Genomic DNA, 144,179 nt, shown 5'->3' with positions numbered 1-144,179 from the left:
GTGATGAGAAATCTCTTATCTGCTTTTTCTTTGCCTCTTGGTGTATAGTATTCAGGTGTCCCTTTTATAGTGCCACTAGTTATATATTTCTTTTATCTGAGATGAAATTAATTAAGGTAAATATCAAATTTGGGGGTCCAATTTCCCTCCCCCAATTGATCTAACTCTCAATCTTATTTTTATTGTGAAATGGAAGTGACAGCTTATGGGCCTGCAGTATGAACTGAGGTACAATTAGTATATTTTGTACTAAAGATGAATATTTAACACACACCCAGAATGTCTATCTGAAAACAGGAAATTTTAAAGCCACTAATACTGTTTTGTAGTTATGTATCAAAGTAATAGATATTCTGCTTGGTCATCGTAATTAATAGCCATTATTGGTCTATTGTAGTGTTTGTAATAGACTCCTATAATTTTGTATGTATAATTTTTTTTTAATGGAATAGGATTTCTCCTCATTATCATGTCTAGTTGCAAATATTTGTTGTGTGTGTGTGTTAAGTGCCGTCAAGTCGCTTCCAACTCATGGCTACCCTATGAATGAAAGTCCTCCAAAATGTCCTTTCTTTGACAGCCTTGCTCAGATCTTGCAAACTGAAGGCTGTGGCTTCAATTTTATAACAAATATAAATATTTGTTATGAATTAAAATGTGCATCATTGAAGCTTGGTGGTTTTTATACACTGGGACTGAGGGGGGGGGCGCACCGTGTTACAGTGGTTCAAGTCCTATCTAGGGGAGGGTTAGTCTCAGAAGGTGGTCTTGGGGGATTTCTGCTCTGCCCCATGGACGTTGGATTGTGGAGTTCTGCAGAGGTTTCTGCAGGGTTCGATCTTATTCCCCATTTTATTTAATATGAAACCACTGGGAAATGTCATCATGAGGTTTGGGCTGGGGTGTCATCAATATGCGGACGATAGCCACCACAACCATTCTTTCTGAGGATGCTGCTGATGTTCTGAACCAGCGCTGGGGGCAGTAATGGGCTGGGGAAGAGTGAACAAGCTGAAACTTAATCCCAACCAGACAGAGGTTCTCTGGGTTAGTAGAAAGGCAGGCCAGGGACTTCAGATCTCTCCTGTCTTGGATGGGGTTACACTCCTCTTGAAAAGCCAGGTTTAAGGTTTGGGAGTGCTACTCGACACAGCAGTCGCCTTAGAAAATGAAGTGGCTGCTGTGGCCATCAGTGTTTTTGCCCGGCTTTGGTTGATGCATCTCAGCTCTGTGTCACTCAGATCTAGCCACAGTGATCCATGCCTTAGTTACATCTAGGCTAGACTATTGCAATGCATTCTACTTGGGGCTGCCCTTGAAGAGAGCTCAGAAGCTTAGTTCAGATACGGTGAGCAGAGACCAGAACATTAATTTTCAGGAAGCATTAAGTAAAGGCAGTCAGCGATTATTATGCGTATTTAGTTGCTTATTATTATTTCAGTTTAGTTTAGTTTCAGTTTATTATTATACTTGCCTGGCAGGGGAGACACCTTGATCACAAATTTATTATTATTATTTAGTTGCTTCTTATTATTATTACGAGAGCCAGTGGTGTAGTGGTTAAGAGCAGGGACTGTAATCCGGAGAACTGGGTTTCATTCCCCACTCCTACACATGAAGCCAGCTGGGTGACCTTGGGTTAGTCACAGTTCTCTTTGAACTCTCTCAGCCCCACCTACCTCACAAGGTGTCTGTTGTGGGGAGGGATAGGGAAGGCGATTGTAAGCTGGTTTGATTCTCCTGAAAAGGTAGAGAAAATTGGCATATAAAAAACAACTGTTCTTCTTCAGACCATTTCCGAATTTATTCTGTATTTAAGACATGCTTAAATATGCTTACATCAAAATGGTGTTTTGAAAAAAAAATACTGGTTTTGGTTTTTTTCATATTCATCCCCACTTTCCCAAGAATTTTCAAGATGTTTCCCCCCCAGCCTGTCAGTTTTATGGTAAGATTGTACAGTGTTCCATGAATAGACCAGAATTTACTTGTAAAACTGTAATTAAGTTTGGTGGTTCCAAATGTTCTTTTTCCAGGATCTAATGCAGTAAATGATACGTTTAAAGTCGTACAATGGATCTGTGGGTTCATGATGACACTAGCTTAATGAACAAGCATAATTTTATGCTTTTACCAGAATTTATTTTTAAAAATAGAATTCTTAAACTTTGAAAATTGGAATGCAGGTGACAACTTTATTCATAAGAGTCTTTAGCACAGCATGGTATGTAAGAATACTAGCAATATGGCTGTATTTACTGGTTGAAATCTGGGCTTGTTTGGCAGTCAACTTTAAGTATACCATTTTCAAAAGCAATTGAAAGATTATTTACACATTAGCCACCGTGGATTCCCTTTCAGAGGGAGGAAGGTGGATCTATGTATTTCAATTGAAAGTATTGATAAATTCATAAACATCTAACGGGGTTACCTTGCAGTAGTGAAATTGTACCCTGTTCAACTGTGCAGTGCTAAGCAGAATATACCCTCTCAATTTCTTTGAGAGCATAACTCTGTTTAGGATTGGCCTGTGTGGGTTCTGAAAAGTACTCAGTTTATTAGAAACTTTATATCTTTTTCAAGATGGTTTAAAAGCCACGTTTTGTAAGCTAACAGTTGAACCTATGGGGAAAGGATACAGGGAATACTGAGAAAGGCAGTGGAAGTAGTTCATGTTCAAAACACTTGCAATGCAATTTAGAGCAGTTTTCAGGGTGGGGGGGGGAGAACATTTCTGAGGCTGTTGCTTGCCATGTAAACAGAGAAATTCCTCAAGTCTCAGCCCCAAAATAATCAGAGATCTTTCATGTAATAAGATACTTGAATGCATTACACCTAAACAAAGAAGACGGAATTTGCAGCGTCTGCTATATAGTTTCTCTTTTTTGGAAGTGTTCCAAACCTTGAACCTGGATGTCTTCCTGACGTGGTGCATGCATTTTATGCTGTCACTCGATGATGGGATTAGCTAGGGAGATAAATGTAAGATTTGAAACTAATTATACATAGACCAGTATAGAAATTTTAAAGACAAGATAAGCCAGAGTCCAGTTGGTAGCAGCTTGGATGGTTGGTTAGTTATTCACAGTGAATAGTCTTACCATTCTTTGGCAATACCCTGATGTTAATTGAGAAAGAAGTGTAATCAACCTACAGTCTTGGGATTGCTTCAGAAGTGTTACGAAGAAATGTTTTTTTTAAAAAAAAGCTTCTGTGCTGAAGGGAAGTGAGTTCATGAAGCATGCGAAATTCTAAAGAAACTATAGGCATTGCCTTCCTGCATCAGATGAAATATCAGTCCAGTTTACTTTCCCGCCAGAGGACAACCATGTGCCTCTTGATAAGTTCAGAAGCAGAATTTGATGGGAAAGCCCTTGCCTCTTGGTTGTCCCCATTGTGTTTTAGTCGGAGGTCTTTGAATAAAGAGATTCCATTCATCTTTCATAACCAGCGTGGTGTAGTGGTTAAGAGCAGTGGTTTGGAGCTGTGGACTGTAACCTGGAGGACTGGGTTTGCTTCCCCACTCCTCCACATGAGCGGTGGACACTAATCTGGTGAACCGGGTTGGCCTCCACATGAAGCCAGCTGGGTGACCTTGGGCTAGTCATAGCTCTCTTAGAGCTCTCTCAGCCTCACCTACCTCATGGTGTCTGTTATGGGGAGGGGAAGGGAAGGTAATTGTAAGCCAGTTTGATTCTCCCTTAAGTTGTAGAGAAAGTCATCATATAAAAGCCAACTCTTCTTCTTCTAAATTATGATTCACTCGTGTGCCCTTTTGGTTACTTCATAATAATGTCTAAGCCCACTCACAGTGATGGGTTTTTATAGCCCTTACAGTACAATCCTAAGAACACTTTCCTGGGAGTGAGCCCCAAGGGGTGGACTTAAGCGGGGTTCCGTATAGAGCTATTTGGGATTGCTCTCTTACAGCATGTCTGACAGAAGTTACCAATAACAGGAATCTCACGATCATGCAAAATAACTGAAGTAGTGCCTGTTTTTTTTTTTTTTTAAATGTGCTGACTTTTTTCATCTTGAAGATCTGACTTCTTGTTATATTTGTATTAGGGTGTGGGAGTTGAGAATTTGACTTGCACATACTGTTGAGGCAGTAGCCGTTGTCAGTTGCATTTTTACCGCGTCTCTCTGAATCCAGCTAAATGTTTCATACGTTCTGGTCTCTTGCAAAATGTATATACAGTAGCTGTATCCATGGTTGATTAACATCAGTCCCTTGCTGACATCTTAATTAATGGCTATGCTAATATATTTATGAGAAAAGGAGGCATACTAGTGTTCGCAGATACCTAGGAAACCCTCCAGGATGCTGGATTCTGGCTAGGTCTTGTTTCTGGATGAATTTTAATGCTGTGAGTTAATGTCATGATGTGTAATGCATAATTTATATTGTCATTAACAGGGATGTTAGGGAAATGTTTTCAAGCCAGGTTAAGAAAACGGTGTATTTAAATGTTAGTAAGTGCGGTCACATAGTATTTAACTTGGTGTATCTGGAGATGTCCAGGTCAGATATACAACATTAATTCTTCCCTTATCTTAATGGGGTATGTATAGAGGAATTTATGTTATGGAAATGCACAGCTTTGGTTTAAACTTGGGAACTGATGCATTCCAGAATTCCTTTGTCTTTACAGAAGTATTATTTTTTTTTTGGCTCTGATTTAGTGGTTAAGGTCTAGCAAAATTCCCTGGTAAATTTGGCCCAGTTAAAAACAATGGGAGAATTATGAACTTTGGATTAATGGATTCATAGAAGGGATAAAGATGATATCACCATCAGATTGGCTGAGCAGCAGTTTTCGAGGATAAGTGGGGTTGTGAGGTTAGGCATATTCACTGATTATGCCTGTATCATTTGGAATCTGATTTTGGCTGAATTTGGCTGTCATATTAAAGAATGCAGATTTCTATGCTCTACCTATATAGAAGCAACAGTGGAAATATCTTGGCAATAACTTTTCAGAAATAATGAGAGAATAGGCATTCTGTAGCTAGGATAGTCTTCTGTATAGTATCGATCTCTTTCATTTAATATAAATGAATCAAATTCATCAGTTCATGCCACTGTTTTAAACCCAGAATGTTGGTTTTTGTCTGGTGTCCTCTGATTTTGTCTGGTGTCACCAATGATTACTTAGAAAATAGTATACTTCTAATCCTCATCATTGCAGAGAGTTTTGAAAATATGATGGGAATGCCCAAATGTGTTATGAATTTCATATATCATGCTTTCTAAACCCACATACATTGAAGGTACATTATAAATAAATTTTGTAATTATTTTTTTTGAGCAACTAACATGATTGAATCCAATTTCCAAGAAAATTACCTCAGAATAATAACATTTCCATATAACAAAATGTGCAAATCATTACTTACCTTTTTGGTCATGATCTATTTCTCATATTCCTGTGATGTTGCATGCTACCTTTCCATATTATAAAAAATGGAAGATAGTTACGTATTTGTTGAAGTATGGAGAAGAAAATTCAGTTCTGTCTTGGGAAACCTTCTTTTGTGGCTGTGTTTTTATATCCAAATATTACGCTGTGGTTAATGTGTCAGCATTTCCTAATAGTATTCTTACAGTAATTTATATTGTTCATTAATCATGTGGCCTTACTTGACTGTCTATGAGCCAATAAAGTCTATCGTTTTATGTGAATCCTGCGGGCTGCTTCAGTTATTGTATGTCTCCTACAAAGAGATAGTATCTCCACGTGTGGAAAAAATGTGCACGCTGTCCCTTCAGAAATGTCGTGCAGGTGTCTTAAATGTGCAGAAGGATTTGGTGTGAGTGATATCCCGCCTCCCTCTTCGCAAGTTGTTGAGCGATCTGACTGATTTATGCTTCAGGTTCTCTGTATTCAAAAGAACATCTAAATCATCCTTAGACCCATGCCGTTTTTTTTTTGTTTTTTTTTAAAGATTGCCATAAAATGTCCTCTTTTGTTTTGGGAGGTTCTTGGCTTGTGCATTTTTGGCAATGTGGCCTGAGATAACCCTGGGGAACGTAACTGTACGGCTTTAATTCTGTGAGCTAGCTGACAGGAAGCTGTTTGAAAGGAATGTAACCCCTGAGAATTGAAGGAGTCATTGTATAACACCTATAAATGTCCAGCAGGTGACTCCTTGCAGTCTCCTCCAGCTTTCAGGAGTAATGGACCTCTTGGGCTGGTCCATTGCCTCATGCGAGGCTTGCATGAGCAGAAGAAGATAAAACAGGGGCATGACATCAACTTAATCCTCTTGTTTTGGATATCAAATGAAATCTAAATTTTAGCAACTGTGCTTCTTTTGACAAGTTGATTCAGGGATTGCAGAGTACCTGAACTCAGGCAGGATTCCTGTTTCATCTAAGTTGGCTGTGTCAGCAATTATCTGCCATTCTGCTTGTTTTAGGGGTATTGGAAAGAGCGTTAATTAGTTTTAAATCAGTCTATCCATTGCAAAATGCCAGTCAAAAAGACTGCTGTTACCTTGGTACAAGGATATCTCATTCTAACTAAAGTAGCCAAACAATGTGACTGGAATTAACATACTTCCCCCCCCTTTTTCACCTTGTTTTGTTTCTGATACTGTGTAAATGACTTCTAATACTACTAAAGTCTCTGCACCGCTAGTATAAAAATTATGAAGATGGCTGAAGAGATTGACAGCCCATTCCTGACCCAGTGGGCTGAATGGGTTTAGGGGGCAACCGGCACGGGCGCCGGAGTAGTGCCACTTGCGCTGCCCCCCCCCGGGACTGCTGTGGCTGCTCGGCACTCGGACACTGGCTTTGGCCCCCCACCGGCATCCTACCGGCGCAAGTTCTCACGCTGGTGTCCCAGGAGGCGTTCTGAGGGTGGGGCTGCCTATCGGCAGCCTCCTAACCCCTTTCAGGCCAGGAACTCCCTCTTGCGCTTCAGCGGTGCTGCGCCCGGTTTTTGCTGGTGCAGCATTGCTTTGCTCTATGGGGCTTTCCCCCCTTTTAAAATTTTTATTTGAAAAAGAATGCCCCCTTTTTGTCCTCTAGCGGCCGCGAAACCTCCCTGGAGGCGCCGCGGCAGCGCCTCAGCCACGCCATCCCTGGCCGCTGCAGGGCTCAGGAATGAGCTCTGTGTTGGCTCCAGCGATTCTCTTCCTCTGTCAAGGGCCTTGCTTTGGTGGAAGTAGCCTTCCTTCAGATGGAGGAAGGCTTCTCACTGAGAAGATCTCAGCCAAAGACAATGTGTGAAAGATTATTTTCTATATAAAGTAGACCTATATATGTCTTTTTATAAAAATTAATTCCTGTGTAAGTTAGGAATATACCTTTGAAACAAGGTGCATGACATTGTTTCATATGAACTGCTGAGGCATTTCCTTTGGATTCCTGTCCTACCTCTCACTGAATTTTCCATCCTAGAAAAAAATATCTGTAAAATTTTATTTTGCCAGGATTTGGGGGGAACATTACAAATCTTCCATATCTTATAATGCTTTAAAATTTTTTACTGGTTTAAACTTAAGCAATAACTTACAAAAGTTTTCCGACATCCACCTAAAAGGGTGTCTACCGTCTGCCTACTTCGTAAGCAACAGAATGCAGAACAGAATATCCAGTATAATTCAGACATTTATGGAATTTAATTCAGCTTTGCAGATACTTTTTCAAATGTACGAGCTCACAATTTTTTTATCTATCTCGTCTAGCCGACTCATACCTACATTAATCATTTGTCATATGTTGATAGACTGAAAGGAAGAACTACTCATTTACAATGTCAAAAAGTTTCCTTCCTAGATGTTTTGCAGAAAATTATTACTTGCCATATATATGTGTGTGTGTGTGTTTGTGTGTATCCATCTATCCATCCATCTATCTATCCATCTATCCATCTATCGATAGATGGATGGATAGATGGATGGATAGATGGATATAGATATGGTTATGTATGTATGTATGGATGGATAGATGGATATAGATATGGTTTGGCCCAAATTGGAGTTTTTTTAGCGGGAAGATATTATGTCCTTGAGAAGGAGCTATAGGAGTGTCCTGAAGGAGAAAAGGGAGACTCCTGAAGAGACAGACAGTCCTGAAGGAGAAAAGAGAGTTCTGAGGAGAGAAAGGAGCCAGAAGCCATCTAGGTTCCAGGTCAGAGAACAGAGTGAACTAAGAAGGAGCCTCAAGATAGCTGCAGCCTTCGGATATGTGCAGTAGTAGCACACAGAAAGCTAGTCAAGCTGCGGCAGAGTGTGAGAGACTTTCAGATGGCCTCAGAGAAGAGACAGTAAAAGACTCTTTGGTTCCAACTTTGAGTTTTGCATAGGTGTGACTGGCTTTGATTCCCTATCCTTCTATGTTGATTTAAACCCTACTTCTATTTTAAGTTCTAACTGTGTATGGTTATGGGTGGTTTAAGGGTCTGGGAGTTGTGTTTGTATTTTTCTTCTTCCTTTTTTTGGCTACTGGCCATCCCTCCTGTTCGGAAGTGGCCAACAGTCTGGAGGCACCGTGGTTTTCTTTTGATCACCTCCCCTCCATTATCGAACCCAGGGCATATAATTTCTTCCCTCCACTGGGGTAACATGTATATGTCCAAAAACAATGCAGGGCAAGTTTAATGAAGTACAATGGTAAAGAAATAAGTTTGCTACTTACATAGGAGCTTAAATTTTGCTTAATTAATTAATGTTCCTGATCAAATTGTGAAAACTTATTTTACACACAGGGTTCAAGCATAGAAGGGAAATGGAAGAATTTTACAAGGAGCGGAGGGTCGGGGCTGCAAGCTTTGGTATGGTTTGTATATGTTGCTTCAGAAATAAAACTTTTTTTTAAAGGAAGAGTGTGTGTGTGTGTGTATTTGAGGGGCATAATACAAGTTTGTATTTGCCCCAGGAAAATGATGGGGTTTTCTGCATTCCCCTCCCCTTTTTTGCCAGTTCAAATCATTCCTCATAGATTGGATTCAGAGTGTTCCTATAGGAAACCAGTCGTCATCGGTGTGGGACATACCTTTTGGGGTTTCACAGGGAGCAATTCTATCCCCCATGCTTTTCAATCTCTATGTAACGCCTGTAGGAGAAATCATTCATAGCTTTGGGGTTGGTTGTCGTCAATATGATGATGATATTCAGCTGTATATATCCTTATCCAAATATCCTGGTGATGCAGTAGAGGCCTGGACGCAGTGGTTAACTGGCTAAAGGTGAACAAGTTGAAACTAAACTCTGACAAGCAGAGGTGATGCTGGTTAGGAAGGAGGAAGTCTGAAAGGACATTGTTCTCCCCATTTTTGATGAAATTCAACTGACACTTTCTGAGTCAGTTAAAAGCCTTGGGGTCATACTGGATCCAGCTTTATTACTGGAGAAGCAAGTTAATGCAGCTGCGAAAAAGCTTTTGACCCACTCAGCCTAGTTTGTAAGATGACCCCTTTCCTTGATATGGCTGAGCTGGCCATCTGGATCCATGCCACAGTAACACCGACACTAGACTACTGTAATGCACTGTACATTGGTCTCCTCTCAAAACCAACTCAGAAACTCCAACTGGTCCAGAATGCTGTGGCTCAGCTGTTCACAGGAGCAAGACGGAGCATGCATATTACTCCCATCCTTCAGACGGTCGATTGGCTGCCAGAGTGTTACTGAGCTCAGTTTAAGATATTGGCCATCACATACAAATCCCTTCATGGCCTTGGCCCCTCTTATTTACAGGACTGCCTCTCTCCCTGTGCTCCACCATGACAACTTTGCTCAAGTCAGTAGGGGCTTCTGCAGGTGGCAACCTGCAAATGGGCAAAATAGACAACTGCCTGTATGCTTGCTTTCTCCGTTGTGGCTCCCACCTTGTGAAATGGCCTGCCTGAGGAGATCAGGAAAGCTCCCACTCTCCTGGCCTTCTGCAAAAAAATGCAAAACTGAACTATTCAAGAGGGGTTTTCTGCACAGGTAATAGAATTGCACTGCACAAAATGGTTTCACAAACGTTCTTAGATAAATGATTGAGGGCTGTGGTCTATATTGCTGTGTGTAGTTTATTGTAAGTAGGATCCTAGTTATATAATGTCTGTACTGCTTAATGTGTCATGTGAATACTTGCGCTATGTTTCAGTTCTTTCTTTTGGTTCCAGATTTCTAAAATCCTAATCCTAATGGTTATTGAATGTCCCATTTTTATGATTGTACTGGCTCACTAGGTGTAATCCGCCTTGAATCCCTGTGAGAAAGGCTGCTATAAATAATAAGTAAAATAAATGGGAGCTCATAATTAACGGTTTTATAATGTAATTATTGATGAAATGTGTAATTCTTTGTTTTTAGTTTTATATCTAGCTGTTTCTTTGTTCTGTTTTTCTATTGTTAATGCCAATAAAGGTACTGTTTACTGTTTACTGTTAAGTAAAATAAATTTCTGGCCACATACTGCTTTGGTTTATCCCCTGATTTCCACAGGCTTTTTTTTGGTGTCTTTAGTTTTTGTTTCTTTTTTTTTTTGTCCCTCCTTTTCTGATTCTTTGCAGACCACTTTTACCCCAATCTTTTTCTGGACGCTGATTTTGAGCTGCCTTTTTCCTCATGTGTACTGACTCCACAACTGCAAAAATGCAGAGGGAGGGCAGACGTGTGGAAGAACTGTGCCCAAACCGATTTCAGTGCTCGTGGATCGATTGCCAAGAATATTAGAAATAATTTTAGCATGCGGACAAGCCTGCTGCTTGACCGCTGTTCACTTTCAGAGAAACACATGGTTCAGCTTTCCTGGGTTTGTACCGCCGCAGATGCTGATGGGGAACTTAGGGAGAAACATGCAGGTTGTTTTCTCTAAATAATTCCTTGTGAACTCCTATGGGAGCGAGTTACCCATGTTGGTGACAAGACAGTGACTAGGGAGTTGCCATGTTCTCTTACGACAGCAGGAAAAAAACAGATGTGAACGGAGAACGTTCTGGCTGTAACATGGGTCATATTTATATGGGACCACCAGCTTGTAATGGTGTGCAAGAAAACTCCTCTGCAGGGAGTTACCTGCAGTATACCCTGGTGAGCTCCCTCCCTTTCCCCAAACCTTGGGGGTTACCACACTTTGTATTCCCAGCGATGTATTAAGAGTTTGAAAATGTTGTAAAAAACATCGCTTTAAAAGGGTTTTTGGATACCACGGCTTATAAATGGTTGGAAGACGTCTTCATAGCTAAAGGGGCCAAACAAAGTGCGAACAGTATTTTTTATAACGTTTTCAAACTCTTAATACATCGGTGGGAATACAAATGCGGTAACCCCCATCGTCTTCCCCAGACTCTACCCCAGGGCCGGATTTAGGTTTGATGAGGCCCTAAGCTATTGAAGGTAATGGGTCCCTTTATATGTCCAGCTGTCCTTTGTCAACAACAAATTGTCGCTGTTTTTTGTGTTGAATATATTCTATATGGTAATTTATTTATAGAAATGAGCAAACCAGTGATATTTTTGGGAGCAGGCTAGCAGGCGGGGCCCATTACTTACATCATAGGAGCCTACACAACACAAAACACTGTTGCTGTATGTAGGTTTTATTTTGTTTGTTTTTTATCTTATATTTTGGAAATTTACATCCAGGTTTTTTTCCCGTTGAAATTTTTGGGGGGGGGGCCCAAGAGAGTGGGGCCCTAAGCTATAGCTTGTTTAGCTTATACATAAATCCGGCACTGCTCTACCCCCAAATCTCCAGAACTTTCCTAACCCAGAGTTTGCAACCTTACAACCTTACCACACAGCAAGTGGTTTTAAAAGGAGGAGGACATTTTTCTCTAGGCCTGCTGGCAAACCCTGTGCATGTTACAAAGGCGCTCAAGCATCAGCTCCTAGTCTACAATGGTGGTATTGCTGTTTTGTTGCACAACTTGACTATGAAAGGGACATTCGAGGAAGCGCAGAAGTGGAGCTATTTGTCTAAATAGCAAGATTGCATGTTTTTGTTTAGCGCTTGGCCTGACAAAGAATTGTGACAGCAGCACCGGCAGCAGATGCTGCAGATCTCTAATAACAGTGTTCAGTATCACAAACCATGAGAGCCCATTTAAGAATTTTACTTCTTTACCTAAAACTGAGAAAATCGACCAACTCGAAATTGGTGCATTGCAGCTATATGTTCTACTCAAAGGAAAACCATTGGGGTAAGGTCCTTATACCAATGCTACAACTGTATAATTTGCCTTTGCTGGAAATCTTAAACACGTGGGACCCAAAAGATATCAAGAAATGGATTGCTGACAAAGAAACGGATAATGATATGTGCCTAATACAAAAGTCCAAGTTCTCCCCATGGTATCTGTTATTCAAACCAAATCAGTTCTTTTCAAATTATTTAATGGAACTTTTGGACCCAGGGTTAAGGAGAGCATTTACTACGGCACGATTCCAAACGATGCCTTCAGTTTACACCCATGGTAGATATAAAAAAATTCCCCATAATCTAAGGCTAGGTCCCTGTTCCACAGGTTCAATAGAGGATCTCCCACATATTTTGTTTAGTTGCCCATTTTAAAACTCCATTAGTTTTAAATTAACCCAGCATATCCCAGATGTATTAGATACAGTTGAGGACCGAGTTAGATTTTTAATGGCAGATGTTAGCTCTAAGATCACGCTTAGTGTGGCTTTTTTTTTTTTTTTTTAAATCATGTTAGCTTCTAAGCTAAGGAAGAAATTTGTTGAAAATTAGGCTCCGCAGTTGCCACGGAAAGAATATTTTAGGGGAACTATAACATTTAAATCAGTAAAAATACGTATATATGCGACTGACTGCGGCATTTTAAAAATTTTATTCATGTGATTCTGGGTGTTGTGGGTTATACATTTTGTATGGTTTTAATTTGAACTTTGTTAAGGTCTGTGACTAAAACATTAATAAAATTGATTGATTGATGAAAGGGACATTCGAGGAAGCGTGAAAGGGGAGCTGTTTGTCTAAATAGCAGGATTGCATGCTTTTGTTTAGTGCTTCGCCTGACAAAGAATTGTGACAGCACCATCGCAAGCAAACTCTGCAGATCTTCAATAACAGTGTTCAGTATCACAAACCTGGTAGAGCCACCCCTCATTCAGTTATAACTTTTGTTGTTGTTCAGTTTTCCATAGTCTTCATTGGTATTTAGTTTCATGACTTATATCAGCAAACACTTTAGCAATGTTGGGGAACCTGAAAGACTGACAAATTTATTGCGGCATGCATTTTTGTGATCCAAAGCCAGATGCATCTTATCTCGCAACAAATTAATTAGTATTTAATGTGTCACAAGACTCGTTGGCTGCGCTGCAGTAGAGTAAAACAGCTACGTCTCTGGAACTTGATTTTAGGAGTTGACATTTCCCTGCCCTGTTATATAAGCTTGGGCTGGATACAGAATTAAATTAAAGGACTATATAGTACTATAAAATGTGAAAACCAAACCTGGAAAAATGAAAGAAACCAAAGCAGAAACCTAAAGACACCAACCCAAAATACTCCCAATTTGAAACAATCTGATGTACATCCGTTCACCCATCCAACTCTTCAGGAGAACCATACCCAGGACAGACGACTTCTACTTATTTACTTTTAATATCTTCTTTCCCAATTGGGTTGCCAGGTCCCTCTTTGCCACCAGTGGGAGGTTTTTGGGGCAGAGCCTGAGGAGGGCGGGGTTTGGGGAGGGGAGGGACTTCAATGCCCTAGAGTCCAATTGCCAAAGCGGCCATTTTCTCCAGGTAAACCGATCTCTATTGGCTGGAGATCAGTTGTAATAGGGTTGCCAACCTCCAGATAATAGCTGAAGATCACCTATTTCCCAACCCTTTTGAAACAGTTCTAGCTCTCAGGTCTGTATGATGTCACCTGTCATGAACAACAGCAATGAAAAGAGCAATGTTCTCGCAGTTTAGATATCATACCAGACCATGGATAAGAAAGCTTTAGTATAGTTTGGAGTTACCTCTGAACTGACCAACCATAATGCATGACCAGAATGGCCATACCACCAAACCTGAATCCAGAACCATGGTTCAAAATAGACTTTACAAGGCATAGTTTGTGCTGACTGATGTTTGGTATGAAGCCTGAATTGACTATAAATATGGCGCTTTTACTCCATTGGTCATTGATTGGAGCGCTGATCAGAAGGGGGGGCGGGAACTGAAAGAATGCCTGCAGCTCTGAATCATGGGTTTCCTTTATGATTGGACCCATGGTTTGGATTTTAAATTCTGTTTCATGCAAGCTGTGGTCTGAACTGAGCCTAACATAAAATAAGGGCTGGTCCTAACAGCGCTGAAAAACAAATCCTGGCTCATTTATGGAGCTATTTATGTGTGTGTGCACGAGCACACACGAATATGTGTGTGTTGGTGTGTCTTGGTTTTAAACTGAGAAATGTGTTTTCTTACATAAGGCAGATACGTGTGATGTTGTTCAGAGCTATTTATTCCCAAGGAAATGGATTCCTCTTTCCCAAAATGTACTTGATGAATATATTGCATTATGTGGATTCAGAACCAAATTAGTTTAAGCAAAGAAATTTCTCATCTAATTTAAATGCTACTGGAGTTGGGCTTGGGATAATTGTCCCTAATTATGTTTACTTATTAAAGCCACAGTCTCGGGACTACTTATGAGCTTATTAAATCTTGCTGATTCCACAGTTCAGTTTAAACGAACGACTTTTAGTTTTAACATGTATTTAAAATGATTAGCGATTAACAGCTCAGTTCACATCGGGTTATTTAGTCATTCCATTCTACCATGATGATCGTATTCACCATGATTTTGCATGCAGCTATATACGGGAGAAGCATATGTAGAGTGGTCACATTTTGTGGTTTGCACTTACGTAATGTTGCATTGAGATTGTTTCCTGCAAATCTTTGCCAGACTCTGCAAATCCACAAATGTTTTCAGAATGTGACTGAACCATCTGTAAACATTTGTAACCAGTGGGAACTGCTATGTACATAGCCCACGGCATTATTATTGTTCCCCAGCAAAATTCTAACCACTGTGATCCCTTAATGTATATAATACGTGATACAGGAGGGAAAGATAAAACGTAATAAGTGACCTGAAAAACCGACATACCTGAAGCTACCTTTTACCGTGTATGGTCTTGTATAGTGTTAGAACTGATACCGAAATAAAATTATTTATTCTTAACCAAAACACAAACAAACATCTTCCTCACAAAAAAAGCTCTGGGAAAAGAATCTGTAGTTAAATATCTAAGGAAAGCCAGTCAATTAGTTGCTTGTTTTTTCTCTCTTCATCTTAGGAAGTTTTATTATTGTTTAATAAAGATACACTGCGAGTAATGAATATTCAGATAATAGGAATGGATAAAATGAAATTTGATCTCAGGAAATGTTCTTCATTCCGCGGTGTGCACAGAATCAATTTGGAACTGGTCTGGGGTTAGAGCTAAGATATAGAATTAATACGTAACATTGCAGTGAAAATACAATTTTGTTAAGATTTTTTCATGCAGCTGCATAGTCACTTGTACAATTATTTCTGTTTATTCTGTATAGCATGTATGGGTCCTAGGAAATACCTGCTTGGGGATTTTTAACATACAGGTTTTTTTAAATGTATACTCTCAGAGATGTTCTGTCAAATGGATAAACCAAACATTCCTCTTCAACTTTACGATTACAGAAGCATTTAAGATATCGGCAGAAAACAGGTTCCTGAGACAATGTGAGAGAGACCATGAAAATAATTGCTTTGCCTATGAGTCAGAATTCTTAAAGAGACTGCAAAGTAAGCCACAATGATGTGCTGTTAGCTAAGCTATTCCCTATCCCCCTTTGTGACATGAGTGTCACCTCTACAAATTCAGAAGCCCTCTGGAATCGGAGATTTGTGTTCTCGACAGGGTGAAAAATAAATAGTAATCCCTAAAACATAAAATGCAAGGTTGGTTGTTCCTTTAGTCATCTTTTAGATATTCATGAAGCTGATCTGAGCATGGACGCTTTTAATTTAAGTAAGAAATCAATGTGGGTACTTGTTCAGTGTTTGCTTAAAGCATTCTGTGAGTCAGGCTTGCTGTTGAAGAACCATGCTTGTAGAAAAAATGGTGCGTTCAGACTTCACCGTCCTGTCAAGTCACTCCACTCCTGCTGGAGAATTAGCACCAACGCGGCTATTTGGAAATCTGTTCCTAGAAAGAAAGGAGTGATGACCCACACTGTTCTTCATCCACCTTCTGTCTCTTCTTTGTATCTGTTGTATAAACCTTTCAAGGAGGCACCTGTTGTGTTTTGACAGCACCTAACAAACAAGGTCCTGTTTTTATCTGAAGCTTCGGGTCATTATAGCTAGCAACAAGCACCCCACTCTCTGACAGAGTCATACATTCAAGTGGCTCAGGGTGGTGGTGGGGAGGTTGCTTGAAAGACTTGCAGGTAGTTCCACAGAGCAAGCCGTTTGTGTGAAGCAACTTCCCACTGGTGTCTGGCCTTTTCAGCCTCACCAACAGAACCCCCTCTGTTTTGTGGTTTGTGTTGGCATTGGTGGAAAGGACTCCTCAGCCAAAGGCTATTGACACCTGATTCAGATGTGATGTAAAGCTGCCTCCATCTAACTGCATTTCAGGTTCCACTAGTAAAAGTTCAGGGGGATCATATCTGGGCTAGGGGCTTTACCAGGTTTAAGTTGTTTTATTAGAGAAGTCACCTCCTCTGAGGTTACCTCATACTGAGGAGGTTAAATGATTGATGAAATATTCATCAGTTAAAGGGTCAGCAAATGAGGATCTGAAGTGCTGAACAAATTTGAGGGAAGAGATGCTTGAGACTTTGTCAATGAGCAATAAAGATTTTGGAATTTGGAATTTCAGGTTGAGCTTTCAGATATCCAGTGTCAAGGCTACTTTTCCAACAGTGCTACCATAAATATACACCATAACCTCCTTCTTTTAAATCAAAGGCTCTGTAGAACAGGCGGCTTTGTAAAGATACCCTGAAGGTCTTTAGGGATGTGGCTACCATCAGTTCCTTGGGGAGGGTATTCCACAGATTGGGGGGGGGGGAGGATAGCAGAGCATGCCGTCCTTCAGATTCCAGCCCGCTGACCCTCGTGTTAATTTCACATGCTGGTGAAAGTTGAATTCATTATACTTGGAAGAGTTTCCTGTTTAAATGGCTTGTGCTTTTGTTGTTCTGGAATCGACTTCAGCTAAAGCTTAAAAAACAACTGTTTCTTTCGAACTTTGACCTGAGCCTGTTTTGCTTGGCCTAACTAGAAAAGAAAGTTAGAACACGGCTTGACGGCAGTATATAGGCAGAGTAATTAAAGTCTTGCATTTGGCTGCGGGACATGGAAGCTGCTGCTTATTCCATTTTGGAATATTTTTTTTTTCTGTATTTAAAAAATCCCCATGAAGCTAGGGGAAGTTTTTTCTTTGGAAATATTGGAAAGAATGAAAACAGGATCTTCAATATTGTGTGTAAGGCATGCTTTGTTTTGTTAACCAGACTCTGGAAAGATTCCTTGTGCCAGGCATGGAAGTCATTGGTCAGGTGCTTTCGTTTGCTTGTTTTTGTATTCCTCTTACTGCCTTAGAGGGATCCCCCCTGAACTTTTACTAGTGGAATCTGAAATGCAGTTAGATGGATCAGAAAAATAATATACCTGACTCCACAAGACAATAAAAGGGTTCTGAGTGGTCTTAACAGAGTTCTGAAAGCAGTAAATTTTATGGCGGACGCCACTCTTGATTCCATGACTATGTTGGCCAGGGCACTGGTAGTTTCCTCTATTTCTAGGAGGGCACTTTGGCTTTGGTCCTGGTCAGCAGACTTCGGTTCCAAATCCATCCTGTTGGGATACCCATTCGAGGGTGATCGGCTCTTCGGCTCTAAACTAGAGGACGTACTAGTCGAGACAAAAGACAAGAAAAAGGCCTTGCCAAAATACATAAGGAAAGAAGGTAAGACCTCTTACTCTTCTTCCTTTCGTCCCTTCCGAACCTCTCACACCCTGGCAAGGGGCAGAGTGGACAACAGAAGGAACAACTGGAATTTGGAAGGGGATCCTTTCGCAAGGGCCCCAGGTTTAACAAGGGATTCCAGCCACAACAACACTTGGACAAGTCCAACAGATTTAGTGAGAAACCCGGGAAACAATAACTGCTGGGACAGTCCGGTGGGGGGAAGACTCCACCTTTTTGCCAATACCTGGGACTCCCTTCACCCAGACACTTGGGTGCAGAAGATTATTCATGAGAAATACAGCCTAGAACTACGCAAATCCCCCCAAACCGCTTATTTCTCTCCCCCTCTTCCAAACTGGACAAGATAGCCCGCAATCAAGCAGCCATAGACCACCTGCTTCAAATCAGGGCAACTGAACCAGTTTCCCAGACAGAACGGTGCTCTGGGGAATACTCTGTTTTCTTTACCGTTGCGAAGAGAAACGGAGATTGGCACGCAATCCTAAATCTAAAGCACATCAACAAATTTATCCGGCTCAAACGTTTCAGGATGGAGACACTCAGGTCCATCATAGAGGCACTCCGTCCTCAAGCGTTTCTGACGTCGATAGACCTGATGGAAGCATGTTTACACATCCCCATCTACCCCGAGCACCGAAGGTTTCTCCGCTTTGCATACAACCTCGATCACTGTCAGTTTCGGGCCCTCCCGTTTGGTCTCTCATCGGCCCCGAGGGTCTTTACCAAGGTCCTGGTGACGTTGGTGGCTCACCTGAGAGAGGTAGGGATCCACGTCTTCCCATATTTAGATGATATCCTGGTGAGCGCTCCTTCAGAATAACTGTCCTTACAGCACACGGAGACCGTCCTCCGGGCTCTAGAACTCCACAGTTTCCTGGTAAACCGGATCAAGAGCACCCTCTCTTTGTCCCAGTTCATCCATCACCTGGGAGTGTTCATAGACATGAACCAGAATGCAGTCTTCCTTCCGCCAGACAAGATTTCGTCCATTGTCAAGTTGACAAGGACAGTGATTCTTTCCAAATCCTCTGGCCTGTCGTCCTTAGTCAGACTGCAGGGGAAAATGGTGGCATGCATAGGGGTTGTGCCATGGGCTCGCTTCCACATGAGGGACCTGCAGTGGTTTCTTAAGCCATTTCAACTGCAGATAACTCAAAAGAGGAAATCACGCCTCACCGTCCCAAGACAAGTGAAGGACAGCTTAAGTGGTGGACCAGGTCCCACAACCTAGCCAAGGGCCAGAACTATCTCCCGATCTCCACGATCTAGATTTTCACCGATGCCAGCTTGGAAGGCTGGGGGGTGATTTTGCAGCAACAAGTAGCACAGGGTCATTGGACATCGGAAGAGAGTCACCTTCACATAAATCGGCTGGAGTTATGGGCAATCCGGAAAGCCTTGATAGAGTTTCAGCCAAGAATCGAGAACAGTCACGTCCTGCTGAGAATGGACAATGTCTCAGCAAAAGCTTACATAAACAAGCAAGGCAGGTCTCGTTCCTCCTCCACGCAGAAGCCATAACAATTCTGAATTGGGCAGAGGCTCACTTGGCGTCCATCAGGGCAGAGCACATAAAAGGCGTACTAAACGAGCAGGCAGATTGGCTCAGCCGACAGCAGGTGGACGAGGGGGAGTGGTCCTTGAAGAGAGAGACCTTCCTTCAAATAACAGAGAAATTCGGAAGACCCATCATGGACCTCTTTGCAACAGGCAAAAATCACCAGCTCTCAAGATTCCTGTCAAGATTTATGCATCCAAGGGCAGAGGGAATAGACGCACTGTTGTCCTCGTGGCCACGGGGTATCCTTTATGCATTTCCACCTCTACCAGTGATCTCCAAAGCTCTACAAAAAATCTGACAATTGAGGGCCCTGGTCATCTTCATAGCCCCTCGATGGCCCCGACGACCTTGGTTCGCGACACTGAGAGAGCTATCGATCCAGGAGTCATGGTCCCTACCTCCAGTCCAGGACCTTCTCCAACAGGGCCCCTTAGTACACCCAGATCCAGCCTGGTTAAAGCTGACCGCCTGGATCTTGAAAGGTCAAGGTTGCTAGAGACGGGCTATACCTCAGAGGTCGTCGACACCATGTTGGAAGCCAGGAAACAATCCACCAGGCGCATATACGATTTTTTCTGGAAGGCCTTCGCTAGATGGTGCGGGAGAAATACTGATCCAGTGACCATTTCCACTGGCAACTTGCTTGACTTTCTCCAGGAGGGATTAGCTCAAGGGCTGAAGGCATCTACTCTCAAACGACAGGTGACGGTGATCACGATGGTTGTTCCTCAACTGAATGGCTACCCAACGTCAAGGCATCCCCACATAGTAACTTTCTTGAAAGGAGCCTCTGCCATTTCTCCTCCAACAATTCATAGATCTCTGACTTGGAGATTTCATGTGGTACTCCAGGCTCTGACTCGACACCCATTTGAACCCTTACAGGAGGCTTCCCTGGGTCACGTTAGGATGAAAGTTCTCTTATGGCTGTTACATCAGCTAGAAGGGTGTCGGAACTGGTGGCTTCGTCATCTAGAAAAAGCCTCTGCGCCTTCCACGTGGATAAAGTAGTACTACGTCCAGATCCGGCCTTTAGCCTGAAGGTAAATTCTAAGTTCCATAGACAACAGGAACTCCATCTTCCATCCTTTTGCCCTCACCCTTCTCATCCAAAGGAGAAGAACTGGCACACTCAGGACGTGAAAAGAGCTTTACGCATCTTTTTGAGAAGGATGAAACCTTTCCGGCACTCGGAGTCTTTATTCGTTTCTATTTCATTACCCAATAAAGGTTGCAAAATGTCAAAGGCAGCTATCAGCAAGTGCATCAAACAGTGTATCCAGCTATGCTATCAACTTAGCAACATACCAGTGCCGTTAGGAATTACCGCTCACTCAGTCCGCAGCACCGCTACTTCAGCAGCATTTGATGGCCATGCATCCGTGGAAGAAATCTGTAAGACTGCGACCTGGTCAAGCCCTTCTATGTTCATAAGACACTACAAGATAAATGCCTATTCTGCATCCGACGCAGCATTCGGCAGGAGAGTCCTCCAGAATGTTGTATCAAATGATCAGTGAAGATTCCCTCCCAGTGAACGTCAGCTTTTGAAGATCCCGCTGATGAAGATGTACTCCGAACTCAGTGGGAGAACAGAACCTTGGCTTACCTGTGAAGGTTCCTTCTACACTGAGGCAGGAGTACATCTTGCCCGCCCAGGGTGAAGAATGGATCAAGATGAAGAATGTCAAGTGTCCAGATAAAGCTGAATTAAAAAAAAATTTTTTAATGGGAAAACAATACGTTATATATAGAAATAGTAAATAAGGGGAATTAGAATAAAGTATTTTCATGTTCTACTTGTTACTAATTCTTGGTTTTAAGCTGTGTTTTTTGCAGTGGCTGCTCCTTGTTCTTTTGGGTGCACATCTGTCTTTCTGTTTTTAAAAATTCTGCTATGGAAGTCCTTGAACTGGATATCAGAGGGCGGTCCTAGCACATGTGACAGGAAGCAAAGGTTTTTTGGATCCTGCCTCCCTGAGCATAGGAACGACAAAACCCTCTGATGAAGATGTACTCCTTCCTCAGTGTAGAAGGAACCTTCACAGGTAAGCCAAGGTTACGTTCCCCCTTAGATGTCTGCCTGCACTGAACAATATCAGGACAGTTATGTGAAAGTTGCATAATGCAGTTTTTCTGTCTTTGTTCGTGCAGTAGGCCGAAGAATGAGGAGTACAGGCTTGTAAACAATACCAGTGTTTCCTAACAGGAAAACGGGGTGGGGAGGAGATCGAATGTTTGTGCTTAAAACCAGATTTTGTGCTTTTTAAACCTTTGTATATACATCGCACAAATATGAGTATATATATATCCCACAAATATGAGTGTAATTCGTGGCACTCCAAAGTGGCACATACTGATCTCTTTCAGCTGTTCCCCCGAAGCCCGTGCTCCTGTGCAAGAGGGGCAGCTCATTTGAGGTTGGTGCCGAATATTTTCGCCCGGTTCCGCAGAAAGGCTTCCGCACACAGTGTGCTCGGCGAGTGAGTGAATACAAATTGATGTTCTTGCCGGGCGAGTTGCTAGAGTGTAATGTAGCACACACCACACAGCCTAGCAACAGTTCAATATTAACATCGTCCGTTGCCTTAATTAGCTGCCGAGGACTAGGTGTGGCTGGAAAAGGCTCTCTGGCGTCCCGCATTGATCTCAGGGCTCCTGCTCTGTAGCTGCAGGTCTGGCAAATGTGATTTATTTTCACACACACACACACAGAGAGAGAGAGAGAGAGAGAGATTAAATTACTGTAAGCATTACATGTGTAAGTATGTGAACTTATGTGCAGTTTGTTTTTTCCCCGCTTAAAAAAAAAAATTCCCGTGCAAAGCTAACAGGTTAAAGAATAGTAATGACAGCTTCCTGGAATTTATGGAGCAAATTTTGACATTCACCGCTGTTTCTTTGGGTTAATTGCAGTTATGTGTTGCTAAGCTCATATGTCCATTCTTCACTTTCAAAACTGCAAAGTTTGGAAGGGTTGTATGGATGCACTGTTTGGAGAATAAATTATTTAGCAGGGGAAAGAAGGGTAACATCACATACTCCCCTGTTAGAAAAGTGGACCTGTGCTGTAGATTGACACTCCTGGCTACTGTTGCTTGCTATCATGGTGACAGCGCTATTTAACATTGTTCACAAGTGACAGTCACACTGCATGAAATACCTCCTGCGGTCCCCGCCCCCCAGAAATATTTCTTTATTGCCATTGTACTCCAAAATAAAACCTCAGTTTACAATAGGGTTAGCAACCTCCAGATACTAGCTGGAGATTTCCTGCTGTTACAACTGATCTCTAGCCGACAGAGATCAGTTCACCTGGAGAAAATGGCTGCTTTGGCAATAACTTTGTATTAGGTTGTTTACCTTGTATTAATTTTTTTAAAAGAAAGCTATCTTTTTAGTACTTGTTTTCCTTTTCCTGCCATCGAATGTTAATTGTTTGGATTTTAGCCATGTTTTTTATTCCATGTTTCTTATGGCTGCAAGACATACAGTTTTTGTAGATTCTGTTAAAATATACAGGTGCTATATATGCATATCACGGGTACATGAGATTGGAAGATCTATGGAAACTTGGAGCTTTAAGACACTTTTATGAAGCCACAAGGACGGTTTAAGAAGTATACTAATCCTGACTGGCTCTTAAATGCTTTAGCTTTTGTGGCTAAGTTGAATTTGAAAACGTTATTGTAGTACGGTACGTTTTGCAACCTTGGAACATTAACACCATTGGGTAAAAGTTTATATTTTTAACTCATGGATTTTAGAATGACTTGAATCTGGTAGTGATTTTACTCCTTATTGACATAACTATTGAAAACCAACAGTGCAATCCTAATCAGTGCTATACCCTCCTAGCAGGGCCGCCCAAAGGGCTTTGTTTGCATCCTAGGCCAGATGCTAGTCTTCTACACCCCGAACCAAATGGCCTGGAAATGCTGTGAGTCCCAAGTTGCCTTGAAAGTGGGAGAGAGCAGAGCCCAGCGGTGGTGGAGCTTGCAGCTTCCTGCTCTTCCTGTCGCCTTCACAAGGCAAAGTAGGGGAAGGCAGCCCTGGCCCGCTGCCAAGCCCTCCATGAAGCCAGAGGGTGGAAGTGCAGCCCAGTGAAGTAGAGATGGTGACCACCTGCTCTTCCCCCCTCTCTCCTCTGGTTGGTTGGGTGGGGCAGGGGAAGACGAGCAAGGCAACCCAGGCCAGGCAGCAGCTCTGGGACTGGAGGTACCTCTTGGGGCTGCCATTTGCCATCAGCAGGTTTCTTTTGGTGCATATGATACCCTCGCCATATGGCACCCTAGAAAATTGCCTAGGCCAGCCTAGTGGGCCGGCTACCTCTACCTGCTTCATTGGATTTCGAAGGGTGTAACTTTATTTATTTATTTATTTTATCATTCTTATAGCCCGCTCTACCCTAGCAAAGCTGGGCTCAGAGCGGCTCTCACAGATAGCAAATGTACAATAAAAATACAAAATCATCTAAAACAGTAGATTAAAATAGCCCTAACAAATTAAAATCACATTTACTAGAATGGTGCATGGAGTTGTGATATATGGCCACAGTATGGCCTGCAGGCAGATTGAACAATACATAATCTGTGCTAAAATAGCACTCAGCAGCGGTGAGTAAAATAGCGCTGGAATAAAGTAAAGTAGGGAGGCCAGCATTTATTGGAAAGCCGTAGCTGCCTTAGGATTGCACAACAACAAATTCCTGAAGAACGAGGGCCGTAATTAATAGGCCTTACTTCATAGCCCTGAGATAATTTGATAATGAATACTTACAATGAAATGCTCATCACCACTGGTAAAGCCTTAAAAATGTGTAAAAAACATTCTTCAACCCCATGAGACAAGTTTTCAGGCACCAGCACTTTGTGTGTGAAATTTGCTTCGCATAAACCAATATTCATTCCTGGTTAATGATTTTTTTTTGGGGGGGGGGGAGATTTCCTCTTGAGAGCTACCCCTAGAGAACTGCCAACTTCTTTAAAATTCCCATGGGCTTAAAATAGCTGGAGATGTAGGGAAATGCTGGATGGGTGATGTCTCTTTGAAATTTTCCTTTGCCAGATCTGGCTTTTAACTTATACTAGGAAAACATGAAGAAGTGTTTATGGGTTTGTGAGAAGGCAACTGCTAAAAGGGACACTCTGAACAATTTGTGTGTGTGTGTGTGGACATTGTGTCCACGCCCCAGATCTTAATATAATTATATAAAGATCATCCCCATTTCAGATTGGTGATGATTTCACCTGTCTCTGGTTGTATCACTGGAAGCTCTTTAAAGCACTATAAATAATCTAGCGTGAATGCAGACAAGATTTTTATTTTCAGATTATCAGTCCTGACGTTGACACAAATCCCACTGCTAAATAAATACTGTTACGTTTTTTAAAAATTACAGCTGCTGTAATTCAAGGACTTGAAAAACACGTATTAGCAAATGCTATATCTGCTAATTGAAAATCCTGGTAGGATAAAGCCACGCTTAGGAGACACTATGATGAATGGCCATAAATGTGTATTTTATTTTGGATGATATTGTTAATTTAGTTTCTTTTAAACAGTACCTGGAATGAATATTTCTGTTTATTTATCTGCTGCATTTGTACTGTTGAACATAAAGGAGGAATAAACACAGCAGTATTAAATTTTATGCAGTATACCATTAAATGAATAAAAGAACCAAAATAAAATGTCATGCAAGGCAGTCTACAGTTTTGTTCAAACATGATTTCACAGTTTATTTTTTGAGTGTGAATACATTGCAGTGTTTTATCTTGTTATCTGTATAGTTTTGAAGCAGTACAACCATTTTGTGAGTATAACTAATTTAGTGTTGGTTTATTATGTTCTTAACATACCCAGAGGAAGATAAATAAATGAGATAAATTTAATAAAAGCAGGGATGCATTTGGTAAAGGCCATGCAGTACATATTAACACAATAGACTTTATGTATAGTCTAGAAGTATGCATTTGCATGATAATTGCAAAATATCCCATGATGACTACCCGTTACACTTGTTAGTTGTATAATAGGTTTAAGGTTATATTGGTGTTTTTAAAATTCTGCAATTGAAATAGAAAATACATGTTTCATTGAGTATTCAGCAACGTAAGTGTTCAACAGCTGTCATATACGTTTAAAAAGGTAAAGGTCCCCTGTGCAAGCACCGGGTCATTCCTGACCCATGGGGTGACGTCACATCCCGACGTTTCCAAGGCAGACTTTGTTTGCGGGGTGGTTTGCCAGTGCCTTCCCCAGTCATCTTCCCTTTACCCCCAGCAAGCCCCCCCAGCAATTTCACCGACTTCGGAAGGATGGAAGGCTGCATCAACCTTGAGCCGGCTACCTGAAACCGACTTCCGTCGGGATCAGACTTAGGTCGTGAGGAGAGCTTTTGACTGCAGTACTGCAGCTTAACACTCTGCACCACGGGGCTCCTTCATATATGTTTACATTTCCTGAAAGTTACAGGATGAAAATATTTGGCATTTTTAGTCAAATAAATATCTAAATCCAATCAAAGGTTATCTATTAGTAATATTTGAATTATTATTTACAATCGTATATATCAACACATGTTTTAAGAGTGATTTTGAGCAAGTGTTTAAAACATCAGTTAAGAAATTATAAAACGTTTTTAAAATTATTCATGGTGTTAAAAAGTAGTAGTCCAAAATCTAAGATTTTAGCTTCCAGAAGTTCAGTGGGATCCAAAAGTTTTATCTGGCTCCAAAGGGAAACCAGTGAGTTAGGCAGTTGAGTTCCCATGGGAAGAATGTTTTACAGCTCCAGGGCCAACATGGGAAAATACCTGCTCCCAACTGAAATCTTAAAAGGAAAGAAAACGTGGCTCAGATCTTCATTGGTTGATCAGAAACCTGGATGGCTCAGGCTTGCCCACACTTGTCAGATCTTGGAAGCTAAGTTGGGTTGGTCCTGGTTAGAACTTGGATGGGAGACCATTGAGGAGGTCCAGCGTTGCTATGAAGAAGCGGGCAACGGCAAGCCACCTCTATTAGCCTCTTGCTTTAAGACCTTAGGGCATCCCCAAAAGTTGGCTGCAACTTGATGGCACTTTCCACCACCACCAAAACAAGGAAGGATCTTTATGGGGAAGGCACTCCCTGATTCAGGACCCAGACAATGTACGTTTTTATGGGTCAAAATTAGCAACCTGTCTTGGACTTGGAAATAAAGTGGGGATCAATGAGATTGTTTCAAAATAGGCATAGTTTCTTCATTCCAACATAAACTGTAGTTGGCTTTCCTTCTGAACCAGTTGGAATTTCTGGGTTGTCTTCAAGGAAGGGCTTATATAAAGCAGTTACAGTGACAGCAAACATACCTGACAGCATCCTTGCATTCCTAAGAACGCTTTCCTGGGAGTGAGCCCCATTGAGTAAAATGAGACTTAGTTCAAGGCCTCCTTAAGACTGGTCCCTCTGTCCTTCAGCAGAGGTTGTACCTGGCGCACCTACCAAAGATGAAAAGCACTGTGGTTTAAGTTACTTGATCATCTCTGTTCTGTGCCTAGATCAAGAGTACTCCATACTGAAAACCTGCCTCTTGGAGGGCAAATGCGACACCATCCAGAGCTCTAATTTTGCTATCTAACCAGCCATCTCTATAAACATTCGTAATAATATGGAATGAGAGATTTCATCCTCAAATTTTATTTTGTATAACCTTCCTTTTCCCCGTTATAGTAGCTTTGCTGTATTATAAATATGTAGTACCTCATGAGCATATGTTCTGAGAGTTGTGGGATATCAGTATCTTAAATACACTGATAAATAATATATGCACTGTTTTTTTTATTCTTCCCTGTTATTCTGTTTATCTTCATAGCATGGTCAGATTGTATGGTGCTTTACTGAGTAATATGAAAAGTGTCTCTGCCCCAAGGAGATTCCAGTCTAAATTTAAACCAGTCGAGAGAAGGGAGAGTAAGGAAAGGAGACATGGAGAGGTAGGAGTAACAGAAATGAATGTGGATTTTTAATAAGTATCCAGTGATTTATAAAGTAGCTGGAAATAGTAAGACTGAATCTTTCAGCTTCAAAATTGCCCTGGCCTTGAAAGAAACTGGGCTAGTTTCTGTATTAAAATAAGCACCTATTGTTCCACTTCAGGAGGAGCAACCTCACCCTAACTTGAAGGGGCAAAGATTACTGGTCAATGAAACACTGAGTTTATTGACATTTCTCTTTGTTGATTTGTACATCGCTTTCCCTGTCTGTTCTTTTGATTAAATACAATAAATTCTTGTCTGTATAAAAAAAAGCACTTCTTTCTCTCCACTGTCTTCCTGCTGTTTGCTGAAATGTGGAGGTCTGTGTACAGTAGAAAGAACAGTTGACTCTTGGTGAATCAGCCCTCTTATATTCCGTTTGTTCTGATTTATTAATAATTGTACTCTCTTGAAAAGTGATGACACACGGTAGGCGTGTTCAACACAGAATTTTAGTTTTGAAGCTTGAAAATGAGCCTAACTACTCATCTAATTTTTGAGTAAGGAGAGGAGAGATGTAAAACATATCTACTGCAATCCATCGAAAGCTGTTGAAATCCAGGAAAGTGACTCAGACAGAGGTGTAATAAAGTAATCTGGCAAAGCAGACTGAAAAGGACCCAATCAGTTCTATACTTCTGGATAGAAGAAGAAGAAGAGTTGGTTTTTATATGCTGACTTTCTCTACCACATAAGGAAGAATCAAATTGGCTTACCTTCCCTTCCCCTCACCACAACAGACACCCTGTGATGTAGGTGGGGCTGAGAGCTCTAACTGTGACTAGCCCAAGGTCACCCAGCTGGCTTCATATGAAGGACTGGGGAAACAAATCCAGTTCACCAGATTAATGTCCACCACTCATGTGGAGGAGTGGGGAATCAAACCCGGTTCTCCAGATCAGAGTCCACCGTTCCAAACCACTGCTCTTAACCACTACACCCAGTGGGTACAAGGTGTTGGGTGCATAGTGGCAGATCATTGAGAAGCAGAGGGGAGACAAAAATGAACAATAGTACGGTGTGACTCAGGATAACATGTGTGCCAGCATGAATGGTATTTCTTGATAAATGTCAGAAATTCTTTTCGGAGGCAATAAAGAGATGTAAAGCCCAACACAGATGCAACATCACTAGATCTCTTAATCATGGTTATGCACAGCACAGTACAAAAGCAGTGGGAGAAAAAGGACGGTGAGGAAAGATCCGGGTCAACCAGCAGAATATCAGAAGGATACAACCCAGTGCCTCTCTTAGGATAAGGTGTCTCCATAAAATAAACTCGGAACACTTGTTCTTGGCCAAGCATGTCATGCTGTTGTATTAAATTTCATTTCTTGTGGTTGCTGCCAAAATTAATCAAATGTCTGTTGACGTTAGCAGTGTAGATTCTTGTGGGCACTAGTCAGGCCACAGAGCTCAGGCTTCTTAGAAATGTTTTAAATTTTGATTTTTAGCTTTTTTTTAATTTGGCTTTTTTCCCATTAAGCGGTTGATATTTTCATATCCATCTCCTTCTCCGTATACTTTCTCATAGGCTTTGGCTTAGTTTGAGATTGATTGAGGTTTACCGTGGACAGTTCAGTTTCATGTAAAACAATAAAATTAGGAGACGCTAGATTCCGAGCTACAAATTCATTGGAAATATTACATTATTTCGTTTTGGAGGAGTTAAAAAAACACAAAATGTCCAAGAGGGTGGAATGCTGACATAAGTTTTATTCGGATGGCCTTGATTCCTATGCCTCTGTGAGTGTGACCATATCTTCTGCATGCACTAAGTTTTAGGAAACACAAAAAGGTATAAAATGCAGCAAAGGGCTGATGTGGCATACAAGATTCTTCCAGTATTTTCTTCTATTCTTCTGTACTGTGGAAAAGGAAAGGCAGAAGCATCCTTAAAACCTCACATGTCTTGATAGAATAATAATAGAGTTGGAAGGGACCACCAAGGTCATCTAGTCCAACCCCCTGCACAATGCAGGAAATTCCAAACTACCCTCACACCCCCAGTGACCCCTACTCCATGCCCAGAAGATGGCCAAGGTGCCCTCCCTCTCATGATCTGCCTAAGGTCATAGAATTAATCGGTGCTGTTGTTCCTGGAGATGTTTAAGCATTAGGAAAGGAGCAACAATATGAGGAATTTGAACTTTGGTTTCATAGCCTTTGAATACATAACCTTGTATTACATTGCTTGTGTTATATACTGTCTGTCAGAAATGTTCTTGTGGAAATATAAAGCCCATCTATTCATAGCAGGTAAGAATGGCATCAGGACACATCTGGGCATTGGAGATGGGATTGAAGGAAAGGTTTAGAAAATACTTATTGGGGTTTGTGGTTTCCTTACCATATAAAGCAAAGGCTACGGATACAGTGGAATAAGCAATGAGAATGTTATTGGCAAGGAACAAACAGTGCTTCTCTTTTGTGCGGTATGACATACTACAGCGAAGTTCCATATAAATAGTTCAGCACTTTACGCCAAAATAAGCCAGGCTGGAGTGACAGCTGAAAGGTTTGATTTCAGGTTCGATTTCTCCTCTCCAGGGATTACTATGCCTGGCAGCGTTTGAAATTCAAAATAGTCAGCTTGGGTTTCACATTTTATTTGCTATACAGAATGTTTACCTTCCAAATTGTCGTCCCCCCACCCCGTTATGGTTTTTGAAAAGGACACCCCATCTGTTATTTAGGGCAGCCCAGTATGATGCAGCTAATTTTGTTTTTATATATGTAGATGCTTATGAAATATGTGCCTTTCAGATCCAGGGTCTAGATTAATCTTCAAGAAGTCCACAGGGCTGCAAGTATTTAAGTTCTGTTTTTTATTGGGGCCAGCAGAGAGGCCCCACACAGACAAATTAGCGCAGCCACTGAAAACTACAGTTCAGTTCAGAACAGCAACACTGGGCAGTTTTTAAGCATTGCATCATAGAAACCCTGGGCTGGAATGCGTAAAATTCCTAACAATCACAGATGCCTTATCAACACATGGAAGTCAAGGTCATGGAGCATTATAAAAGAGCTGGGCTTCTGAAAACAAATCCGTTTACACCTGCATGAAATATTTTTAGACACGGTGTGTTGGCAGCCATTGTCAAAAAAAATAATTCCCTATTTTTTTATTAATATTTTTGTGTGTGTGTTAAGGGCCGTCAAGTCGCTTCCGACTCATGGCGACCCTATTATTTTTTACCATAGGTCAAACTTAATATCATTGCTTTGGGCTAGGACAGTTTCATCACCTGCCCCTATAAAGGAACAGTGGAACGCTAGTTCTAACATGCATATTTTAATTTGGTTAAATTAGGCCTATTCATCGGCCTAAATAAATCTTTCAAAATTTGGGAGCTAGCCCAGTGCTGCCTGCCTGCTTAAACACTCGTGGTATGGCTCCTCGTGCCTTCTCACTCCTCACAGCATGGTGTAGTGGTTAAGAGCGGTGGACTAGCGATCTGGGTTTGATTCCCCACCCCTCCACATGACCGGCGGACTCTAATCTGGTGAACCGGGTTGGTTTCCCTGCTCCGCCACATGAAGCCTGCTGGGTGACATTGGGCTAGTCACAGTTCTCTTTGAACGCTGTCAGCCTCGCTTACCTCACAAGGTCTCTGTTGTGGGGAGAGGAAGGGAGGGAGGTTGTAAGCCGGTTTGGTTCTCCTCAAAAGGTAGAGAAAATTGGTATATAAAACCGGAGTCCTCCTCCTCCTCCTTCTCCTCTCCTCCTCCTCCTCCTCTGTTGTTATTTAGGAGGCTCCTCATTGGAATGTGTTAATTCTATAAATGATGATACAGTTGATTTCTAGACTGTTTTTAATGAGATGTGTTAAGTGTTTTTGATTAATATGTATGATATTTTAGGTTTTTCTATGAATGGTGATAATTTGTAGACAAGTGAGAGGGGCAGAGGGCCCCATTGAAGCTGGACATTAGGCCCATGGTCCTCCCAGCCCAACTAGAAGTAAACATGGTTGGGTCAGAAGTGATGAGGCGCCACGACTCGTCCGCCCCTTCCCTACTCGTGGGCTATAAAAGGGCTGTCGGAGTACCTGACAGGGAGAAGGCACAAGCATAGCTGAGGAAAACACGAGCCAAGCCTTTTTCTGAGCCCAAGCCACTTCTTAGGCAGGTGGCCCAGACCAAGCTTTAGGAATGGCTTTAAGAGACTTAGCGTGTCCACTTTTGAGAACTAACTCCCAACTGACAACAACGTCTGACAGCCGGCCACACCAGGGTATCCAGATTTGCTCCCAGGATCCATCTAGGAAGCCACAAGGTCAGGACGTGAAGCCAGCTGCTAGGCCTCCTGCTGGATACTAGGCGACTGAAAGAGTGACTAGAAGAAGAAGAGGAGTTGGTTTTTATATGCCAACTTTCTCCACCTTTTAAGGAGAATCAAACTGGTTTACAATCTCCTGGCCTTCCTCTCCACACAACTGACACCTTGTAAGATAGGTGAAGCTGAGAGAGTTCAAAGAGAACTGTGACTAGAAGAAGAAGAAGAGTTCGCTTTTATATGCTGACTTTCTCTACCACTTAAGGGAGAATCAAAGCGGCTTACAATCACCTTCCCTTTCTCTCCCCACAATAGACACCCAGTGAGGTAGGTTGGGGCTGAGAGAGTTGTGACTAGCCCAAGGTCACCCAGCTGGCTTCTTGTGTAGGAGTGGGGAAACCAACCCAGTTCACCAGTTTAGCATCTGCCGCTCATGTGGAGGAGCATCAAACCCAGTTCTTCAGATTAGAATCCGCTTCAGATTAGAATCCGCTGCTCCTCACCACTACATCATACTGGCTCTCCAAAGGGAAACACTATTTGTTAAGAGAAGGCCCTCTTGAACTCAACCCATAGGCTGTTGAATCACCACACCTTGCATTCTGAGTCCTCTTAGCCTTCCTGAGAGGATTTTTGGCATCCCAGCAAGATCAGTTTCATTACTGCTGGCATGTTCTTGTGAAGTAAGGAGTGTCCACTAGTGCCAGAACCACCTCTACTTCTGGAAGAACTGGTTTCACTGTCGGAAATCTCCATTTACCAGAGGAATGCACTGCACCCCACAAAATGTAGTAGTTACATCCAATCCTATGCCTCTATTCAGGCCACTTTAGCATCTTATTTTCGCCTCAGTCCAAATAATTACTTCAGTATATCAAATGCCCTTCGCCTCAGAAGAGAAGGAGCCCTCACGGTAAGTAGTCAAGGCTCCGTTCACACTAAGATTCTAAAACATACAGAAATGTCCCAGGGCAAAATCTTCATACCAGTGCAAGTTGGGTTCTTTGGTTTTTAGGCTGATCTGTAATCACATGGTGTAGTCATCTGTCCTCGTTTTGTTAGCTCATTTCTTTTTCTGTAAGAATAGCTATAACTACTGATCTTTATGTTGGAGCAAAAAGATCAGCTGTGACCTTGCCTGTTAATATTATTTATTTGATTCAAACATTTCTATTCCATCTTATCTCCTAGGACTCAAAGGGGCAACCGAGTTGCGAGGACACAAATTATAATAGTCCAATTAACACTATTAAAACAGGTTAAAGTACACACAGGATCAACAAACACATATGCAGCTAATGGCTAAAAGTCATCTCTTTTTGATTGTCCATCTCATTCTTCCATCTGATTACACTGTTTTGGAAATTTTAGTAATGGTGCATTAATGAACAATAAATTATGGAATAAATGATGCAGTCTGATAATTTAAAGGGTATATGGGAAGGATGGTTATGTAATGACAGTGGAATGTTTTACTGTGTGTTTCCGATAGTATAAACTGTTTGAAATGAAATTGGGTTACAGTGATTAGATTAGATTCTTAATTTAATAGCAGTTCAATATCATATTGCATTTTTCATTTATGTACTTAACAGGAGCAGAGATAACAAAAAATTAAAATTAAGTTAACTCATCTTAAAGATGTGATGTGTGCCCTGAAATTATAGCAAGATACAGAGTTTAAAAACAGTGTATCATCCAGAGGAATGGTGCTTGCGCCTACTCGAGTGTGCCATACTCCAATCAAAATAAAGCACCACTATGTTAAAGAAGAAACCTTAATCAAAACACAAACATAGGTAGCCGAAACTAGAATGCCATATATGATACATGCTAGTATCCTGTATTGGAACACATGTTGTAAGCTGCTTGTAAGCTACACGCTACCTGGATTGTTGTATGTAAGCTGTATGCTACTGTGATATGTGTTATTACTAAGTGAGTGCATGGCGGAATTCAGACGGAACTGAGGAAGTCTCAGGATGAAACGGATTACTTCTAGAAGACACGTCTCTGCTGTGTTGTTCACCTCGCAAAACTGCTTTGTGGCCGTTCTTCAGACTTGATCAATGTTTGTATTCTGTACATAACTCTGATGGACTTCCTTATGTGTGTAGCCAAACATTATACATATATGGCGTTCTAGTTTGGGCTACCCATGTTTGTGTTTTGATTAAAGACCATATGTGTGCCACATGCATTAAACAACGCACAGACATAATACATACAAATATATGGTTCTTGAAACAAAGGGGTATTATACAGGGGTGTTAATATAAAAGGGTATTGCAAATAGTTTTGTCGATGCTATGTATGGCCAGTCATTTCAATCTTATGATGGTAGCATTTTGTGTGTTCTGTATCATTGATTTTTTTTCTCTCTCCTCCGTCTCTGGAAGAACTGCTAATACTGGCTGTCCTTTTATTCTTCATATTAGACTGGAAATGTAGTTTGGACATAATGGATTATTGATTGGTCTGAGAACAGCAGAAGCCCCAAGGCCCTGTCATCAATGGTACTTACTCTCCCATTAGTGAATGCATCACTTCATGCAGCTATTTGGGGGTCCAAAATCTGTGGAATATAAGCTTAGAATTGTTGATCGTGTAACAGAACAGTTTTTTAGGGCAAGGAGAGCTTCATTGTCGTGAGGGCTTTCCCACCTCCTCCCGTCCGTTCAAAGAATGGCCTCTTTATTTTGGTCGTAAGATAAGCTGGGCCTGGATGTTTAATGATGTATTTTAATTCATTCTTTATAATGCTGCAGTGTAACCCATAAAATACATTTCTTTGTAGCTGGGAGGACAAACATGGCCAGTATACTGAAGCACAAAATATGCGCTGAGTGGGTGATGGGCCTCTTTCTCAGCACTCCCTAAAGCAGTGCGTAAGAACAACTTCATAGAACTCCTCTAGAACGTACTGTACGGTCTGTCTTATGGATATCTCTCCCCTTTCCCCCTTTGCCGTTCCTTTTAACAGACTTGGCCTCTGTAGACGATCCCTTTGCTGGAGTGTGGCAGTTTAAAACGAAATGTTTGTGGGAGTGTTTGTCTTTTCTGTAAAAGATGTAGATACACTGACGTAATTTCAGAATGCACAGTACATAGGAAATCTCGTAGTCAGGGTGCTATGCTACTGTCACAAGTCTGAGCACACAAAAAGATTTATGCTCTAATGCAGCAGAGTTTTTTTTAATTTAAAAATAAATAAAAAGAAAGCAGGTTACCATTTTTAAACATTTATAATACTTCCCCTCATTGTAATGTATGGGCTAAATTTGTTTTTGTTCTATTTTGACTTTGCATTCTCCGTTTCCCCTTTTCACATCTACTCTCTGCTTTGGCAATTCCTGCTTTAATTTTAGTTCTGTTGCAAAAGTAATTTGTTGATAAGTAACCGAGTCAGTTTTCTAGAGACAAAGCTAGCAGGCTTGTGCTTTGATGGCTCTTGGGGGGAAAAATCAAGGCAAAGTCATGCTGACTTTTGCCTAATGGCAGTGTTTACTTTGAAGGACGTAGTCTGCTAGGATTTCCTGTAAATTCAAGGATATGCTTACTATTTAAAGGCATGCCCCTCCCAGTCTCCCAGCCCCTGTTAATATAGCTGCTCCAGAATTCTGTTATCTTTGGAAATAAGCAATAGGAAGGTGAAAAAGGTTGTCCATAAAAGGATGAAAGAAAATCACTTCAGTAGGATTTTTATTTTTTTTACCAGAGAGTAAGGAAGTGTGCATCTGGGAATTTGCTGTGGAGAAGTTAAGGAGTGTTCATATTCCCTGAGAATGTGCATTTTTTTGATGTTGGGAAAAGAGCAATGTACTAGATTGTTGGAAACGGAACAGCAGGAGCCCAGGGTCATATTTGAATTCAGCCACAGACTCTCTGGGTGGCCTTAAAGACAACCAAAGCTGCTGCTGTAGTATAAGCTACATGACGTTTGCTGTAGTTTCCAAGGAAGCATACTTAGGATGACAGCCTGAAAGTGCATTTCAGTTTTTAAAAAAATTTGTCCAACACTTTGAGATCTGGTTGGGAGCATTTTGATTGTTCCTCTTGTGTTGGTGTGCAAAGCTTGGGGTTCTCCTATTAGAACTGGAAGTCTATTTTTAAGCTTGCTAAAGTCACATATCTTGGCTACGCGCAGATGTTATTCCGAGGAGGAGGATACACATGTGATCTGGTCTGAATTAATGGGCGCGCAGATTCTTAAGAAGTTGCACTGTGATTGAGAATGGGTGTGCCCGCTTCTTTGTTTTTACTAGCTGCCAGTTTAAGTGTTTGTGGTGTGAGAGAGCTGTAGGTGATCCGGAGACCATTTCAGGTGGTGAGCTGGGATTGTTAGGCCAACTGCAGGTAAAGCTAAACATCATCAATAAAGCACGCCTTATGGACAAATAAACTCCAGCTAGTCCTTAACAACCAAGGAAGCTCTCTCCTTCAATTCTGTATACTCACTGAAAAGATTTTTTTAAAATGTAGGTAATGAGCAGCTCATTCCTGAAGGGGGTGGGGCAGAAACTCCTTTGGAGCCGGCGTGACCCTGTGCAAGCGTAGGTGCCACCTTATCACGGAATAAGGTGGCATTACACTGATGCGGGAGCAAACACACCTGTGTCCGGGTGCTGCCGGCTCCTGCCGCCAGCACAGACTCGCTGCCAAGGCTTTCCCGGAAGGGAAAGCCTGCACTGCTGTGTGTGTGTATGTGGGGGGGGGCGTTCCTGGGGGTGGAGCTGCCCTTAGGCAGCTTCCACACCCCTTTCGCTCTGGGAACACCCCCTTGAGCAGTGGCGCGGCTGCGCCACCTTTTTTAGTGGTGCAGCCTCACTGTTTTCAATGGGGCATTTCCCCATTTTTTCCCTTTTTTAATTTTAGAAAATGTGTTTTTCCCCTCTGTGGCTCCGGGAAGCCTCTGAGAAGGCAGCCGGCTCCGCTGCTCCCGGCCGCCACAGATATACCCCCCCCCCCCGTTCAGGATTGTGCTCTCAACTTCCAGCTAAAGGAGGAGTTCAGGTAGCTGGTTAAACATTTTGAACTTGGACTTGTGTAGAGATGTGAGAGTCACTGCGATCAATTCTGTAGGCAGTATGTTGTCCATTATGCTCATGATTGAAATGCATAAAGAGAAATCTTCAGTGGTGGGTAAGAGAACCTAGATCTGCATGTTGTAAGGAGTACTAAAGCTTTAAATTAACATAATTACAAATAAGAGAAACAGTCCAGATTAAATGTAAGTCAGAGAATAAATGTTTATGTATTTAGTACAGAATTTTAGCGTGTGTCCAGACGAATAAGAATAGAACTGGTATAGAATGCATTAGGTCTGCTCTGTTTGATATTTGAGGAGGATCTTGTTGTGGATATGGAGTTTAAGGAGTGTCTGAAGTGTATGAATTGTATCTGTTTTATAAAAAATAAAAATAAAAATATATTTTAAAAAGAAGTAAGTAGATCCGTTCTCAAGGTGTCAGAGGCACCTTCAGATGTGCGGTGGGCACTTTCCTGTTCCTTCTTTGCTCTTATGACCCATAGGTCCTGAGCAGTTATTTCTTAGAGGAAAATATGATGGAGAGATACTTGGCCATGCCCAATGTTATATTTGGACCTCTTATCCATCAGCAAAAAGGGGACTATTTTGTCTCTTGTTATGGGGGCAGGAATTCTTGCCAATATGGGGATAATCAATTTATCTCAGTCGTGTTTAAAGAGGGGGGATTCCACCATCTTATAAGATAATGTGTCAATTTTCTTTGAATTGCATGAGCAAAGTCTGTCAGAATATGGTAGATTTCTATATCTTCCGTTCAGTACTGCTGAGGTTGCAGCATTTAAACAGGCAAGCATAAAGGGTCTTCGGAAGGAAGGGACTATCAGGTTGTAAAAGTATACTGGAGTTATCAAAGGGGGAGGAATGCCAAATAATTGAGTTGAGTTGAACATACTCTTCGGGCATGCATTGTGGAACTGGTGGTCTAATTCTTTTATGCATCTTTTAATAGTTAATATAGATTTCCTTTTCCTCATATTTAGTAGGATATCCTTAGATAAACCAGCAGTGGGCACCAAAGCAGCAGCTGTTTCTGGATGCTCCCTCGTTGTGCTTGATAATTGGACTACAATGCAGAATACAAATAAATCCTTTCTAAGTTCAAATTCAAATTCTTTTATTGGCATAATATAATTTATGAAATGTAGAAGGAGAAAATTTAAAATAAAATTTATGTATAGTTCATTCCTAGATGTTATGGTTTTTCTTCAGACTAAGTTCCCATTGGTTGGCTGCTATCATCAGAAATCTTGCCACGTTTTCTGTGATCTCAGGATCTCGATCGACTAATAGTTTATAAAGCGTTTTCCTAATGTTTGGGGGAAAGTTCGGAACTAGGGGTTTTATAAGGTTTTCTCTTGGGGAGTCATATAGGTGGCAATCCAAAAGTATGTGAGACAGGGAGTCAGGACATCCTGCACCGCATCTGCAGACTCTGTGTAAGATATTTTAAAAAATCTGCCACGGAGGATCGCCGAGGGCAATGTGTTAGTCCTGGTTTGCATAAAGATTTTCCTAAGTTTAGGGTTATCGAGAGGATCCCAATAGTTTAAGCAAAAATTTGGTGGGATTCCAAAATGTTGGGGTGAGCAGATTGGCGGAATTAATGGAAACTTGCGCTGGAACTCATGGTCAGCTAGTCTCTGTTTTATTAAGTTTAGGAAATGGTTCTCGCTAGATACAAACGGAGTCCAGGTCAATACCTAGCTGGGCCTTTCTAAGTTAGTATAACAAAAGGATGTTCAGTGACCAGTATCATTGCCCAGTGGTGCACCTCTCCTGAGTTGTCAGTGTTTTTGCTTTCTTTGAAGTCCATCCTCCAGAAATCTTTCAAGCATTGTGCAATATACATAAACCTGTTTTCTGTTGGATCACAATGGGTAGCCTGTTAGTCTGTCAACAGCAGTTGAAAAGAGCAAAAGTCCAGTGGCACTTAAAGACTAACACCATTTCTGGCAGGGTATGAGCTTTCGTGAGCCACAGCTCACTTCAGATACAACTAAAATGACAGATACAATCTAGTTGTATCCGAAGAAGTGAGCTGTGGCTCAAGAAAGCTTATACCCTGCCAGAAATTTTCTTACTCTTTAAGCTGCTACTGGATGCTTGCTCTTCACTGTTTGGATTCTTTCACATTCTGGTAATAGACATTATCACTGTCACTTGAGCATAGAGGCATTGTACACAGCTTTTGAGTGGCATGGGACTGAGCAAGAGGTGGCAAGACAGTTAACGTTCCATTTTAATACTATATCTTAATAATATCACCAGTGCGCTGAGCATCATTGACAAGTAGTATTCTGTGTGGCTGCTCCACAGCTTTGGAACCTGGTTTTCTTAGATGGGAGACAGCGTGGTGTATTGGTTAAGAGGGGTGGTTTGGAGCAATGGAGTCTGATCTGGAGAACCGGGTTTGATTCCCCACTCCTCCACATGAGCGGCGGAGGCTAGTCTGGTGAACCGGGTTGGTTTCCCCACTCCTGTACATGAAGCCAGCTGGGTGACCTTGGGCAAGTCATTCTCTCCCAGCTCCACCTACCTCACAGGGTGTCTGTTGTGGGGAGGGGAAGGGAAGGTGATTGTAAGCCGGTTTGAGTCTCCCTTAAGTGGTAGAGAAAGTCAGCATATAAAAACCAACTCTTCTTCTTCTTCTAGATGCTTGCCCAAATCTGAGCTCCTTTTAGAAGTACTCCAAGGGAAAAAAATGTTTGCACATTATTGTTAATCACTTGGGGTCCGCCTTTCTTTAGCTCATTGGACTTTTAATAAGTCTTAACTCATGTTCTTTTCTCACTGAGATAGATATTAAAATAAGTCTTAACTCATGTTCTTTTCTCACTGAGATAGATATTAAATCCTTCTAAAGTACATGTGAACGTTACTACTTTAGACCCACATGATTTTCCTGTCCAGACACAAAGAGGACTTCTTCCTTCTTAGAAAACAGAATGGAGGATTTATTCAGTGAAATCATAAGGATGTAGAAATGATTGTTCTCCTGTTGAAACATTGTGATCATACTTTTGTGCATAGAGTGTGGCTGTAATTCTGTGTGAAGGGTTTGGAGTCAATTCTCTGCAGCATAGTACCTAGGAGTAAGCCGTATTGATCAAAGTATAACTTACCTCAAGTAACCATGTATAGTTTTGTTCTACATGTTCAGCTTTGCTGCCTGGATAAACTCTAGAGATGCCAAGACCTCTGAATAACTCTTACAGAAATACTGGAAGATGCAATTTTGCTCCTATTTAAGTCAACAGTAAAACTTCCATTGATTTTAATTGGTCAGGATTGTAACATAAAACTGTTTTACCTTTATTCGCGTACCTTTTTGATATTAGCAGGGACGCCAAGTCTATTTCAGTATTTACCTAATTGAGATATTGGTGAATTGTAAATACTTAGAAAATGTTCTTAAGGGTGCACAAGTGTTGCTTTCTTATAAATGAAAACATTGTTTGCTTAAAATATTTCTAAGCTTCCTGTCAACCAAATTTTTGAGTGGTTTGCATTAAAAAGCAACAACATGAAATTCAACGCAACAACAGTCAATCAACAAACCACAGCAAAATAAGCATCAGCCAATAAATGAATGAATGAATGAATGAATGTATGTATGTATTAGTATGGCAAACACACCAGGTAGAACAGCTAAAGTGACCAAACTGAGGCTATTGTTCTTTGGTCACATTATGGGAAGATGACTCACTGGAAAAGACAATAATGCTAGGAAACATTGATGGTAGCAGGAAAAGAGGAAGACCCAACATGAGATGGATTGACTATACAGGCTGAGTATCCCTTATCCGGACTGCTTGGGACCAGAAGTGGTCTGTATTTCGGATCTTTCCGTATTTTAGAATATTTTGAAATTTTTGCATGTACATCATGAGATATCTTGGGGATGAGACCCAAGTCTAAACACGAAATTCATTTATGTTTTAGATATGTTTTATGTATACTTTATATACATAGCCTGAATGTATTTTAAACAATATTTTTAATGATTTTTTGTACACTGAACCATCAGTGGCACTGCTGAGGGCCTGTGAGTAATGCCTGCATACCATCTCAAAAGGTCCGGTTTTCGGATCAGTCCGGATATTGGATGTCCAGATAAGGGATACTCAGCCGGTATAAAGGAAGCCACAGCCCTCAGTCTGAAAGACCTAAGCAAGGCTGTTAACGATAGCATGTTTTAGAGGTCATTAATTCATAGGGTTTCCCTAAGTCAGAAGCTACTTGACGGCATTTACACACACGCAAAACAGCACCTAATGATACAAACAGCAAAATCAAGTGAGTCTGAAATGCCAGCAAGACAAAACAGTAAGGACTAGCTGTTGTTGCCTAAATTCCTGGGAGAGCAGCAGCTTCTTCACCTGAGGCTAGATCTGTTAAAGAAGGAGATGCTAGTCAAATCTCTAGGGGTAAGGGTTGTACAGGGAAGGCACTACTGCAGAGAATGCCCTGCCTTTAGTAGCCACCATCTTTTTTCAAAAGATGGGAGTATGTCAAACAGAGTGTCTGATGATTACCTTAATCTAAATCAAAGCAAACAAGCACCTGTTTCGGGGTGTGTACAGTAGAGATGCCCAAGATGTCATTTTCAGTAGGAACGAAGTACTGTATTTTACAAAAAACATTTTTATCTCTGAGCAAACAATTTTTTTTGGCTTTTTTCATGAAAGCAACAGACTCAGAATGTTACAGCCGTTTCAAGGAAGCATTTACTCACTTTGAAATATGCACACCAATACGTTTGCTTGGTTTAGGCGCTTAGCTTTTTAAAAAATTAAATAGCAATTACACCTATTCTCTGTTAAAGTGACCCTTCTGTGTATCATGTTCTGCTGCTCCTATAGCTTTAGCTCAAGGTTATGCGTGGACATTAATTTCTTTGTATAGATAAATATACAGTCCTGACATTAAAGTTTTAAACGATTTGCATTTTAGTAATTCTTTTGCGTTCTTTTGTTTTTTGTTCCAGATGCTCTTTGCAGCCTGACTCAGAACCACCAATGATTGTTTATATCTCCAATTCTTTCAAGCAGCAGAGGGAAAACCTAAATACAAGAATGAAGAGATAAAAAAACCTCACTCAGCAGAAATGCATGATTGAAACTGCAGCACGGATTCCTACTACCGGACAAGGGTATTGTCCCTTTCACTAATGTTGCTGTAGTACCGATGGATTGTAGCACAGATGCCAGCATGGAACTGCGAAGAGCCTCTAGTCCTCACAAGATGAACAAGAGCGATATGGATGCAGACAAGTCCGTGTTGCACAGCTGCTGCATATGCGGCAAAAGTTTTCCTTTCCAGAGCTCCCTGTCACAGCACATGAGGAAACACACAGGGGAGAAACCGTACAAGTGCCCTTACTGCGACCACAGAGCTTCTCAAAAGGGCAATTTGAAGATACACATCCGGAGTCACAGGACAGGCACTATTAGTCAGGGCCACGAGGCGGAGGCGGGAGGAGAGGCGCAACTGGGAGAGATGCGAGTCTCAGAAGGTCTCGACGGTTGCACCAGCCCTACCAAAAGCACCTCTGCCTGCAACAAGATCTTGAATGGTGCAGCTCCGACGGAAGGTGGCAAGATCTTGCTTCGGAGCAGCAGGAAAGAGACGGTGGCAGAAGCACCCTCTGGGGAAGATGTTAAGCTGTGTCCTGCCCAGTGCACCTTCTGCAAAAACAAATTTGAAGGGAAGAAAGAATTGGAACAGCACATTCATCAGATCCACAAACCTTTCAAATGTAAGCTGTGCAATTATATGACGTTGAGAGAGGAAACGCTGTTAAACCACATCGAGAGAGACCACATTACCACTCAGATCCCAAACGGGGAAACTTGTGCTGAGAACGGCAAGAGTGAGTCAAGTGGAGGGGAGTTTCCTTGCGAAGTCTGTGGACAGGCCTTTACTCAGACTTGGTTCCTCAAAGCTCACATGAAAAAGCATAGAGGGTCATTTGACCATGGGTGCCATATATGTGGCAGAAGGTTTAAAGAACCCTGGTTCCTCAAAAACCACATGAAATCACACGGCCCCAAGTCCGGGAGCAAAAACAAGCCAAAAAACGATTTGGAGCCGATAGCCACTATTAATGACGTTGTTCAGGAGGAAACCATTGTGACTGGCTTGACTCTGTATGAAATTTGCACCAAGTGTGGAAACTTGTTTACAAATATGGAAAGCCTAAAAGCACATAATTCTGTACACTGCAGGTCTTCTAGAGCCCGTAGTGAACACAGAGCGGAGAGTCTAGTTGATGGAGATTTTGACCCAACTATAGCGAAGCAGTTTTTCTTCCAATACCTGAAATTGCAGCCATCTGCAGAGGTAGATGGTTTTGCAGGGGGGCGGTCAGGAAAAAGAGTTGCTGAGCTGGATCCGGTTAATAGCTACCAGGCTTGGCACTTGGCTACCAAAGGAAAAGTCGCAGAGCCTTCCGAATATGTGAAGTATTTGGGATGGGATGAAGTCCTGGCAGATGCTGACGTCACTTATGACAAGGATAAAAGGGAATATATTCTTGTCAGTCAGGAGAAGCGCAAACTAGAGCATGACTCGCCCAGCTCTTCAGCCAATCCGAAAAAGAAAAACTGTAGCAGTGGGCGTTCCGAGAAAAGCAACAGTTCGCAGTCAGGGGACAACTCTCTCCTAGGTCAAGACGACCTAGAGTATAGACCTTCTTCACGTCAGAGCCGACGGGTATCCCAGAACAAGTCCACCGAGTGTTTTGAGTGTGGCAAGATCTTCCGCACTTACCACCAAATGGTGCTTCATTCCCGCGTGCACAGGAAGGAGCGCAGAAGCTGCACTGAAGGCAGGGCTGTAATTCGGCAAGACCGGTATGGATCAAACAGCGAGGACGGAGACTCTGGTTCAGTAAGTGGTCCAAGCACACCCAGTTCAGCTTCTGCCCCGGAAGATTCGGTCACCTCTGGCTTGGGGGAAGAGGGGCCCGAGGATAGTTCGGAGGAAGGAGCAAACGAGCCATCACCATGTAAGTGCCTAAAACAATTCCACATCTTTTGATATTACATATTTTGTTGTTGTTGAAGCTAAACCAGTTGGCAGGTCTCTTCGATTACCTTTGATAATAAACAGTGATGATGAAAAGAAAAATCTTAAAATAAATGAAATGCCTTTAAAAAATACATTAGGTAAGAAGAAACGGGAATTATATAATGCATATGCTGTGTAATTTATGTTAAAGAAGAGTTGAGAAGGCTCTTAATAATTCTTAGACAGAAATTGAACAAAGTAGCATTTAGAGTATCTTAACAAGTCAACATAAGAATAGATGTTATTTAGCATGATTACATAATGGATAACCATATAAATTTAGTCAAAAGTGCATAATTCGTGTGCAAGAATCCCCCCTTCTTCTTAAGATAGAGAATTATTAAAGGGGAGTGCAGAAGAGACAAGGAGAGGGTAGTATCGACGTATATGTTCACCCAGTAAAAAATATGAGCTGTTATGCTAGTTTAGGTGGGTGGTGTTATATGTATTGTGCATTTCCCGCTCTGAAGGAAGGGCATCTTGATCTTTGGGTGTTTCTTGCCCATTGCTGGGGTAGGCAGGACTAAACTAACAACTTCCTGTCTCCTGGCGAGGAGCACCTCCCCTTCCAGTTCTTCTCCTGCCTTCGCTGGGGTGAGAGCGTTGCAGCTATAGCTGCTGCCTAGGTCTAGTGAAATTAGGTTAGAATAGATCATTTTCCTTACCTTGTCGTATCCAATCGCTTTTTAAATTTAAGCTCCCTGCTCTGCCGACTATCAGCTGAGCTGCGGGAAAACAGCTAAGCCATGGGAAAGAGGCGGCAAACGAAATGGCTACTGGAGAAGCTGCATCGGAGGACATCGAGCTCCTTTCCGATGCAGATCAAGAATTGGCTTTAAAATTGGATCCCGCCGTTAGCCGTCCTGGCGGACTATCGGAGAGGGAAACTGGAAAGTCACCGCCGCCATCTACTTCGGCTGGAAAATCGCTGAAGAAAAACAAGTCTAATGGCGGGGAAAAAGGCAGAAGCCACAAGCGCCAGCTTAAGCAGAGTTCCACTTTGACCTCTAAGGTCCCCGCCGGATCCTCTGCTGTGCCTTGGATGTGGAGCCCAGGGTACCTACAGAGGGTAAAGTAACCCCCCTTCTGAGGAAGGGGGATCCCCCAAGAACCCCACGTGTGAACAGGTATATAATATGATAGAGGGCTCCATGGAAAGACATTTTCAGAGGCTCCAATCTCTTATCCTACCCTTCCAGCAGGGTTACCCTCCTCAAAGACTCCCTCAGCCACTTCCTCAATGGTTTTCATATAGTTGGACATCTTCCCCTGGGTCCTCAGCCACGCTCTTTGGCGTGTTGAGTGCGGCTTTCCGAACTTGGTTTGGAGCCCCTGCTCTTGAACGTGCTCGCGCTGGCAGCCGGGCTGCGGAGCCAGCACGCCTGAGAGCAGGCGTGCTGTCTCTCCCCCCACCCCGCCGTGGAGAATGGCCGGGTCTCCCTTTCCCTTGCCCTCAATGGTTGGGAGGCTAAAGCCTCCCCTCCCCTCTAGCCGCGCGATTGCTGGGCGGGCAGCTCGGCGGTTCCTGCCCCCCCGCCTATCAGCTGTTGGGCGGGGCAGGCTTCCTTTGGTAGACCTGGCCTCCAGCTGAGTCCTATTGGGAGGCCATGTCTACCCACTGGCTTTCTTGGCGTTAGACTTGGACTCCGAGGAGGGGGAAAAGTCCCCCTTCAGAGGCCAGGTCTACCAATTGGCTTCTATGGGCCTCCGGAGGCCAGGTCTACTGCCGAGAAAGCCAATGGGTAGACCTGGCCTCCCAATGGGACTCAGCCGGAGGCCAGGTCTACCAGTAGGCTTTTATGGCGGTAGACCAGGCCTCCAGACGAGGACTCCGGACGGGGAAATGGCAGGGACTTACAATTTAATTTTTATCAATAAATAAGATCACTATTAAGTATGATATCAAGTTTTATTCAGTGTACCTATAGTTTAATTAAGACTTAAAACTTTAATTAAAGTTTATTAAGTTAATAAACAGTGTACCTACCTATATAGTTTAAGAAATTTGGCTCTCAAAAGAAATCTCAATCGTTATACTGTTGATATTTGGCTCTTTTGACTAATGAGTTTGCCGACCCCTGCCCTATGGGTAAGGCCATGGTCGGCTGAGTCCAGGTCCAAGACCATGTTAATGGGTCATCCATACAAGGGTGGAAAGTTATTGGAGAGAGACTAGATAGGATACTCTCCCAAATTAAGGATAAAATAAGGCGATCCTTAAATCCCATAAAAAGGAACCCCGTCCTGGCCAATACTCTCAGTCCTTTCGATCCTATCATACCTTATCCAGGTTCAGACAGGATCAGAGACATCCACACTGGGCTCCTCAGAGAGGGTCCTTTCGACGTTTCAACAGATTCAACCTCCTCACAACCACAATCCTTTAGGGCGGAAAAACCTGACAAATTCTTCAAAGGAAATAAGCAGTGACGCCAGGGATCCAGTGGGGTGGGGAAGATTACAACTTCTCCTTTCACAGTGGCACCACTCCCAGACAGATGCCTGGGTACCACAACTAATTCAGCAGGGATGTCTAATAAAATTTCATCACAAGCCTCCAGATTGCTTTGTCGCATCGCCATGCTACCCGCAGTGCTGTAAAACATCAGAGAACGATGGAAGCCATTTCTCACTTGATCCGGATCGGGGCCATAGAGGAAGTACCTATTCAGGAACGTCTCCAGGGAGTTTACTCCATATTTTTCACAGTCCCCGAAAGAATGGGGACTGGAGGGCTATCCTGGATCTCAAATTTCTCAATTGATTCATCCAGGCCAAACATTTTCGCATGGAGACACTGCGAACCATCATAGAGGCACTGCGTCCGAACTTCATGACATCCATAGATCTCACAGAGGCTTACATGCATATCCCCATCCATCAGTCCCACCAGCGCCTTCTGAGAGTCAACTATATGAACCTTCATTTACAGTTCAGGGCACTACCATTTGGGTTGACATCTGCCCCCTGAGTTTTTTCTCCAAAGTGATGGTAGCTATTGTGGCAATGTTAAGGAAGGAAGGAATCCAAGTACATCCCTACCTAGACGACCTACTCATATGCGCCACCTCATACAACCTGGCACTTCAGCACTCCACTCGAGTCATCATGGCACTCAAAACGCACGGCTATCTTATTATCAAAGCCAAAAGCTTGCTAAGCCCGTCACAGAGGATCCTATATCTGGGAGTGGTCATAGATTCCACCACCAATTCAGTTATTTTCCTCCCAACAGACAAGGCCCACAAAATTGCAGCGGTGGCCAAGTCCATGGTAAAGTCGTCACGACATCAACTGATGGCTCTGACAAGGCTCCTAGGCCTCATGGTATCCTGCCTAGGCCTGATTCCTTGGGCTCACTTCCACTCCCAACCACTTCAAGCAGCACTGCGTCCATTCCCGCTGTTCCTCACACACAAGATAGACAACACTCTGTCCCTCAGTCCGGTGGCCAGGACGAGCCTCTTATGGTGGACCGAAGTCAACAGTCTAACAGTCGGACAACCGTATCTACACAAACAGCCGGTCCAGGTGTTTACAGGCGCCAGCCTTGAGGGATGGGGAGCCACGGTGGCAGACTCTTTGGCTCAGGGCGTATGGAGCCAGTCAGAAACAACTCTCCACATCAATCTCCTTGAACTCAGGGCAGTACGTCTAGCCCTCATCAAATTCCACGACCTTGTCAGAAACAAACACGTGGTAATCAGGACAGACAATGTGACGACCAAGGCCCACATCAACAAGCAGAGTGGGTCTCGCTCCTCTCGCCTGCACCAGGAGTCATCGGCCATCATGATCTGGGCAGAAAAACACCTTTTGTCTCTCAGGGCAGAACATGTACGGGGAATTCACAACATTCAGGCAGATTGGTTAAGCCGTCAGACCCTCTAGGAAGGGGAATGGATGCTGAATACACAAGTCTTTCAAGCCATCACCAGCTGGTTTGGAACGCCCACAGTGGATCTGTTCGCCTCAGTCCAGAATCGTCAGGTGGATAGGTTCTTCTCCCGGTTCTACCATCTGAAAGCAGAGCAAGTGGATGCTCTTCTGACTCAGTGGCCTCTGGGTCTCCTATATGCCTTTCCACCACTGCCTATCCTTCCGAAGGTCATCAGGAAGATAAGGGCGGAGAGAGCGGAAGTCTTCTTGATAGCTCCCAATTGGCCACACCGGCCGTGGTTTCCGGCACTCATGGGGCTCTCCACCAGGGCACCTTGGCAGATTCCAACATCCTCGGCTTTCCTTCTACAGGGACCAGTGATTCATCCAGATCCAGGATGGTTTCAATTGACCGCTTGGATGTGGAAAGGGCGAGGCTCTTAGCCCTTGGTCTTTCCGTGGAGGTGGTGGGGACCATCCTTAAAGCCAGAAGTCCTTCTACTACAAGGATATATCAATACACCTGGAAAGCCTTCTCCAGGTGGTGTCACTGGAAGACAATCAACCCTATATCTCCTAAGCTACCTCAGTTACTGGGCCTTTTACAGAACGGTGCACAGCAGGGCCTTAGAGCGGCAACCTTACGAAAGCAAGTGTCTGCTATTGGCTCAGTCTGTCTGGATATTGATAGGATTCCTCTGTCGTCGCATCCTCAGGTTAAGGCTTTTATTAAAGGAGTAGCTCAATCTACCCCTCCGGTAACTCACCGCTTCCCTACCTGGAGACTGAACACTGTACTTTCTGCTCTAACCAAAAGTCCCTTCGAACCTATGAAGGAAATTCCCTTACGATTCGTAAGGATGAAGACCTTATTTTTAGTTGCCATAACCTCAGCCAAGAGGGTTTTGGAATTGGGTGTCCTCTCTATTCACAAGGACTTATGTATCTTTCACAAAGATAAAGTCATTCTATGTACTGATCCCTCGTTCACCCCCAAAGTGGGTTCCCGGTTTCATCAGTCTCAGGGGTTTCACCTCCCTTCCTTTTGTCCTAATCCTTCTACTCCCAGAGAGCGGAGTTGGCACACCTTGGACTTGCAAAGAGTTATTCATATTTATATAACTAGAACTGAATCCATTAGGAAAACGGAATTATGTTTATCTCAATTTCTGCACCCAACAAGGGACTTTGCATGTCCCAACTGTCTATCAGCATATCCATTAAACAATGCATCAGAGAAGCCTACCTAGCCAGTGGTCTCCAAGTTCCGAATGGGATCACAGCCCATTCACTATTAAGTATAGCCACATCGGCCGCATTTTTCAAACAAGCCTCTACTAAGAGATCTGTAAAGCAGCTACTTGGTCCAGCGTGACTACTTTCATTAGACATTATCGAATCAATACTATGGCATCCGCTGAAGCAGCATTCGGCAGACGTATTTTACAGCACGTGGTGGAAGATGATGAGGACTGAGTTCCCACCTGTTATATCATTGCTCTTGGAGATCCCAAAGATCAAGATGCCCTTCCTTCAGAGCGGGAAAGGTACATTGTTTACTCACTGAGAAGGTCCTTTCTGCTCTGAAGTAGAAGGGCATCTTGCCCACCTGGAGACGGCAAGATCATCTTATAAGGGTGGACTGAAGCACACCAAACTGGCCTATGGATTCAGTTGGCCTAATAATATTGTAGCAATACATATAGATTGGTTCTAAGTTTATCATTCAGTTGTTTGTACTCCTTGTTTGTGAGTGTTTTTCCCTGTCTCTTTAGCTTGCTGTAGAATAACTGGAAGGGGAGGTGTTCCTCGCCAGGAGACAGGAAGTTGTTAGTTTAGTCCTGCCTACCCCTAGCAATGGGCGAGAAACACCCAAAGATTAAGATGCCCTTCTACTTCAGAGCGGAAAGGACCTTCTCGGTGAGTAAACAATGTACCTTTTTCTTTTTTAGTTGTTTCTGTGTTATTTGTGTTACGTTTAATGTTGAAAATTAATAAAATCCATTAAAAACAAAAAACCATTAGGTGAGCCACAGCTTCAACCTCCCTAAAGTGAGGTTTTTATGGTACACGTCACATTCAAGATGCATATAAAATGTGGAGCCACATTGACACGGCCTGGTCTCATGCTGCTAGAGAGTGTATACGAATTTAATCAGTCACATGACAGGGCCAGTTCTACAAATCTTCCCCATCTGATTATTTCTGACCTTCGCAAAAAGACAAGGATTGGATGAGTTCTACATGGTTGATTATCTTACCCTTTAGTAACATGGAAGCAGCTCCCATCCTACTATTTGGGTATTTGTATATGCATGAGAAGAGCCCCGTGGCACAGAGAGGTAAGCTGCAGTACTGCAGTCAAAAGCTCTGCTCATGACCTGAGTTCGATCCCGATGGAAGTTGGTTACAGGTAGCTGGCTCAAGGTTGACTCAGCCTTCCATCTTTCCGAGGTCAGTAAAATGAGTACCCAGCTTGTTGGGGGTAAAGTGTAGACGACTGGGGAAGACAATGTCAAACCACCCCGTAAACATAGTCTGCCTGGTAAATGTCGGAATGTGGCATCACCCCATGGGTCAGTAATTTTGGATGGAAGGAGATAATTTTGTGGGGAGGGGTGAAGTGCAGGTGGGAACAGAAGTCAGTAAACTCTCCAACACACTGCTTTTGTGCTAAAAATAACCTGTGTTCTGCCCACCTGTGCATGTGTTCTATTGCACATATGCTTTAAAAAGTTAAAGGTAGTCCTCTGTGCAAGCACCAGGTCATTATTGACCCAAGAGGTGACGTCACATCCTGACGCTTACTAGGCAGACTTTGTGTATGGGGTGGTTTGCCATTGCCTTCCCCAGTCATCTGCATTTTACCCCCAGCAAGCTGGGTACTCATTTCAGAAATTTCAGAAGGATGGAAGGCTGAGTCAGCCTTGAGCCGGCTACCTGAAACCGACTTCCATCAGGATCGAACTCAGGGCGTGAGCAGAACTTTTGACTGCAGTACTGCAGTTTACCACTCTGCGCCACGGGGCTCGCTTATCATGCCGTACCATGGACATATTTTGAACTGTCCCATTTAAGTGGGTTTAGAATTGTTGACTTATTTGGCGTGTCAGTTTCTCTTTGGTAATACTTTGGTATTAGTTTATACACATTAGCGCTTGTGCTGGATGGCATTTTGTCCCGGTCTTGCTCTGACTTGCCCCATGCGATCTGTGTTTGCTTCAGCAATGGATGGCAGAGAGAGTTGCTGATCTAACCTTGAAGCACCCCAGACTGGCTAACCAGCTTCAATGAGAGATGTATCCATTCTTCTATTTCTTTTTGGTACGGTGCCTTTTAAAGTTGTGTTAGAAGAACTCCAAGTCTGTAATTAATCTCTCTGGATTACTGTAGTCCTCAGAGTCTGACTCTGGTTAAATGGAACAAATTATTCTCCAAACAGAAGCAGTGTAAATATTTGAAGGAACAGAGCTGCGAGTGCTTTTCGATCATTTTCTCCCTCTCTGTTTCTCTTTCTTTGTTTATAAGACTCATTCATATCCTAAGGAAAAAGAGAATTTCTTTCGTACAGTTTATTGGTGTTTTTTGTTGTTAGCAAAACAATGCCTTCCAACTATTCCCCCCCCCCCCCAGTTAGTTAGCTGATTTGAATTTTGAGGTTTTTGGCGTGCTGTCATAAGCATCGGGGAAGAAGTAATAAGTAGATTTCTGGGGAAAATTTAGGCAATTTGTTCTGCCTCTGTTTGCACAGAGGCAAAGCTAGTTTGGCTAACTAATAGGCACTTGCGTATGTAGTCAGTTGGCCCCTCCAGCCAGTTTCCCTTTGCCATTTGCATCGTGAGCGTGGTGTATTCACACTTTTAGTTGTATGTACAGACATATGTTACTGCACACATACTGTATACACACACTATACATATTCAAAATTATGTCATGTAGGAACTGGCTTTGTATCCCATCTTGTATCAAACTTGAAATGACTTAGTTTTCCTATATTCGCTAACATTGTAATACGGAGTTTACAGGGTTTTTTAAGGGCATTCTTCTCTAGGTATTATGGTGTTCTGGAAAGATAGATAATATATTTAGGGTAGTTTCTATCCCATTCCATATTTAGGATTTGGGGGAGGTAATGACCTTTTTTTAAAAAGCAAACATTGTTATCAGTATATCTAATTCTCAACAAGCGCAAATCTATGGATTGTTAAATCCGGGGACTAGAGCCATGAATACACAAGACAGATCTTTCTACAAACCTGGGGAAAGCCCCAGGTATGCAGAAAAATCTTCTGTCTTTAAAAAAGTAATGATTGGGGGTTTAAACTCTTCAAAATAATAAAAGCAGTGCATGTAGCTTTATGAAATGAATGCCCTCTGCAGTGGCCATTGTGGCCACCACAATAGTATTGCCCACCAAGTTTGTTTTCTGTCAGTAAAAAGCCAGAGAAGGCAGCAGAGCCCTTTCCAGGTCTGTTTTGGCCTTTGAGGGAGCACTCATTGGGGCCATGCCTGACAGCAACCACATCTGTGACTTGATACGAGATGACTTGAATGTAGTTTCCATGTGGAACCTGAGGATCTCCTGGAATTACAATTGATCTCCAGACTACAGAGATCAGTTCCCCTGGAGAAAAAGCCTGCTCTGGCAATGTGCAACTGAGCCCGTTTTTCTGGACAGAGGCTGCCATGAGGAGGGAAGGAAGCTGGATTCAGGGGGGCAGATAAAGGTAGGTTAACTGGTGGGTGTGAAGAAGGCAGCAGGAAAAAGCTTTTGGGGAAGGGAAAGAGGAAATAGTGGGGGAGGGGAAAATGAGATGCCCCTTGCAAGTCCCCTGCTTGCATGCCCTAAATGCTATATATCCTATAAAATAAGAAATATACTCCTTGATCGGGTCTTGTTTGAGTGGAGTTCTGGTAGAACACATCCTTTTTGACTTCTCTCATCTTCCGCAGCTGATCCTGAGGGACAGGGGCTGCCATCTGAGTGGAAAACCCACAAACATTAAGATCCCATCTTGTAATAACAGCAATGCTTTTGTGGAACAGCACCTTTGTGTCCAACCCCCTGATTTAGAATTGCAAACAAATATTGGGCAAACGTTTTGAGTAAAAATGGAAATTTACTACCTTTTTTGGAATAAAAGAACATAGATGAAAGAAATACTGTGGGCGAATTTACCAAGCATTCATACTCAACAGAGAGCTCTGTTTTGGAATATTGAGATTCCAGAAGTTATGTATGAAGTTAAATTCTACATTTACAGACCAAGGCTTGAGTGCTGTGAACGAACTCCATACCGCACACACTAGATAGCTTCTGTCATGGAGCATACTTCCTTTTCCATTTGTGCAGGATCAGTGGTTTTCAGTGAGCCCTTGCTCAGGCAGAAGTGCTAGCGGAATACGAAGTGTACCCTAGCAGTGGCTTTCTAGCATGTGTAGACCTGATTCGTAGGATCCAAATCAGTGAGAGAGACAGAGATTATAAATATAGTAAATAGGTTAAAGTGGTCACATAGCCTGGAAGGCTGGGTTGTCAGAGCACTACAGGGTTCCCCCCCCCATAGTATTTTATAGGGCACTCCTATGCAGAGTTACTCCAGTCTAAGCCCATTCAAATTTACATGGAGTAATTCTGCGTAAAAGTGTACTGTTAGTTTCTTCTTTCCCACTGAGACATATTTTACAGTGCAGTCCTTGACTTCAGTGGATTTAGAAGGGTCTGGGATTGCACCATTAACCTTGAATGGCCATGATTTATTCACTCGGCTATAATGTAAGGTCCAGGTTACCTATCTGGTAGCCTGTTGAACAGCAGTGCTGTCCCTATTTTTCCTCCTGTGTTTTGTAGCAATTTTTTAAATGTAAAATGTCACAGCAGTGTCAGGTTGGCCTATGTAGATAGTCAAAGTGCTATTGACCTGTCTCGGGAGTATTTTCTTTTAAAATGTGATCTCTTCGTTCTACATCCAGTTCAAAGAAACACTTTTTCTCCCCTCACGTGGTCAGCCTTTGCATTCATGCATAAATTGAAAATTGATGGGTCTTGTTTTTGGGGATGAGTAGGGAGTAGGGTTGGCAACCAGTAGATGATGGGTATAGGACATTGGCGGCCATTGGTGACGATGTGATGCCACATCTGGGAAAACCTTAAAGTGCCATTATGCCTTTCTAGGAAGCTCAAGAAACCCTGTGGTAAAAACACAGAGTTTCCAGTGATTCCTAGAGAGGACTGATGTAACTTCCGGGTTTCCCCAGAACTGATGTTACACTGTTGCCTGACAGCCATTTTTAAAAATAGTTTTCTCTCACTGCATCGCAGAATAGAAACAAAAGCTGGTGCTTGAGGGAAACCAAGTACTGCTTTTCACTTTGCAGGCAAAATAATAACTTTTGTTTTATTATTCTGCCTGTATAGGAAATGATGATAATTAAAAAATATAATAAAATGAACAGTTGTTTTATATGCTGGGAACCTTGCTGAATATGACTTACTTCTGACTAAATATCCAGTACTACCTTGCCCTATGGGGAATTGAATTACATGCAGTGTGGAACCCCATTTTGATTCCACTTTTGAAAACTTATAAAATGCAAGGAATGCATTTATGAACTGAATAACTGGGCCAAATGTTCTTCCTTATTATCCCTGCCATTTGAGGCATTTATTGATCTACATGCTGCTAAATTGGTGAAATAGAGACATGTGCAGATATAGATGTAGATACAGAAATTCAAGATAACTGTATATGAGAATGATGTGTGAGGATGAAAATGTCCATTGTTAGAAGTCTTGGGAAAAGCTTGAGTCATACCAGGAGTGATTGTTATTTTTTTCTACAGCTTCTAGCCTTGAAAGGAAAAAAAATGTAGAGATAAGATTTTTTTCGGGTTGCTTTTGAACAGCAGGTTGGCACTTATCTGCACCATGTTGTTTATGGAAGCTTATATTTACTAGCAGGACCTCTTAAATTCTCATTACAAAAAGGAAGAGATTCAAATATAATTTCCCCCAAACCAGTAGCAAAACCATAATGCGTATTTATCAATTTAAATTATTTCAGCTACAAAAGAGATTACCGTGTTTAATGTTCAAGCCTCTGTATCATAACAAGTCAGTCATTTTAATCATTGGTTGTTATGAAATCCTGGTAGAGCTGATTTTGCACGCAGGTAATTGCTTCTTGAGATTAAAAGAAAAAAAGTAAGGCTTCAGTTCACAGATGAATTCAGTGGAGATAAATTGGTCTAATTGGTTTGTTGACCAGGCTAAACTCTCTACTGAAGTATAAATTGTAAAATGGGGGATAAAACACTGTCATTGTCATTACCAATCCTATCAAAGGCCGATTCCTTTTTCACTTTTATTTTATCTTAAAAGATTGGGATTTGCAATTGTCTGCTGAGATTCTCTAATTAAAATGCTTTCCTGCTAGTGGAGTGGTTGACTTTGTCAGATGCAAAACCAACCTCCTGTCGTCAGAGCCATGAAAACATGAGATGCAGTGAACAGTGTTTTAAATCTATGCGGTTTATTCTTGCTGTATAGAAATGAAGGTTGAAATACAGTTGGGCACGACTCCCAGTGAGGCTAAACCATTTGAAACCACTTCATTTACTGTTGTTGTTTAGCTTGGGCCTGTGTTTGTTTGGTGTGGGGCGGGGGAGAAAGCGTACTGATGAACTTCCAGAACAAAATCTGGAATGAAGAAAACGATGTCACTGGTAACGTAATAGGTTTAAATATAAATCTCCTGATACAAATGGTTAAATTCTGGTATATGAGAGTCAGGATGAGATGGGGCATAGACTTTAATTAAGCGGGCATCTCCCTTAGGCTGGTGTTTGCCCCTTGGGCTTAATTGTGCAAGCAACTCATGATTACTTAAGTTGCCCAAGATGGGCCGACTAACGTACATTAACATGCTGAAGTAGATTGGATGACTTAAGGCCGAAGGCTCATCAGCGGTAGCTCTATGCAGACCAATGTGCATGTGTATATAGATTTGCCTTGAACACTGAAACCAATGGAAATGCCCTACTCGTTTGAAAGAGGCTTAAAGAAAGCTTACGTTCTTGTGTACTGTTGCAGTCTCGGCACTGAGCTGAAAATAACCTCTCGAAAATGTACATGTACGATCTGTGAACTGGAAAATCACAGAGAATGATTTTTTCAGGTTCTCTCATTCTCTGTTCCTCCAGGGTTTTCCTGCAGCTTGCCTATATTCTGAAGGCGATGCAAATTTTTGATGACTAATAATAAATAATGGATTTTTAAAAAGAAATTACATATTTAATCTGTTGAATGTGCATATCTTTTACAATTCGTGGTTTCATAAATGTTGTTGGTTTTTTGTAGGCTCAGTTTAAATAGGCTTTTCTTTCACATTCAAGTTAGTTATACCTCAGGTGGTAAAAAAATCAGATGTGAGGGCACCAGTATCACATTTCTTAGCAACAATAGAAGCCTGAATAATCATTTGTTTTTGTCCTCTCTGGGTAATATCAGTGTTAGCGTTTTGGTACTAGGCCAGGATATTCCGAAAATATCAATCAGTTTGACTTATTACATGGATCTCATTCCCCCTAGGGAATGGAAGACAGCGCACTGGAGCACACCTAGCACATCCCTGTGGTCACACAATGCCTGAATGATAAAGTTGGGCAAGTTGGTCTTTCAGGGGAGTTTGTCCCCTGTTATTGATCTTTTCACTTTTGAGGAGTTCCTCAGTTACTAAGGAAAAAAACATGTTCTTCTGGCACACAGGAATGCTTTCTGTCATCTGCATCTGGTTCATCAACTTCTTCATTTCTTAGACTCTGCTGATTTGGCTACGCTGATCCATGCTTGGGTAACCTTGTGGTTGGACTACTGTAATGTTCTGTATGTTGGTCTTCCCTTGAAGACAACCTGAAAACTGCAGCTGGTCCAGAATGTGGAGCATATTCACATGAACACACACATGAACATGTGAAGCTGCCTTATACTGTATCAGACCCTTGGTCCATCAAAGTCAGTATTGTCTACTCAGACCGGCAGCCGGCTCTCCAGGGTCTCAGGCAGGGGTCTTTCACATCACCTACTTGTCTAGTCCCTTTAACTGGAGATGCCGGGGATTGAACCTGGGACCTTCTGCATGCCAAGCAGATGCTCTACCACTGAGCTACGGCCTTCCCCATATATCCCCCCCCCATTTTGAAACAGCTATAATTGGCTGCCAAGTTTGTTTCTGAGTTCAAGGTACTGGTTGTGACCTTTAAAGCCCTTCATGGCCTGGGACCCACATATCTGAAGGACAGTCTCCTGCCATATGGATCACATGTATCAACTCTGGTCGTCAGGTTGCCACTTGCTGGCTGTTCCCCCACTCTGGTGGTGGGTCTGAACAAGGCTGGTCCTCCTCCACTGTGGCTGCCACATTGGGGAATGGGCTGTCCAAAGAGGTGAGGGGAGCCCATTCATTGGAGATCTTGCTATGTTTTAGACTATGGAAGGAGGGAGGGAGAGCACCCCTTCCCCAAATACCTAAGCAATGCTTAAGCATGCCTAAAAGAGAGGAACATGCCTAAGGAGAGCCAGGATGGTGTAGTGGATAAAGAGCGGTGGTTTGGAGCGGTGGAGTCTCATCTGGAGAATCGGGTTTGATTCCCCACTTCTCCATATGAGCGGCAGAGGCTAATCTGGTGAACTTGATTTGTTTCCCTGCTCCTCCACATGAAGCCAGCTGGGTGACTGGGCTAGTCACAGCTCTCTCAGCCTCACCTACCTCACAGGGTGTCTCTTGTGGGGAGGGGAAGAGAAGGTGATTGTAAGCCGGTTTGATTCTTCCTTCAGTGGTAGAGAAAGTTGGCATATAAAAACCAACTCTTCTTCTCCTTCTTCCTTTCTGTGGATTATGCTTGAGGATTTCATCAGAGGTGAAGGGCAGAGGTTGAGTCTGATGAAACAATTACTCTTTTATATTCACACTACAAATATTGGAAGATCCCTTCCCAGAAAGCAATGTCTTGTTAAAAAAGAAAACTACTAAGATAATATCAGAATTTCCATGACAGCTACATTTGAAGCTGCCTCAGCAGGTGCTAACAGCTGTTGCGTAGTATTATTACGCCCCCATTTAATATTTTCATTCTCAAATGAAAATTCTACACTGGGAAGTCATTAATCACTTCATTTACAAAAAACATTCCAGAGAAAATAAGACTTAACCCATTTTACCAAAATATTTTCAGCAGGGCGAGGTAGGAGAATTAACCAAGGAAGGATTAATAGCAAGTTGAAAACACACACTTATATATTTATATATTTATGTTTAATTGAATTCTCTAAATTGTTCAGATTTGGAGGCCAGAAACGGAATAGCAGATGCAGCAGCGGCAACAAGAATGCTTGTTAAGCTAGTTAACAAAGCAGCTTGAAACGTGGGATGATACCAACCAAATCATTCTGACCATCTTAATTAGTTTCTGCTCAGTGATACTATCATGCAGCCTTTAAAAAAAGGAATCAGTATACAATATGCTGTAGGAAGTGCTCCAGGTGGTGTTGCTTATGATAGCCAGTGTGGTGTCGTGGTTAAGACCGTTGGACTTTTTGGGTGCGGTGGAACACAGGCAGGATGGTGCTGCTGCAGTTGTCTTGTTTGTGGCTTCTTAAAGGCACCTGGTTGGCCACTGTGTGAACAGACTGCTGGACTTGATGGGCCTTGGTCTGATCCAGCAGGGCCTTTCTTATGTTCTTATGTTATGTTCTCTAATCTGGAGAACCGAGTTTGATTCCCCACTCCTTCACATGAGCGGCGGACTCTAATCTGGTCAACTGGGTTAGTTTCCCCACTCCTCCTGGGTGACCTTGGGCTAGTCACAGTTCTCTCAGAACTCTCTCAGCCCCACCTACCTCACAAGGTGTCTGTTGTTGGGAGAGGAAGGGAAAGAGATTGTAAACCGGTTTGATTCTCCTTAAAAGGTAGAGAAAAGTTGACACATAAAAACCAACTCTTCTTCTTCTTCTTCATTTATTTAGATATTTGAATACATGAAGCTGCCTTATACTGAATCAGATCCTTGGTCCTTCAAAGTCAGTACTGTCTACTCAGACCAGCAGCGGCTCTCCAGGATCTCAGGCAGAGGTCTTTCACATCACCTACTTGCCTAGTCCCTTTAACTGGAGATGCCGGGGACCTTCTGCATGCCAAATGGTGGCAAATTCTTGTGGAAGCAGATTGATGGCTTTGACGGCATTTTGTCCAGCAGTGCAGATGTCTCTTCTCTAGTTCTTCTTGTTCTCCTGTATCACAGAGTGATGCTTGATTAACAAATTGGGATAATGAGAGTTTTTGGACACAGAGAAAAAGGCTTTGACCCTCACAATGTCACGGCATTAATGACTGCACGCTGTCAGGGCGAAATGTTAACTTCGGAATATGTGATGCATATGCGCTTTAGTTAATTATTCAAATGTTTTGAATTGTTTATGCCCCTTCGATTCTTCTGCAAATATAAATTGAAATTAAAGAGGGAAAAAAGCAGGCTGAATACTGTCCAGAACATCTAAGCAAAGCTAAATCTCTGGCCTCTTGATCCTGATCCTTTCTACCTTTTGTTGTCCTTCAATCGTGTATCGGCCGTGGAAGTTCCAATTATAGTTAGAAGTTGGATGAAGTTAATGTCAGTCTTTCACTGTGGCTGTCCAACTAGAACTTGTTCATTGGGCAATGGATTTAAGGTAGGGTTGCCAGGTCCCCTCTCCAATAAGAGGTTTTTGGCGCGGGGCTGGGGTGACGATCTCGCGCATGACCCAATTACATCACTTTTGGGTTTACCCCAGAGGTACCGCATCGTGACGGGACACTTTAGCACTCAAACCCCCCAAATGCTAGTATTTTGGAAGTTTGAGTGCTAAAGCATCCCATTGTGATGTGGCACTTCCGGGGGTTAACCCAAAAGTGACGCAATCACGCCATGCATGGCTGCGCACATGTGCACTCCCCGCTCTGAGCCAGCCAATGGTGGACTCTATTCTGGAGAACCGGGTTTGATTCCCTACTCCTCCACATGAGCAGCGGAGGTTAATCTGGTGAACTGCATTTGTTTCCCCACTCCTACATATGAAGCCAGCTGGGTGACCTTGGGCTAGTCACAGTTCTCTCCAAGCTTTCTCAACCCCACCTACCTCACAGGTTATCTGTTGTGGGGAGGGGGAGGGAAGGTGATTGTAAGCCTGTTTAATTCTTCCTTAAGTGGTAGAGAAAGTCAGCATATAAAAACCAACTCTTCTTCTTCTTGCTCGCCAGTCCCAGCAACCTGGCAAACCTAATTTAAGGTCAAATTTCAATTACCCAATTTTGACTGTCAGATGTCAATTTTGGTACTCAAACTTCAGCATTCAAATTTCAGTTCCAGCAGTTTAGATCTGTCTGCGCCTGAAACTACTCTGCAGATTCCAAGAGCCTGTAAATGTCAAATGCATTTCAGCCCTTAACTTGTATATAAATTATATAAAGTGCACATAATCATTGTAATATAATACATCAGAGAAAATACTCAGGTCCTGTGACTGACTGTCTCAATAGAGAATAAAGATCACTCTTTTAATTACCCAAATTAATTGTGAACCCAGAAAAGAAAATATTAGCAGGATTAATCCTCAAGGACTTTCCAATCGCACAAAGCCTGAATGACTCAAGTATGAGGAATGAAGCCGAGCTGAAGTGAAGGCCCACTGTTTTGCATTAACACACAGGAACAATTATTCAGTGTTTGGCATCTGGCAGAGCCTCAGCTGTCAGTCAAGAAACCAGGATCAGCTTAGCAACTTGAAATATATTGTGGATTCATTGTATGTTAGGGTTATTTTTAATTCTTTTAAAACTATTTTTAATAGATGTTGGAAGGATACAATGATTAGTGGGATTGTACTGTGTTTCCTTGGATATAGATGCAAAGCTCTTGCTGTTCAGTTATGTACTTGTACTTCAATTCTTTATGTTGACCCATTAGAATGAAGTTCCACGTTTTCAGATTTTACTCTGGGCAGGGCTGGATGCACATACTGAAACATAGGGCGAAAATGCATGGTTGCTTTAGCCTCCTTTATTCCATATTTCAGCCAGGAGTCAGCCAGGATCGAATGCACGTGTTCGATCCTGGCTGAATCCTGGCTGAAATGGAATAAAGGAGGCTGAAGCAACCATGCGTTTTCGCCCATAGCTACATCTAAGTCAGAAGTTATCATCCGGTCAATGTCTGAGGCAAAGAGAGTGCAGCTGCTCCAGACAGTAGAACACATAGAAATTTAACATTCAGTCCTTTTGCTCCTCTGGATGGAGATGTGGTAATCCTTTCCATGGGGTATCAGCTTCGGGTTCTCAGTATGTATCTGTGACTATGAACCTCATATGTAAAAATATCTTCCCACATGTCATACATAGCCTGTCTAGAAAAAATTGGTTATGTGTCATCAGATTCCTCATCTTTTTTGTCATAAGCTACTTGGGTCATGAACAATTCATTTAACTTTAGTTGCCTTTTTATTTTAAGGCAGTGGTTCTCAGGCTGTGGGTCAGGACCCAAAGTGGTTTGCACCTCTCTTGCGGGTGAATTGCAAGGCCAGGAAGGAGGAGGTGGATGAGCTGAGAGAGGAGCCTCTGGAAAGCTTGATGGCAAGCATGACTTTGCTTCTGCGTTACGTGCAGTAATCTCGTTTGCGCATGTCAAGATGCTATAGAAAGGGTTTACTGGATAGTAGCAATGATGCGTGTGGAGTGTATTTGGTACCATCATGTTCACTGTGCAGTCCCGCATGGGTGCTGCGCATGTGGAGAGCGCAGAAGCTCCTAAAAATGTGTAAGGTGCTCCCTTCCCCTACCCCACCCCAGATGACCACTGGGTGAACAGCAGTTACAGGTAAGTGCAACACTGTTGTTTGTGAATGATTGAGAGGAGATAAGTATACAATAGAATCCATAGCTGATAATGAGATAGTTTTGCCAGTGTCATTATTTACCAAACAAAAATAGGAAGAGATATAATTATCATTGTGGGAGAAACCCCCCCCCCCTTGCTTACCTGGCCACTCGCCTGTAAGTCCGCACACTTGCAGTGCTGGTGCCTCCTCCTGCCTAGTTCATGTGGATGTGGTTGGGGGCCATCTGGGGGGATTAGCGGCGGTGGCAGCTCCCATTTCTTGCTCTTCCGACCAGCTGACTCACACAGCAGCATCTCCGACTCCGTTCCTCCTCCCTTTGTCTGCCTGCCTTTCTCACACTGTAGCAGGTGTCCTTTCCGCCTGTTTCAAAAATGGTGGCTGAGATCTCACAATGTAGCATTGCAAGACCCCAGTATTTATGTTAAAGAATTCTTTTTTTTTAATTTTTCTGCAATCCTGGTAGTGCCTTAAGTATTTAAGCCTTGTCTGTATCTGGCCCCATTCTCTAGGTATTTTGATTCATATGGGGGCTAGGTTTAGAATTAGATATATGATTACAGGGATTTTTTTAAGGCTGTGGTTTCTAATTTGGCCTGCTACTCCTTAAATTCAAGGACAGCTTTTTTTGGCCAGAAGTTTAAGTTGAAAGAGTAAGCATATTTTCACTACACGAAACATAAATCTGACTTTACTTAACTTGCTCTGTAGTATGAATGTAAAAGCTGCATTTGCCAGAATGTTTAACTCATATTAACAGTGTTCATTCATTTGGAACAAATAGCTTGAGAGAGCTCAGAAGAACTCTTTGATATTGTTTTAAAATGGCCTGTGCAACCCCCCAGTGAATACTGTTAGCAAAATTCTGTTGTTTCTCCTCCTGCCTTTTCCCCTAGCCCTTGAAAGTCCCCACTTTCCACCCATAATCTTGGGTCTCCAACAGATTGCTCTTGTTGCTACTGCTCCATTATTAGCTATACTACTATCTTGGCCCCAGCTTGAGACTGAGAAAGGGAAGGGAAAGAGGTGCAAGTCTTTGTTGTACTACTAGACCAACAAGTAGAAGTACATTGTATTTATTGATTCAAAGCATTTATTAGCAGCCTTTCTACCTTATAGAAACTCAAGGCAGCTTACAATGTAAATAATAATAACATCCACTCAAAAACCTACACTAGTTAAAATCCATAATTTAAAATTGCCAGTAAGCAGAAGAATTGATCAAACACTGTCATGAATGATTTTTAAAGCTCCTCATCATTGCTTGAATTATTGGGAATGTGCTGGGGACACATTTTCTCTTTTATCTCTCACCTGAAGCTCCAGGTCTCTTCTACCTCTGATTTGCTGTGATGTCTGATCATGTACCTGTGTTTAATGCTAAATTGAAATCGTTTTTTTCAAACCACTTCAGTCATAGTAATGAGGTAAACACAGTTTGATTGATTCTCATGTGATAGCAAACTATGGATAGAGGAAACCTGGAAATGGGAGAGAAATTAGCATTCAAGAGGTGAGAGGAAAATGTAAAAACCCTATGGTACTTTCCATGGTTTGAAGGATCAGAAGCACATGGTTTAATTATAATCTGAAACCATAGTTTCATGCTGCAGGAATGGGCCCTGTGGCCACACATTCTCCTTCCTCTCGCTGTGTACTGGTAATAATACCAGACTATTATTTGTGCTAAACTGTATGTTCATCTTCAGTCTTCTGTGCAGTCCCACATTGCGCCAGCTTTTCCCACCTAAACCGTCATTCTCTGGAGGAGTGGCACCCCCTTCTCTCAACCACTTTCTTACTGCAGCAAGGATAGGAGCTTACTGGCATTTGACTTAACAAGCTCTTTTTGTCGTCATTTGGCTGTTTTCTTTGGTGATGAGTCTATTCACTCTTCTTTGAATCTCCGCTTCGGATTCTGTGTAAAAAGAACATCTCAGACTGTATCCCCGTAACACTGTTTTGGCCTCGTCAGATCTGGTTTTGAGATCTATGCCACTTGGTGAGGAGAGTACACGTTTCTTTCCTGCAAATGAGGGACCTTCTGGCCAGAGGCACACTGTTGCACTGTGACATACCCCAACTACATCTGATAGCATGGTGGATCTGCCCATTAGTTTAGATTTCTCTACAGGCGTTGTGGAGGTCTTGAACCAATCGAGGAAGCCTTCCATGGGTTTCTGTTATTCGAGAAAGGGAAAACGTTTTTCTTCCTGGTCTAGGTTAAGGGGCCGTCTCCAGTCTCATGTCTGCTTTTGGAGGTACTTGACTATATACTTTCCTTAAGTTGGGGGGAGGTAAAAATCCACTTAGCGGCTATATACGCTTAAATGCCTTGGACCTGCAGGCATTTAAGCGTATATAAGCAGAGGTCAGTAAGGCCGTTCTTCAGTCATTGTACCAGTGAGAGGATCACCCCACCTCCTTTGGTGAGTAGCTTGCTAGATTCCCAATGTCGTGGTTTGTCAGAGGAGCACAAATCACACTTTGGAGCTTTGGCTGTAACATCAGCTATGGTGTGCACTAAAGCAGAAATCATTAATGGATTTCAACAGCGGAAGGGAGGAGAGCACATGACCACAAGACCCTGTTCACATATTGCCAAACTATGGCTTGATGCCATTTCAGAACCATGCCAAAGTCTGAACTTGGTCTCTTGGTTCTGTTCATTCCTTGGACTCGTTTCTACCTACAGTTATTCCAACAGCAAATCTTGGGGATTATCTGCTAATTTCCATTAGTCATTAATTAAGTGGAAAACAGGTTTCAATTCTCTCCTTTGATAAAAACTAACATTTTTTTCTTCCTTTCTAAGTAACAGGAGGTAAAGAAACTATTGTTGCCAGGTGATTATGAAATATTTAAGCCATTGTGGAATCCCTGCAATGTGAAACTACTGGTAATTGCAACAGTCTTGAAAAAACCCTGACACAAAAAAAATCTAGAGTTCATTCAGAACATATAAAACAATATGTGGCATGAAACCTAAAATCTGAATGTTATTAAATGGAACAACCATGCCAAATGTCCTGATAGTTTGAATTAACACATTTGGAAAACAGTCTCGGGGCTCAAAGTCCACCTTGCCTTGCCTTCAGACTCATGTGTTTTTTCATGCTTAATTTCTCAAGTGGTATGTAAGATACATTTCTTTGAGCAATCAAGCAGTTGATTATGAAGACTGATACCAATATCACTATCTGCCAAGCTAGGTGTGTTTGCTCTGCTCTCCATATGGGAATTCCACCACTCTTTACAATCCCAAAATACTTGTTTAACCATACAGTTCCAAGATACAGGCGAGCAATTATGCTTGCAAGATTAAGTGTGCTACCGTCTGCGATCTCTGAGGGCCATATATTAGGTGTACCATTTTCAGATAGACTTCAGTTGTAGGGATCATAGAAACTGTGAAATGTTGTATTTGGATGTCCATGGTATAAGGAGGCTAGAGAGAAATGGATCAAGCCACTTATGTGCCAGCAAAACAAGCTTCTACTAGATATTTTAGTTACTAATTTTTTAAATGGATTCTAGGCCAGCAAATACTCTTTTTTAAGCTAAATTCCTTGTTTAGGCCACAAGAGTTTGGGCACCTTGTGACAAGCATCTTCTCTACTATAGTATAGCCTATCCTCTCTGGCTTGAATTCTTCTGTTCTTTCTTTTATTCCTATCTGGGATTAATTGATACTAATCAAGACCTGTGGGGGGGAGGAAGGAGGGAGGGAGGGGGGAGAGAGAGCGAGAGAGAGCAGTGAGGGGTGTTCCTGGGCTGGAAGGGGTTAGCAAACTGACTAAAGTCAGCTCCACCTTAGGAATGCCTTGGGTCAGCCCCCCCCCCCCCAGCTGGCACTGTTCTCTGCAGGGATTTAGTTTCCAGAGAGGATGCATCGGCAGGGGAGTGCTGCACAGCTCCGCAGTGCCCAGGTGCTGACGGGAATGCCTTCCATGCCAGCATAAGTGCCCCTTATTCCGTGATAATTTATTGTTATTGTTTCAGTTTAATACCCCGCTGTCCCCGGCCGAGACCGGGCTCAGAGCGGCTTACAGGGAAATAATAAGTGGGCACTTACGTTGGCGTGGGGTCATGCTGCCAAGTAATTCATTAGTGCGAGTCTTCTACTTCTAGCATCATATGAGGATTAATAAAATGAAACGTGTTCTGGATTGAGATGGTTTTAACATCAACATATGTTGTTTGGATGTTATCAAAGAAAAGATAGTTTCCTTGGCCTTCCTAGGTTTGTTCGGTTACTAAATGTACCTTTTGTAAAAAATCTCTGAAGATTCCTTTCAGTATATTGGAATGTCCAGTCTCCTAAACTCCTTCCAGAGTATTAAATTCTGTGGGACTGATTCCATGCACAAAATACTGCTGCTAAGTATTTCTTTGGTCAATGTCCAACTTTAGAGCTTGCTTCTGAAACTCCAGAAGAAGAAGAGGAAATGTAGTTGTGGTTCAAGCTGTATTTTAGACACACGTAGATACACACAGACACATGCATGTGTGTGCATCTTTGTGGGTGGGTGGGGGAGAGTATTGTTACGAGGTTTCTTCCATGTGTTTGCTTATTACTAATTCTATATGGCTTTGACAAGGTCAGTATACTTCTAGCAGTTTCTACTGTGTCCCAAATGTAAATAACATGGTTTCTTACTGTCAGATAACTTCCTTTGTTTCATAGCGTTGTCGGGGAAGATGACTAACCTGAAATGTAGGATTATTTTTAGTGTTAGGGAAAAATCTGACTCTGACATTCAGCAGATTTTGTGAACAATCTGACCTGTGAGCTAGCCACCCTGAAGTATTTGGATTACAGCTGGTATACATCCTGATGTTCACCTTTGGTTGAAACTGATTCAGTGCAGTAGAGGAACTACCCATGTATTGCATAAGGAATTGCCCTATTATTAACTGGGCACTTGTAGATTAGCGGAGATATTGCTGAATAGCCCCAGATCTCTTTGTCTTCTTCTGGCAATGCCAGAAAGTCATTGTTGGTGGGGTGTGTGGGTGGACAGAGAGGACTTAGATGGTGGATGTTTGGTAATCCTCCTGACATAGTGATAGCCAGGATGTGTGTGGGTGGTAAGCTTTAGTTGTCTGTTTCATAGTTGATCAGTTAGCAAGCTAGCAGCAAGCCAGCTGACACTCACTGGGAAATTTTGACTCCCTGAGCATAACTGTTTCTATAGAAAGGCCTAGTAGGAGGGGAGATCATATAATTTAGTAGCAGAGCGAAGCCAGACATACACAGAGTGGTAGAAGTGGCTTGAACACACTTTACCTCAGGACAAAGGAAGCAAGTGAATTCACCGTGTTTTCAACGACACTCTAATGACTTCCTCCACTCTTTATGTTTCTTTGTTTTCAGACTTAGGGCCTGTAACCGTAAACGTGTAGAGGCAAGTACACTTATGTAGAGGGGTGCGGGAGCAACAGCGGAATCCATACCCTGCTTGCAACTGAGCATGCTGGCCCTTAAAACTGAGTATGTATGCTGGTCCCACCTCTCCTCTGTATGTTGCCTGAAAGTAGACGGAGTTCCTGTGTGTGTACAAGTTGTATGCACTTAGGTTCTGTCTTCCCAATTGGGAATTGATATGTTGCTTTTTTAATATTCCCAATCATTAGGGTTGCCAGGTCCCTCTTCACCACCGGTGGGAGGTTTTGCGGGCAGAGCCTGAGGACAGCAGGGTTTGGGGAGGGGCTTCAATGCCATAGAGTCCAATTGCCAAAGCGGCCATTTTCTCCAGGTGAACTGATCTCTGTTGGCTGGAGATCAGTTGTAATAGCAGGAGATCTCCAGCTAGTACCTGGAGGTTGGCAACCCTGCTGATAATGGACTTTTGTCAGTTCTTGTTCCCTCAGTGACAAGTGCACACATCCTACTCCATGTTAGTAAGTGAGTGCATCACTTACTACTTGCTTAAGGAGACAGCGCATCACTAAAAACTTGTTTAAGGAGACAGACACATTTTTTTCCTGCAGAAAGCAATGTTTCGTTTGTGTTTGATTAAACAGGTTCACTTCTATCCACTGTAAGTGAATGAAGCACATGGTGAATCATCCACAGGACAGGCATGCATCTTCTACCCAAGATGACTGCTTCAAAAGATTGGGGAAAACTGTATCAATCTGCTCCCTTGCAAAGGAGGAAATGGAACCCATTTGCCTATGTGTTTATGATAAACTGTGATATGAGTAAAGAAAAGGAGCTATTATAGATCAGACCAAAGTTCGATTTAGTCCAGCTTCATCTTTCCCACAGTGAGATGCATCTGGGGTGTGTGTCGGGATGTCTACCTATCTGAACGCGTATAGCTTCCTTATATTAAGGGCGTTCCTTAGACCACCTAATTCAGTGTTTTCTATGCTGGCAGTGCCTCTCTGGAGTCTCAAGCAGAGAAAGTTACTACTGAACACCTGCTATGTAGGACAGCTAGATTTGAGTCCAGTAGAACCTTAGAGACCAACATGAATTTTGGGGGTTCAGGCTTTCGAGAGTCAAAACTCAGACTCTCAAAGCTTATACCCCAAAATCTTCTTGTTCTCTGAGGTGTTACTGGACTTGAATCTAGCTCTTCTACTGTAGACCAACACAGTTACCCTCTGAAACCTGCGATGAACTATCCTTTCATGGGATATGCCTGGTATGAAACCTGGGGCCTTCTGCGTGCAAGTCTGTGAACTGTACTATTGACTCACAGACTCCTTTCTCTTTTGGCCATTCTCCATAGGCCATTTAATTTAAAAGAACAAGTGTCATAATACCGTGAAGAGTTTTTTTTTTTTTTTTAAGTATTGTAATCCTGGATAATGCTAGTTTCCTCTTTGTTGAATAATATTCTTGTTTTAAACTTAATAGTTTTCTGTTTGGATAGTGAGAGCCTTTTGTTTCTTAGCAACCATCTGTTCCTTCAGTTTATTCCCTACTTGAAGGAGTAATCCTTAGTTTGCAACATCACAACTGATTACTGTTGAATTGATCATGGGATTACCACTAGAAGGGGAAAAGAACATGTATTTATTTACTCTATTATTGAGACACTCCTGAAGTTCCCATTAATTTTGATGTACTGCAGGTACTGGACATATGTGAAACCAGCAAGATATTTTATTTTTGTTTTATTCTACCAGGAATTTAAAAAAAAGGCCTAGAAGGAAAGGCCAGTTCCTGCCATCATCTTGGTCTTATGAGGGTCCTTTAAAAGTCTAATTAGTTAAGGAAAAATAGTTCCTCCCAAAAGCTGAATGAGAGTGATATTCCATTATATCTTAATTTTTCAATCTCCACTGTAAATATATTTGTGTAAGCAAATATCACCCAGATGTTGCCCAGAAGGTAACTTTATTTGTCTTCCTTTTTTCCTTTCTGTATATTTTGAACCTTTTCAAGACACTAAAGGAAATAGTTTTTCAAGATTTTGTTTGCGTTTAAGGCATACGACTTGGCTTGCGGTGTTTCTGGAACTCGGCTAAAGCTAGAAACCGTTAGTGTCAACTAGATTTTCTGCTATTTTAAGTTCAAACCTCTTACCTGACTGTCACGTCTATACAGCGTAATCCAGAATGAGAGACTGAATTTATCTGTTGCTTTCTGACAGCTCTATGCCATTAATTCCGGGCCACTCCATCTGCTGTCCATGCGGCACATGGCCACATTCACAGAACAGTTTTGAGAGGAGTTGGTTAAATGTGTTGTTTGGTAAAATGGTTGATTTCCTCCCGTTATATTTCCACATTAGTACCCAAAATATTTGCTCGGTGATAATTACATGAAGCAAATATATAACGTTAACATCCAGTGTCCTATATAAAAGGAAGGGGAGGGGCTGTGGCTCAGTGGTAGAGCATCTGCTTGGCATGCAGAAGGTTCCAGGTTCAATCCCTGGCATCTCCAGTTAAAGGGACTAGGCAAGTAGGTGATGTGAAAGACCTCGGCCTGAGACCTTGGAGAGCCGCTGCCAGTCTGAGTAGACAATACTGACTCTGATGGACCAAGGGTCTGGTTCAGTATAAGGCAGCTTCATGTGTGTTCATGTGTGTTCAAGGGATAATGCAGAAATGCTTCACAAACTTTATAGAATCAGTCCTTAAATAACCTTCACTGAGCCTGGCTTTGCTGGGGAAGGTGGGGTATAAATTTAATAAAATAAATAAAAATAAATAAATAACTCTTACCATTATGATATCCTTTCCCCTTCTATTCAGCTCATTCACTACTGCTCTGATCTCATGTACCATTTCTTTGTTCTCCATTCCTCTTGTTCCTCAGCACTTAGGAAGGATATTCCCTTTGGAAGGATACCCCTTTAGAAAGGATATTCAGTGTTCAACCACTTTGGAAGAATTGCACAGGTTCGTTGATAAAAGGGGTTTTGTGAAGTTTTGCTTTCCATTGTTTTTACTTGCATATTCCCAACAGAAATATTGTGCATTGTGTTTCTCATACTGTACATTTCAAGTCTCAGCATAGTCAACCAGCCCCTCCCTGTAGGTCTTTTCCAGAATTTATCAAAGTGCTTACTCGTACATTTTAGTGCAGTTTAAGGGTTGTAAAGAATACTGAGCAATATATCTTCATTCAAACATCCATTTTGTACAGCACAGCATCTGTGGCTCTGGAATCCCTGCGAGATTATTCAGTTATTGTAATCAAAGTGCCTCTGAATTTGTAACACTTGTGCAATGTATGTGTGTTCTGTTACTGATTGAGATAAAATTGTTTTGTTTTTTTAATTTAATGTACTGGCTGCATTTTAAACTCACTGTAATCGCTAAAGATGATTGCTAGCAGTTGAAATGTTTCTAGCTGGCATTGCCCTTGGTGCCTGTCAGTTTCTGAGTTATGCTGCTTGTTGCCTAGAAAATTTAAAAAGATAACTGGTAGTACAAGTTAACCAGGCATCGTTTGCATTCATTATACATGTCATAGGAGTGATTTTTTTTTTTTTTTTGCAGATTTCAATCACTGCACTATCTGCTGTTGTTTAAAATGCTGCATGTTCCCAAGCCATATAGCATTAGGGCTATTCCTGGCCAAGCTTCTTTCATTTGCACGGTGACAGTATACAGCAGAAGAAAGGTTTAGGTATAAAACAGAAGAAGAGGCATATACTGCAGAACATAAATAGCCACACACTCAAGATCTGCAACTCATGAATAACCTACATGAGAGTAAAGCATCAAGCTTAGATTTAGCTGACTTTTTTTTCTTGTGCAAAATAGAGTAGAGGTGGAATGCCCTTTAGAGGTTGTTTTCTTTTCTGTACCAGAGTGGCCTTTAGGGGTTTTGGTAAAAGTTCAGCTTCTGATACAAGGGGACGTTTCTAGAGGGCATTTGTGATGAACCTGGATAATATTGGCCATGATTCGGAAGCTTTGGCCGAATTGACAGTACTGGTTTCCATTTTAAAAGTGTAGAACTTCGTTTTGAGAGACCGGCTTGCTTGCAGTGTGATTGGTCCTTCTCTGAGGGATTGATGTGCGTCTAAGTTATGAATCCTGCCTGCCACAGATAGTAGGGAACCGCTCTATGAATTTTGTCTATTCTGCTTTCTGCTCTGGGGTTCTCAGTTTAAATATTAAAAATCTGGCAGTGAGATGGATGCTGTGTGACTAGCCCCAAACTCTGGAGTAGGGTTGGGAAATTTCTGGGGATTCGGGGGTGGAGCCTGGGGATGGTAGTGTTTGGGGAGAGGATGGACCACAGGAGAGTATAATGCCATAGCCTCCATCCTCTCAAGCAGCCATTTTCTCCAAGGAAATTGATCGCTCTAGTCTGAAGATCAATTATAGCTCTGGGAGATTGCCAAACCACACCTGGAGGTTGGCAACCCTACTCTGGAAGCATGGAGTTATGTGCATGTGTCTGATAACCAAACAGTTAATGTTGTTGTAATACAAACATTAATTAGCATCCTCCCCCCCCCCCCCAATTATTCTGGGAAGTGACTGTCTAAGAGTTCAAAGAGGTCAGAGGGAAGAAGAGAGGGCGTGGTAAGAGAGGATAAAGTAATCAAATTTTTTGCCACATCCCCTGCGCCATCTATTGTGCGGTCTGGAGCTGGGGATTCTCTCTTCACAGGTGTCATGAACCACCCTAGTTTACTGAGGGAAGACACATCTTCATTGGAGGAGGAGGAGGAGGGCAACCCTTCCCCAAGCCCTGCCTTGGCAGACCCTCCCTGTGAGTCCGGGGTCTCAGGGCCTCCACGAAGGGACCCTGAGCTAGCACCGGTGCCGCCCTTTGAGCCAGGAGGTTCCAGCATGGACCTGCCCACCGCCAGTCGCATCATGGTCTCCTGAAGGACCCTAGGAGCAGGGAAGGCAAAGGGCAAGGTTTGAGGTTTTGACCATGTGTCGGAGTGCGTGCTTGGCATCCTGAGACCTCCCCTCTGCTGAGGGAATGCCAGGGGAAACCAAAAAGTCATCGCAGGTTCCGGCCCCCAGTACTCGTGAATAAAGGAGTTGACCCAGCTTGTGGAGAGGAGCTTGATGTGGGGTGAGCGTCACCTGCAGGAGAATGCTCTATATAAGGCCGCAGTGAGGCTAGAGCCAGTGTGGGGTCATTGTGTCTGCAGCCTCGCAGATGGGCCCATCAGGGTGTCTGACTGGCTCGAGACTGACAGCCTATTCCTGGAGGGGAGGGAGGGAAGCTCCTTTGGAGCCAGTGTGACCCTTGCACCAGTGTAAGTGCCACCTGATCACGGAATAAGGTGGCATCTGTGCTGGCGCGGGGGCAAACATGGAAGAGAAAGCCTGCTCTGGTGTGTGTGTGTGTGGGGGGGGGCATTCCCGGGAGTGGAGCTGCCTTTAGGCAGCTTCCAGAGCCCTCTTGCCCCTGGAACGCCCCGTTGAGTGGTGGCGGGGCTGCACCACCTTTTTTGGTGGCGCAACCTCATTGTTTTCAATGGGGCATTCCCCTTTTATTTGCCCTTTTCTATTTAAAAAAATGCTTTTTTAGGCTCTGTGGTGGTCAGGAACCCTCTGAGGAGGTGCTGCGGCTCTGCCGCTCCTGGCCGCTGTGGATCTAACCCCCCCGCCTTCAGGATTGCGCTCTCGATTTGTGGAACCTTGTTACGTGACACTTGGACTGCTTTTGGGCCCTGCTTGTGCAATATGTGCTTTGTCCCTGGGCTGAGACCTTGGACTGCCTTCTGACCTTGCGTTTGGATTGTGTTATTGGACCCAGGACTTTGGCGCTGGACTGTGACCTGATTAGCCCTGCTGTGTGACCCGGTGGTTGCTGGGATTAGCTTCTCAGCTGGTGGCCAGGATAGTGGGCCTCTGTTCACCACAGCACCAGTACCAGCCCTGGCCCACTAATGAAGTTTGTGTGTGTGTGGGGAGGAAGAGTAAAAAGGTATACAAATAAAGGCAACAACCAACTATATAAGGCTTCAGTGAGGCTAGAGCCAGTGTGGGGTCATTGTGTCTGCAGTCTCACAGATAGGCCCATCAAGAGCCAGCGTGGAGTAGTGGTTAAGAGCGGTGGTTTGGAGCGGTGGACTCTGATCTGGAGAACTGGGTTTGATTCCCCCCTCTTCCACATGAGCAGCAGACGCTAATCTGGTGAACCGGGTTGGTTTCTCCGCTCCTGCACACGAAACCAGCTTGGGCTAGTCACAGCTCTCTTAGAGCTCTCTCACAGGGAGAACTCCTACCACCTACCTCACCTACCACCTACCTCACAGGGTGTCTGTTGTGGGGCGGGGAAGGGAAGGTGATTGTAAGCCGGTTTGACTCTCCCTTAAGTGGTAGAGAAAGTCGGCATATAAAAACCAACTCTTCTTCTTCAACATAGTAAAAGCCAATGAATATTTTTAAAGCAAAAACTGCTCGGTGCTAAAGTTTGATCAGTTCTCAAGATAGTTGTGTTGAGTAGCATGGGAACTATTTGGAACACGTCTCTCTCTCTCTTTTTGTGCTGACTTCTTTCAGTAGCTTGTGTAACAGATGCCTGGGTGGCCTTGCTCCCTTTTAAATATGCCCAGAGCAAAGGGTTGTGGAACCTGTAACTTGCAAGCCCTGCTGAGCTATACCCAACCCAAGCAGAAGTAAATGCATTGACCTAAGTCAGCGATCGCCAACTATTTTTTTAATTAATATTTTTATTTTTATAAGAAACACCGATAACACACATGCATCACACTCTCCCCATACAAAATTAATACTCCATAACCACAACTAGATCTTCATTAAGTACCTAACAGAGCGGAACTGATACATTCCCTATCTCTGAATCTACACAAATATCACATCTATATGTTGCTTATCTTATTTGAAATTATATTATATTAATAAGTTAATATGTATTATTACGCCTGACAATCAATATTTCTATACTATAGTTAAAACCAAGTATTATAATATTAAACCTAATATCTAATATCTATATCTGTACTTCACATCTATTATAATCAACAGAATCTCTTGTGGTAGTTGAAGTATATATATTTGTATATATATTTTTCTTTTGTTAGTGAAGATCGCCAACTATTTTGAGTCTGTGGGCACTTTTGGAATTCTGGCACAGATTGATGGGCGCAACCACGTATAGTCTGCCAAAGGAGGCAGACCCAATCACAAAATAAACATTGTTTAAAAATATTTTCTTGCATGCGCATAGCTTACCTGCCGAAGCTGTGTTCTTTGAAACTGCACAGCCAATCAAATCTCCAGTGGCCAATCAGAAGCCCTGCTTGGCAAACGTCGCACCTGACCCCATCTACTTTCTAAAATCACCAGGAATAATGTCAGCAGGTGCCACAGTGCCTACAGGCACCTATAATGAACTATATTTAGTAAGTCTTGTGTATAGACTGTATCAAGTCTGAATCTGGTTTTATTTAAATTGCTGCTAGAATGCTTGGCTATGCACCTTCTTTCTTTTTTTTATAAATGTTTTATTAAAGGTTTTTCGGGGTACAAAAAATAAAAAGGGAAATGGGAAGGAGAAAAGGGAAAGCATTCAGTTTTCTGCATCCAAACCTTTCCAATACACTATTAACATATCCCATAAGTTAGTTTTGTTTACAATACACTCTTTGGTTTCTCTTTTTCATTAAAAAATACTATGTATCTCTTCTTTTCTTTTCTTTTCTTTTTAAACCTGTCATAAACACATGCTATAACATTTTATGCCAGTTTCCCCCCTAATAATAATAATACAATATCTCTGTTGAAAGCAAAACCTAACTATATCAACATCAGATTATATATAGCAAATTAGCATATTAAATACAGTTGGCAAAATTCATTGTTGAATCGTATCTGTCGTATAATGGTTGCCATTTATACTTGAAGTCGTCTAATGGTTGTCTCTTTATCAAGCAGGTTAGTTTCGGCATTGAAGCAAAGTCAAATAATTTGTAAATCCACTCATTTACTGTAGGAATCTTAGAGTCTTTCCAGTAAGAAGCGTACAGGATTCTGGCCGCAGTGGTTGCGTATTGAAAAAGTTCTCTGTGGGTTGGGCTCACTTGTGAAGGAATGATTCCCAGTAGCATGAATTTGGGATTCAGTTCGAATTGTATTTGCAAGGTATCTTGAAGTCTTTTATGTATCAACTTCCAAAATTGTTGACTCTTTTTACAAGTCCACCATTGATGCACCTTCTTGAAAAAGAACTCTTGTGTCCAGGACAGCGCAAATTAAGCCAGAATTTGCTTACCTTTGCATAATGCAGGCGTCTTTTAAACTTCCGTAGTGACTTAGGCTCTGAATATAGGTTTTCCAAATGCCATGGTATGGTGAAGGTGCTTTCCTCCTATGCACATCCACCAGTGATTTCAGAGGAAATACAAAGAAGTATTTTTTAAAGAAGTACTTACTACTTCTTATCATTTCACTGTTGGCTAATAAAAAAAGGTTTAAAGGTTTGACAAACTGCAAGGCAAATAGATAACCTCTCTCATTTATTCATGATAAAAGCAATATATGGTAATAGTAATGTTGGCTGCATGTCATGAAAGGCAATATGTTCACTTAAGTGCGATTATATGGCCATTAAAGCCAATTTATTAATTTGTCTATCAGTGCAGTCCTAAGCATTGTTACACCCTTCTAAGCCCATTGAAGTCAATGGGCTTAGAAGAACAAAGCGTGGTTTAAGATTGCACTGATAGTTTCCCAGCCAATTTATGTGTCATTCGTGCTACAGAACCTCCCACCACCACTACCACCCCCAAGCCAGAAAAGGTATTTGACTATATTGTATCCTTTTCATAAACACTTTTAGGATTCAGTTGGATTTTCTCTGGCGTATTTTGAAATGGTTTTATATTAGGGAAGAAACAGATCTGGCAACCAAAAAGATTGTTCAGTGGTCATCCGTCTGATTGATTAACAATGCGTTGAAAGCAGAGTTATAACTTTCTAAGTCCACTGGAAATTCATTTGTATGGTGCAACACAGATTTTGTGCAAGTGCTGCTGAAGGTGGTGTTACATACTAATACCGTTTCTTAATGAAGTGCCTGTTTCTTGTTTAGAAAAAGAACAAACATCTTAATTATTTACCCTCATCAGTAGATAGTTCTCTGACTCAGGCTTCTAAGTTGGATTCCAACAGCACTATGATCTTGATTATTTGAACACAGCAGCCTGTCGAAAACTGCGGAACTCTTAATGCCATTTCTGGTGGTCTTCACGAGTCCAGTGATTCATTTTGTGAGATATCCATATGACGTGGTAGATACCAGGTGCTTCCTTAGTCGCTGTGAGCAACGACAAGCCCGGTTGTAGTGGATGTCACTCCACAGACCATCAGGACAGCTCTTGAGACAGTAGCCTCGAAAATAAGTTTTGATCTATTTACTGTTGGGGGAGGAGGGAACGGAGCAATAGTGCCAAACAAGCTCTTTATAACATGTGCGCACGCACACACACACACACTTGTATCCTTGTTTCTGGATGCCATGACTAATGGGAGCAAAGGTGATGGTTAATAGTGCATCCTGGGGTGTAGAGGTCACTAAGTTGCATGGCCTTTGGATGTCTTCCTCCCAGTGGTTCTCAAACCAGATTTGTAGCACAGAAAATAATGATTTGCTCCCATATCTTCGCTCTCGCATTTCCTTTTCTGATCAAGCATTTTATCCAAGCCAAAGCTTTCCATTCCCATTTTTGTGTTTTCAAAAAAAAAAAAAAAAATGTATGGCTAGTCCGCTCACATTCCTTGAATGTGCAAGGAGATAATAATACTTTTTTTAGCTGTAACTTCTTGCACCCTTCAGTTTTGCTCCTAGCAAGTCTTGCTTCACTCCTTCTGTATAGGACAAACAGCAGTGTTGTTTTAGGTATTCTGTGATAACGATTGTGTCTGCAGACAGAAAAATCCTCTCTGTTTAGGGAAATAAGTTGCTCTGTTTTGGGTAGTGCTTAGTCTGGATTTAAATAACAGGGTTAAAAGTTTAGTTTTACCCAACGAACAGACTGGCTCTTAGGCCTTTTACGCAGGGACGTTTCCCCATGGTCACCCCCGCCGACTGCTTCGGGGGTTCCTTTTGATTATGCATGCCTTTTCTGCCCGTCAGAGGTTGCCTTGCTTTCCCTGCGCGTTTTGCCCACGTTTTCCAGATTCTGGCTAAAACAGCATCTGGAAAACACAGGCAAAACACACGGGTAGAGCGAGGCGACCTCTAACAGGTGGAAAAGGCATGCATATTCAAAAGGAAGCCCCGAAGCAGTCGGCGGGGGTGACCACGGGGAAACGTCCCTGTGTGAAAGGCCTTTGCTTTTCTTGTTAAAATGGGTGATCTGTCTTCATTGATATAAGTTGCAATGAAGGATCACCAGGTATTATTCTTGGAAGGTAGTTTTTACCATGAGGAGAAGGTAGCTAAAGGAAATTCAGAGGATGTAATGACATTTGGAAATGATTACATATTTATATTTTTATTTCACCTTCATGTATTTTATTGGACTAATAAGCACAAGAGTGCCTTAAATTACGATTGTATATTTTAACTGCTGCATGATTATATATACAATTTGATAACATGACAGTAGTTATAGAAGAGCCTTTCCTGTTCATAAGAGTAGAGAAAATAATCTTGGCGAATCAGTTCAAATTTAACCCACTATTCTGTTTTAAGTGCCCAGTCTTATGCATGGAGGCAACAACTGTACCCTATTAGTTACCCTCATTTTATGGGATTCAGAGGTATTCATGCTTCTAACCATGGAGGTTTAATTTAATTCGATAGCCTTGATAGACCCATTTCCATGGATTTTATAATATCTTTAAAAAAAACATCTAAACCAACCACTGCCTCCCTGTCCAGATTACGATACTTCCGTGGCCGTTCTCAGGTTATAATATCATGCCTCTTCATGCACAGCTGTGGTCCTTGATGCATAGGATTGGAACAAGAGACTCAGAACAATGGACTAAAATGAAGATGGGGGCTATAAGAAAATAAACTTGCCTTTTGTACATCTTCTGTACATCATTTGTATGTTATGTGATACACACACACACACACACACACACACACACACACAGTAGTGCCTTAAGTAAGAAAGTGACATATTCCTGCAGTGATGTTTGTAGTTTGCTGCTTCAGAATGAGATATAGGTCCAGCTGAAATTAGTGGTAGACACTCTAACCACTAAATATATTATACATGGTGGAAAACAAAATACTTTGATTTGGAGCAGAGGGTATGTGCAGATCCTTATGTAGGAGTTAGGAGGGAAAGTGGCATGATATCCTGATCTTCTCAGATTTTGGAAGCTTAAGTAGGGTTGGTGCTTGGATGGGGGACCACCACCAAGGAAGACTCTGCAGAGGAAGGCAATGGCAAACCTCTTCTGCTTTCGATTTGCCTTGAACGGCCCTTGCTGGAGCTGCCATAAGTCGGTTGCTACTTGACAGGACTTAAGTGCCAACAGAGCTCCCCAAGTATATTTAAGTGTGTGTGCATGTACATGCAACCCGCAAGAAAACACTGCTGTGTGGGTAGAAGAATCCAGTTCAGCATTAAGAACCCTCTCTGATTCATTTATGAAGTAGAAACATAGGAACATAAGAAAAACCTTGCTGGATCTGACCAAGGTCCATCAAGTCCAGCAGTCTGTTCACACAGCGGCCAACCAGGTGCCTCTACAAAGCCCACAAAGAAGACAACTGCAGCAGCATTGTCCTGCCTGTGTTCCGCAGCACCTAATATACTAGGTGTGCTCCTCTGATCCTGGAGAGAATAGGTATGCATCCTGACTAGTATCCATTTTTGCTAGTAGCCATGAATAGCCCTTTCCTCCATGAAATAGTCCACCCCCCTCTTAAAACCTTCCTAGTTGGCAGCCATCATCACATCCTGGGGCAGAGAGTGCCACAATTCATCTATGCATTGTGTGAAAAAAATACTTTCTTTTATCTGTTTTGAATCTCTCACCCTCCAGCTTCAGCGGACGACCCCATGTTCTAGTATTTTGAGAGAGGGAGAAACCTCCATGGCAATTCAAACATGGCCTCTAAGGCCCTAGTCAAACACTCTAACCACTATACCGTGCTGGTGTAAGAAGAAATGGTGAAGAAAACCACGTCACAACAGACAATTTAAAATGTGGCACAGCATTACTCTGTAAATATGTTCCTTTGGTAAGCTTTGGGAATCTTATATGATATCACTAAAAAAGGAATATGCAATATAGATTTAACTTGTCCTTTCAAAACTAATGCAAACTCTGAGTTTATGGTCCACCATGTTCTTATGTTGGTATGGTCATCACAGTTGCCTCTGTCAGATATTGTATCACCCTCTGTGCCACCCTGTCTTATTTATTCTGCTTTCACATGCTGTGCAGTTGATGCAGTCCCAAGGTGTTTTTCCCCCTTCCTTCTTTATTAAGCTATCTTGGTCCTGCTCTAAGCATTTCCCTCTTCTAGGAGAAAAATCTCACAAGGCATATGGTTTCTCCCTGTAATCAGCCACCTGGAAGAATGAACTTTACAAGTATGCGGCACTCCGTGAAGGTTTTCAGTAGGAAGTCGCTTTCTTTCAAAGTACTCCACATGCGCCTTGACCTCTTAATGTAGGGGCAAAGTTCTTCATTGCTTGGCACTGGATAGCTACATTTGTCGGTTATTCTGAAAGAGTCAAGGTCTGAAAAACACTCTCCACCTAGCTGACACTCCCATTCTGATACTCAGCATGGGAAAAGAAAGGAGCGCCACTGCCTACAACTTGATAATACAGTTGCTTTAAAGGAACTGGTGATTTCCAGAGCACCTTCACTTGATCTTTGTGACACGGATGGGGTTATTCTTCATCCTCTGCCTTTGATCGCATAGTATTTTGAATTTTCACTTCTAACCATCCATATTAAATTCCTTTGTTGTTGTTGTTGCAAAAATCAGCTAACAAATTCAACACTGTACTAATATCTGATTGTTTTGATTTCCAGGGAATGATAAGAATAAGAGAGAATAATATTATTTTGTCTTCTTAATTATATTTCTTATTTTTTTTTTAAACATTTATATGCTGCTTATTCAGAAAATGGACCAGGCTAGCCTGATCTCGTCAGATCTCAGGATCAGCCCTGGTTAATATTTGGATGGCAGACCACCAGGGAAGTCTAGGATCGCTACGCAGAGGCAGGCAATGGCAAACGACCTCTGAATGTCTCTTGCCTTAAAACCCTATGGGGTCACCATAAGTTGGCTGTGACTTGATGGCACTTTACACACACACTCAGAAAAATACTTGAGGCAGGTCACAGCATAAATGATAAAAGCCTAAACATAGAACAATTAGATGACATTTATCCATTCACATTTCCTCGGGCGTATTCTGGAGAGTGGACCATTGTCAAGAGGCCCTGCTTGCACTCTTCTGGTTACATCACGGTAGGAAACTCCTGAAGGAATTTCTTTTGAGAAATCATGGGAGGTTGGTGCCATTTTCTAAGCTTTTAAAAATATAGGGTTTTCGTTGCTAGAGGACATGTGCTGCCTTGCTGCTCACATGTCAACTCCCATGGAGAATCTCACATCTGTGGGAATGTCCAAAAATAATGCTGACTAATAGTGGGTCTCCATACTTTCCCAGTAAAAACCTATCCTGCTTACACATGTTATGTATGGAGGAAATCCTGTGCTGTTGTTGGTCAAGTCTAACTACCCGTTCCTGAGTTGTTGGCGGCCGGGAACAGCGGGTAGCAGGCGCCACTGCGGCGCCTCCTAACCCATTTCCTGGCCGCCGAAAGCTCAAAAAAAGCCTTTTAAAGGCTTTTGTTTTTTAAATGGGTTTTTTTGCCCCATTGAAAACAGCAAGGCTGTGCCTGCTAAAAAGCAGGCACAACAACACTGTTCATCCTGGTGGCTTACCTGGGGCAAAAGGGGACAGGAGCCACGCCCCGGGAACTCCCCGGGAACATCCCCAGGATGCCTGCACGCCCCCTGGAACGCCGGTGCAGTTCTTTACGCCGGTGGGACACCGGTGGAAGGCCCAGCCAGTGTCCCTGGGTGTCGCTACTGCAGCAGCGCCAGGAGACCATTGTCCAGGCCTTCCTGCCAGCGTCCGGGCCGCTCTGCTCAGCCCCTTTTTTTCCTCCTGAGCTCTTTCAGCTGAAGAGCTCAGGAATGCACTGCAAGAGTCCCGAACAACAGCCGAACTGTGATTGGGTTGGAAAGATAATGAAGAATAATTAAAGAAGGGCCGGTGTTACTGCACCCCCACAAACATGTGAAAATACATTCAGATTAACATGGGGAATTAGCTTGCATGTTTGTGCAGGGCACAGCAAACCGGGATCTTTTGCCTAAAGAGGTGGCTGTGAGTAGCAAGTCTTTAGTAGGAAAAGGATGACAGAGATCTGCTTTAAAAGGAATGTAGAGTTTATTGAGGGATTTGGTACAATAGTGTGTGTGGGGGGTGGATTTATCCTAAGCAAATACTAAACCAAGGCATTGAAACATTCCTTATCCCAATTAATATAGCAACAACTTAAAGATATTCAGCAGAGCTACTCCAATCTGGAGCAGGAGTTATTCTTTGAGCCATAGGTGTGGAAAATGGGGAATAGTGGTTTGGGAAATGGGGGGAGGGATAGATGAGAGGGAGAGCAAAGATGCATTCAGGAACATAACATTACTTGTTGTTTGTCACAGACCAGTTTTATTTAGCTTAGCAATCCTACCGTAGAACCAAAAATTTATGACTGGAGCACATAATATGATTATCATGAGATTCCCTGCCCATGCAAAGTAGAAAGAATTCATATGCTCATAAGGTGTGTCGGAATTTGTTAACATAGTGGCTCAATTCAGATGTAATGCAAAGCCCTAGTTGATATTAACAATGACCAGTTTGTGAAACTAGGATTCAGCTCACAGACTATTATTCAGTCTTGTTTTTTCTTGACAAATTCTGGCTTGATTGCTTTCTCTCTGTAGCCTGGGAGGGGCTGCCAGCGAACAGGCTAGGATTCAACCAGAATGTCTGCATTCAGACATCATGCTAAACCATAGTTAAGACTAGCTGGTTAATAAACTAACTTCAGATCCTGGCTTGGTGGACTTTAACTATGTGTAGTGGAGGGCCCTGCATTCAGACAATGGTACAAACCATTGAATAAACCATGGTTTTTCTGTGATGTCTGAACCGATTAGGTTATGTACCGTCTAGCTTATGTACTTTGGTTTATTTCTTTTTAATTCAGCCTTTTAAAACTCTTTTAACTTTGAAGTAGAAGTTTGTCGACTTTACTAATGAAACATTTTCAGAGTCATTCTATACAGTATTCTAAAACGAGCTTCTATTTGCTGTTAACCGCCAGGTAACTTGACACAAGTCTTTGGTTTCCTCTCCCTGCAGGTATTCTAATCTTGGAGGCAGTTCTACCATTTTATAGCTATTCCTGCCTCTGCTTGTCCCTGTGTATCATCTATTCTTCCATTTTCTGGGAAATAGCTTTCTTGCTTTTTGTGACAATAGCTGAGAAGGAGTGGAAGTAGGGATTGTTTGGTGTAGTGATTAAGAGTGGTGGTTTAGAGTGGTGGACTCTGATCTGGAGAACCGGCTTTGATTCCCCACTCCTCCACATGAGCGGCGGAGGCTAATCTGGTGAACTGGATTTGTTTCCCCACTCCTCCACATGAAGCCAGCTGGGTGACCTTGGGCTAGTCACACTCTCTCAGCCCCACCTACCTCACAGGGTGTCTGTTGTGGGGAGGGGAAGGGAAGGTGATTGTAAGCCAGTTTGATTCTTCCGTAAGTGGTAGACAAAGTTGGCATATGAAAACCAACTCTTCTTCTCCTTCATGACTTTTTTGTTAGTGTAGATTGCCATGATGTTTGAACCAAGCTATTGTCTTCAGGCCTCATAACATGGCAAACTTTTATTTCAACAGTCTTCCTATTGTATTACTAGGCTTAATTCACGAGTGTGTCATGTCTTCTGCCAAGATGTAGGTCTGACTCGCTTTGTTGTGGCAACCTTGCCACATTCATAATGTTTGTGTTGGGCCTCATACTCTTCCCATCTGGCAGTTCTAATATTTCAGTGTTGCACAAGCATGCTAATCATGCCGGTCCTGGCACAGAATGAAATAAACTCCAGAACTAAGGCCGTCATGTTGGTACATCACCATGTAGTTAACATCCTGTTATCTGTTTGGTACAAGAACATGCAGTCCTCTCTTGTGCTGTAAATCAGGGTCAAAGCAGGCCCATGGAAGTGTGGGACATCTCAGTTCACTTAATAAGGATGCCTCTTTCACTGTTACAGAGAAGTCATGATTCCAATTAACTTAAAGGATGGCTCTGTAGTTTTCAAAGCTGCTTATAATACCAAGTACACATGGTCATTCAGCGCTTATGGGCAGGCATCCAATCCCTAATTCAGGGTTGTCAAAAGTTGTTATGAGGGCCGGATATGTCATAAATGTCACTTGGTTGGGCCTTGGCCAGCCCAGATCCGGACAGGGAGGGGGGTGGCTGGCTTGCGGGCCAGGTAAGAGCTCTCAAGGGGCCAGATCCGTCCCACGTCTCTTATGTTGGACACCCCTGAGCTAAGTCCTTGGGAAACTCCTTCCTGTACTGAGGTTTTTTTTAAATGCATCTACACAATCCTTTCCGGTCCTCCTGATGTCCTTTCTTTATGGCAGCTAGAAAATGATGTTATTTACCAAGGGATATCTATTGAATCTAAGATAAAAGGTTCCCTTCACAATAGAACAGCAACCAAATCCATAAGAGCAAAGTACAAACATGCCTGTAAAATACCTTCAGTATACTTCCTGCTTACCTAAATCAAGTAATATTTCTAGGTACTTGTAAGGGGTTTTTCCCCTCTTCAAAGATTTTACTCTTTGTTTCTTTGCTAAACTAACTAATGAAACTTGGTATTTGACGGGAGTTCCCTATATGAGGCAAAGGCATCACATTGTACATTTTTGGGGGAAGATTAAGGTACCTTTATATACAGTAAATATTTGGCGGGAATATTATCCGATATCAATACACACTTGGATGCAGAGAAAATTATATTTCTGTTATCAGATATTGATGCATATGCATCATATCTCTTTGTTTGCTCTTGCAGCAAAGAAAATAAGGTCTAACGTGGTATCTACTTTTCTTTTAAATTGAAATGTTTTAGTATATCCCATTATCTATTTAATATTTTACTTGTGAATCTTATTTATTTGTATTTTATTTATTTGTTTTAGCAAACTGTGATGGCCAATGGCTATATACAATGAAATTTTCATTCATTCGTTCAGTAAAAGTGAGTCAGGGCTGTGTTGGGTATGTGTTGCTAAGATATCAGAATAGGAGGATGGCAAGACTCCCGAAGGGATAATGTAGAGAAACACATGATACTGCTAAGAGACCTTTCCTCTGGGATTCTTATAACCCTAAGTCAAAATCACTTATAGGTGCAGAAAAAGTTTAAAAAAAAAAAAAAGGTTTCATTAATACTGGTTACAAAATTTAAAAATAAAGTACACTTTAGGTGTGTGTGTACTAAAATAAATGCACTTTGTGTGTAAGTTGTGAGTGTGTGTGTATACATGCATGCAGTACTCTGACCAGGATGGCCAAGACTAGCCTGATCTTATCAGATTTCGGAAGTTAAGCGGGGTCACCCCAGTTAATACTTGGATGGGAGACCACCAAGGAAGTCCACGGTCACTACACAGTGACTGGCAGAGGCAAACCACCTCTGAACATCTCTTTCCTTGTAAACCTGATGGGAGTCACCGAAAAAGGTATCACAGCCACGCCGCACCTCAAGGGGGCGTTCCTTGGGCGAAAGGGGTGAGGAAGCTTCCTCACCCCTTTCGCCCCAGGAACGCCCCCTTGAGCTGCGGCGTGGCTGTGATACCTTTTCCACGCCCTGGGAATGCCAGCTGCCACCGGCGCGGCCTTCCGCTTAAGGGATTTAGGTCACCGCACAGCAGCTGTGGCAGTGGAGGCCCACGCTGTTCCGGCGCGCCCAGGCACCAGCGTGCATGCCACCCAGGACAGCATAAGTGCCCGTTATCCTGGGTTAAACGGGCACTTACACCGGCGCATGGTCACGCCAGCTCCTATGGAGCTTCGCCCCCTCCTCAGGAATGCGCTCAAAGTGTATTCTTTTTCTTTGTTCACTTGAGCTGTTTTTCTGAATGGAAACTAATTTTTAATTCATTGACCAATTAACAACATGTTGGCCACAGATTGGCCCTTTTTGGTTGGCTGTGAGAAGTGTCTTTGGTTTTTGTACAAGAATGCCAAAATGCACCAAAGCCAAAAAATCTCAAAATGTAATGAAAAAGCTCTAGTTACTGATAGTAAGGGTATATTTTTACTAATATAAAATACAACAGGATCAACTGATGAAGCTTTGTCTCTTTTTGGGTCTCTTCTCAAAGTTTGTTTGCAAGTTCCTTTTGGGGGCGATATATCTGGATGAGTTTAGATTATGAGAAATTCCTCAGTAGTGTTAAGAATCAGAAGGAAAAATTCTGGAAAACATCTTACAATCACTAGTTCATAAATATGTTTGTCTTTCAGTTTTGAAGGGTTGTCTTAGTCATGGGAGGCTGAGTTGTTAGCAGAGGTCGTGAGCGTGAGATCGCCTCTTCACATTTGCCATTGGTTGGTCAAAGGCTAGCCATTCTTGCATTTAAACTTCTGTGGAAGTGCTGACCGTACACTATGCAAAAAGGGAAAGGTTACAGTTTGGTTTATAAGTTGTGAGTAGATGCCATCTAGTGGCGTCATGGCCACCGTGCAGTTCCAACCGAATCAATTTGAAACAGCTGCCTTCTAAATGAATGCCAGTGTCTTATTGTATTACATTCTTAACAAAGATCGCTTATGTTGAGTGTGCTACAGTGCAGACATTTGGCAGATCAGATTTTTTTTTTTAAAGCTTGTCAAGAAAGTAATCTTTTTTTAAAAAAACAGAGATTAATTAGTTACTTTCTGGAGAATTTTAATGGGGATAAATTGTTTCATTATAAGCACAATTAGCATTCTACAAAACAGGTTTATTATTATTATTATTTTTTGCTTTTTAAAGAAAGGCAAGTTTCTGTGTAGTGTGTGTTAATGGTTTTTTTTTGTACTCCCTGCGCTATACTGAAACAGTATGCCACAAAGGATTTCTATTTATATCAGAATCAAACACATGGTGTTTTAAGATTTGTACCTAGCGAGTCCAGAATTGCATGCTGTTCATTGCCAACTTTTTATTAATTAATCAAAACTGTTGCATTGCAAGGCAGAGGCAAGAACAATTATGTGCAAACACCTTCAGCAACAGGAAAACTTCTTCAAGAAGTTCCATGTAATTTTTATTTTTGGGCAGCAGACACTAGTAGTGTTGTTTGTATAGGGATTGCAGGTTTTGGAGGGGTAAGAAAAGTTACTTGGCATATTTGTAAAGGTTTCCTTCATGGTTGTTACATATGGGAAACTTGTTTATGTTAATCTTACGTTAATGGGGTTATTATGCCTCACAGAGAATCAGAATGTGATAGTAGGACATAACTGGCTACTAAATCCAAACTTAACTTGGAAGGCTTTAAGAGGGGTGTGGACATGTTCATGGAGAATAGAGTTATCCATGACTACTAGTCATGATGCACACCTATTCTCTCCAGTATCAGAGGAGCATGCCTATTATATTAGTTGCTGTGGCACTCAGGTAGGATGCTGCTGCAGTTGTTTGTTTGTGGGCTTCATAGAGGCACGTGGTTGGCCACTGTGTGAACAGACTGCTGGACTTGGTGGGCCTTGGTCCGATCCAGCATGGCTTTTCTTACGTTCTTATGTTCTTAATAGTAAAGACGGTATGGTAGGAAAAAAGGGACAAACAGCAGTGTCGTCATCAACCTCTGTTGACTTATACTCATGGGGCTGGATCCTATCAGCTTTTGCACTGATGAAAGAGGTCCTTCTTTGACCACCAAGAAGGCTATGCTGGGAATTGGGGCGTGCATAGGCAAAAGCCATACTGGGACAGGCATTACAGAGAGGCAAGGCTCAGTGGGAAAGCTGGTGGGATCTAACCCTTAGGAATCCCAGGACTCCTTCTGATGACAAAGAGAGGCTGGCATTGCCCATAGACCTGGAGAAAAATGCCCCGTCACATGAACACATCAAGCTGCCTTATACTGAATCAGACCCTTAGTCCATCGAAGTCAGTATTGTCTGCTCAGACCAGCAGTGGCTCTCCAGGGTCTCAGGTAGAGGTCTTTCACATCACCTACTTGCTTGGTCCCTTTCACTGGAGATGCCGGGGGTTGAACCTGGGACCTTCTGCATGCCAAGTAGATGCTCTATCACTCAGCCATGGCCCCTCTCCTTGAATAGAGGCTTCTTGTGTGGAAACGGGCGGTTGAAACTTTTCATGGCACAGAGGTAAACAACATCGCTGGTAAATAACATCCCATGACGTCTCTGTTAATGGGACAGGACATCCAGGTGATCCTAAGAGAGAACAGGATATAGTTACGGTTGAAAAGAAACACGTGATAAGTTGCATTCTGTTCCTGTAAAAGATATTATTTGAGTGATAATTTGTGATTAACCTAACTGGCAGCTGTGAATTCTGTCAGGCTGGGAAACTGTGGATCTCTATCTACAATTGTTGCAACCTCACACATTTTGGGAGGGGGGGGAAACCCATCCTGGGCTGAAGCTTGGGCGTTGTGGCCAAGACCCGGCTTGCGTGTCTGACAGACGTGACACATTCCCTCTACGATGGCCATTCTCGCTTGCCCTCGGTGGAGATTTAATTTTCTCCTCTCCGCTGTTCCCACTCAGCATAAGCAATTGCCTCATTTTGTTCTTCAGATTGAAATCACCTGAGTCTGTTCAGTAAATGTAGCCTATCGGCTGTCTGTATAATTTTCCTAATCATACTTTTCTGGTTCTCCCCCCCCCCCCCATTTGTGTGCAGGTGTAGGCTTTCCTTCACTTTGTGGAAGCTTATTTTTCGTAAGAGGAAAGTCAGTAAATATGACTTCAAGGTGGATTGAATTTTCAAAACAGCGACCCTGTTGCTGGATTTCAGAAGGTGGTGGTACCTTTAATTACCTCTTCCCCCCCAAAAAAAATTATTCAGATATTTCATTCTGTGTGGTTGTTATGTCGCTGCTGAGATGACTCTCTTCTATAATGGAAAAAATGATAGCTGGTTCTGTGTTTCCTGGTACAGTCACTGTTATTTATTTCAGTTTTTCATATTGTAAGTGCATTTTTATCCAAGGCTTAATGGTCACGCCTTTGGTGATCCTATCTGAGAGCATGTCAGTGGCAAAAAAGCAGCACAGACTTGTTTTAAGAAGTATAACACTTCTAAAACCTCACTGTTGGAACAGCTAATAAACGCCTTCAACTTCTGCCCCATCAGGGTCTGGCAGTACCAGATGTAGTTGTTTTGCAGAGCGACTGGGAAACTTGGAACGCACAAACCTGATAGCACTCAAGCATGTTTTGGAGCAGAATTTGAACGAATGACGTGTGGGACAGGTTGCAGTGCTGTAGAGCGCAGAGTAAGATTTGCGAAGAGCGGTTATCGCATTTGCTTACTGTTCAGATATGCTGGATGACACACTTCTAAGACAACACACAAATTGATTACCTATGTCTCCCACCCACCATAGCAAGGGTTTAAGGGTCAAAAAGAGCTTAGAAACGTCTCTGTCTCTCGTCGTCGTCCCCCCCCCCCCAAGCAGAACTTCCACATTGAACCAGACTGTGGCAGTGTATTTCAGCATTTCCTTTGTGTCTTTCTCTCTCCACAGTGTTCCTAATTAGAATCCTTGGCAAAGATCTTGCATGTAGTCAAACACTGAAATATCTGCGCAGCATGAACAAGCTCCCTTTTGAAAAAATCTTTAAAATCATGGTCATTGTGTAAGTCACTCCGACTCACCCAGTGAGCTTTGGAGTTCATATGATGTTTGCTTTAAAGGTGATGCTTTTTCAAATGTGTTTGGATTTATTTTCTTCTTGCATGAGTTACACAAAAGAGGCCAAATCCTGATTGCTCTTCTTGCTTCACTCTTTACAAATTGAGTTCCACCTGTTATTAAAAATAATCGTATAACAGGGGCTTTGAGGAATAAGTGTGTTCCTGCCTTACCATGTAGGAGGCCCTTTTACAGCGGACTTGATCTGACATTTGGGTATTGAATGACGTCTCCTGCCCCCTTTTCTTTTTTTCCCCGAGCGATCAACATTTCTTCTTGCTTCTTCCCTTCGAATAAGAATTGTTTTAATTCCTAAAGTGTTGGCTTTCATTAAAAAACTCTTAAGAGGTTCTCATATGTGTGTGTGTGTGATTACCAAATATTAGATAAGTGTGTGCTAAATAAAGCCTCCCCCCTCCCCGGTGTGGGATTTCAGATCCAGAACCCAGTTTAAAGGCATAATAATGAGAGGGAAACTTTTTAAAGGTCAATGCAGTGAGAAATGACCTCCCCTCAGCTGATTGTTCAAGGAGGATTCTCTCATAGATTTGTTGTCCCATTGATGCTTAAAGGAGTTTATTGGAGTTGCCAGTAAATGGCTGATGTCTTTGGTGATCTCAGCACGGCTGTCACAGGACTGTTTCATGGAAGATCTTGAAAGGCTATTTAGGGTCCCCCCCCTTTAATGAATGCCACATATAGTTATTGTTGTTTCCTGTGTTCTTGCACAAAGGAGAAAATGGAGGACGCTGGAACACAAAATACAGGTTCATAAAGTGTTTCTTCAGCTTCATGAGGACAGATCCTACGATGTGTTTTAAAATTAGGTAAATTGTCAGAAACGGCGGAAGGCTTCTAAATAGGGTAGTAAGCTTGGCCAGATCAACCTGCCCGGAATGGCAGATTGCTGACGAGAAGCAAAACAGTGTGGGTCAGCTTCTCTCCCCCCACACACTGAAACGAAGTACAGAACATACACTTTTCCATGCCTCTGTTTATTCAGTCAACAGTGTTTGAGATACAATCTTGTAAATCACAGCTAGTCAGCTCCTTGTCTCTTTTCCCACTTCCAAGCAAAGTCTTGTATTCCTGCATTGCTGGGCTGATGGAAAAGGCTTGCGATGTTTGCAGGCTGTTTGCTTTTGGTTGACTGCAACAAATGGGAGAGGAACGTAGGGATGTGCAAAAGAAATTGGTATATTTCGGTTATGGGTGTATTGGACCTGGAAAATATCAGTATCCCCGATATTCCCAAGCTCCAATACTGCTGTGGTATTCAGATTTTTTTTCGGGAATATGAATTTTTCAGGTTTCCCTATGGAGAAACTTTTCCAGTGGCTGGGAGATTGTTTTAAGGGTATAGGCACCAAAATTGCAGCAGGACCCCCCCCCCAATTTCAAGTAGATTGGACCACAGGGTCAAATTCTATGGGACCCTGAACAGGGTGCCTCCAGCTATCCTCTATTATTTACTATGTAGAGGAAGAAGGGGGGGAACCTGTTGAAACTGACAGAGACACTTGAAACTGACAGAAGCAGCCTGGCAAGTCCATAGGAACCCCCCCCCCCCGGGCATGCAAAAACAAAGGGAAAAGAAAAGAACAGGCCCCGGGAGCCTGTAAACGATCACTCCCAATCTTCTCGTTAAATACTGAATATTTCGAGGGGATTTTGGGACCTTTTTTTTGTTTTCCGAAAAATTCCTGGATATATTTGGGATGCTGAATAATTTTGGCTCTGATGTGTCCGAGTCCATACCCCTAGAGAAATGATGAAGAAGCCTAGGGCAAGCTGGTTTAACTTGAGCAAAGAAAGGTGGAATGGAAACATTTTAACAAATTAATGAATAAACCATCCCTTTTTTGCTGTTGTTAAAGATTAACAGTATCCCTTCCCCTTCCTGTCCAGCTGTTTCACTGAATTCCTGAGGGTATTTATTTTTTTACTGAGTCAAAATTGATCTTTTACAGCCCCCAGCTCCCTTTCTCTTGCTAATCATGAGCCACTTCTTTTTCCTGTTTCTGTACAGCATCTTCTAAACTGAAACAAAATAGATTTTTACAGTATTCTCCCCTCTATCTCTTGCCATTTAGCTGACTTCTAAAACTTCTCTTGGGAGATAAATGCTGCAATATTCCTGCATACAGTTGCTTCAAGAGTCATCACTAGCAGTTGGGGAGGGGGGGATGAAGAGAAGGGGGAGAAAAACAGGGAGGAAATAACCATAGAAAGCACCAATGATACTTGAACGGACCTGAAGTGCAAGTTTTCTGTTGGTCTGTGCTTCTCCCTTAGTATGCAGGAGGATAAAAGGAGTGCTTCTACTGATCATATTGGAATTTTGCCATTCAGGCATGACAGCAACCCACAGTTTCTGTAGTTAGAATGACACCAACAAATCTCAGTTTGCTGGGTGAATCTTTCTCCATTGATCTTTGACGTTTGTGTACTCATTGGTGTTTATTCCTTCATTGTAAAAAAACTGGGCGGGGGGGAGAGAATTGAACATTATTCTTGAGATCAGGTGACAAGATGACACAGCTGTCTGGGTTAAAAGATGGGAGTATTTTATCCATTCAGGCCTATGTTAAAAGCCTCTTTATACGTACTGTTTTATCCACATTTTATCTGTTGCCTCTGCATAGGAAAAATGTGCAAAAATTGTATCTAATCATATGTTCATAATGCAGATTCCGTTATCTTTCTATATTTAGAAAAAACTTTCTATTTTTTAGAAAAAACTTTAGTCCCACTAGTATTTACAGTATTGCAAATAGTAGCATTTATATTAATATTAGTGTCTCTTCTTTGTACATTTTCCCTTTGCCCTTTGTTTACTACACTTGTTTCTTTCTCCCTGTTTATCTAAAATACCATTTCTTTCCCAAATATATTTTTGTATCACCAGTTGTCAATTGCAATAGTGCTGTCCATTGCAAGATGAAAACTGATTTTCATTGCAAGATAAAAACCTGGAGGTTTTTAAGAAGAGGCTAGATGGCCATCTGTCAGCAAAGCTGATTCTATGACCTTAGGCAGAGCATGAGAGGGAGGGCATCTTGGCCATCTTCTGGGCATGGAGTTTGGATCACTGGTGTGTGTGTGTGTGGGGGGGGGGGGAGGTAGTTGTGAATTTCCTGCATGGTGCAGGGGGTTGGACTAGATGACCCTGGTGGTCCCTTCCAACCTTATAATTCTATGATCTCCATCTGAATCACATCAAAATTTCTACTTTTGTTAGGATGCAAGAATCCTTGCAGGAAGAATTTGTGCTTTATGTTAAACCCACACACACCAGCCTCATTTACCTGAAAATGTTGCTCCGGGGGGCGGGGGCGGAAATACTTCCTTGATAAAGTGCAGTGGCTTCTCACAATGCAACCCCAGTCCAACTAACATTTGGGGACAAAGGATCACAGTTGTGCAGGCCGAGACTTGACACATTATATTGAGTTGATCTGCTGGTTGTCTCCTCTTGTTATTCACGAAGAGTCTATTGTTGTTCGTAAGAGTCCAGTAGCTTCTGTTTCTCCTAAGTACCAGGTGTCCATTTAGACAGTTCTAAAGAGATTAGGAATAAAAAGAAGATGTTATGAGTTGTGGATTTTGTAGGCATTTCATTCCTTATCTCCTTCAGGTCCTTCCTAATTCTGTGTCTGTGAAAAGTAAAGATTAAATTTGAATGCCGAAACATTAGTTATTTAGTCATTAGCATGATGATTAAACAACACTGATCTGCTATTTTGGCATATTAAAATGGCATGATGCAAAATAGAGAGAACAATTATCAAAACATTTTCCTAACATAGAATTAAGTATTTCTTTTTATTAAAACAACGTTTTTTGCAAACCTCATCCAACTTTCCTAAACATTTAACTTATAATAACTCAAAATCTTGATTTCTGATTACATTTGTCAGGGTTTATATTAAAAAAATAAATGAGCCATCTATGTAAAAAAAACTAACTAGAATTCTGCACATGCTTATTTAAGTACAATACAACCAACAGAAAACAAACCAACAAAAAAAAATTAAAAACCAATCATCTGAATTGATGTTTTTACAATAGTTTATATATGATTTTATATTTTGAAATACAAAGCTCATGGGAACATTAACCAGGTTTTCTGGGTACATTAAAATCCTTTTAAATGCTATGCTGCCACAAAAAGGCCATCTGTATTAACTCTTCACGTTCTCAGCTACCATAGTAAAACACAGAACGTTGAGGCAGCGTCACCAATCAAAAGAGCGAGAGATATAGCAATGAATTGTAATTATTTCATTAAAAAACCACAAAATTCCAAAAAAAAATCCATGCATCATTTCAAACAGTAAATCCATAGAACATTCCAAAACCAATAAACACTTTACATATCCTCGTCTCCACATTCTAAACTTTTAAGCATATTTTTCATTCTAGAAATTGAAGAGTTTGTTTTTATATGCCGACTTTCTCTACCACTTAAGGAAGAATCAAACTGGCTTACAGTCATTTTCCCTTCCCCTCCCCACAACACTCTGTGAGGTAGGTGGGCTGAGATTGTGTGACTAGCCCAAGGTCACACAGCTGGCTTCATGTGGAAGAGTGGGGAAACAAATCCAGTTCATCAGATTAGCCTCTGCCGCTCATGTGAAGGAGTGGGGAATCAAACCCGGTTCTCCAGATCAGACTCCACCTACACTCTTAACCACTACACCATGCTGACCTTCAGGATTTGGAGGCATTAGTTGAAGTAGTAGTTCTTATCAAGCTCATTTTCACTTGCAAGTATGCCTCGTGGCGTAGAGTGGTAAGCTGCAGTACTGCAGTCCAAGCTCTGCTCACGACCTGAGTTTGACCCCCAACAGAAGTTGGTTTCAGGTAGCCGGCTCAAGGTTGACTCATCCTTCCATCCTTCCGCAGTTGGTAAAATGAGTACCCAGCTTGCTGGGAGTAAAGGGAAGATGACTGGGGAAGGCACTGGCAAACCACCCCATAAACAAAGTCTGTCTAGTAAACGTCGGGATGTGACGTCACCCCATGGGTCAGGAATGACCCGGTGCCTGCACAGGGGACCTTTTCCTTTTACCTTAAATAACCTATGATAGCTGATAGCTGCAGTTATCATGTGATAAGAATAGTATAACATTTTTGCTGTTTTCTGTGAAACCCTTTTATGTGTACCCTCTGTAAAGGCACCTCTCTGTGGTGTTCTGAGATGACCTGTGTTATGATGCTTCCCTGCCCTCTTTAGTGTTCCCTACTTATTTTTGCTGCCATCTATGCCTCTTGTCTTAGATTTCTTTTTGTTTAAAACTTCTTTTAAAGTGGAGAGATCCTATTAGAGCTTTTTGGAGAGGCTCTCTTCACATCCCTCCAGAATTACGCCCACCAGAAGACAAAATGTGTTGGGTTTCCTGCAGCGGAACCCTTCTGAAATCTTATTCTATATTCCCACATTGTATTGGCTGATACATCCCCACCCCCAGCAGCAGCAATGCCGTTCCCAACTCTCTCCTGACAGTAGGTGATTTGATTGGTCAATAAAGAGCACTCTTAGTATTATTACCAGGGGCTCACTTTAAACAGTTCATTAAAAATGATACTTAGTAGCACCTCCAGCCACATCTTGACATCAAGGAGGAGTTGTGGGATTTAGGGAATGAGGGGGCTGCGGCTTAGAAAGTATCGAGGCAAGGCATTTCTCATGCAAGATCTCTCCGACACAAATTGCCCCTCTGTTATCGTTTTCAGTATAATTTGTAACACCTTTCTTTTTTCATTTGAAAGTTTCCTGTGCATAGCTGGATTTTGATATTGAACTAAAAGGTCTTGGGCCCATTCTAAGTACTTGGAGGCTGCGTAGAACACATGAACACACATGAAGCTGCCTTCTACTGAACCAAACCCTTGGTCCACCAAAGTCAGTATTGTTGACTCAGACCGGCAGCGGCTCTCCAGAGGTCTTTCACATCACCTACCTGCCTAGTCCCTTTAACTGGAGATGCTGAGGATTGAACCTGGGACCTTCCGCATGCCAAGGAGATGCTCTGCCACTGAGCCACAGCCCCTCCCCTAGCTGGTTAGGCATCGTTCCAACTGCTTCAGCCCACTTGCTGGCATGTCACTACTAATCCACATGTATGATGGCGGGTGCTGATCATAGGGCTGGCAATTAACCAGCACCTAAAAGAATGGTAGAATTGGGGGGGTGTCACCCACTCCCCCCAGCATTACCAGGAAAAAAAGGTAGAAAGCCAGTTGTCCTGCTTCTATCTTGCCAGTTCCCTGTTTAAGTTACTAGTTTTGATACATTTATGCTTTGTTTTGCTCATGCATTTATTTATTTGTTTATTCCTCATATTTATAGCCTGCCCTCGTTCCCAGCAAGCTGGGCTCAGAGCGGGTTACAACAATGCATAATAAAACATCAATTAAAACATACCTTAAAACCTCATAAAAATACTGTACTCCATACAATTAATAAACAAGATGGCATCCAATACTAATAAATAGCAACCACTAGAAAAACCTGGCCAGGCAATGAGCCCCCATAGGCCAGTTGGGGGAAGGATGGGGAGGTGAGCAAACGATGGCAAGGGAGGATAAACCTGTGGCTGCCCTCAGTTGTAATCCTGGCAGAACAGTTCTGTTTTACAGGCCCTGCAGAACTCATTTAGGTCCTGCAGGGCTCTGATGCTAGGTAGACTGTTCCACTAGGCTGGGGCCAAGGCTGAAAAAGCCCTGCCCCTGGTCGAGGGCAGCCGCACACTCCTCGGGCCGGGAATCACCAGTAAATTATTGTTCATAGAGCGAAGAGCTCTCTGGGGAGCATACCAAGAGAGGTGGGCCCATGTGGGCCTGGCCCATTTTTATGTCTTTTGCCCTCAAGTCACAGCTGACTCATGGCAACCCTGTAGGGTTTTCAAGGCAAGAGATTTTCAGAGGTGGTTTGCCATTGCCTGCCTCTGTGTGGGCTGAGAGAGTTCTGAGAGAACTGTGATTGGCCCAAGGTCACCCAGCAGGCTTCGTGTGGAGGAGTGGGGAATCGAACCCAGTTCTCCAGCTTAGAGTCTGCCACTCTTAACCACTACACCATGCTGGGTCTCTTCTAGGTATGTTACTTAGTTGAATAGTCAGTCCATTGTTTATTCATCTTCAGAGTGCTACAAGTCTCTTCATTGCTTGTCTGCAAGAGACTAACATGGCTACGTCTTTGGAGTTTGCTTCTGTTGCTCAAGTTTGCCTAAGAAAGAAATTAATTAGAAGGCTATATGAAGGCAGGGAGAAAAGAAAGTAAGGCTTTAGTGGAAAGCCTATTGTTTCCCTTCATAATTATAAATTATACTGACTGCAAGACTTTGCTTTCTTTGGCTGTATTGGAATGTATTTAGAATGATATATTGCTTACTTTTTAAATATCGTTCAGCATGTTAAGCAAAGGAACACCAGCACATTAAATGTCATTGGGTGAAGACTTAGAATTCTTCTGAACGGCCCAAATATTAAGCTGTGACAGGTGTGCTTTGAAAATAATTCAGATGTGTCGTGTCAAATTACTTAATTTCATGCAGCTCTTTTGATTCGAAGCGTAGATGTAACTTGTGCTGGGCATGTGCTTTCGGGGAGGTTTCAACTTCCTTTAAAACAGGAAGAAACCCTTTAAATGCAAAGGAACTTGCCCCTCTACGAAGCTGAGAAGAAAATGCACTTAACATAGCAGGAATTCAGCTCTGCTAAACAGCAGATCTATATATCGTTTTAAGCTAATTGCTCGGAATTAAACTAAGGCTTAAGGCTTTTTTGGGCCTGAACTCGAACTGCGACCAGATTGAACTGAAGTTGGGATTTTGTTGTTGTTGAAACTCAACCTAAAACAGGCCAAATTTGACAGCAGTGGAATAATGCCTATGGTACCAGGCAACAGCAAAGTGTTTGACTTTGCAAAATAGTGCCTTTTAGTGTTGTCACTAAGAGGAAATGCAACTATGTGAAGGGCCACTTACAATTTGATTACTCCATTCTCAGAACTTATGAGCACTTCTGCTTCTAGCATTGTAGGTAGGATACAAGTATCTACTAGCCGTACTGGACTTTCTCTGTCTGTAAACATAAGATGTAAGTAATTATATTACCGTAAGTTCATATCGTAGCTACAGAGAGGCAAACATCAGGGGCATCGGCTGTGTGTGTGTGTGTGTGTGTGGGGGGGGGGAAATAAAGTATTGTTAGATCTGAAGACAAGTTTTTAGATAAAGTTATCTTAAGCCCATGATTTAAAATCCAGCTGTTGAGTCTGCGCATAGATTGTTGTCTATATATCTCTTAGTTATGTTATCTGACATTTTTCAATGCTAGTGGTACGATTACAGGGGACAAAGCAAAAGAAATTTTTAATTCAGTGTTTCAGACTTATAAAACTGTTGACATATAGATATACTGATGGGGAAGGACAAAAACGTGCCTAATAGGTCAATATAAATGCATTACTATGTGAAAATAAAACTGGCTGTCTTGAGTTTGTCACATTAACACCAGCAAAGTTCAGAATGAAGTGTGCTTTTATGTTATACTAAGGAGACTATGGACATTCTGTTTTTGAATCAATAATTTATACTGTATCTCACATTAGATACACATCTAAGACATTGGTATGGTTCATATGTAACAAACCATGCTTTGTTGTTTGTCTGAATAAGTGTGGGGTATTTGGGCTTGGACCCAGCCTTTCCCCCTGACATAAAGCCAGTCAATAACTAATGCATTTGAGAAAAGCTATGGGGGTAGGGTTGCCAACCTCCAGGTACTAGCTGGAGATCTGCTATTGCAACCAATCTCCAGCGGATAGAGATCAGTTCACCTAGAGAAAAATGGCCGCTTTGGCAATTTGACTCTATGGCATTGAAGTCCTTCCCCAAACCCCGCCCTCCTCAGGCTCCACCCCAAAAACCTCCCACCTACATGGGGGGTGTTATATCCAAACCCTATAGTTTACTGTCTTCCTTCATAGCCAGATTTTCAAATCAGAATGAAACCCTGGTTTGGGATCCTGGTGTGGAATGATAAGAGAACGTACTGTAGCTTTAGGTTCCAGCAACATGACAACCTTTGGTTTTTCCAAGAAAGCAGATGTGTTTTATTTTTGAACTGTGTCTGAAGCAAGAGCAAAGAATTCTTCAGGCTCATTCGCGTAACAACACACGATGGGTTTGCTGTACCTCAGCGCTGACACTGGGCGCTCAGTTTCATGCTGACTCTGTTGTTTTTATGATTAAGAACTTCGTAAAATAAGGGCTTGTGATGGAAATATTTAATTTCCAATATTAGCATTTTAAATTACTTGAGTGGCTCTGCATTCATCTTCTGTAACCTTCACAAGGTAGTTCATAATGCTATCACAGGAGTACACTGGGCAGTCTATTACATTGAGCCTCTGAAGCCATAGTGAGGGCAGAAAGGTGGGGTATACATTTTGGAAATAAATAAATAAATTGTTGTTGTTTTTTTGATCCATAGAATAGTGCCTCCTGTTTGCAACGGTCCATTGCACTTCACAGCTGTTGCTTTGCTTCCCCCCACAATGGAGTGGTGGAACAGATAACAGCCTTTCCTTTCTGTTTTTGGTGGTGTTTTCTCTGAATTAGTTAACTTGCTTATGCAACCATGAAGAATGCAGTGTGCAAGCAGAAAGTACATTTTGCAGCAGTTGCCAAAAGTTGTGGCCACAGTGGCAGAAATTATTGTCCCAGTATGTTGGTTTACCAGTTGTCCGCGCAATACTTTTCTCATGCTATCTTAGGTCACGTGTATCAGGGGAGAACTGGACAGAGAAAGGAATAATCAAAACCAAGTATGATAGTATGAATAGGCACATAGCCTCTGAAAATAAGAATGGCATATAAGAACCCAGGCATACCATATCTACATTTCACTGCCTGCTTATATTACTGGATTACTTGTGCTTTTATAATAAAGGGTTAGCCAGATGAGGAGAATATTCTGTGTTGAAACAAAGGCCTTTTGCATTCTTTTTTTTGCTCTCTGTTCACATATGCTCACTGTGACCCTGAACATAAGGCTTTCCTGTTATTTTGAGCACAGAGTAGTAGATAGGACACTTTTTTGGAAGAGGCGCTTGCGGGAAAGGTTTTTTTTTTTATTACATGAGAGTTTCTTCTGTGATACATATCCTTAAATGTGTGACTTGGGGACTGGGCTGTCCGTATTTTACCAAAGATGTTTTTTATTTTTAATTTAGTGTATAGATTGGGATGTTGTCGGTGTTTGTTTTTATTTGTAATTTTGTTTATGTCTGCTCTTCAGGTAAAAAACCATACCTCTGCAGTTTATCTGAAGAAAATGCATCGGTGGCAGCCCTACAGCTTAAGAACGGAAGAAACCACGCACGAGAAAACTATCCCGGTGAATCTAAACCAGAGTTGACAACTGGGCCGTCTATCCCAGAAAACAAGATCAAAGAACTCTTCCCAAAATATATGGATCACAACATTTCCCCAGACCCAGGGAAATCCATGTTTCAGTACAGCCAAGATCTACCTTGCTCCAGTAGAACTGTTGATTTTACTTCCAGTATGGGCCAACTGAGTTCTGATATGAGGTCAGATTTGCAAGCCCCACTGGAAATGCAGACTTTCTCTAAAGAGACCCCTCCAGATATGCATGAACACTCTGTGCTCAGTAAAGATCCAGATGTGCAAGAGAAGATTCCATTAGATCTAAGTGAGAAGTCAACTAGGGCTGACTCATGTGATACGAGTTTTACCTCAACCTTGCAGGCTGCTTTAATTGTCCATCCGTGCCCTTACTGTAGTCATAAGACCTATTACCCAGAAGTCCTGTGGATGCATAAAAGAATTTGGCACAAGGTCAGTTGTAATTCCGTGGCTCCTCCTTGGGTTCTGCAAAATGGATTCAAGAGTATAAAAAACAACTTGGTTTTTCTGGCGAGAAGTGGTCGCACCGGTCCCCCTCCTGCTCTCGGTGGTAAAGAATGCCAGCCTTTGCCCATAGCCAGATTTACACGTACTCAGGTACCAAGTGGGTTGTCAGGATCCAAAAATAATTCTTCTGGACTTGGTGCAACTACTAAGCCGGCAACGATGCCTAAAGATGTCCCTTCCATTGGTAACTGTGGCCCACGGTCATCCAGCGTTGATGGGTACAGGCAGTCAAAACTGAACCACACCCATGAAAAGTATAGCACAGTTGCCCAGCCATCCCAGCTGAAAGGGAAATACGAAGTGAATTCCAAGTTGATGCCAGCAGGAAGCTTTAACAGAAATTCAACACCTCCCCAGACAATTGTATCTAGACCCAACCCACAGCCCTCCAACAGTAAGCAAGCAGAGAAATACACGGTTCCCCAAGTAAGTGCTGGGTTTCCCCCTTTGAGCAAGCATTGCACTTCAGACCCAGGGAAGGCCAAATTTGTCTCCCCGCCTCCGTTCCACCCTCCATGTAAGACTGAGCCATACGTCGCTCAAGAAGATCCACCAGTGCCTCAGCAGGAACCTGTCCCCAGAAGAGAGAACGAGATGAGGGCCTTGGCCAATTGCACAGCAGGCACCCGAGCCAGTCCCCTGATGCAGCCTCAGCCCCATACGGCAGGACCGCCTCCAGTGGTGCATTCCATCAAACAGGAGCCACCATCAGAGGGGCACGAAAAGCGGCTGGACATTTTAAACATCTTTAAGACCTACATTCCAAAGGACCTTGCTTCTCTCTACCAAACATGGGGTGCCAATAGCCCTGTAGTGGACCATGCTGGTAAGGATCCAAAACTCCCTTCACATTGTTTTAAATGGGTAACTGTTCCCTTAACTACTAGACTATTGGGCTCCTTGGTTTGTGTTTAACAAGAGTAACCCACACTGTTTACCCTCTTCCATGTTGTATTTCCGGTGAGGTGCTGGATCAGATTAACATTCTGTTTTTTTTAATCGTTTCCTCTCATAACAAAGTTGAGGGGGGGGGGGCACTGTGCTGACCACCAAAGCTGCACAATGGGTTCTCTCCCCCTGGGAATTTTCTGTAAACCTGGGAAAAGCTCTCCCTACGTATGCAACAACAACAACAAAAGGTTTCCCTTGTTTCGTGTGTAATAAATGCATCTTTGGGGGCTGTGATGTATGTAGCATTCTGTAGAAGAAGAAGAAGAGTTGGTTTTTATATGCCGACTTTCTCTACCACTTAAGGCAGAAATAAAACCAGCTTACAATCACCTTCCCCTCCCCTCCCCACAGCAGACACCTTGTGAGGTAGGTGAGGCTGAGAGAGAGTGACTAGCCCAAGGTCACCCAGCTGGCTTAATGTGGAGGAGTGGGGAAACAAATTCAGTTCACCAGATTAGCCTCCGCCGCTCATGTGGAGAAGTGGAGAATCAAACCCAGTTTCCCAGATCAGACTCCACCGCTCCAAACCACAGCTCTTAACCACTACACCACACTGGCTCCATTTATATATGAGCTTCCAAGCAAAGGAAAATAATTTTAATTTTCTGTGCATCCCTTATGCATGTTAGCAGAGCTGGTGAAAATAAAGCAATCCCAGATAGGCATAGTTGCATTCTATCAAGTTTACTGCAACACCAGGAGTGCAAAAAGCCATAGCTCAGTGGTAGAGCATCTGCGTGGCAAGCAGAAGGTCCCAGGTTCAATCCCTGGCATCTCCAGTTAAAGGGACTAGGCAAGTAAGTGATGTGAAAGACCTCTGCCTGAGACCCTGGAGAGCCGCTGCCGGTCTGAGTCGACAATACTGACTGATGGACTAAGGGTCTGATTCAGTAGAAGGCAGCTTCATGTGTTCATGTGTAATTGTAGGCTACCCGTAGCAGAGAGGAAACACAGCAAATAGGCAGGGAAAACAAAAGACGCATTCAAAAAGCTCTGAAGAACAGAAACATTACAGCTCCCCCATGAGTTCAAATGAGAGCCACAATGGTGTAATGGCTAAGAGTGGAAGACTCTAATTTGGAGATCTGGTTCAATTCCCCACTCCTCCACATGAAGCCTGCCAGGTGTTCTTTCTGAACTCTCTCAACCCACCTGGAGGCAGGCACTGGCAAACCACCTCTGAACGTCTCTTGCCTTGAAAACCCTACAGGGTCGCTGTAAGTCGGCTGTGACTTGACAGCAAAAACAACAAATAGATCAAGTGCAGTAAACATAACATGCCTTGTATCAGGATTTCCATTAATAAGTGCTGTTGCCTCTCCAACAATAACTTGATTAATCTTTTTTTTTATCCTGTTTTTTTCTACCCAAAAATGGACTCTCAGTGGATTATAGCAAGTTGAGATAATAAAAAAAGGATAATACTGCAGGAAAAACAAAATCACATTGCATCAAGGCTGCCCTTTGTTTCTCTTCTTAGCAATATTATAAGAAGTCATTATCATGAAATAGTAGAAGAAAACCCACTCATTATAGGAATCCGTGAAGCTGCCTTATACTGACTCAGACCTTTGGTCTATCAAGGTCAATATTGTCTACTCTGACTGCCAGCAGCTCTCCAATGTCTCAGGTAGAGGTCTCTCACATCACCCACTATTTGATCCTTTTAACTGGAGATGCCAGGGATTGAACCTGGGGATCCTCTGCATTGAAAGCACATATTACCACCAAGCCATGGTGCTTCCCCACTGAACAACAATACCAAAGGCCCTGTCAGAAAGGACCATTTTCAGCATACAACACAAAGCAAGCAGGGATGGGGCAAACCTCCCCTGGGAGGAAACTAGTACACAGTACTAACTGAGCCAATAAAAATACATCCTAGCTCACAACTCCCCACCACACATACAATAAGGGCACATTCCTGAGGGGGGGGAATCAGTTTAGGAGGCACCGTGATCCGTACACCTGCATCCATGCCACTTGCGCCATCTAAATTGGCACAGACGCCAGCATAGGGGCACTTACGCCGGCTCTACTGGACTGTGGTCACAGTGCGGCCCATGGACACCAGCTCAGCCTCCCTCCAGCATCCTCCCGTCACAAGTCTTTGCACCGGTGTCCCAGGGGGGCGTTGTGGGGGCGGAGCTGCCATTAGGCAGCTTCCTAACCCCTTCCAGCCCGGGAATGCCCCCTTAAGCAACAGCGGTGCTGCACCACCTTTTTGTTGGGTCAGCATCGTTGTTTTGAATGGGGCTTCCCCCCTTTTCTTACTTTTTATTTTTTCAAAACCTCTTTGGACACGCCAAAGCCGTTCCATCCCCAGCCGCTGCAGCTCTCAGGAATGGGATGTTAGGAAGGAAATTCAAGTTTGGGTCTTAGAAAATTAGCTGTCGCGTTGCGTGGGTACTTGTTCCACTTTCTTGCTATCCAAAATCCTACGTTACAATGTTATTTTGCTGCTGTTTTGAATATAACAAGGCACAGGACAAAATAAAAGCTAGTTCATGCACAACAGTAACATTAGCTATTTTTATGTATACAGATTCGATTGAAAGTAGCGTTCCAGCAGCAAAGTAGCAGTAACAAAGGTTGAAGGTACTAGGGATGGGGTGTAGAGATGAACCAGGTGTGGTTCCTCAGTTTCTGTATTAATCTATGCCAGGTACTGTGTCCCAGGATAATGGTAGATATATTAGATCTCTGAGGTTAAGGTTAACAGGCACACAGGCAATACGAAAATAGGGTAAAGGGTAAGGGAATTGGAGATAGTTATCCTCAAAGCATTGCCATTCCTGTGGGATTCTTCTTGGATAAATTGATTCTGAAATCTACTTCTTTCTGTTCATTGCCCTGGTGTAAGACATTTTTTTTTTAATCATAAGATTTTTCTTTGCTTATTTTCTTGGCAAGATAAATATAGCTGTTAAGCCTTACTGGCTAAACTAACAAAGATGTAACTAATTGTTGGCTAGATGAATAAGGAACTTGCACACACACACACACACACACACACACACTGAACTGCCATTGCACAATGGCAATGATACATTTTTGCTGAGCACAATGGGATTTAGAGGGATCATTCCTGAGATATAAAGGGCTAGGGCTCTTTCTTGCATTATGAGTTAAAAAGTGAAATACCCATGGGAGTTGTGGCTCAAAAGAAACAGGTCTGAAATAGGGCATGTATTTGATTTTGATACTTGCAAAAGAACTCAGAACTACAGCGCGGTGTAGTGGTTAAGAGCGGTGGACTCTAATCTGGTGAACACGGTTGGTTTCCCCACTTCTACACATGAAGCCAGCTGGGTGACCTTGGGCTAATCACAGTTCTGTCAGACCTCTCTCAGCCCCACCTACCTCACCAGGTGTACTGTTGTGGGGAGAGGAAGGGAAGGAGATTGTAAGCTGGTTTGATTCTCCTTAAAAGGTAGAGAAAGTCGGCATATAAAAACCAACTCTTCTTCTTCATTTGTATCGTCCTCCTGGAAAGCAGCATCTAATGTGTGCTTCGGGATTCTGGGGCACACTGGTTTAGCTTGCCTTTTAAAATCTAGGTCCTAACAATACCTTTGTGGCGTGAGAGCTTTGGTACCACAGCTTCTTCCCCTCGACAGCCTTAATGGCAAAGTCCCACGTTTATGAGATGAGCCCTGACTGTAGTTTTTCCCACGAGAGCTTTGGCTCACTATGATTTGGAACTAAGGAAAAAGGGGAACAAAGAAATTCAACCTAAAAGTCAGGGGAAACCAAAAGGGTTGAGCTATACAATATGTTATATAGCAACCAATAAATCTATTTTTATTATATGTTGAGCACAATTGCATTAAAAACACAGGGCCTAATATACAGGCTTCCTAAAAAGCACAAACATAATTACAAATATAACCAGCACATAACAGTTGATATGAATACATAAAATGACCAAAAACGCTCACGGCTCATACTTTGTAGATGGTGTCTGGTGTTTCAGGATGTCTATAACATCACAAACGTGAAGAACAGAATGGCATAATCTATACTACATTCAGCTAATAAATCAATTGCTATTGGTTGCTATAGCTCCATCACTATGGTTTTGGGCAATGATAGCATGGGGTTGTGGGGGGCACAGGTCTCTCGCAGGAGCAGATCCCCCAGTGATTCCCCCCCTCTTCCCGCTGGTGCCTCCGAGACCAGCAGGAGAAAAATGATAAATGGGGAGTGTGCTGTGTCATGGCACTGGCATGTTACGTCACTTCTTGCGAAAACCAAAACTGTTGTGATGACATTGTGTGAGGCATCACAGGTTTACCCATAGAGTTTTGGGCAATGCCTGTGACATTATGATGTCATGTCCAGCTTTTACCCGAAGTGGCGTTGCATGTCATTGCAGTTCTCCTTACTTCCAAAATCCACCCAGCAGGTTACCAACTCTGCATGGTGTGGAAGCACAGTATGGGCCCTTCCCACATTGGGTTGTGAGATCACATTTGCCAAGTGAATTCAGGTTTTTTTTTAAATTGCTGATAGCCAATGGCCGTTACACCCAGGAAACATCAGAAGTAACCAAAATTAAAGAGGGGGAAAAGAAAGGCTGTGCAGAATTTTAAACTACAAGAATCCTGCAGACCCCAAAATATATCAAGTGGGAAGCAGCCAGGATAAGGCAGAACAAGATTCTCGTTGTTATTTTACTGTATCTTTGTTATGGCTTTTAATTGAAAATGTAACCTGCCTTGAGTCCTTTGGGGAAAAGGCAAGGTAGAAATAATATAAATTACAAAAGAAAGCTTGAAAAGGGGGTAGATTTGCTCAAATTGCCCTTCCCAATTCCACACGCTAATTTCCCTAAGTTAGAAGAGGTCTGTGGGCAAGTTGGGCCCTTGCCGAAGTAAACTCCTAGATAATTATGATGACGACATCACATGAACACATGAAGTGAATCAGACCGTTGGTCCCTCAAAGTCAGTATTGTCTACTCAGACCAGCTGCGGCTCTCCAGGGTCTCAGGCAGAGGTCTTTCACATCACCTACTCGCCTAGTCCCTTTAACTGGAGATGCCGGGGATTGAGCCTGGGACCTTCTGCATGCCAAGCAGATGTTGTACCACTGAGCCACAGCCCCTGCCAGACATCATATAAGCTGGGGCAAGCCTAACTCTGAATCTGGGCGCAAAACCTTATTTCACCCGTGAGGCAGGACTGGCAAATTCCTGGAGTTTGGATATTCCTGTTATAGATTGCACCCTGAACCCTGTTGATAAATGTCAGCCAAAAACTCTCACACTTGGGTTTTGGAAAGAAAAAATGGTCATGTTGCCCAAAGACCCATCCTGCTGGCACATCCAAGCCCTAATTAAAATATGTGCTCACTCTCCTCTTTGCCAGGAAATGTGAGATTACTAGGAAAGAATAGAATGAGTAAGGAGGATATTTTTTACATAAATTGCTGTACATTTAAAAACTTAGCATTCATAGATGCAAAATCGGCTGTTTTTTTAAAAAAGATTCCATCCAATAGAATAGTTTAATGTTTCGAGTTCTACCCAGCCCTTGAGTTGAGTTAACATAAATTAAGAATTATTTTTGCTCAGATTTTTCAAGATTGTATCATCTTAGTTATTGTGTGAGGTTTTGCTTTGTTTTCATTGAATTTTCCAGTTTAGTTCTAGCATGAGAAACTTGGGAGTGTGTGTGTGTATAACTTCATGAGAAACATTACTCACGTTCTAATTCTGAATATTCAGTGTACTTCTCCCTCGCAGTAGACCTTTATTGGTCCCAGCAGTGCATTCCCTTATGAATGCTTTAGCATGAAATGGAATTGGGGCAGGTTTGGAGCTTTGGCTTTTACATTTAAAATTGGACTTACGTTCCCAAGAGACGAGTGCATAGTTTTGTTTCCTTCTAGTAACAGTGATTTTCCAGTCCCCGGGAGACCTGGCTACAAGTACCGCCACAATATCAGTGCAACCTATTAGCATTTGTATTATGTCACACGTTTACTAGCTTGATGCAAAGAATTTTTTACATAAAAACCCCACCTCAATTCTTTAGGGATTATTTTTCCACTTTACTATTAGTGTTATTTTCAGCTATCATAGTATCAAATGTGACATTGGCAGAGTGGTAATTACCCCATCCGTTTTCGCAGGAATTCTTGGGTATGATGAGAAACTGAAATTTATGTAAATAAAAGTGACTAATATCTATGGTCATCTGTACTCTTCTAATGTAATATAGTTTATTTTAAGAGGTATAATTTAAAAAATAATATTGTGATCTGCATAAAATCCTAGGAATGCCAAATATGAATTTTAAAAAAAAATCCTGGCTACACACACACACACACACACACACACACAGTCAATCTTGGACAAATCCAGCACAGTTTTTTGTGTGTGCTTAATCTGCATATGTCAAGACAGAAATCTGATGGAAAACATGGTGATACTGGAAAGACCAAACATTCTGTTTGGATTGTAAAAATTACCTCATGGAGGAATAAAGATCATTAAAAGTACTCTGAGGTCAGTTCCCACATTATATTATGATGCACTGAGGTGATTTGATCCTCCCCAGTTTCATGCGATGAACAGTTCTTGTGACACACGGTTAGGATTTTGTATTTTTCACATTAAGAATCATGTGAAATGAGTTTATTCTCCTGATGTAGTAACTGCCTCTTATCTCTGAGTAGACGCACATTCATTAAACATATTCATCATGTACAAATATTGATGTAAAAATAGCCTCATATTCCATCCAGAAGTTTAAAAAAAATGAGATATGTATCTCAGAATTGTGAAGGTTACTTCAATTAACCCCCACTATCTGCCACCATGGAGCAGGTTAATCTACAGCAATTCACTGTGTAGTTGGGAGATTTTGTCCATGCCACACAAATACCTGCATTCCTGTGCATGAAGCTTTCACACTGATGCACATCTAGCAACTCACCAGATGGATCAAGGGAGTTTGTCTAGATTCCCTGATCCCCATGGTGAGTTGTTACATGGCTTGCTGCATGGAAATAACCATAACAGGAAGGAGTTTTATTTATTTATTTAGAAAATTTCTATGCCACCTCTCTGGGGAACCAGGAGTTTGCTGCAGATTGGTGTGTGTGCGTGCCTGTGGGTGTGTGGGTACACGGAATGCTTATGAATCACAGTGCCCCCAAACATTGTAAAATTCCCCTCAGAGAGAACTCAACTTTGGAAAGTTTAGTAATCAATATGAGCACTCTGTCTGCAGGCATCCCACTTGACTTTTAATGAGTAATAATTCAGATACCAAAGACAAATGGCTATATGAATGGTTATGTATTTATAGTAGCATTTGGACTTCACAAGGAGAAATTCACCTCTCTCTTAGAAGTATTAAGATCATTTGAAATTCTACCACACTTGCCATTAAAATGTTCCATTAAGAAATAGTCTGATACATTCCTTTAAAAAAATCAGAAGGTCAAGAAAGATCAGGTCTGGGGGAGGAAGCATGGCTGCTTAGCTAACAGCGCATTCCTGAAAGGAATGCCTGCACCAGGCTTAGGAGGCAACCCAGCAGCGTTGCCTCCTAAAGAGATTTCGGCACCGCCGAAACCTCCATCCGGTGCAGAAAAACCGTGCAACCCTATGAGGGTTCACGGGAGATATGCCAGCAAAAAGCTGGCGTATCTCTGCTAAAAAAAGGGGGCATTCCTGAGCTGAAACGGCTCAGGAGGCCAACTAATGTCGGTCCCGCCCCCTGCCCAGCACCATTACGCCCTGGGAATGCCTCCCGGGTCGCCGTTACTCCCGGGATGCCACCTTGGCCCTTTCCGGCAGCCGTATGCTGGCGGGAGGCGGCAGCAGCAGCCTGCCCAGCTCAGCCGGGGACTGGCGACCGGGCCTGCACGCCGGCGCTGGGGCCACTAATGCCGGTGTGCGCCTTCCGGGCGCCGGCGGTGTGGGCCCTTGCACTGGCGGAGGCCTTTGTCATCCTTTGAGTGAGGCCCCCGGTGTATTTGAGGAATGGGCTGTTTATATTGCATACAGGCTACCAAAGTTGGCTAGCAGTCTTTCACTGCTTAGGCTTGTTCAGTAAATCATTCTCCTACAACACTAGGAACCAGAGACCTTCTTCATTATGAACTGAGATGTGGTGATAGCTTAATATGTCTGCGTTTGATTCATGAAGAAAATGATGGTGGTGATGGAAAGGAGATGGTGTCAAGGGATAAATGTGAGAAACAGCCCTGCTGGATCAGACCAGTGGTGCATCTAGTCCATCATCCTGTTTCACACAGTGGCCAACCAGTTGCCATGGAGGGCCATCAGAGATGGCATTAAGGCTGAGGCCTTCCCCTGATGTTGCCTCCTAGAACTGGTATTCAGTGGTTTACTACCTTTAATGTCCATTGCTGGTAGCCACTGATCCCTCCATAAATCTGTAAGGAAATGGAGTCTTCCAAACCTTTATCTAATCTCATTACTCTAATAACTTGTGCTTCCATCTATCATTGAGGTCCTTTCCTCAGGCAGACAGAGAGGTAGGGCCAGACATACCTTTCAAAATAGCCCCTGCCTAAGATTTCCCTAGATAGAGCCAAGGAGGCAATGAGGAATGATGTCTTGCAATCCAGAAACTACATTGGGTGTTAGGCTACATTCACCGACAAACCAGGTTTTGTCTAGTTTAAGGAAGGGAAGCATCAAAAACATATTATCTTCCCACGAATCTCTGGAACTGATTGCAGTAGCTGGATGAAGGACACTGCTTCCTTTAATGGAGGTCCCTGTCGTTGGTGGCTTCTCAGTGCCAGAAGTAGTGAACAGGTTTCACCCCACCAGAACGCAGGGCTCTCATTTTCATCACTTGTATGCCTCTATTGCTTCGTTTTTTCTTTTCCACATGTGTTTACTCCCTCTAGTGGCCACTTCAATATTATATCACTGTATCTCCAGCATATTTCCCTGCAGGAAATTATACCTGCAGGAAAATATGCTGGGGATATAGCGAAGTAATATTGAAGTGACTACTAGAGGGAGCAAAACACATGCAGAATAGAAAAAAGAAGCAATGGGACACACAAGCAATGAAAATGAGAGCGTGGAAGAGCCCATAGTCCCCAATGGCAGCATTTAACAATTTCCCATAGGAATGAATTGCTTCTCTTAAATGGTAGAGACTCAGAAAGTGAATGAAACATGCCCTCGTTCCCAATGGCTTGAGTGAAAAGCAGTTATTACTCGCTATTAACTGGCCAAGATTAAGGCTTGGACTCCAGAACGCATTGGAACTCATTCAGAATAGCTCCGTCCTTATTTCTGTATTATTGTCTTGCTATGGTGGGATATAATTATTAAGTATGTTGTTAACTAGCAAGGCATCTTCCATTCTAAAATGTTTTCTAGATTTTAACTTAGGTCACAGCCACAGTTGCCGTGTATCATAGATTTTCTTAATACTTTGAATCTGCAAATAAACGATCTTATGTGTGGGATAAATTTGCTTCTCTTAATATTTTTGATTATACAATAAGATGTGTTTTTACTTTGTCACTTTTTCTTCAGAGCAGATTACAAAACACACATTACAAAGAGGGTAAATCCTTTTTTATTACTAATTTTCTGAATCATTTTTATGGGTTCCAAAGCTTGAATATTTACTGATAACACCTTGAGGATTTACTGTTAACACCTTGAGGATTTTTTTTTTAAGCCCGGGCTTTTATAATGGCAAAGGAAAACATCAAGCCTTTCCCCTCCCCGCTTTTAAGCAGACTGTCTAACCAAAATAGTGAAGAAGATAGTCAAGTATTTTGAGAAAAGAAATAACCCAATAAAAGTCAAATGTGTCCTTTTTGATCAGCGGTAAAAAGACAACGACTAGCCCTTTAAGTCAGATGCTGTAAACTGACCTTTGGAAAAAAAGAAGAGGTTTGAGTCATTTTCCTCAAATGCTAATAGCCTAGAAAACATGTTTATCGAGGGCTGGCAGAAGACTGCGGTGTTGCTACGAGCTCAGAATGTCCGTAATGACACTTTGATTCACAGATGTCTTCCGTCTGTGCCTCTGAGGGCCGGGGTCAAAACTGCACCGGCAGGCAGGTAAGGCAGGGCGAAAAGGTTTGATCCGTTTGTGATGGCTCCACTCACTCTGCATTTGTCTCCGAGGTACGGCAGCCCGGGGGGGACAGTCGGGCTCTGGTTCTACTCACTTCCTATTATCCATGTGACTTGTCTCCGCCACGCTGGAGTCACTTTGATTTGCCTGATGTACTGCTTGACAAAGCTGGGTGATGGCTGAAAAGTGGATCCAGCTGCTATGAAAAGCACACACCTGACATGCCAGTCCTGGTGCGGGCACATCACGGGGAGCATTTTTTAATTCAATGTAATTTATGCATTCTTGCAGTCCTGTGTGTGCCTGGCCTGTCAGCCGGTGCCTAGATGAAGGCTGACAGTTGTCATCCAGGGCCTGAAGGTAGCCTCACATAATGACACATTAGACATACTAATGATGTTTTCCTCTGGCATAATGTTTTCTTCTCAACTTTCCTTACTGCTCTTTTCTCCCTCCTCCCCTTTCTCTCCACCACAGGGATGCTTAGGACACAAACACGACAAGGAGACTATGTCTGCGTGGAGTGTGGGAAGGGCTTTTCCCAACCCAGTCACCTCAGGACTCACATGAGATCTCACACAGGTACCTTTTTCTTATCCGTCCTCTGAGGGGGGTGGGAGGAAGCCCCTACTAACACATTTTTTTTTAATCTCCTGTCCCACCCAGAAGGATTTTTAAAACCTTTTTTCATTTACTAACATTTAAAGGATTTTCATCATTGTTCCCCCCCCCCTTTTGTTTCATATACCGGATTCCCCTCCACTTCTCGTGCACATGGATGCATAGCAATCGAGACAAAACCTCTTCACGGATTTAAAAACATTTTAATTAAGAGAGCAGAATACTCTTGAACGAGTATGCTAATGAATTCTGTTGCCACCAGCGCAAATGGAAATCAAAGAACCCTTTTGATCAAAACGTAAAGCTTTGTTTTCCTTTCCCCTTACGGTGTACTGAAAGGGGGCTTTTTCTTAATTTCAAACAAGCGCCAAATCCTCTTCAAGCTGGACTTCCAATCTCTCCCTCAGCCTTACTTAAACTGGAATACGATATACTGTGGAGAACGTCATAAACCTACCAGTGTGTCAAGACACTTCAGTAGCATTGTACGAGACAGTAAGACTAGAACATTCACCTTTTTTTTAAAGTGTGAATGATGCATACATAAGGCAGTCTGATGCAAAATGACAGAGGCCAAATGGTAAGTAATTCAAAAAGAGGGTCCCTTTACACATACACTGATAATTAATGTTGTCAGTGATTGCTTTCTTCAGCACTGAAGTCTGAATTAAAAAGGGCAGTGGCCTTAGGCTGCCATTAGCACACTCTCTTACAGTAAGTGTTACGGTAAATTGGTATTTTCCGGCTACGGGCGAGGAGCTGGTGTCATTCCCCCACCCCCAGTGTGGTTAATCTGTAATGGACTCAAATAATGTACGCGCACTAACGAAGCTTGAATGTTCATCTGTTAACAAGCCCCCTTGTTCCCACAGTGGTATTTGAGTCTAATGGACTCCGAGGTACTGAAGTTCACACCACCTCCGCAGACGCCCCAAAACAAGTATGTTTTACGATTAATTGGGTATTTGGTTTTTAATGGGGTAGCTGGGGGAAAAAAAGTGGCATAGCGATACTCATCAGTAAAGCACCAACTCTTTAGGTAGCTAGAGAGTAAACAGTAATTGTGCTGTATTTGGTTCTTTTTTGATCCTAAAATGTATGGAGAGCCTTTACGTAAGAGAGGCGACTTGTTAGGTAACATGCAAACAAACAAAACATGTTACCGCTATATTGAGGGAGGAGTCGGGAAGGTGATCATAACGTATACAATTGACAGACTGATCTCACTAAACCTACCCACTTCTCTGATTTCTTCAGTGAGGCGACTGTTCGATTAATCTACAGTCTGTGTTTTTCTGAAGAGTATTCTTATTGCACTGTTATAGACTTCCTATCTTTGAAAGGTGCTTCCCTTTCAATTTCTGTGGACTCTGTGTGGTGGTGTGTGTTCCTGTTTTCAGCACAGTGTTTTCCTCTCTCGACAAGCCCTTGCCTGTTCTCTGAATTTCCTTACGTTCACCAGTGCTCCCAGCTGTCCTGGACATTGTGTTTCTTCCCGTTTCCTCCTTCCTTGGTGCTTTTTGCTATTGCCTGTCTGATCCACTCCACTTATTTCTCACCAACCGCTCCGCAAACACCCAGAAATCTAGTGCAAGCCGGTTCAATTGCCATTCTGAGTTATGAAGAACAAGGCAAGGTTTTACAAAAAGGTGCATAGAAAATTTATTTGACTAAAAAAACAATCTTTGTCATAAGCAGTGGTGTGGTCAGGACTGGATTTGGGGGTAAATGTCTAATGCCCATCGTTCCTGGCTTGACCAGGGGGAGGATCCCACAAGCAGGCTGAAGCTAGAGAAGAAGAAGAAAAAGAAGAAGAGTTGGTTTTTATATGCCGACTTTCTCTACCACTTAAGGTGGAATCAAACTGGCTTACAATCACCTTCCCTTCTCCTCCCACAATAGACACTCTGTGAGGTAGGTGGGGCTGAGAGAGCTCTTAATAGAACTAGCCCAAGGTCACCCAGCTGGCTTCATGTGGAGGAGTGGGGAAACCAACTCGGTTCACCAGATTAGCTTCCGCCACTCATGTGGAGGAGTGGGGAATCGTACCCGATTATCCAGATCGGAGTCTGCTGCTCCAAACCACCGCTCTTAACCACTACACCATGCTTCAGCAAGCTATCTCTTTTCTTGACTTTCTTCCTCCCAGTGCATTCTAGGAATTATAGGTCCTGGAATGCCCGGCACAAATGATAAAGGGTGCACCCCAAAGACCGCAAAGGGCCAAACTAGACATGACGGCATCCTCATGGCTGCCATGAGGTTGCTGCCACCATGTTAAAAACCTTTTAAAAATGCCCCGAGGACCTGATCCTGATTGAGCCCACACCGTAGCCCTCGTGCCCATTTCCCTTGCCTTCTCAAGTGCTGAAATAGCCGTGGGAGGGTATGGCCGTTTTGGCACTTGATGAGGCACAAGGGGAGAGGGGGAGGCAAGAGTGCCTCAGCCTGCAGCACTGAGGGGCCAATCAAGGTCAGGCCATCACAACATTTTCGAATCACTTTGAAATGAAGGCGGTGTCCTCATAGCAGCCATGAGGACACTGTCTGCTCTAGTTTGGCTCCAAGTTTCTGATTGGAAGCATATCATTTGAACCCCAAGTTGGCTTTGATCATCTTTCTCAGGGGAATTTTTGCAATCGCACATATGCAGCTGCTTCTTATAATGCAGCTTATTGCACCTTGAGAACTACAGCCTATCAGGACAGGCACTATTACTTAACAAGGATCTGGAATCTGGAACTGCCTTCATGTACACGCGCTTTATAATTGAACGAAGGGCCTGTGCACTTGTTGTACCATTGAGATTTCTCTGCAAAAAAAGCTTCCGTGGAGCAAGTAACCCCTGCCCCAGCTATACAAAGGGAATTGCTGGTATCAGTTCAAGTATTTCCATGCCAATACCAGGAATGGTCCTAGAGGACTTCGAAGCTCTCAACACTTTAATGACAATCAACAATTCTAAAATAGTTTGAAAATGGGTAAACCTGGGAAGCTGAAGAGCAAAGTAAAATAGAGACTACCCTTGGCCTCTGTAAACATAATCAGATTAATGTAATCAGGGATTAGATACATTAATTATAAGGAAACTTTTGTATTTGCTGGAAAACAGTGCATGTTTAGGGAATGGGGGCATGATAAGCACTGACATGATGTCCTAACAAAAGTGGTATCAATCAGGTTTTATTTCAATACAATATCAGCTTTGAATAAAAATCAGAGTTAGGTAAAAATAATAAAATAAAATATTAAAAGTTGATTCTGGGAAGGATGATTTGAAGAAGAGGAGGAAAGATCTTCTATGGGGAAAGGTTTTCAATTAGCCGTTTACGAATCCCACTAGACCAGAGGCAAAATTTGGCAACAAAAGTGGTAAAAATATAGGGTGCAATTTCCGCCCTGTTGACTGACTTAAATTCAGCCAGAGCTGGGGGAATTTAAGCAGCTTTTCTCTGCTAAATTACACTTCATGGACTGTGATCTGCTTCTCTCAGCACTCCTTTCCCATTCCTGGCGTTGTGGGACCCACAGGGCACTAACAGTCGTATGTGTCAGGGAGGGAGAAACCACTTCTGTCTTCTACAAGCTCTATGTTGATGGAAGGGAGTGATCGTGTCCCCTTCCTCCTCCTCAGTGCCGCCCCCTGACCGGTGGCTACCAGTCCATGTGCATCCTGTGACCAAGGGAATCAACTTTCCTAGGTTGGAAAGGAGTCCTTGGGGGAGATAAGCAGGAAAGATTTGCAGTCAGCAGTGTGTTCCTTCATGTTAGTATGGAAGGGTTTCCCTGAAATCGGAATGGTACAACTCTGGTGGGAAACTTTGACAGAGGGTGGAATGCTTCAGATCTCATGAGAGCTGGCCAATGTGGATCTTTGAGCTTTCCATACATAACACCTGTTCCCTTGCATTTATCTAGAGTTAGCCTTTGAGACATTTGCTGTTAATTTGCATATGTATCATACAAAAAGGATTCTTTTGTGAGAACCTCCTGGAGGTCTGGAGAAGCGCCATGTGAATTGGACCTCCAGAGTAGATACGAGGGATCCAGAGACATTGTGGAAACTTACCTTAATATTGCATCTGGGTTTTCCGTTATACAGGGTCCTCTTGAAAGTGGTTATAACAATAACTTCTGAATAATTGAGCAAGGCCAAGATGCATCACTGTCTCAATGTGGTTACAATCCTTTCTGCACAGGTTCTAGGTGCTTGACCATCTGCAGCAGTCAGTTCTCTGTCTCTTCTATGTCACAGCTGTGCTTTTTTCACATTATGTATCTGCTGCCTTTCCCTGTGTTGTTTTTGTTAATTAAAATGCAACTATTACCCTTGTCTCCTGTCATCTTTATTACTGCAGTAAACAATAGCGCACTCTCTCCTCAGTCTCACTTTCTCCTTCATCCTCAAAGGGCAGGGAGGGGATTTCAATGCCTCCAGCATTCTGGTAGTGCCATTGTTTCTCTCTTAAAAGTGTTGTTGTCTTGGTTGGAGAAAGGATGGTTCACCTGGAATTAGATGGTTGTACAATAATGGCTCTTAAAACGGTAGATACAGTTGCGCTGCTACCATGTCTGAGAACCCTGATGAACTCCTTAAGTTCTGATCAGTCCAACAAATTCATAAAATTATTGGGCAGTTCTAGACAAATATTGATGATTCGGTATTCGGAAGGAAAGTGCTTCCGGTTCACTAAGATCTGCAAATATCAGTTTTGACATACCACTGAAATTCTGTTTACCTGTGACAGAAAGGCAATTAGCTGTTTCCATTGGCACCTCCATTGGCAAATTTTAATTATTCGCTTATAATGTTGATAAATATGTATAGTAATTTTAAATCTCAAACAGAGGACAAGGAAACCTCAGATAAAAATCACCGATTTTAATACTAGACCCATATTGCTTGTTTATGATTCAGTGTATATATTCACCTCAATTGGCTTGTTGACATTGGAAGTGATATGGTAAGGTTTAATTGTTTCACTTGTTTTTTGTCAGGGTATAGGATAGGACCAAGGAAAGAAAGATTGAAATGTGCACATTATTAAAACACAGTAGTTGTAACAGAGGTCATCTTCGCAATAAGTTTTTAAATTAGTTTTGCATTTCTCACATTTATAAATCAGACCTAATAATTATATTAATTAGAATGTCCACTTGATATAAAAATGACTTTTCCTCACATTGTTTTCTACCTTAGTTTGAATTCACATGTGTGCATAAATAGTGCCTGTGAGAGGCTCAAAGATAATGTGTGGAAAATTCCTAGGAATCTGGGCCATGGGGTGCAGTGAAAATTGAACACATGAAGCTGCTGTATACTGAATCAGACCCTCGGTGCATCAAAGTCAGTATTGTCTATTCAGACTGGCAGCGGCTCTCCAGGGTATCAGGCAGAGGTCTTTCACATCACCTTCTTGCCTAGTCCCATATGCTGGCCAATGGCTGTAAATAAGTGTTTTTTTACAGCCATGTGTTTTAGGAAAGTACGTGGGGGCATTGAGAAATTTAAACCAGTGGCTGGCTATGATAATGGGTTGAGCATTTTAAGAGAAAATTCTGTGGATTTTGTGAAGAGGCCCTGGTGCTTTCCACAAAACTCGAGATACTCTTTTAAAAATAAATATATACAAGCCCTAAAATAAATAATCTGCTGTCCTCAAAATCTTTCCAATGAGAAATATGAAAGATAATTGAAAATAAATTCATAATAGAAGAGTAGCTTCTGCTTAGATATTCTTCAAAAAATATTTTTTAGAATATATTCTGGCTGTAGAGTTGAATACACTTATCCAAACTGTTATCTAAGCATGTGTGAGAGAGAATAGAACAATGAGATCAAAGGGAAAATGCAGCAAAAACTACTACTAAATCTTATTGTTGACATTTTTTTCCTCTCAGTTAAGGGTCGATGTATATTAAAGTAGCAAGTAATCAAATCCCAGTCATAGGTATAATGAAACTAGCAACTTCAGTATCTTCAGCAAAAAGCCCTGTTTATGACATTTCAGTGTTATATGGAATAATACTTCATCTTCTTTCTTGGAGTTTTTGAAAAAAATCTCAGTTGATTTCTGATTATTGCAAATATTATTTTTATATAATGTTGTGGAGTCGAGAATTCCAGTAATCAAAATAATACACAATGCACAAATAAATGACAGTTTAACTTGTCTTCTGAACAGCTATTAATATTTTTGTACAAACAAGGTACTAGTAGGATGATGTTTGCATTGTAGTGCTATTTTAGATCATGGATGATATCTAGACATGTTTACCCAGAGTAGAACACATCCTGGCAACTTTTAATTTTTAAGCTGAATTTGCACATGTCATTAATTGTGTCTGTGGGGTTCCTTATGGGATGCAGAAGAGAATTGGTTTTGTTTCATAGACCTCAAGAATTGTTTATGCCCCTTGTTATCATATTGTACCTTGTTTTCCACATTGCAACAAAAGTATGGTGTTTATAGGTGCAATTGCACAGATTCCGGAAAATTTTAAAATAATACAGAGCATACCCTCCCGGTAGTACAACTGTGTAGGTGGGGTACACAAACAAAGAATGAGGAAGAAATGCAAAGAAGCACAACAAGCTGGTACAGACATCTCATAAATGTCATTATGTTACAAATTATTGCAATCCCAAGACAAGACTAAAATGGAAGGCTAAAGGTAATTAATTTCCCTCTTAAAAACCCCTGATAACTGAATTATTGCATGCATATTTTTAAGCATCAGAATTTTGTTTTGTATAGCAAAAGGTCCTCGTCAGTGTGGTATGGTGGTTAAGACTCAGGTTTAAATCCCCACTCTGCCCTTGGAAGCTTGCTGGGTGATCTTGGGCCAGTCACACACACTCTGCCTAACGTACGTCACAGGGTTGTTGTGGGGATAAAACGGAGAACATGTAAGCTGCATTGGGTCCTCACTGGGGAGAAAGGTGGAGTGAAAATGAAGTGATAAATCAGAACATAAGAAGAGCCCTGCTGGTTCAAGCTAGTCCAGCAATCTGTCTCACACAGTGGCAAGCCAGTTCCTCTGGAAGTCCAACAACAGGGAACAGAGGCAGAGGCCTTCCCCTTGATGTTGCCTCTTGGCACTGGTATTCAGAGGTTTACTGCCTCTGGACTTGGAGGTTACCTTTCTAGCAACTGATGGATGTATCCTCCATGAATCTGTCTAATCCCTTTAAAAGCTGGCTGTGGACATCACTATATCCTCTGGCAGCAAATTCCACATTTTGATCACACTCTTTGTAAAGAAGTATTTCCTTTTTGTCCAACCTGAATCTACTGCCCATCAGCTTCATTGGACGCCCTTGAGTTCTAGTATTTGGGGAGAAGGAGAAAAAGATCTCTTTATCAACTCTCTCTACCCTGCGGAAAATTTTATAAACCTCTATCATGTCCCCCTTAGTTGTCTCTTTTCTAAACAGAAAAATCCCAGACTCTTCAGCCTTTCCTCATAGGGAAGGTGCTCCAGCCTCTTAATAATCTTGGTTGCCCTCAACTGTGCTTTTTCCAGCTGTGTGATGTCCTTTTTGAGATACGGTGACCATAACTGTGCACAGTATTCCAAATGAGGCCATGCCATAGATCTATACAGGGACATTATAATATTGGCTGTTTTGTTTACAGTCCTTTTCCTAATAATCCTCAACATAAGAGTTTGCCTTTTTTACCACTGTAGCACACTTTCATTGAGGTATCTTATATGACCCCAAGATTTTTTTCCTCTCTCAGTCTCTGCAAGTTCAGACCCCATTAGCCTGTACTTGAAGTTGGGATTTTTTGTTCCAGTATGCATCACCTTACACTTACCAATGTTGAACTTCATCTGCCACATTGTCGCCTGCTCGCCCAGTTGGTGGAGATCGTCCTGGAGCTCTTTGTAGTTGTTCTTGGTTTTCACCATCCTGAATAATTTAGCGTCATCTGCAAACTTGGCCACTACACTACTCACCTCTAGTTCCAGATCATTTAAGAACCTAAGAAAAGCCATGCTGGATCAGACCAAGTCCTATCAAGGCCAGCAGTCTGTTCACACAGTGGCCAACCAGATGCCTCTAGGAAGCCCACAAGACAACTGCAGCAGCATTATCCTGCCTGTGTTCCACAGCACCTAATATAATAAACATGCTCCTCTGATACTGGAGAGAACAAATTATTTAGGAACGAATTAAATAGTACCGATCCCAATCCTTGTGAGACCTCACTAGTTACTTCCCTCCAGTGAGCATCATCCATTAATTCCTACTCTTTTCTTCCTGTCTTTTAACCAGTCTTTACAAGAGAACCTGTCCTCTTATTCCATGACAGCTACGTTTACTAAGGGTCCTTGTTGAGGTACCTGATTAGAAGCCTTTTTAAAGGCTACCAGGTCACCTTTGTCTACATGCTTGTTTACTTTCTGAAAGGACTCCAAAAGGTTGGTGAGGCAGGACTTCTCTTTGAAGAAGCGATTCTGATTTTCCCTGAACAGGCTTTCTTCCTCTGTGTGCCTAATAACTATATCTTTGATTACAATTTCTGCTGTTTTGCCTGGGACAGACTAACTGGTTAGGTAACTGGTCAGTAATTTCCTGGTTCCCCTCAGGACCCCTTTTTAAAAACTAGTGTAGCATTTGCTACTTTCCAGTCTTGTACAGTGGCTGAATTTAGTGATAGGCTATATATACAGGTTAGTAGAACAATTGTCTCATATTTGAGTTCACTAAGAACTCTCCAGTGTATGTCATCATGAACTGGATACTTACTGGTTTTTAATTTCCCCAATAGGTCTAGAACTTCATCTCTCCTCACCTCAATTTGATTCAGTTCTTCCGACTCTCTTCCTGAAAATAGTGGCTGTGGCTTCTCTGCCATCTCCCCATCTTCCTTTAGCAATCCCTTTATTCCTTAGTCATCTAAAGGCACGACTGCTTCTCTGGCTGGTTTCCTACTCCGGATATATTTAAAGAAACGTTTATTGTTTGTCCTTTTAATTTGGGGGGAGTTCCATTTCTTAGTGCTTGATCTTCTGATTTCTTTTTTGTCACATCCAGAAACAGCTGAGAGCTAAGTTCATTGCTTTGCTATTTTGCTTTGAACATAGAGTGTAAGCGAATAGGGTTACATTTGACTACACATGCTACCCAAGTTTGTGCTATTACATGGGAAAGCAATGTGCAGTCTGGAAGGTGCATTTCGTTACCTTCTGTTTGGTTGCAAGGGATCTAGCAGCAAAATTGTATGTAGTTAGTAGCTCTGGGCAGTTTAATGTCCTGAAACAACCCTGTAGGTCTCCATGTTCCTGCACAGTTTGCTTTTGGCTGGTCTGCAGGGGTATCCTGATCGTCATGGTGATTCCTTCCTCACAATCAAAACGGCAGCCTGGGATCGTGCAACTTATTTCTTGCAACTTATTTCTTGATATAAGTCACGTGAGTTGGACCTCTCAAGAAATTTATGGGGATCCCCCCCCCCCCGGAACCCTCTCCCTCATCGCCGCAAAGGCAGTGGCTCAAAGAGCTTGAACCCTGACCTGGATGGCCCAGGCTAGCCTGATCTCGTCAGATCTCATAAGCTAAGCAGGGTCAGCCCTGGTTAGTAATTGGATGGGAGACCACCAAGGAATACCAGGGGTACTATGCAGAGGAAGGCAATAGCAAACCATCTCGGTAAATCTCTTGCCTTGAAAACCCTACGGGGTTGCCATAAGTCGGCTGCGATTTGATGGCACTTAACACGTGCACACAAAGGGCTTGAACTTCAGCAATGGTTCTCTGTCCTCTGATTGCACCAATATGTTTCTTTAATCAGAGGCACTCAATTTGGTTTGGAAAAATGGATGTTCTAACGCTTCCTTGCAGCATGTGCTGGCAGATTTTATGACCATGCAATCAAATGATGGTTTAAAGCCCGTTAAAATAGCCCTCAGTTTCCTGCCATCTTTATATCTGGCATCTTTAGTGGAGCCTCCACATTTCATCGTAAGCCCCAGCCTGTAATGGCTGCAGTTCATCTCTTTCCCCACATAACAGGTAAACTTTTCTCCAAACTTTCTTTTTAAGCTTTTCCCACCCGCTCATGCCTCTTTAGCACTTTCCTTCACAGAAGATAATTACATATTCTAATTTAGCACAGAGGGCTGTGATCTTATTTTACTCACACCCTTGTGGAACGGCTTGGCTGTTAGCTATGGCCCTCTGTTCTGGAGTTCTGCCCAGAGAGAATTCTGCTAGCTTGGTCTGCTTAGAGAAGAATTCTCACGCACCCCCTCCCCATGTACACACACTGCCTCAGCCTCTGGCCTTCATTTTGCTCTTATGTTGTGGGACAGCGATACCTCTTTCATGTTTCTTTGAGATTTGTGGTTTCCCTCAGTGGGTGGATTACAACGGGATCTCTAGGGCAACCCTTCTTACAAAAATCACTGAGTAGGAAGGTTGTCCCACATATGTTGTCCCTAATTATACCTCCAGGCCAATGTCCTTTCTTCCTTATCTCTCCAACTCTTCCTTCTCTTTTTGTGATTTTCTGACTATTCTTACCCAGAGAAAATGGAGCAAGCTGCTCCCTTTCCCTCCCACTATAAAGGAGCTTTACCGTACTGCCAGAGGTACCTATAGCCTTGTACAGTGCAATGGTGTGTGTGCGGTTTATTTTTAATTTAATGATGAATGTCCCCTTTTGGAATTGTGTGTCTATCTTAGGCATGATGTAGCCGTGCAAAAATATAAGACATCTTTCTTCGTTTACTGCAAGAAACCCAGCATCCAACTAAGGAAGTTTTATCACATCTTTCACTCAGTTACCGTTTCCTACATTTCAAATATACTGCAGTCTGCGCAGCAGCTTCTCCTCCATCCCCCCCTTTAATTTTGTTGCAAATCTTCCCAACTCACCGCAGACTTTGACTGGTAAACGTCATGAATCTTGAGCTTGCTTTAATTAGGATTTTTCTACATCTATTAACAAAAGAGAGATACTTAATACGTTATGTCAAGCCGCTCGGGCTCTCCTGGAGCTCTCTACAGGGCAGCCATAGGCACCAGTTGAAATTTGCGGGGAATGTTTTTAAATGGGTGTTGCGTCTTATGTCTCGTTAATGTAGAATGGTCTGTTTCCCTTCGTCAAGGCTTTAGCTTAAGGTTAATGTATGAATGTAAGATGCATGTTGCCATATAGTTTTAACCGTCAAGAATGTGAGCCACATTGTTTAGACAGTGGTAATTGGAATGCCGTTGCCTAGGAGCTGTAGGGTTCCATTTATTCATGACTTCATTTGGAAGTTCAGCTGGTTACAGAATAGCCCACATACATTTCCAACATGGTAAAATTGCTTTCTGGAAATCAGTTGAACTCTTGTGTTTGGATGTGCCTCTATCAGAACAATACTGTCCCTTCTCTTTGTGGCTTCAAAAACCATGGATGGTTTCACCATTACCCTGAGGTCTCTTTAAGAACATAAGAAAAGCCCTGCTGGGCCCAGCCAGTGGTCTATCTAGGTCAGCATCCCAGTTTCACACAGTTGGCCACCCAGTTTCCCTGGAGAGCCCTCAAACGGCACAGAGGCCAAGGCTTCCTCCTGATGTTTCCTCCTAGCACAACTATATTCAGAGGTTTATTGCCTTCAGATGTAAGTTCCTTTTAGTCACCATAGGTAATAGCCATTGACAGACCTCCGTGAATCTGTCTAATCCCCTTTTACACTCATCTATGCTAGTGGGTCACAAAGGCACTGAAGCACCCCAATCTGTGACTGGAGGTGTTTTGGTTCTGGGAGGAGACCTTCATTTATTGAAACGGTAATCGGCACATCTTGTTAAGAGCGGGACCAGATTGACAGATGCAAGCAGCTCTGAGGATGATTACTTGAAGCTAAGTGTTCTGGATATGGCTCCATGTGCCAGCCCCATGCCAGTGCAAAGTTTTCTGTAGCAGTTCATGGTAGAAATGGAGGCGAGAGAAGAGGTGGTTTTTTAAATTGTCGACTTTCTCTACCACTTAAGGGAGAATCAAACCAGCTTACAATCACCTCCTCCCACCAAAACAGACCTGCTGTGAGGTAGGTGGGGCTGAGAGAATGTGACTAGCCCTAGGTCACCCAGTTGACTTCATGTGTAGGAGCGGGGAAATAAATCCAGTTCACCAGATTAGCTTACGCTGCTCATGTGTAGGAGTGGGGAATCAAACCCGGTTCTCCAGATCAGAGTCCACCACTCCAAACCGCCGCTCTTAACCACTACACCATGCTGACTCTAGAGAATGTATGTGGCACAACCTATACACAATGGCTTTTTGCATATAAGACCTAGGTGGGTTCTGTTTACAGGAGCAGAATAACATGGTTCTGCCAAATCATTATAATAGCATGTTTCACATTATTAAAACAGCAAAAGGTGCATTTTCCCACATTACAGCCAATTGGCATTTTTAGGATCTCTTTTTATGGAGACAAACAGCTGTAGTGTATTTATAATGGGGTCACCTTGCTCTTGTCTACTTCCCTTTAAAAGCTCACAGCACAAACCATTTTAGCTCTCCTCTTGTTGCATGAGAAGTGGCTGCATTCTAAACCAAGAGGAAAATCCAAGTTAGTCTGCCCAGCAGGAAGAACCTAACTATCTAGTGTAACTTCAATCTCACCCTTCATTCAGGGAGCTCATGTTGGCATGCATCGTTCTCCTTTCCCGCATTTTATCTTTGCAACAACATACCTGTGAGGTAGATCGGGCTGAAAAGCACGCCTGGCCCTCGGTCACCCAGAACGAGTGGGGATTTGAGCTCGGGTCCCCCATATCCTAGTCCAGCACTTTACCCACTATACCTACTGATTACATACACGAGACTTGTGCATGGATTTAATGGGACAGGGCAAGGGTGCTTGAATCCTCTGCCTGCCAAGCAGCTTCTTTCTAGTGGAGTGGCTGCAGGCAAATGTGTCATAGGAGTCAGCAATGCTTTCGACCCCGGAATATGGTTTAGCGCAGAGCTTCCTAGACTTTTTCCACTCGCGACCCCTTTTCACCCAAGAAAATTTTACGCGACCCCGGGTATATAGGTATATAAAATAGGCATACAAATCAAACATTTACTGATAATAAATCATAAAGAAATTCATTTTAAAATAGTTCTTTGGTAGACATATAATTTTACCATTTATTAAAGACGTTCAGAAAACTTTCACTGTTGCCAAATTTTTCGCAACCCCCCACAGTCAGTTACGCGACCCCATATGGGGTTGCGACCCACAGTTTAAGAAGCTTTGGTTTAGCGTACAGCACCCGTGAACTTTAATCCAGCACTGCTACTGCAAGCAATGGAAAAAAAATACCCTGCCATTCTGTTATAAATCCCCTCCATTGCTATAAAATTTTGCTTTCCCTCCTAGTCTTTTCTCCTTCTTCTAGCCATTCTTAACCTTTTCTTAAAGGCTCCTTCAGTCACTATTATTTGCTATTCTAGTATGTCGTAGAGTTTATAGGAACTTGACGGGCTGCGCTCTCACAGGAGATGATTAAAAATAACTCTTGGTGATGTATTAGGTCACTGTTAATGTACATAATTCTAATAAAAAGGTAGCAAGGGCCTGTAAAGGTGTAAGATTATTCAGCTGTTCTAGCCTAGAAGTGGACACAGGGGTAGGAAAGCCGCCATTGGAAAATGCAAGGAATAATAAACTGCTGTCCTTCTATTTTGTGATTTTTTTCTTTTCGTTTAGGCGAGAGACCATTCCAATGCAGATATTGTCCATACAGTGCCTCTCAGAAAGGAAACCTAAAAACACATGTCCAGTGTGTGCACCGGGTACCCTTTGACAACAGCCAGTACCCCGACCGACGCTTCCAGCAGCCTCCAAATCATTATTCCGTCAACCCTACGGAAGAACAGCTGGAAAATCTTCTTGCAAACTATCCAGTCCCCGGAGCGGCTGTGCTATAGCGAGAGACCCGCGCTTTGCTCGAAGAGCGGCGCCGTCGAACTGTTAATCATTTTTAAAACAAATGAAGAAGCTACACAAGATATATACAAATTGACGTACTAATCAGTCCCCCTGGTTCCTTCTTTCCTTTATAATAAACAGTGGAGCTGGCGAGCACCCTGGCGGCACAAGGCATCTATATTAATCAAGATAACTTTTTTAGACACTGGAAAAATTAAACTTTATATGATTTGGAGAGCAGCGCTGCAACCAAATCCTCCCTTATGGTTGTGATGGCTTGTTTGATATGTATGTTTGTTTATTTTTTAAAAAGAGAAACAACCAAAGTGGATTTGGGAATGTGGGAAGTCGTGATTAATGGAACTGCCGTTGGCCGCATTGGTTGTCACGCTGGAAAAACAACACTTTCTTTTTTTCGTTTTGAAAAAAAAAATGAGGAAGAAAGTAAAATGGAGGAGTCATTCAATGCGGCGAAAGCCAGGCTTGATGAAGGACAGAAGGGACTGAAGAGAGTGGCCATCATTCTGCAGCGAGGTTGTTTCATGATAGTTTGGGGACCACTTGCGTTTCCAGTGGGCTTCTCCTTGACTGCACACCATTAATAGTATGTGAATATGGAAATGGGAAACACTTCTTCAGAAATGATTCTCTCCTCGCTTTGGAAAGAAAACAGCTAGTCGAACACTAAGAAAAAAAAACAGGCTTCTGTATTTTGTTTTGTTTTTACTCTCAGGGCCTTTCTATTTGTTCCTTCCGCTTTCCCCCCCTTTCTTAACAGTGCTACCTTTTGGAGACCTGATCACAAAGGAAATGTGCACGCTTTGGCAAAATTCCAAAAGAGGAAGATATTTGATTCAGCTGTTTAAAGCTGCTGATTTGTATGCTTTTAAACAGAAAAAAAAGCGTTCAGGCAGACATAGGTCATTAGGGTGCTTTGTATGCCTGTATTTTTGTGCAGCGAGTCAGTTACCTTTTCTAGGCCCTGGTGACGTGGTGATGGTGGTGGGGAGACAAGTAACTTCTTTTGTAGTGACAGGTCAGTGTTCAACTAATGGGTCATGTCTTGTACATGGTGATTACTGGGGTGGGGGAGAAAAAGCTTTATATACCTCTTCTACAGTCACTCTTTGAAATGCAAGTTTTCCAGGTAGGGGCAAAGGTGGCAGGTTGTTGACCACACCGTGTCTGCAGTTTGTTGAAACAAAAAAAAAATGTATTCCACAGGTATAAATATTTTCTTTTCCTTTATTGCTGTGACACTATGTGTGATAGTAATAATTTCAGAAATTCAGATTTTTGCACATATAGTTTTATGCATTATCAAAAAAAGTGCTGCCTTGAAAGAAAAAACGATGTTCTGTGAAAAGTTTTTTTGCGAAAAAAAAAGCTTTACTAGTTTTTTTTTTAATTGTAACATTTTTGTAAAGGCAGGAAATGGATTTTTAAAAAAACTAGCATGCTAAATATATTTTTCAAAAAAAAGCAATAATTTTACATGTACAGAAATGGCGCTAACCTTTAATACTGGTCGAGAGCAACCGTTTACTTTCTACAATAATGGGAGAGTGCTGTTTTTGTAGTTAAATAGGCTTCTTACACCAAGATTTTTTAATATGTATTTTTTTCCGCTCTAATTTTGGTTTTGTTAATCTTGTCTCTCTTTGATTTGAGATTCTACTTGTTGCAAATTACTTGACTGTTTGCTTTGCGGTTGTTGAAGTAATGCAGATGTAACATTTGTATGTAATTGACTGGTTTGGGGATTTAGGGGTGTGCTTTCTCGCCCCAATAATTTTCCTCGTACGCCAGCTGTATGCCAGTGTGCTCTGTTATCCTGGTGTAGCTAAGAATGTCTGTGCAAATGCCTATATAAGTGATTGATTGTAATCTGCTCTCTTTTGAAGTTATCTTTCAGAAATCTGCATAGACACATTCCATACTTCTCTCCCCCTTCCTATTTCTTGCACCAACTCTCCCCCCACCCACCCATCAGCTCTTTTTCTGTGTTGAATAATAATAGATTTGGGATTCACACTTCAAGTGCTATTTTTTTTTGTCTTGATCAAGCCCTTATTTTCTTCATTTGAAGTAAACAGGAGAGGGTTCAAGAATGCACAAAGGTAGCTGCTTTGCCTATTTGTGTGTTTGTAGTTATTAAAGAGCCTTCTGTGCCCCAAATCAGAAAACCCGTGTCATTTACAGCTGTAATTATTTTGTTGGTTGATTCGGTTTTCCTCCTTTGGAACTGTGTTTTGGGAAGGATGTCTTTTTTTCGCCCTGATCGGGAAGGATCCTAGTTAATATTTAGAGTCGAAATGCTCTTCCTGGAGACTGTTTACTTCAGGACCGTCTGACACCGGGAGAGGAAAGGGCTGTCACTGCCATTACCAGGGTACTAATCAGCAAAGTTTACAATCATAATTTAGCTACATGAAGAACAACAGCAGGGGAAATCAGTTTAAATAATTATATGCTGTGTATAGCACAGAAATGAGATTTTCACTTAATTAAACAAGAAACGGGGAGGGCGAGGGGGGACCGCCATCGAAGAGCCGCCGTTTTCACGTGTGAATCCCAAGCTCTGTAATTTCCTCCTTTTATCATCCATGTTGTATCGATTTGTTAATTAAGTTAGAGCCTAGTGCTTAGTATGATTTGTGTTCTTATTTATTTAGTTCTGTGGGTTTCAAATAGCTTTTGTTTTTTTTTTTAAAAAAGGAAACTTGATAATTTTGTAGCATGACACACCTTGTAAGCCATCTTCTGACTGTTACAGAGACTTTCTTACTACCTCTATCAATCTGTTTCTTTTCCTTAACAGGTTTTCTACAGTGTTGCAGTCTAATGTACCTTAGACAATAAAGGGTTCAGTTATGAGCACTGCAGATGGTCTATCTGCCATCTTTTTCTCCTCTCGCTCCTTCATTTTGCTTAACCTTTTACTCTTGTTAAAAACAACAAAGAAAAAAGCATTTTCTACACATTAAAATATGGTAAAACAAGCAAAGCCTGCATACTGGAGTAACAGTGTGTTTAAGAGCTATTAGGTTGTAGTCATCTTTTTTCTTCTTCAAAAGGAATTGACCAATTTGGAAAGTTTAAACTGAGCATAGAGCACTTTTATGGCATGATTAGGCAAGAGGCCATTTTAGAAGAAGAAGAAGAGTTGGTGTTCATACCCTGCTTTTCTCTACCATTAAGGAGTCTCAAAGCAGCTTACAAGATACCTTGTGAAGTAAGTGGGGCTGAGAGAGTTCTGAGAAAACTGACTGGCCCAAGGTCACCCAGCAGGCTTCATATGTAGGAGTGGGGAAAGCCAACCCTGTTCACCAGATTAGAGTCCACTACTTATGGGGAGGAGAGGGGAATCAATTCTGGTTCTCCTGATTAGAGTCCACCGCTCTTAACCACTACACCATGCTGGATCTCTTATAGGAGAAGAATACACAAGTTGCTATAATTTCAGAACAGTCTGATGAATGACTGATATGTTGGATGTGCAAAACTGGTTCATGACCTACATGCCAGCATGGAGATGTTAATGTACTACAAGCAGAAAGGAAGAGTGACCAAGGTGCATTGTTCCACAGGAGGTGATGGTATCGCTTTACTCTGGTTAGACCTCACCTAGAGTATTGTATTCAGTTTTAGGCACCACAATTTCAGAAGGATGTAGACAAGCTGGAACGTGTCCAGAGGAGGGCAACAAAGATGGTGAGGAGTCTGGAGACTAAGTCCTATGAGGAAAGTTTTAAGGAGCTAGATATGTTTAGCTTGAAGAGAAGAATGAGAGGAGATATGATAACCATCTTCAAATACTTGAAGGGCTGTCATATAGAGGATAGTGCCAAGTTGTTTTCTGTCGCCCCAGAAGGTTGGACCAGAACCAATGGGTTAAAATTAAATCAAAAGAGTTTCCATGTAAACATTAGGAAGAACTTTCTAACAGAGCGATTTCTCAGTGGAACAGGCTTCCTCAGGAGGTGGTGAGCTCTCCTTCCCTGGAGGTTTTAAGCAGAGGCTAGATGGTCATCTGTCAGCAATGCTGATTCTATGACCTTAAGCAGAATCATGAGAGGGAGGGCATCTTGGCCATCTTCTAGGCATGGAGTAGTGGTTGTGGGGGGGGGGAGGTGTGAATTTCCTGCATTGTGCAGCGGGTTGGACTAGATGACCCTGGTGGTACCTTCCAACTGTATGATTCTATGAGGTGGCAGATGGGGTCAAACCGCTCGCTAGCAATTATACAATAAAAGTAGTCAAGTTAACGTTTTTATTGCAGTTTAATGTTAAGTGTATGCAAAACTCTGGATTAGTTTTTAAACGGACAAATATTGCCCTGGTAAGTAAAACTTGATAATCTTGTAGCATGACATGGGTGCTTCACTACTTTGACTATAACAAAATATTAAATTATGAACAAAAACCACTTTTGCACATGAGTGAGAGTCAGTGAAAAGATTAACCCTCAGTAGGTGAGCTTGTGTAGAAATACTACCCAATTGCACTGAATTTCTCTGAGAAAAGCCAAGAGTGGAAGATCCATGTTCCTTGGCCTTCAAGCTGTGCGCAAAGTGTTGTGAAGTCGCAGCCGACTTATGGTGACCCCCCCAGCATGGGGTTTTCAAGGCAAGTGTGAAGCAGAAGTGGTTGGCCATTGCTTTCCTCTGCAGAGTCTTCCTTGGAGGTCTCCCAAGTACTGACCCTGCTTAGCTTCCGAGATCTGACGACATCGGGCTATACCATGCTGCCTTCCCTCCCCATTTTCCGAATGCTACCACCATTTATGGCAGAAGTGGAGAACCTTTTTTCCGCCAAGGGCCATTTGGATATTTATAACATCATTTGTGGGCCATACAAAATTATCAACTTAAAAATTAGCTGACCAAGCCCCAAGCAGGTTTAGTTTAGTTTATTGTTACGGTCATAGACCAGCACATATATATAACACAATCTTAAGCCGACACTTATATGAAATACAATCAACAATGCACATTAAAAAAATTACATAAACCATCATAAAAGTAAAAATTGTGTACATCCATAGCCAAACATGTACCTAGTTAAATATAAAAAACCTGTTCAGCAAACCTGCTATAAATAAATAATGTAAACCATTTTCTCGGCAAAACAAACATCTGCCTTGAATAGAGGCTATTCCTGTCCGCGGGAGGGGGGCGGATCACCAGTCTTAGATCCTTCTGAGCTAGAGATCTGCCAGGACCCACAAGGAGCCAGACCAAATGATTTCGTGGGCCTTAATCGGCCCCCGGGCCTGATGTTCCCCACCCCTGATTTATGGCCAAGGGTAGCCTTGCAGGTTTTTTCAAGACAGATCTGCAAAGTCCCACACCAATGTTTTACGGAAGTGATCTTTCACATCCCAAACCAAACCAGTTTTCTCGACTATCAGACAAAATGGCAGATACAGCTCTTTCAAGAACATCTGACTATTTTTTCCCCCAAGCAGATGCTTCACTGGTGCTATCCTTGGAGGTTGCTGGAGGGCTTGTGCATATGTATAACGCTCTCCAGTACATGGATTTGCTTAATTGTTTTGCATTGGATGGGAGGGAGATGATGCCGCAAGCTTCCATGAAAGCACATTTAATATTTAAATAGCTTTATGAATTTCTGATTGTAGTTTAGAATCTCTTTCTACTAAAAATGTATACAGCAAATGTGGTGGTGGGGGGAAGGCTAGCTTGATTTTTTGTCATCCTGGAAAACTGCTCTACCCAACAGGTTACCATAGGGATGAATTTCTCTTCAAAGAGCACTTGCTTGTCAGCAGATTCATAGCACTAATGAAGAAAATACTGAAGGTTCCCTGCAAGATAAATTCATACTCTGTTGTCATCATCATCTTTATTAGGCATTTACCACACCATAGTTATGAAACAAGATTACAAAAACCAAATAGTCTATAGAAGCATTAATATAACATTGTTAGTAACATCATTTGGCAGTCCATACAAGCAGTTTGCAGATCCTTGATACAGCTAGGAGTCTGGCTACTTGTTGAGTAATAAAAGAATCTTGGTCTGATAAAAGATACACCGCCAACTGCTGGCCTGAGAAACTCTGAGCACTCGACAACAAAGGTCTGATATAAACATTCCTCAGCCTCAAGTAAAACAGTGCAGTAAGACATGAACTTAAGTGTTCAGGTACCCCAACCATTCAAGGACAACACCTGTCGCTGGGAGGAATTTTCTTACCCTGACATCTGTATCTTCATCATTGTGATTGCAATGCTATACAAATTTCTCAGGGATGGGGGTTTGCTCTGATAACCAGGAAAGGATTTATTAGTTTAGGAATACTCTTCTGTGTGATCTAGAAGACAAAGGAACAAAACACTTGATCTTGAGCTTTTGGGTTAGAACTAAAAAAAAAATAGTGTAGCTCACAGCAAAGTTGGATGCCATAAACTAGACTATGAGCCAAGAAAATGCAAATTCTGATTAAGTTACTCTGAGAAGCATTAGTTTGTTATGAGGGACTGGCACTGAGATGAGATCTAGTTATATTTTTCACAGACTTGATACTTTTTGGAAAAGGCTGAACTGATCCATCAAGGAAAGAGGTCCCATAAACAAGGTATAGTGGCAACAGGTAGCTCACGACCAAATGCTAGTGGGGAATACAAATGTCTTTCTTCTCCCAGCCTGTTGCCCTCTCTTCACAAAAACAGGCTGATTCTTAGCACCAGGTACACATTCCCAAATTGCAACTGTGACATCATCTCCAGACTTTCTTGCATCTCTTCCAGTAGTCACCAATTTTATGCAATTTGTTTGCTGCAATTTCCACAAACCACACACCTCATATTCAAAGCAACCAGTCACCCCACTCTCCAGAGGTCAACATATCCATATTTTTTTTTGCAAATTCCAAAGTTGATACAAATATTATGTACCACTTGCAATTTCTTGTCCCCAGCCACATTCTAGATTAATACCAACCTAGGACTGCTGTTAGCAATCAAGTAAGAGGATACTATTACAAAGATACAGTTGGCTGTCCCCAGATGTTTTGGATATGGAGCTGTATTATCCAAGCCTGGCTTGCCACCCGCCCCCAGTTCTGCATGATCCTTCTAGCTTTTTTACACCTGTGATCCCTCATGTTCCCTAAAAGCAGCTATCTCCATTCCATGTAGTCTAGTAACTTTTCCAACCCTTCCTTCAGTAGCCATGATTATGTTCCAGCTGCCTGTCAAGACACATTGAAGCTGCCTTATACTGAATCAGGCCCTTGGATCATCAAAGTCAGTACTGTCTACTCAGACCGGCAGCGGCTCTCCAGGGTCTCAGGCAGGGGTCTTTCACATCACCTACCTGCCTAGTCCCTTTAACTGGAGATGGTGAGGATTGAACCTGGGACCTTCTGCATGCCAAGCAGATGCTCTACCACTGAGCCACAGTTGTGTTTCTCTGACTGACCAGAGATAAGGATTGAAACTTCAATGAATACTTGTGTAGAAGGTTCAGGTTTTGAAAATGAATTTGGTCAGGCTGGAGTCAGAAAAATGAGCCCTAGCAATCCCATTTTGGTGTGTACAACTGACAGTGGTACAGGAGGCCTGTTCTACATTGCCTGGTTACCTGTAAACACTTGTGAGAGGAACTTGTGCATCTTGGGCTTCTCTGCAGGTGAGTCATTTTTATTCCTGAACTAAAAAAAAGTGTGCATTTAATTATAAGTCAGAAAAAGATGATCTTCAGCTACCACAACTATTGTTAAATACTTTCTAGACTTTGTGCTGTCTCCTTTACCCCTTTCATTTTTCTGCCAGTTTGTCTTTTGCTGTCTCTAACGTTCCCTCCAAGTTGATCCTCACGCTCATTTGCAATCAAAGCTGTAAATTTGTTTCACTGCACCTTACGCAAGGGGCTAAATGTGCTAAGCGATCCTCTACGTCTGCAAGAGACAGCTATAAAAGATCCTTCACAACTTGATCCTCTACTCTAGCATTCTGTCTCTAGAAGATTCTACCATGTTCTTAAAGTTTGAATGCTGATGGTTAGATGGTTATCCGTGTGTAATCTGTTCCACTCTTATTCATTAAACTTTACTTTTAAAGAGAAGATTCTTTTAAGGCTGGGCAAGCCTTTATTAAAGCTTTAATTCTCTTGCTTTCAGAAAAAGCTTGTGGTCTTACTGTGGTGAGTTCAAGGTTCAGGTGGAAATATATATCAGTGAATAAGCGGGTAGCATAGTTTTCATTTGCAACCACGATGCTCATCCCTCAGTTAACTTAAAACTATATCAGGTAGTCAAATACTTTGTGTAGTATGTATGGATTCTAAAGAGATGTGAAAGCCATCTCACTTGTGGTAAACTGTGTTTATTCGATGTTTCCTCCCAGCCTAATTGAGGTGTACAGGTGCTTCTCATTCTCTCCTGGTTTGGTCAGTAGTTAAGCACACAGGAGACCTGAGATAAAAAGAAAAAACCCCACACACTTGCTTTTCCTGGAAAGGGTTAAAGGCTTAATACGTTTTTTAAGACTTAAGGTTCTCAACTCCATCTTGGGAGAGTCTTAAGAGATTTGGGGGAAGAGCTTGTGAAGGGGAGAGTTTGGGGAGAAGAGGGAGGTCAGTAGGAATGTGATGCCATAGATTCCACCCTCCCATGCTGTCATTTCCAGGGAACATCCCTGTATAGAGATCAGTTGGATTTCTGGGAGAACTCCAGACTTCACCTGGAGATTAGCAGCCCTGATGAGACTTGAAAGTGTTTACCAACTCATAGGTTCAACTGGGCACAAGACATAAGAAACTGTCACTGATAATACCCCGTAATCTTAAGATAGTGAGCAAATAATGTCCAGTTGTGCTTTAAGAGAAAAAATATGAATGACCAGACCCTGAACCACTGAATCCCAGACTAGAGCCACTGGAGTATTTTTAAATGAAGCCGCAACCTGTTCTTTTAGATTCTCTTAGACTTGGAAAACTGAAGAAGGTTAATTAGACACTAAGGTGCTATTTACACAGCCCAAATAATGCACTCTCAATCCACTTTCAATGCACTTTGAAGGTGGATTTTACTGTGTGAACTGGCAAAATCCACTTGCAAACAATCGTTAAGGTGCAGTGAAAGTGGATTGAAAGTACATTATTTGGGCTGTGTAAATAGCACCTAAGTTTGAGGATTGATTCCCCACTCCTCCACATGAGTGGCAGACGCTAACCTGGTGAACCAGGTTGGTTTTCTCACTCCTCCACGTGACGCCAGCTGGGTGACCTTGGCCTAGTCACAGTTCTCTGAACTCTCTCAGCCCCACCTACCTCACCAGGTGTCTGTTGTGGGGATAGGAAGGGAAGGAGATAGTAAGGCAATTTGATTCTCCTTAAAAGGTAGAGAAAGTCGGCATATAAGTAACCTCCTCCTCCTTCTTGATACAATGAATTAGGAACATTCTGAACATGCTCAAACCTGGAAGACACTACAGTGGCATCCTGGGCCATATGTAGTCATCAGAAGGTTTGCCACACCACCATTTTCCTTACTCTCAGCATGTGGACTTTCAATATTTCAACAAATATTAACATTACAGTTGAATTAACCTGAGACTTTGGGAGTATTGTAATGAGATTTTGTGGTATATTTCATTGCTGATCTCAAAAGAAATCAGATCACGACAATTATTTGGTTGTAGTTTTTATGTATGTGTGTTATGTTCATGTACAAGAATTTGACAAAGTACTGTATAATCGTCTAATAATATCAATTTTTGTCCCATAAAATTATTATATGAAGCCTTAAAATGTTAAACATGCCACTATTAGGCTAGAGTAGCACTAATCTAGTTTATAATATTAAGCATCCCCAAACGACACAATATGATCAATCGTGAACTGTGGCAATATTAAACTTCCCTTCTTTTTCTTTAATTTTGCATTTTTAGTTGGAACAAATTGAGATTAAAGCTGCCACAGTCCTGTGCTCAGTGGCAAGTGGCGTAAGGTTCCAAGGAAAGCAGTTAGAAAACAAATCTCACTAACATCTAATATGTAATAACATTCTAGACAGGTTGCGGAGATTTAAGGCACCAAACTGTAATCAGCATTGGATCGGCAGAGAAATGTAATTATGAAGGGATCTTTTTTTTTTTTTTTAAATGCAGAATATCCGTGAAAGGCTGGAAATACTGAAGAACTGTTCTACTCCCATCGGTCTTTCCTTTTTCAAACTTATAAGACAAGGACAATGTAAATAGAAACCAACTCTCTCTTTTTTCTGTTTCTGACATTTAATTCACTTACATGTAGAAATAATATGCAACCCACGTGCAGATCATTACAAATATTGCCATTTCAGACATAACACAAAACCGTGGTTTATGTATAGTACAGTTAAGTTGTCAAACCGGAATTTGACTCACAGATGAGGTTTGCATCAATGGCTGTTTGCATTGCCTTGACTCTAGCTGGGTGTTGTGCATAGTTAAAGAATGTCCAAGGTGGCACCAGAGAACAAGCCAAGGTTAAGCCAGATCTCCACAATTGTACATCATGCAAACCCATAGTTTAGACAAACTGTAGTTAAGGAACCAAACCATGGTTTCAGATCCTGGTCTGACAGACCCTAAGTAACAATTGTTAGTGGAACAAACCCCCATTCGTACAATTACACTAACCATATTAGACCATGGTTTCATGTTAGGTCTCAGCTGAGCCACTGGAAAGCTTCAGCAACTGTGGCTTCTTGATGCACCACGCACATTGCATGCCACATGTGGTCAGGTCCCAGGCACGATTTCTCAGGGATCAGTAACAATTCATAACTTGGGCATAGAGAAAGAGATAACTGCACATCAAATATACAGTCTCCTGAAAGGAAAAATCTACTTTGTTTCTGAAATAAGATAAACCATCAGACCATATAAGTCTAGGCCAAGCCCTTCTAGACTCCTGGGCCCTGGAACAATATACCCATCCATTTTGGGCCCCCGTGTGTTGTAACCGATAAATGAGTATGTAATTCCCTACATGGATATTCAGCTGAAGCGGTCTTGGCACACAGAAACCATTTTACAGGACAGTTTAAACACAGAATGTGCTATTGGCATATGAATTGCCGTAGCATCTAGGATCCAAGTAGTGATTGTGTTCCCAAAAGAAACGGCTCAGGATTCAATCTGTGAGAGTTTTGGACCTCAAGAGTGCAGGAGGGAAAGGGCATGAATGTGTGGCTTGGCCACAGCAGGGTGGTGTACCAAGGAGGAAACAAAAGGAGGAAAAGGGGGTGGGAGCTGCATTACCCCCCTTTCACTTCCTGTTGTGTCTCTGATGACACCCTGTTCCCAACATTCTGTTTTAATGAACGGGATAATAATTTATCTCATACGTTAAACAGCATTTTAAAAAGTAGGAAAGTGCACATGGGAGTGAACTGAAGGTGAAGAAGAGTTGGTTTTTATATGCCGACTTTTCCTACCTTTTAAGGAGAATCAAACCAGCTTGCAATCTTCTTCCCTTCCTCTCCCCAGACACCTTGTCAGACAGGTGGGGAGCTGAGAGAACTGTGACTAGCCCAAGGTCACCCAGATGGCTTCATGTGTAGGAGTGGGGAATCAAACCTGGTTCTCCAGATTAGAGTCCATCGCTCCTAACCTCTACACCACGCTGAAGTGATGTTCCACAATAATGTCAGAAGCCACGTTACCGTTCAGTTCAGCGGGCTCGCTCTTTACACATAATGTACGTATCAATTGCTTAGCGATGCATTATACAGCGTCATCTCATCCAACATGTCAAACTTTTCAATCCAATTTACACATTCAGCTGCACGAGTCTCTGCATCATTTACAGTGAGGGATGCTTTAGCTGCTCAGAAGCAACGGGACAGATTTACGGTAGATATTATACTCGGGGACCACCAGTGAACAAAATGAATGAGGCAAGCCCTGCACAGAAGTACTAGATTATTGTGTGTTATATTTTGTTCCTGTGCATTTCTCCCTTTATTTTCCCTCTTTGTACCTCTTCCTCCCCCCCTTTTTTCCTGCCAATAGAGCTATCCAGTCTCAAATGTGTCAGTGTGTCTCGAATTTTGCAGTTGCATTCTGAGGTATGTCTTTGAACTGCTCTGTGGCACTTTGCATTTCTTTGAGAGCTGGTATGGCGAAGAAACAGAACGTGGACTAAAACGCTGTGAGGTTGTCTCATTATTTCCCTTCTATTAAAAAAAAGAGAGAGAAGAAGTTCAAGTTAGACAGACACCTAGACACTCTTACTTATTCTATAAAGCAAATGCATCCCTCCGCTTCCTTCCTCCTCATTTGCCGACACCGAGAAACTTAACTATTGTCGCTGGCTAACACAATGGTGATGTTTCTCCCATCAACAAAGAAGCGACGCAAAACTTGATGTCTGTTTTCCACTTGATCTCTCCTTTACGCTTGTCGACAGCTAAGGGGAGAGTAGAAAGCAGAGCCGCAGGAGTGGCAGGAACTGGGTCATCGAGGAAGCTCGGGGAGAAAACTTTCGTCATCGTTGTCTCCCCTCCTTCAGCCTTCTTGCCGCTGTCAAAGGAGAAGAACCAAAAAGGAAAGAGACAGAGCTGTCAGTCAACAGTTTGACTGAGAAAGTTCTCCCCCCCTTCCATTCTCCCATTCTTGTCTTTGTCAAGACAAAGCTTCATATTCTTGATGGAATCCTAATTGTGTATGTCAAGCACTCATCAATTCTCTGTATGCAATGGGTGGCTCCTGTATCCATACATACATTTAGTGTCTCTGTGCTTCCTAAGGGACTACGTGTTTTGGGAGATCTTGGGCTGTAATTCTTCAGTGGAACAAGAAAGGCATGGTGCAGTACAGAACAACTCTTTCTACTAGTGGTTTATCCAGCATGGTGTAGAGGTTAAGAGCATTGGTTTGGAGTGGTGGACTTTAATATGGAGAGCCGGGTTTGATTCCCCACTCCTCCACATGAGCAGTGGACGCTAATCTGGTGAACTGGGTTGGTTTCCCCACTCCTCGACATGAAGCCAGCTGAGTGAGCTTGGGTTAGTCACAGCTCTCTTAGAGCTCTCTCAGCCCCACCTACCTCACCGGGTGTCTGTTGTGGGGAGGAGAAGGGAAGGTGATTGTAAGCCAGTTTGATTCTCCTTTAAGTGGTAGAGAAAGTCAGTATATAAAAAACCAACTCTTCTCCTTCTTCCTCTTGTGAATCAGATGACTGAAGAAAGATTTCATGGTATACCGTTACATTGGGCAGGCGTGAGAAAGCAAGAAGAGCTCTGCTGATGAAACAGTGGTCCATCTAAGGGAGCAACCTGTTTCCCATAGTTGTCAGCTAGATGCCCCTAGAAAGCCTATGAACATACCATGGAGCATGACACTGTCATTGCTTCCCAACATTAGGTATTTAAAGGTACACTGTCTCTTACTTCTATATCGGAGAGGGATTTGTCAAAATGTTTTTGTAACTCCAAATACATTATCTGTGCCATCCAAAGCAAAGTCACACCCTTCTTCTTGAAGTCAGTGGGTTTCGAATGGTGAAATTCTGCGTAGTGTGGAAGTTTATTTAGAAAAATTTTATAACCCCTCTCCAGACCTGCTCAAGGCAGCTCTCAACTAAAACAACAAAACAAAATAATCGAAGGCAATAAAAAGTCAATGAAAACAGCTCATGTCAATAAGGCAGGACAAATCAACAACATAAAAGCAAGTCAGTGAAAACAAGTCAGGGCACATAAAACAAACCAAGCATCCAAAATGATATTGATGAACAGTCTTCAGGTTAGCAACAGACCACCAAACAACTACGACAAATGGAACTCTCAGTTAAAAGCCTGGGTAAGTACACATGGTTTGGTCTGGCACCTAAAGGAAAGTACGATGAGTGCCAGGTGACCTTCAAGGAGGAGGGATTTCCAAGGGCGAGGTGCCACTACTGAAAAAGCCCTGCCTCTGGTCACCATCTGCCTTACCTCTGCAGGTTGCTGAGGGTAGGGCACAGAGAGGGGCTTGAAAAGAGGAACTTATCTGATGGGCTATTTCACTTAGGCCCAATTCCCACATTACAAAGGCAGTGTGGACACTGCAAAAAGAACATTCCCTCATGGTTCAGCTCCATGTCATCTTGGGCTCATGGGATGATATCGTTCCTTCCTTTCCAAACCCTTTCATCCTACCATTAACCAATCTAAATGCTTTTAAATGGTTGAACTTTCTGCCTTTTATATGTATACCTTTCTTGATGTTTTAATTATTTTTTTTTAGAAAAGTGATTTTGATTTCCTTGCCCTCCCTTTATTTTCAGATGTCTAACTGTTTCCTTCATTGTAGTTTTCCAGATTGTTAATAAAACACTGGTGGGGGAGGGTGAACCCCATGGAAACCAACCACCAAGGGACATTTTTACAGTTCCTAACAAACTGCCTCAGTAATGTGAAAATTAGTCTTAATGTTGGCCAGTGTGCTATAAAAGGAGCGGGTAGAGATTCATGGTTTACAGATCTGCTGATGCATTTTGAGTATTTAAGATTAACCTGAAAAAAAAATCATTCATTTGAAGAAACTTCTGATTATGTTTTATGTAATTTTAGCATCAGTTACTTTCCCTTTATAAAAACAAACAAACATGAAATACACAAGTCCCTTTGTTTGTGTGTATGTCTATGTGTGTGTGTGAGTGTAATGTAATGGTTACTTGAAATGTGTTGGTCCAAGATACAGATACTCCTGAGAAACTGTAACAGGAGCACAGTTATCCGGTGCTGTGTATCTGCTGCAGTGACATCCCTGAAAACTGGCAACCATATGGCTACTTGCAAGTTGCTACTGAGTCGTCCTTTGAGCAGATTTCATTTCTACATGTGCCCAAGAGAAAAGAAAGGATGTACATTCCCAAATTGTACAGTTATTATCCGTAGGTGTGATTCACCGCGTTTGCTTAGCAACCGTGGTGCGGGTTTCTCTTTAACATTGTTAAGGGATCTGTATTTACAATAGGACTTATAATAAGGCAAACATTCCATGTTAAAAATCTATTTTGCACATGTCTGATGGGAATAATCTGTAAACAGGGTTTTTAAAAAATATAGTTTGGGGCACACGCTCTGGTATGCACTATTTTATCACATGAAGGAAATGTACTGGGCTAAACTGTGTGGCTGTATGCATACATGAGATTTCATTCAAAGCACTGAGCCAAAAGTTGCTAAGCAAACACGGTGAAACTTGCTACAAAATCATTCTGCTTGTTTAAGTATTCTGTTTTAGTTTAAGCAATTATCTATGTTTTTAAAAAATATACAGATGAATAGATCAGGCAGAGATTTATTAAATCCATACAGGTTCCTTTAAAGGCAAAAGGCACAATACAGGAAATCTCATTGAAACTGATGGGAGTTGAAGAAGAAAATGGTAGTGTCCTCACAGTTTTCATTCATTTCAGTGATGCTAGAGCATAAGACCATCAGAAGAGTCCTGCTGAAGCCAACCAGTGATCGGTCAAGTCAAGCGTCCTGCTTCCCACAATGCCCAACCAGATGTCCCAGAAAATCCACAAGGAGCAGCAGAGAAGATCAAGCTTCTCACTGTGTTGCCTCTCCAGAAATTCATGTTCATTATACTGCCTTTGAATATGGAGGTTGGAACATAAGAACATAAAAAAAGCCATGCTGGATCAGACCAAGGCCCATCAAGCCCAGCAGTCTGTTCACACAGTGGCCGACCAGGTGCCTCTAGGAAGCCCACAAACAAGATGACTGCAGCAGCATCCTGCCTGTGTTCCACAGCACTAATATAATGGGCATACTCCTCTGATCCTGTACAGAATAGGTATGCATCATGACTAGTATTCATTTTGACTAGTAGCCATGGATAGCCCTAACCTCCTTGAACGTGCCCACCCCCCTCTTAAAGCCTTCCAAGTTTGCAGCCATCATTACATCCTGGGGAAGGGAGTTCCACAATTTAACTAGGTTCCATTTAGCCATCATGGCTAATAGTAGTTGATGAACCTATCTTACAAGCTTCCTACTTTTTTTGGCAGATTTGGAACTATTCTGTTCAGTGGCAGAATAATTGTCATCATCATCATTCCTTTATTGGCATAAAAACATAATACAGAAGGGTACAAAAGGAATGGAGATATTAAAAAGTGCCCTTTATGGCATAGTTAAAAGACAGTTACATCGAATAGCGCTGTTTGTTGATACTGCCATCTAATTAACTGTTTGGCGGGTTTTTAAAACAAACTTTAAAACCTGTGCCACCGTCTCCAATATATGGGGCGAACGATTGCTCAATAAATAGGAAACGTTAAAAGAATCTGAGACATTCTGTCTATTAACCGACAGGGGGCTTAAAAGTTCGTTACGAGATTCTGTGTAGAAACGACAATAAGGCATGAGCAACCATTTCAATACAATTGTTGCCACAAGGGCAGAGCCTGTCAGACAGAGGGATTTTCCGAAACCTGCCTTCGAGAAGCACAGAAGGCAAACATTAAATCTGGTCAGAGAAATGGCTCTATTTTGAGAAGGATCACACAGGTGAGATAAGTATGGGGAGGGCTGATAAAAGTCAAAAGATATCCCTAAATGTGATGGGGAGCATGTTTTATTAGCAGTGGTATTTAGTTCTTGAAGTCCTATATCTCAGAGTCTGCATTTTATCCTTTGAAAAGCTTCTGTCTCAGTAAGCATAAGCAAGGAGTCGAAGTTAAAGCCAATAGATTTAATTTTGCTCTCAATATGTTGAAGCCACTTAGAAGCATGTGACTCCATGAGCATATAGTAGATGAGGGAAGAGAAATCTTCCATAAAGTACAGGCGTAACCAGAATTTTACAGTCATGAGCCACGCTCTTGTTTCAAGTAGCATTTAGCCAGTTTCCAAGCACAATACGGCATATGGGACACAACAGGGCATACCCATTATTTTTCTGAGGAATTTGGCTTGGGTGCATTCCAGTGGATAACCTAGTGCACTAATGCAGACAGGAATACCATACAGTAATTGCGCGTTGACTTTGGTGTTAAAGACCTTAAGGGCAGCAAGAATATATTGATTCCCTCTATTGAAAAAATCCTGAATAATTGCTAATGAGCTAAGTTCTGCTGATTTAGTTGCAAATCGATAATGGGTTTTCCAAGATGCATTATGATGAAAATAAATGCCTAAATATTTAAAATATTTGACCTGCTCAAGTGAGTTGCCGCCAATTATCCATTTAAGTGGTTTCCAGGACTTTGAGAATACCAGGACCTTAGATTTTGCATAGTTCCACACCAGACCATTTGCAGCACAATACTCATGGCACCGGTTTAGTAATCTCTTTAAGCCAACCCATGAACATGACAATAGCACAGCATTGTCAGCGTAAAGTAACAGAGGAGTATGTACAGAGCTGAGTTTGGGACAATGGCAGTCAACCTCTCTTAACACAGTAGCCACATCATTTAGGAAGAGGTTGAAAAGAGTTGGAGCCAGGACGCAGCCCTGCTTAACTCCTTTATTGATATTGATTTTAGGGGATAGTTTGCCCAGCGGTGTGCATTTGACTTGACAACTTGTGTTGGTATACAACCTTCTGATTAGGAATACTAATCTCTTGTCGATGTTCATGCTCATTAACTTATACCATAGAAGGTTTCTTGGGATGGAATCAAATGCTCCCTTAAGGTCCAGAAAGGCTGAGTATAACCTGGTGTTGGTTTTCCTAGCGTACTTGTTAACTAGATGTGCAAGTACAATGCAGTGGTCTAAAGTGGATTTTCCCTGGCAGAAACCCACTTGTTCGGGGCCTAGAATCTTATGTTCTGCCATCCAAGCTAAGAGTTTATTCAATAGATGTTTGGCATAGAGTTTCCCTACAATCGAGAGGAGACTGATGGTCCTAAAGTTAGCTGGAATCGTATAGTCTCCCTTTTTATGTATGGGCACCAATATTGTTTTAGTCCATGCCTCTTGCACAATGCCAGTTCTATCCACCCAAGTAAACAATTGAGCCATTACAATCCCACCAATTGGGATCTGCTTTAAGTACTTCAGGGCTCAGAACATCTGGGCCACAGAATAATTGTTTTTCTACCCATTAATATGCCTCAAACTTTAAGCTATACAGGACATCCCATGCACTGTATAATGCCTATAATTATTAAAACATTTTCCTCCCACACCTTTTTTGGTTTTATAAAATGGTGATGCCCTCTTACATTTATCAAATCCATATGGAACACACACTTTCCCTTGAAAGCCAGGGCAACAACAACAACACAAATGTTTTATGGAGCTAAGAGAAATAGTTGACTGGCTTCCAGCTTAAATGGGAAAAGGGGAAATGGTATGTATCAACTTGGTTTGACTGTCTGTGCCAGAACAGGGGCTGTCTATAGACATAGGGAGAAAAATTCCACTCCAAATTTCTGCTGGTGCAAAGAATAAATAACTACTTCACTCCATCCATAAAAGTGTTGCCTCCTCCTATATGTCAA

At 42.3% G+C, this 144,179-nt stretch overlaps 1 protein-coding gene across 1 annotated transcript; it reads left to right on the top strand.

The window, feature by feature from the left end:
- Window positions 1–42,024: 42,024 nt before the first annotated feature.
- ZNF516 (zinc finger protein 516) lies at window positions 42,025–126,006 on the top strand. The gene is made up of 4 exons (XM_056854555.1): window positions 42,025–43,876; window positions 99,480–100,943; window positions 111,640–111,744; window positions 125,491–126,006. The coding sequence occupies exons 1-4, from the start codon at window positions 42,055–42,057 to the stop codon at window positions 125,709–125,711; spliced, it is 3,612 nt and encodes a 1,203-aa protein (XP_056710533.1). The 5' UTR covers window positions 42,025–42,054; the 3' UTR covers window positions 125,712–126,006.
- The last annotated feature ends 18,173 nt before the right edge of the window (window positions 126,007–144,179 follow it).

This window comes from Euleptes europaea, chromosome 8, assembly GCF_029931775.1.
Source record: "Euleptes europaea isolate rEulEur1 chromosome 8, rEulEur1.hap1, whole genome shotgun sequence".
Taxonomy (NCBI): Eukaryota; Metazoa; Chordata; class Lepidosauria; order Squamata; family Sphaerodactylidae; genus Euleptes; species Euleptes europaea.
The sequence above is the reverse complement of the archived record's forward strand: the minus strand, read 5'-3'. Positions and strand labels throughout refer to the sequence as shown.

Coding starts and splice junctions, on each gene's coding strand:
- ZNF516 (XM_056854555.1), top strand. CDS start 42,055: ATGGATTGTAGCACAGATGCCAGCATGGAACTGCGAAGAGCCTCTAGT. Junction 43,877..99,479: donor AGCAAACGAGCCATCACCAT/GTAAGTGCCTAA, acceptor TCTGCTCTTCAG/GTAAAAAACCATACCTCTGC. Junction 100,944..111,639: donor CCCTGTAGTGGACCATGCTG/GTAAGGATCCAA, acceptor TCTCCACCACAG/GGATGCTTAGGACACAAACA.